The sequence below is a fragment of the Suncus etruscus genome, chromosome 2 (genome assembly GCF_024139225.1).
Source record: "Suncus etruscus isolate mSunEtr1 chromosome 2, mSunEtr1.pri.cur, whole genome shotgun sequence".
Classification (NCBI taxonomy): Eukaryota; Metazoa; Chordata; class Mammalia; order Eulipotyphla; family Soricidae; genus Suncus; species Suncus etruscus.
Window position 1 is genome coordinate 89,287,317 of NC_064849.1, and position 143,603 is coordinate 89,430,919.

Here is a 143,603-nt window from a genome sequence, read left to right on the forward strand (position 1 = left end):
TCAAAAAAGGGCATGTTCAGGGCACAATGCAAAGTCAAGAAATGCTTTCTCCAGGAGAAAGGGCTGCATTCCTGAGGAGTCGACAATGATGACAAACACTGTCCTTGTGTTCCTCTGGGAACTCTGGGCCGGTAACGTGTTGTGAAAGATGAGGAGCAGAGGCCCCTGAGTGCCACTGGGCATCTTTCAGCCCAATTAGTCAGTTCGCAGCACTCAGCCTCCCGAAAACTGGGCTCTCAGTGCTTTCTCCACTACAACTAGTTTGCAAGTACCCACAGCTCTGGGCCTCTTGCTGGAAAGAGAGTGTGCAGAGGGGTTAAGTCATGTACCTTGCATGAAGCTGAGTCCAGTTTGTTTCCTGGCACCCCATGTGACCCCCTGAGCAGCACCAGGGGGTGATTTCTGAACACAGAGCCAAGAGTAAGTCTTAAGCAACACTGAAGGTGGGGAAAATAAAGCAACAATAACAACAGCATCATAGCAGAAGTTCAGAATCAGGGGAAGAAGAGACTGGGGGGTGGCAGTGGAACGGGTGGGGGGGGGGGGATCTTGCTCACTGGGGACAGATCTTCAAAAGAGCCAGGAATGGCAAGAAAAGTTTTAGCTGAGTTAATTGTCTAGGTATATCATAGCAACAGGGCCAATAGGATAGAGAAAGAGAGAGGCAGGGAGACAGAAACACACACACAGGAGATGGGACAGGAAGGGGGAGAGACGTGATTCAAAATATTGGTTCTGGGCCCGGAGAGATAGCACAGCGGCGTTTGCCTTGCATTTGCCTTGCAAGCAGCCGATCCAGGACCAAAGGTGGTTGGTTCAAATCCCGGTGTCCCATATGGTCCCCTGTGGGGAGCCTAGCTGATGAAACCTAAAACATAGGATACCTAAGTAATTTCTAATCTGGTCACCCACGTGACCAAAGGCGCCCATGCCTTGAGAACAAAGGAAATAGACAAATACTAAAATAATTCATAGCAGCCCAATACATCCAGCCAGAAAGAAAAATATATAGAGCAACTTGCCTTTGTGTTAGCAAAAGGTTATTAAGATTACAGCTGATGTTTTATTTGTGCTTGCTGAGTGGAATTTGTGGGACTCTGTTTGGATCTTGTGTTTTCTATATAAACTCTCTTAGTATAAACATGTGCTCAGGTTTACCTCTTTGCCCCTCCCTATTACCTGCCCCAGTTTATGCTAATGAATGCTGGTAATTGTAATTGGTGGAAAAACCCGTGACACCCTCTGACGTATTTCAGCCCTTAAAAGCTGATTCCCCCCAACAATAAATCCCTTTTTGAACAGCATGTGTTGTCTTGAGGGCCCTTCTTACTAACTTCTCAAGTTCTTCTTTACAGGTCGGTTCTGCTCGGGCAAACCCACTAATAACTAGCAACCTTCATTTCCACACCCCCGCGGGTCGGGGGACCCCCACGGGAGGTTGCAGTCCCCTGTGCCTGCCAGGAGCTATTTCTGAGCAGACAGCCAGGAGTAACCCCTGAGCATCACCGGGTATGGCCCAAAAACAACAACAACAAAAAAATTGGGTTTATTTTTGAAAACTTTATTGATTGATTGGTCTTGGGGCCATACCCGGCAGTGCTCAGAGGTTACTCCTGGTTCTGCATTCAGAAATCACCCGTGACAGGCTGGGGACCATATGGAATACCAGAAATTGAACCGGATCTCTCCCAGGTCTGCTGCATGCAAGGCAAATGCCCTACTGCTGTGTTATCTCTCTGGCCCCAAAAGAACTGGTTCTTGTGCAACAGACTGGAGAGATAGCTCAGCAGGGAGGGCATTTGCCTTGCATGCTGCTGACCCAGGTTTGATCCCTGCATCCCATATGGTCCCCTGATCCTTCCAGTAGTAATTTCTGAGCACAGATCCATGAATAATTCCTTTTCATCACCTGGTGTGGACCCTCAAAAACAAAAATAAAACAAAATTTAAAAATGGGCTCTTGTAAGCATGAGAAGTGACAAATCTGTGAGTAGATCCACAGGCTGAAACCCCCTAAGGAAGAGCAGTAGGACCATGTGAAGAAGAATCCCTATTCCCCTGCCTCCCCAGGCCAGTCCAAGTCAATGAAGGCTCTTCACTGACCTTTGGCTGTGGAGGTAAACAAGCATCACTTAGAGTCCTAGATTTTAATATTGACACAACAAGATAAATGCTCATGTCACCTAAAAACAACTTTGGGGGGGTTCACAACTGGTAACACTTAGGGGTTACTCCTAGCTCTGTGTTCAGAAATTGCTCCTGGCAAGCTCGGGGGACCATATGAGATGCTAGGATTCAAACTGGGGTTTGTCCTGTGTTGGCTGTGCGCAAGGCAAATGCCTTACTGCTCCGGCCCCTAAAATCAACCTTTTGAAGGGGATTAGAATGGGGTTGAGCAGCAGACTACCTGCCTCATACAGCTCAAGGCCCAAGTGTGATTCCCCAGTACTACTACGAGTCATGTTCTTGGAGCCACGACTAATGCCAACCCCAGTACCACAACCAAACATGTGACCCCCATTAAAAATATCTTGCAAGCTCCCCCAAATAGGATGATGCTGGATGAAAAATCCGGGATATTCCATTGCCTACTACTCCTCAAACAGAATGAAGGATCTTGCAGGTGGGCAGCTAGAGAGGAATAGTCCCTGGTGTTTCCAGAACTTTCCAAACCTACTCCTTTAATCTTGTGAGTTTTCTAGTATAATTTGAATATCCAATGAACACTGAATTGGGTTCTAAGTGGGAAATAGAGAAGAGGAAAGGAAGGATGAGAGAGGAGAGAGAGACACACACACACAGAAAGACAGAGAGAGATAAAGGCAGAGAGAGAGACAAGGAGAGACAGACAGACAGAGAGACAGAGAGCACCAGGGAGGAGAGGAGTAGGGAGCAGTTACAATAGCCTTAAGTGATCAGGGGGGAGTAAACAAATCAGTTCTAACCCAACCCAGCCCAGAAAATTCCTTTTCCATGTAGGTTGAAGAATAACAGAACAAAGTTTTGCCTTTTTCATGGACCCTGCAAAAAATACAGATATTAGGAGTATCCTACTCACACACTCCCGGGCTCTTAGTTAAGGACATGAAGGGCGTGTTGTATGAGCTCCAGCAAAAGCCCAAAGCTTGGATGGTTTCTCTTATTTTTTCCTCCATGGACAAAAACAGTTTACCAATTTGTGTATTAAAAATCTCTGAATAGGGGGCGGAGTGATAGCACAGCACTAGGGCATTTGCCTTGCACACCGCTGACCCAGGACGGACCTGAGTTTGAGCCCCTGCATCCCATATGGTCCTCTGAGCCTGCCAAGAGTGATTTCTGAGTATAGAGCCAGGAGTAACCCCTGAGCTCTCTGGATGTGGCCCAAAAACAATTACAACAACAAAAATCTCTGCATAGCACCCTGAGAGTCCACCCCTCCAACCTAAAAGATGGTGTCAGCTCGGTTTTTAGCAGGATTAACCATAATTGTGTTTGCAAAGATGGGACCTTTTCTAAAAGTTGAGCAAGCACGGAAGTGGTTTTCTGCAATCGTGCCAAGTAAGAGCTAGTCTGCCCACAGACGTCTTGATTTATCATCTGCTTTCTCTGGCCCACAGAGTCAGTCCCACACAAGTACTTCATCCTTCACGGAGCAATTAATCAATTAGGTAAAAATCACTTGGCTGAGAAGAAAGATGGTTGAGTGAAGAAAACTAGGTCATTCCAGCAGGGAAAATCAACTTTAAATTAGTTAGGGAGGTTGTTTACCACGGTAAACCCTAGCATCGTGAGAACATAAAATCAAAGTGAGAGAGGAAGAAAAAGCCCAGAGGCATCTTCCAGAATCAAGGCCCGACAGTTGTCAATGTATTGGGCAACTTCAAGGTATATTGCAAAGAACTTAGCCTGTGTTCACACTGGTTCTCATCCAAGTGCTACTTTTGCCAGTAACTAAACTTGGATATTTAAGTAAGTGCATGGAAAATAGCATCATTGAGATGATTAAGATATACATCATCAATGAGAAGTCATAGTGGTCACGACATCTTTGATCCTCCTCAAAACTCAGAACCTCCATTTATTCAGGAGAGAATAAATCAGACAAATATAAACTGAAAGAAATCTACAAATTAAACTTTTGCTGTTGTTGTTGTTGGTGGTGGTGGTGTTGGTTTGGGGCACTTAGGGGTTACTCCTGGCTCTAAACTCAGAAATCACCTTTGGCAGGCTCGGGGCACCATAAGAGATGCTGGGGATCTACCCCAGGTTTGTCCCCAGATGGCCATGGGCAAGGCAAATGCCCTACCCCTCTGCTATCTTTCCGGCCCCTGAAGTCATCTTTAAAACCCTTACCTATTTCTTGAGGAATTCTAGGACACATACAAGTAACACTCTAAATGAAGCCCCCTGATGGTAGATGGGTTACTGAAACATGGTAACTTCCTGTGTGTGTTCTTTGGATATTTTAGGTTTATCAACATGCATAAATATATTACATTATACATATATTTACTTTCAGCTTTTAATGTGTTTATTCAGAGTATTTTGACTTGAAAGTGGTCAAAGACGCATAAGGTCTGAGAGAAAGCATAAAATAGACTAAAAAAATAGGGGTGACACACTTGTTTGATTTTTTATGCCATTCTTCACTTCAAACTTTATGGATTAATTTTTTCTGCTGATGTAAAAATTGCCATTAGAAATTTGACAGAGTTTGCATTGAATCTTTAGGTTGCTTTGGATTGTATAAACATTTGAATCTTGTGAATTCTTCTGATCCATGAACATGAGATATCACTCAGTTTTGTTTAGATTTTGGTTTGCAGGCTCTGTCTGCAGGGTTGACTCCTGGCTCTGTATTCAAGGCTGACTTCTGGATCTACGCTTAGAGTGATAGCTGGCTCTGTGCTGAAGAGTCATTCCTGGCTCTGTGCATAGAGATCACTCCTGGCAATGCTTGGGGGCTAGTTGCAATGCCTGGATCAGACCAGGGTCAATCATGTTCAATGCAAGCAACTTAACCCCCTAATGTTTCTCTGGCCCTCCTTCTGTTTATGTCTTCTTCCATTTCTCTCAAAAAGCCTTCCAGTTTTCATTGCACAAATTATTAGCTATCTTGGTCAAAGTTATTCCTAAGTGCTACTTTACTGGAAAATGCAATTGTGAATAGTTTTTATTTTTCAGATGTATTATAGTCAGTATCTTAAAATTTAATTAATTTCTGTGTGTTTCTATATCCTTTACTGAATTTATTGATTAATTTAAATTGTTTTTTAAATTTGTATAGGGGGCACACACATTAAAAGACACCTCCCCCCAAAGGATTGCTCAGATGCCGGTGCATGTGTGAGAAAGAGAAAATTGAGGTTCTGTCATTTTATTTGACTTTGGGACATACATATCATCTTCAAATATAGTTTGGGTATGTGAGTGTCAAACATATTGCATTTATATAACATCACTTAAAACCTCACGGCACAATATAGTAAGAAATATCCTGGATATCACAAAGTCAAGATGGACCATCCTTCCTCTCTTCCTCGCTGAGTAGTTCCCACAACTAGAAAGAAATTGTTTCACCAGGTAGAGCACTTGCCTTGATGCAGCCAACCTAGGTTCAATTTCCAGCATTACTCAGGGTTTTGTGCTCAGAGCTCACTCCTGGAGAGACTTGGGGATCAATCCTGAAATCAGCAAGAAATCCTGGAATTGAAACACACAAGATACTAAATTTTAAAATTTTAAATAAAAAATAGCTTTGAAATGACTTTGATCATTACTACACTATTCTTAGCAACAAAAAAAAATGATATAATTATATGACCTGATCAAGCCTTTGTGTGATGTATGGTGGTAAGCACACTACAATAGTCAGTGAATCCAGGGATCAACCAGTACATCAATTCACAATGGTAGTTGTCAGTGGCATCTCGATTTTATTTTTTGTCCTGTTTTGTTTGGGGGGCCACACCTAATGGTGCCCAGGGGTTACTCCTGGCTCTGAGCTCAGAAATATCTCCTGGCAGGTTCAGGGGACTATATGAAATGCTGGGGATCAAAACCCAGGTCTGTCCCAGGTTGGCCTCATGCAAGGCAAATGTCCTACCACTGTGCTATCCCTCCGGCCCGACATCTCGATTTTATAAAGCTATGAAAACAACCCTTTGGAAAAATGGTTTCACTGATACCATCAAAAGGCTCTGATATCTCAAGCTGTTATTTCAAAGCTAATAGCACAGTAGGAGGGACAAAAGGGGGTCTAGAAAGAGCTACAGGGAATAGAAAAGCACAAAGCCCTGGGGAGGGGGGCTGACACTGATATGGAGAGGACTGATCCCCCAGCTCCATCTCATCTGACCCTGTTGACTTATTGGTGCAGAGGCCATAAGTCCACTTAAAATAAAGGAGTCTTGGACCAGAGCAATAGTACAGTGGTGGGGCATTTGCCTTGCACTCAGCCAAGTGCAAGGACGAACTTGGGTTTGATTCCCGGTATTTCTATACGGTTTTTTGAGCCTGCTAAGACCAATTTCTGAGCTCAGAACCTGGAGTAACCCATGAACGCTGCTGGGTATGGCCCAACCCCCCCAAAAGGTGGGGGGAGTCTTTAGGGTCTGCTCATTTCTATTTGTACTCCAGGGGGGATTCTGCCTTCTACCTGCTCCCAAAGACTGTATGATAAGCACTTGGTGAGCCAATATCACCCCACTTCCTGCCTTCCCTCCTGAGATCTCACTTCAGTTATAATAGTCCTCACACATGCTTTGCCATTGCCATCAAGACCTTCGTGCCTGTGCCAGGAATTAGCTGCCCACACCAACAGGGCCCCAAGGGCCTCTACCAGCATTACACTAGGCATCACCCTTGGGATCAAAGGATTGAATATGGTTCTTCAGTTTCAGGTTTCAGCCTCTCTGGAGAAGATCTTATCTTGCCAATAGGCTCTTAATCCTTGATGCCATTGACATGTGAATTTTTCCAGACTTGGAGCAATTCATAGATCCTTTCTTTTTTTTTTTTTTTTTTTTTTGGGGGGGGGGTCACACCCGGCAGTGCTCAGGGGTTATTCCTGGCTCCAGGCTCAGAAATTGCTCCTGCAGGCACGGGGACTGTATGGGACACCAGTATTCAAACCAATGACCTCTTGCATGAAAGGCAAACGCCTTACCACCATGCTATCTCTGTCACACAGGTATATTGAGAGCTATTATTCAATGGGCCTAATGTTTGTTATGTTATATAAGTTTCAGGAATTTACTGCATATCCTTATGTGTAATAATATAGTTTTTGCATATCCTTATGTGTAATAATATAGTTTTTGTTAAAAGAGTATAATGTTAAGTCTTCCTACTACATACACAGGAAAATTTCAGGACAATGAATATGTCTATTCAAGTGATTATGGTGGTGGTATCACAGATATGTATATTGATCTGAACTCATAAAATTGTACATAATAAATATTTTCATGATTTAAAAAATAAAGAAATGCAAAATAAAAATTAAAAAAAATAAAGAAATGTTACACAAGGAGATGAATGCTTAGACATAGATCTCTGAAGTGTCCATCTAAGAAGGGATTTCGCCTCTTCCACTGTGGGACCATAAGCCCAACCTAAAGGTCTCTGGCTCAAGGTCCCAGAAGAGTGCGGTGAAATATTTTCCCGGTTCTCCAGGTGAGGACATTTTTCATGAGTAATTTCAAAGCATTGTCTTTCTTTCTGGAGGAAATTCATGTTCATGCTTGCCGTCTTGTTCTCTTGTTGCAATTTCTAGATTTTAACTTCCCTGTAAAGATGAGAACAACTTTGTCAGGTTTTGGCTGACTATATTTTTTTCCTGCAATATTCTCAGTGAAAGAGTAAGTTGGCATGTGACTCAAATTGATCTTCATGTCATTTGTTAACTATTGAATTTCCAAAAGAAAACTCTCTAAGTATTTCTCCATTATCCCATGATTGACTGGTCAAGAAGAATTCCAAAGGATTGCTCAAAAGTGGGTGTATGTGTGAGAAAGGGAGAGTTGAAATTCTATCATTTTCATTTGACTTTGAGACATATGTATCATCTTCAAATATAATTTGGGTAGGTGTTAGGTGTGTGTCAAACATATGGCATTTATTAATATCACTTAAAATCTCATAGCACAATATAGTAAAAAAAAAATAGATCCCAGATATCATAAAGTCAAAAAGGACCATCCTTCCACTCTTAAAAGTTTCTAACTAGGGGCCGGGAAGGTGGCGCTAGAGGTAAGGTGTCTGCCTTGCAAGTGCTACCGTAGGATCCCCCGGCGTCCCATATGGTCCTTCCCAAGCCAGGAGCGATTTCTGAGCTCATAGCCAGGAGTAACCCCTGAGCGTCAAATGGGTATGGCCCAAAAACAAAAAAACAAAACAAAAAAAAAAAGTTTCTAACTAAAAAGAAGTTATCCCATCTGAGGCCAGAGCAGTAGTACAAGGTAGAGCACTTGCCTTGCATGCAGCCAACCCAGGTTCAATTCCCTGCATCCCACATGGTCCCTTGAGCTCCAGGAGTGATTTCCTGAGTGCAGAGCCAGGAATAACCCCTAACCATTGCCGGTGTGATTGAAAAAAGAAAAAGAAATAATTGTGAAATGTGAGAGAAAGATCAGTATGGTGAGCGGAGCTGTGAACTGTGAGTGCTCCCCAGCTTTTCCACACACACAATCCAGCAGAAACCAATGTGAAGGGCTTTGGGGACCTACCCAGAGTGAAAGGGTCTGAAGCAGGGGCTCCACAAGGATTAAGAAAACAAGACAGAGGCTGGAGCAATAGCACAGTGGGTAGGACGTTTGCCTTGCATGCTGCCAACCTAGTTTGATCCCTGGCATCCTATATAGTCCCTAGAGCCTGCCAAGAGTGATTTCTGAGCACAGAACTGGATGTAATCTTTAAGCACTTCTTGGTAATGGACCAAAAATTAAATAAAAGAAAAGAATACTAGAGAGAAGAGAGAAAATCATGGGATCAGGGGGCTCAGAGTCTTATGGACTGAGAACCCTGACTTCCACCACAAATAGTATTTATAAGTTCAGAACAAATAAACACAAAATGGACAAACATTCACAGATAATTGCCTAGCTATGCTCATCAAACCTAACTAGGCTTTTATGTATCCAAGCAGCCTGGAGTAGCTAAAGTGTTCGGATTGTCTTCTCCTGGGAGAGGGGCAGCTACAAGAGTAAATACAGGAGGCCAGAGTGGTAGTACAGTGGTAGGGTGTTTGCCTTGCACACAGTTGACCCAAGATAAACTTGGGTTCGATCCCCGGCATCCCATATGGTCCCTAGAGCCAGGAGCAATTTCTGACCTCAGAGTCCAAAGTAACCCTTGAGCACTGCTGGTTGTGGCCAGAAAACAGCAAAGAAAAAAAGTGAATACAGAATCCCACCAATAGGGCATCCCCTAAGAGTGCCAGCATTCTGATAATAGTAATTAAGGGTCCCTAAATCAAGTTTTCAGCCCCTCTCCTCAGACCAGCATCTTTCAAGTTGATGTAATTTATTTCCTGAATGTCTGTATAGCCAACAAGGGATTGTATCTGTCTATATGTAGCCACCAACCACGGGAACTTAGAACCTAGATTTGTTTTCCACATGACCTGAATGTGAACTTGTTCTCAAAAGCTCATGACACCTCCAGATTCACATACCTTTTCTTTTCTGTCTGTCACCCTTCACTATTCTGCCTTTATTGCCCTTGTGGTTGCATAGGATCTGTTTCCACCCTCTGAAGTCCAGGCAAGTCCGATGGATGATGAAAGCCATCAGGAGGAAGTCAGCTCCTAGCCAAGCATTCAATCCCTGCCCCAGAAATATCCCCACCAACCTCCTTATACACCAATAGCTAGAACAGTCATTTGGCCACTACAAACTGCAGCAGAGAATGAAATAACTCTGGGTGTTTGTTTGTTTTTTAAATCAATAAGGCAGGTTCAGGGCTGGAGAGATAGCATGGAGGTAGGGCATTTGCCTTGCATTCAGAAGGATGGTGGTTCAAATCCCGGCATTCCATATGGTCCCCTGAGCCTGTCAGGAGCAATTTCTGAGCATAAAGCCTGGAGTAACCTCTCAGCACTGCTGAATGTGACCCAAAAGCCAATAAATAAATAAATAAATAAATAAATAAATAAATAAATAAATAAATAAAGGCAGGTTTGTTCCCCAACAGTCTCTATTTAGTTTTTTGTTTTGTTTTGCTTTGGTTTTTGGTTTTAGGGCCACACTTGGTGGCACTCATGGGTTACTTCTGGCTCTCCACTCAGAAATCACTCCTGGCAAGCTTGGGGGACCATGTGGGATGTCTAGGATCGAACCTAGGTCCACCCAGGTCAGCCACATGCAAGGCAAATGCACAATCACTGTGCTATTACTCCAGCCCCCATTTGTTTTGTTTTGTTTATTTGTTTGTTTGTTTCCCAGCAGCCTTGTTTCCTCTAAGGATGCTAAGATTGGGGTTGCTCTCCTTGAGTAGAGGACTTAAGCCTAGCTGGAAAAGTGTTCATGTAGGTAGCTGGACTAGCACTTCTGTTTGGATGTGACTAAGCATGAAGGTTAACACCTGTGGTCCCACTCTGTGTCCAACCAAACTGGACCCAGATCTACTCAGTATCCATTCAGTGATGGCTGGGGCCTTCAGAGCCTGTGGTGCCTTGACACCTTCCTCAGAAGGCTCTGTATCCCTTGGAGTCTGATGTTCTGGTGGTAACTGTGTCTCAGAACTAAGAGATTCCAGGGATCTCCAGGGATCATCACCAAGTATACCTTTGATTCACAATGGCATATGTCAGCAACATGTCAATGTTGTAAAGCTGTGAAAGCAACCCTTCAGAAAAAATGGTTTCATTGATACTATCAAAACAGTCAGTATTCGAGCTGCCAGGTGTCGCCAACTCTGCTGTCACTGCTTGGTTACATAATACTTGAAGGGCCATTCCTGCCACTTAAAATATCATTCTCTCTCTCTTTCTCTCCCCTTTCTCTCTCACACAGTAGGTTCTAGTGAGAATTTTAATTTTCTCCTAATTACCATTTAGACTTATGAAGATGTGAGGGCTATTTTTTTAGGGAGGGGGATTGTTTGTTTGGTTTTGGTTCTTGGGCCACACCCAGCAGTGCTCAGGCTCAGGGGACCATATGGGTTGCCAGGAATTGAACCCAGGTCCATCTCAGGTCAGCTGTGTGCAAGGCAAATGCCCTACCATTGTGCTATCTCTCTGGCCCCAGCAATGAGTTTTTAACTAAACACTCTCTACTTAAATTTGTCCAATGGACTAGTTAGATCTTCAACTGCAGGTCACACAAATTCAGTGTTTGATGGTCTCACTCTGCCCAAGCCAAGTAAATGGCAAGACGGTACCTCTAAAAAGCCTGCCCTGCTATTGTCTTCTCAGCAATTGGAACATTCAATTTTGCTGAAAATACAAGACAGAGTCAAGAAGATCATCCATCATCTCCACCCAACCAGCAGCAAGCCTGCTAGCAATGAGATTGCAATGAGGATGCAATGAGGTGGGATAGAGGGAGTCCAAGATCTAGATCCAGTTCACTTCTCCATGTGCAGGAGAAAAGGGCCAAACTCCCAGAGCAAGGTCAAGGAAGCAGAGGGACAGAGCCTGGAGCAGGTGAAGATCAGGGTAGTTTGCAGATCTGGCAGGTGTACCCTGTTTTCTGGCATATAAGATGACTTTTGAAATGAAAATAAGTCAAACGATAATCGGGGGTTGTCTTATATGCTGAGTATATTCCGAAAAACCTTTCGATTTGCTGCTAAACGAAAATAGTCTGCATATTGCCAGGAAACAAATTTTCCAACTCGATCCTGCACCAATCACTGCCAGGCTGCTCGGTCCGCCTCTCTAACTCAGCCAATCCAAGCAGGTTCTTGATGCATGCAAATTATACAATGTTCTGTACCCAAATCTACACTGTAAAACGCCTCCTGCAAAGAGTCAGAGAGGAAGTCTAAAATTAGGGGGTCATCTTATACACCCAGTCGACTTACACACCAGAAAATACAGTACCTCAAGGATCTATCTATGTAGGACCCCTAAAGTGAAATCTACTCCTATCGAAGAGGAACTTGAAATGAGCCTGAGGTTAGAAATCATGGCTATGGGGCCGGAGAGATAGCAAAGTGGCGTTTGCCTTGTAAGAAGCGACCCAGGACCTAAGGTGGTTGGTTCAAATCCTGGTGTCTCTTATGGTCCCCCGTGCCTGCCAGGAGCTATTTCTGAGCAGTTAGCCAGGAGTAACTCCTGAGCACTGCCAAGTGTGGCAAGAAAGAAAGGAAGGAAAGGAAGGAAGGAAGGAAGGAAGAAGGAAGGAAGGAGGGAGGGAGGGAGGGAGGGAGGGAGGGAGGAGGAAAGAAAGAAAGAAAGAAAGAAGAAAGAAAGAAAGAAAGAAAGAAAGAAAGAAAGAAAGAAAGAAAGAAAGAGAAAGAAAGAAAGAAAGAAAGAAAGAAAGAAAGAAAGAAAGAAAGAAAGAAAGAAAAAGAAAGAAAGAAAGAAAGAAAGAAAGAAAGAGAAAGAAAAAGAAAGAAAGAAAGAAAGAAAGAAAGAAAGAAGAAGAAGAAAGAAGAAAGAAAAAAGAAGAAAGAGAGAAAGAAAGAGAGAAAGAAAGAAAGAAGAGAAAAAAAGAACGACAGAAAGAAAGTAAGAAAGAAAGAACGAAAGAACAAAAGAAAGAAAAAGAAAGAAAGAAAGAAAAAAAGAAGGAAAGAAAAAGAAAGAAAGAAAAGAAAAAATAAATCATGGCCAAGTGCACTAGGGGGTTGAGGTGAATGGGAAAATAGAACCCCTGGCCACATTTCACTTGGAGCAGGGCTGCCAAGGGACAGTTGAAACTGAGCGACACAGCACCACCATTGTTGCATTAAGCCCTTAGGATGGACTTGGATGGTGGATGGAGGTTTTTCTCTGCCATCCCAGGCCACGTGGCTCCGCAACCCCCTTCAGCTGACAGGTAGAAATCTCAGTCAGGCTTCAGGAAGTATCAGCTTTATTCATACCCTATCCACCACATGTGTGGCCTATATCATAACCAATTAAGCATTCAGCCATTCTTAGCTAGTCCTGAGTCTTAACTCCTTTCAGCCATCTTTCCTTTGACCTCTATGCTGGCAAAAGCCCAAAAAGGCCTAACCCCCTGGGTCAAAGGCTTTATATAACCCTCTAAGACCACTCCCCGGAATGTGAGGGGTCTTGCAGGTAAGGTTACATGTAATATCCGGTTCCCAAGACCCCTCCCAGAAATGGGCAGGTCACAGGTAGATACACCTAAATCCAGGGTGGAGTTACACACCATGAAAGGCTTTTAGGAGGATGTCTCTGGGATGGTCCATCCAAGTCCAGCCTGCTCTCTAACTTGGTAACCTGGAAATGTCCTTCCAAGAAACTCCCATCCTTGAGATCCAAACCTTGCTATGCAAAATAACACGATTTGGGAATTCCTGCTTCTGTGCTCTCCTGGCAGCTGCCTGAAAATGCCCTGTAAGAATCAAAATCCCCACCCCACCCTCAAAGTCCATGATCAGGAACTCTAGACTAAGACAAGTTCAAACCCATGTGGACAACTAGAGTTTGATCCCTGGCATTCCATATGTCCCCTGAGCCCATCAGGTTTGGGGGTCACACCTGGCAGCTCAGGGATTACTCCTGGCTCTACACTCAGAAATCGCCCCCGGCAGGCTCTAGGGACCATATGAGATGCCGGGATTCGAACCACCGTCCTTCTGCATGCAAGGCAAATGCACTACCTCAATGCTATCTCTCCGGCCCCAGGAGTGATTCAGGAGTGATTCTTGAGTGCAGAGCCAGGAGTAAACCCTGAGCATAGCCGGATGTGGTGCCCTCAGGAATAGGTAACTATTCCTGAAACCCCCCCCAAAAGAAAAGTGCAGGGAAAGGGGAGCATGGGAGAGGGGACAGAGGACCCATAGGTGAGACCGTGAGAGCTGGAGCGGCTAGCTAGGGTGCCACAACCGTTGGAGAAGCAAGAGAGACTAATCTGCACCTGAGGCTCAAAAGCCATGGGTCAGCACTGTCCAGAGCCCCGACCTCTGGACAACAAAGCGGGCAGGGCAGAGCGTGTGGGCACTGTGCTAGTCGTCACATGCCAAGCCACCATCTTTTCCTGCCAGGGGCAAAGTCTCTGCACTTTGTGGGCTTCTGCTCCCAAGTCCTCTTTCCCGGGGTCCCACGCCCAAACCCACACCTGGGGTCCCTTTTTTCAAAGTGTAGGCAGAGCACAGGGGTCATGCCAACAGAAAAAAACTGGGGCTGAGAGAGCCCGCTCAGCTTCTCCAGACCAGCCTTGTGCCAGGGAAGGAGCGGCATCCGGCTTGGCACGCTTCCGCCCAAGCAAGCCTAGCTAGCTCAGCACGGCACTGGCAGCCACGTGCTGAGCCCGCGCATGCGAAGTGCGAGGGGCGCGCCCGGGGCGGGCCTCGCTTAGGGCATGGGCGAGTGGGCGTGGCCGGTGACTTCAGCACGCCGCGCTGGCCGGGGCGGGACGGGGCGGGGCTTGCCACGTCGCGCTCGGAGGCCACGCCCCTCCAGGTGATCTGCCCGCCCGCTCCGAGAGCGCCCGGAGTCCGCCGAGCCCCGCAGCCGCCGCCCCCTGGGGAGAAAGAAAGCTCAGCTCCGCGCACCATGTCGTCGCCCTCCGAGGGGAAACTCGAGACCAAAGCCGGACACCCGCCCGCCGGTACCGACTCCCTTTCCCTTCCTTCTGGGTCTCCCCGGGTGTTCTTGCTGTCCCACCCACTCTTGGGGCGCCCTGGCGGAGGGGTGGGGGCGCCCAGGAGGGACCGTTGCTGTCAAGTTTGTGGGAGATCGTAGGCGCCTAGGGCTTGGGGAGAGCAAGTCCAGTGGCACCAGTTAGCAGGCCCCCGGTGGGTGGGTTAGGGGGCCATGAGGCAAAGTTGGGGCGCCGCTTCCTCGACTCAAGAATGTCTGAGCAGCTGTTTTGGGGGGGGGGCAGGCGAGCAGCCTGAGCTCTGTATGAGCTCGGTATGGGGAGGAGCAGGGCCAGATGATGATGCCTGGGGTGTGGGGACCCTGAGGACCCCCTCCCCAGAGAGTTAGTTGAGAGAGTTCCTTTGCACCCCGGAATTGCCAGAGCCCCGACTTTGCAGCTCCGGATTCTCTCTTTTCCTCTCCTCCCCTCCTTTTTCCTTCCCTCCCTTCTTCTCCTCTCCTTCCTTGCTGTGGCCGTTGTTGAAGTTGTTTCAGTTCCTGAATTTCTGGCCTGAAGTTAAAACTCTAGGAAGGAACCCGCTTTCTTAGGAAATGGGGCACTAGGCCGGCCTCTGTGTCCATTCTCTCTTCCTGCCACACCTTGCACGCACCATGACTCCATATGGAAGAGCAGTTGGGAGAGACCCTTTATTCTGTGGGCCTCAAAAAACACCCTAAAGCAGGGCTGGGGCAGGGGACACACACACACACACACACACCACACACACACACACACACACACCACACACACACACACTACACACACACACCACACCACACACCTCCTTAGCGGTAGAAAGTCAGAAAATTGATGGCCTTGCCCAAGTCTGACTGTTTTGGTGCATCTGGTCACTGTAAAATTTCTGGTAGTTCCTGTGCCCACCTCATTCATCCCTTGGGGCACCAGGCCTACCTACCACCACAGAGGGTGGCTAGCGCAGCATGTCAGCAAGTGCATGGCAGAGGTTGGCATTCTTCACGGGCACAGGGGTTTCACGCGCTGAGTAACTCATCAGCCCAACGGAAAGAAGTCGGCTGAAGCCCTGCCCTGTTGGTGGCACTTGGTGGGCCCTGACATTTTAGTAGAGTGACACATGGGCACCTGAGAGACGTAGGGGTACAAACGAGGCCTGGTTCCTGGGCTTTGATGTCCTCCATGAAGAGGAGAGTCAACGCTGGGGGTTTCCTTGGAGAGAGCTGACCTTTCAGTCCCTGCCCCGCCGAGTCCCATGGCCAGTTGGAAGGAGAACCCTTATTCACACACAGATGCCCAACTACATACACTGGGGCATGCCAGGTTGGAAAGACTTCCCGAAGACACGTCTCCATATGGATCCACAATATACATGGGGGCCCTCGAAATCCGCAAAATTTGTTTTTGTTTGGGGGGCCATACCCAGCGATGCTTAGAGGTTACTCCTGGCTCTGCACTCAGAAATTTTTTCTTGGAAGGCTTGGGGGACCAAGCCAGGGATCGAACCAGATCCCGTCCCAATCAGGAGTATGCAAGGCAAGTGATCCTACCAGGACTTAGTCTTTTTTTTTTTTTTTTTTGGTTTTTGGGTCACACCTGCAGTGCTCAGGGGTTTACTCCTGGCTCTATGCTCAGAAATTGCCCCTGGCAGGCACAGGGGACCATATGGGATGCCAGGATTTGAACCACCGTCCTTCCTGCATAAAAGGCAAAAAGGCAAAATGCTTTACCTCCATGCTATCTCTCTGGCCCCAGGACTTAGTTCTTAAGCCATTCTGCAGCTGTGACTGGACTCAAGGCAAGGAGCCTTCTTATATCTGAGGGAAGAAAGTGAAACCAACACTGGGTGTCAGTGTTGGAGGCAGCAAATTTGGGGTCTCACACTTTGAGACTTAGTTCAGACTTCGTTTTCCTGCTCTTTGAAGGTCAGGTCTAGTCATAGGGAATCCCTTGGGAGGGTCCAGAGTGGGCAGCCTCTGCTTTTGCAAATAGGAACCCCGCTTTGGACAGTTCATCCTCTCCTAGAATTCAGGGGTGGTCTGCTAGCTGGAGGCCCCAGCTAGCTAGAGCCGTTATTGTCTTACTGACATCGTCCTCATTGTCATGGTCTGGGTTTTCCAAGGCTTGGCACACTTGGCCAGAGGTGGAGAAAGACTGGTCACAGAAGGTGCAGTTTGGAAGGGCCTTTGTGTTCAGCAAACCCAACTTCCTGCTTTATACCTCCCTCCTGCAATTCCCTGTTGCAGTGGTTCCTGGCAAAAGCCTCCTTGGGCAGAAAAGTTCTGACATTCTTGTTTAGTCTGGCATTGCCAGCCAACTAGGCCATACTGCAAAGCAGCAGCCAAAATACCCAAAACTTAAGGCACCCTTCTCTGCCCCAGCCATAAGGAAGGCTCTTTTGTTTGTTTGTTTTTGTTTTAGAGCTACACTGGTGGCACTCTGGGGTTACGCCTGGCTCTTCTCTCAGAAATCACTCCTGGCAGGCTCAGGAGACTATATGATATACCTTCATCAGACACATGCAAGGCAAACACCCTACCCACTGTGCTATCACTCTGGTAAGCAAGGTAACTTCAGCTTGTGCTAAAAACCTCGATTGGAAACAGTGAATAGCTTTCTTGCCACTCTTTAGTGTTTTCTCAGGATTGCTGTGTGAAGAGAAATATACCTCTCTCCCCCACCAGACTTCCAAACCTTTCTTACTCCTGACCTGCTTTTATCCCTACTGTGCTTCCCTCTGCCTGGTCGATATCTCCTGGGTACCTGCACGGTGGCTGATCATAAGGTCATGGGCCTAGAGGGGAAAAGAGAGTCTTCCTGTCTACCCTGTTTGCTGCTGCCTGAAGGCCTGGTGATAAAAACCAGATAAGAGGAAAAACAAACAAGTTTTACTACCTATGCTGGGGCTGCCCTGCCTCAGTGGGCCTGGCCATGTCCTCAGAAACCAGCTGCCAGGGAAGAGAGCTCAGGAGGCAGCAGTTGGGGTGGGGGCCTGGGGTACAGGGTGGCCCCCATTAGCCCCGGGAATTATGTATAAGGCTTCCAGCCTGGTTGGGGAGCTCTCCCCTCAAAAAACATATTTATATTTATATAATTACTATATTTATATAATTTATATGTCCATATGTATATATTTATATATGTTTTATTCCTATAATTATATTTGTATATATACATATACATATATATAGTCCTCCTGTCCCTGGGCCAGAGAAGAACCTTACAGGCAAAGGCTTCTTTGCCCACCCCAAGGAGCCCTAAAGTAGCCTCAGCCTTTCCACTCTGCCCACAGAATCTTTTTTTGTTGTTGTTATTGTTTGTTTTGGGGGAGGGCCACATCTGGTGGTGCTCAGCATTTACTCCTGGCTCTGCATCCAGGGATCACTCCTGGCAGTGCACAGGGGACCCTAATGGGATGCCGGGGATTGAACCTAGGTTGGCCACTTAAAGCAAGTACCCTACCTGCTGTGCTATTTATGATTCTGCCCCCAGAAGCCCCCAAAAAGCCTTTTGGTGAGACAGAAGGGAGCATCTATCCTGGGGTCCACTTCCTGCTCCTCTTCCCAATACTTGGAAGCTTTAACGAGCATTCACCTGAGTTACGTGTGCTGGGCGGCATTGATAAGGATAACAAGGGACATTTTGTTTTAAAAACTGGCAGGGAGGTCAGAGAGATGGTGCAGGGGTTAGGGCCCTCTTGCACGTGACAGACCCAGTTGATTCCTGGCACTATGGATGGTGTCCTGAGCATAACCAAGCTTTACTCATGAGCAGAGAGGCAGGAATAGCCCCTGAACACTGCTAGCTGTGCCACCCCCCCCCCCAAGCCAAAACCAACAAAAGCCAAGAATGGGAATTGGAGAGATAGTACAGTGGAGAGGGAGGGCATTTGCCCTGCACAGCTGGCCTGTGTTCAATCCCCGGCATCCCATAGGGTCCCCCAAGCACCAGTAGAAGTGATCCCTAAGTGTGGAGTGAGCCAGGAGTAACTCCAGAATATAGCCAGGTATGGATAAAAAAGGAGGGAGGGAGAGAGAGAAAAAGAGAGAGAAGAAAGAGGGGCTGGAGCGATAACACAGTAGTATAGCATTTGCTTTGCATCCAGCTGACCAGTGACCAGGTTCGCTTCCTGGCATCCCATTGGTCCCCCAAGCCTGCCAGGAGCAATTTCTGAGCACAGAGCCAAGAGTAACCCCTGAGCACTGCCAGGTGTGACCCAAAAATATGAAAATGAGAGAATGAGAGAGGGGGAAGGAGGAGAGAGAGAGAGAGAGAGAGAGAGAGAGAGAGAGAGAGAGAGAGAGAGAGGAGAGAAGAGAGAGAGGAGAGGAGAGGAGAGAGAGGAGAGAAGAGAGAGAGAGGAGAGAGAGAAATTGAAGATGCATTTGAAAGCAGGGAGATAGTACCCTGAGTCTTCCAGACACACTCACGCATTCATGGGAGCCCCTTAACCTCTGTCAGGGCGGCCTGGCTGATGTCCAGCATCTCATCATATCCAGGTCACCTGCCCTCCTGCCCTCACAGTGAACCATCCCCCCCCCCCCAAATTGGCTAAAAACCTCTGGCAGAGCCCCACTGAGGAGACCAGCAAAATCAGACACTTTTGTGACAGTATCACTGAATTACCTCCCAGTGGGGTGGGGTTATGGTTTCAGAGCATCCAGGCCCCTCTGGTTTGTCTCTTACTGCACTAACTCCCCAGGTGCTGCTTTGCCACAATTGAGGTGCTGGTGGAAATCTTGCACACATACCCCAGATTATTCTTGGGCTGCCCCACGAATCAAATCAAAACTGATGAAGGGCAGAGAGATAACGCAGACGCAGGGCACTTGGCTTGTACATGACAAACCCAAGACAGGTTAGATTCCTACCATCCCATATGGTCCCCCGAGCCTACCAGGAGCAATTTCTGAGTGCAGAGCCAGGAGGAACCCCTAAGCACTGCCGGATGTGGCCAAAAATATAAACAAAACAAATAAAAAACTTATTTCAGCCTCTGCCCTCCCCCCTTAACAACAAAAAAACAGCAAGTGCCTTAGGGGAGTATTTAAATGGCCTGAGGAGAGCAGTGCTGGATGCTGAGTGCAGGGTACTGGGCAGGACTGCACTGTCCCTAACCAGGCTCCCCATCTTGTGCCCAGTCCACCATACTCAGGCTTAGGGAATCAGGGTACAGCCAGCTCACCTGGCTCCTGTTCTCATTTCAGTGAAGGCCGGTGGGAAGCGGATCGTGCAGAAACACCCTCACTCTGGAGACGCCAAAGAGGAGAAAGACAAGGAGGACCAGGAGTGGGAGGCTGTCAGGTAGGTGTGCACGTGGGAAGCACTGGGACAAGTTGCAAAGTTGCAGTGCAAACCCTGAGCTCAGGGCACCTGCATGCGTGTGTGTGTGTGTGTGTGTGTGTGTGTGTGTGTGTGTGTGTGTGTGTGTGTGTATGTGTGTGTGTGTGTTCGTGTGTCCTTCCCCCTCTCTGTGCATCTCTTGGATGGAGCCTGGACCTGAGCTCTCTCCCTCTGGCGTTAGCCCCACACCTGAGGAATGCACCACCCTGTGGTGCAATCTCCCACAGGCCCTCGCAGAAGCCATCACCTTTGTGCAGATGTAAACAATGGGGTGTGGGCTGTGTGTCCCTCCTATTAGAGATTGAGGACTATGGGGGTCACGGGTGCAAGTGAGGATTGTGGGTATCACGGGGGTAGCTGAGGATTATGGGTATTCCTAGGGGTTCACATGGGGACTGTGGACATCACAGAAATACAAGTGAGGACTACAGAAATATGAAGATGCTCCCAGAATTTCCTTCAAACTGAGTTCTAGGGCCGGAATGATGGCACAGCGGTAGGATGTTTGTCTTGTACACATGCTAGGGTCCCTGGAAGCCCACTGCCTCAAATGAAGACTCCAAATTCAACAGGAATACAAGCAGCAAAGCAGGTTTATTTTAGTTCTAGCTAGGTAGGGCTTCTGGACAAAGATCAGAGAGTCCTGATCAAGGAAAAAGGGGAACTTTTATAGTTCAGAAAGGGGAATAGGAGAGGGTACAGCATCTGATACACAAGTTTCCCAATGCAGCATAGTGTTGGGCCACTCATCTTGCTGAAGGTCCTGTGGTGGTCGGCACCTTGTGTGTCATGGGGTTGGGTCACATATCTTGTTGAAGATCTTGTGGCTGGCATATCCTGTCCTTGAAGGCATCCTGTGTACACTCAACGAGGGTTTTGCAATCCCCAGGGTGAGAGGGGGTATGGAGAGTTAATCCTTAATATCTTTGTTTAAAACAACAAGGATAGGTTCTGCTTTTAACGTGCATAGCAAAAGCACATAATAAAAGCAGTTTGCCACACTCTGTTTTCTCAAGCTTATCTTTTCTTTGGCTTCACACACAGTGAACTAGAACAGGCCTGGGTTTGATCCCCAGCATCCCATATGGTCCCCCAAGCCTGCCAGGAGTGATTTCTGAGTGCAGAGCCAGGAGTAACCCTAAGCACCACTGGGTGTGGCCCATACACCAAAAACCAAAACCTAGGTTGGCTGAATGCAAGAGAAAGCACCCCAGTCTGGCCCCCCAGTTTTCTTTTTACCTCACTCACTCCTGGGGGTTGGTACTTGCATTAAAGCTGACCTGCTCCAGATGCTGGGCTTCTCTCCACCTTTGGGGAACCTTTAAAGATGATGTTTTGATGTAAACATGTAAGCCATGTAGACATGTAAGCATATCCATGCTTAATCCTGGTTTGAATAGGGCTGTGGGTCCATCTCATTTTCCAGCTTCCGGTAATACTTTCGTTTTTTGGTTTTGGGGCCACACCAGGTTACTCCTGTCTCTGTATTCAGAAATCACTCCTAGCAGTGCTCTGAGACAATGTGGAATGCCGGGGATCAAACCCGGGTTGGCTGTGTGCAAACCAAGTGCCCTCCCCTCTGTGCTATTGATTGCTCTGGCCCCAACGTCTTGTCCAAATCCTCCACTGGCTCCAACTGTATCCAGATACATAGAACCTGGCTGTATCAGGGTCCCCTAGACACGCAGTAGGTCCTATGCTCATTGGCTGTGCTCCTCCCTTCTTCCAGCTGGCAGGAGATGAATGAGGAGGCTGAGCCAGATCCTTGCAAGCAGGGCCATTCCTCTTGGCCCTCAATTTCCCCTGACTCTCCATTGGCTTTGTCTTTGGAGTCTCTCAGTTTCCTGGGGAGGCGCCCCATCTGTACTGGAAAATCCATGCGAGCTGGAATCCAAGGATGTCATTGTACTTGAGAAATTCAGAGAATGGCAGAGAGATAGCACAGTAGGGAGGGTACTTGCCTTGCATGCCGCTAGTCAAGGTTTTGTCCTCAGCATCCAATATGGTCCCTCATACTCCACTAAGAGTGATTCCTGATTGCAGAGCCAGGAGTGAACCAGGGTACAGAAATAAAAGTGAGCCCCAAGTTCAGAGCCAGGAATGTGCCTTGAGTACAAGGCCAGGAGTAAGTCCTGAGCACAGAGCCAGGAATGAGCCTTAAGCACAAGGCCAGGAGTGAGCCCCGAGCAGAGCTAGGAGTGATTCCTGAGCACGAGGCTTGGAGTAAGTCCTGAGCACAGAGCCAGGAGTGATCCCAGAGCACAGAACTAGAAGTAATCTGAGCACAGCCAGTCCCAACGCCAAGACACAAAAGTCAGACTGCCCCCATGAGCTATGAATTCTGGGTGATTGTTGAACGAGTATAAGTCAGCCCTGCAAGCTAGAACAAACTGGTCACGGGAAGACCTTGCCAGACTTCCGATGAGCCCTTTGTCCCTGTCCCCCTGTGACAACAGTGAGGTCAGGAGCATCTTCAGCAAGTCCCCCGAACTTGGCTGTTTACTCTTTTGGGGGGGGGGGTGTTTTTGTTTGTTTGGGGGCCACACCCGCCCATGATTAGGGCTTCCTCCTGGCTCTGCACTCAGAAATCGCTCCTGGCAGGCTCAGGGAACCATATAAGATGCTGGGAATCGAATTGGGTCTGTCCTGGTTGGCCACACACAAGGCAAACTCCCTACCCCTACCGCTTGCTGTGCTATCTCTCTGGCCCCATAGCTATTTTACTCTTTGCAGTGAGGGCCACCGCAGGAGGTGACAAGTTGAAGGACCAGGAAACCAAGGTGACAGGCAGGAGGAGTCAGTCAGGCCACCCTCCTGCCTAGAAGCCCCTACAGAGAAGGGCTGGGTTTTGGTCCCAAGGAGTCCTCACAGGCTGGTGACTAGAACATTCCTCACTGCCCAGCAGCTCGGCCTCTGTGGCTTGGCTTCTTCTCACACCCCCACATGCATTTGCCAGTGGCCAGGAGGGAAGAATCATCCCAACCGCTCTGGAAACCTGCCCTCTGGGAACAGCCGTGGGTGACTAAGTCACATCAAAGGAGTCCTGGGGGCTGGAGCAACAGACAACTCGGTTCCATTCCTGGCATCTCATAGGGTCCTTCTAGCCTGCCAGGGGAAATTACTGAGCACAGAGCCAGGAGTAACCCCTGAGTGCTGCTGGGTGTGGCCCCCCAAAAAACAAACAAAAGTAGCCTCAGCTGCAACATGTATGTTGTCAATTAACACATGAGTCAGCATCTGAAAACTGGCCTTTGCTGAGCCTGGAATGATGGACAGACCTTTAATAGCAGACATAGGCCCCCTGGTACTGGGCAGGGGATAGTGATTGAAGTGGTAGTCATTGGGAGAAGAGGCCGTAGGTGAAGTTGTTTGCACAGGAGGGAAGATGCATGTTTTCCTGGGTGCGTGTCTTCACTTTCGTCCATGGTGCTATATTTTTTGTTTTTGGGCCACACCAGCAGTACTCACAGGTTAGTCCTATGCTTGGGCATCATTCCTGACCGTGCTCCGGGACTATATAGGATGCAGAGGATTGAACCTGCTTTGACCACCTGCAAGGCAAACGCCCAATCTGCTGCCCTATTGTATTTTCCAGCCCCCGTGGTGCTATTTTTGTTTTGTTTAGTTTTGGTTTATGTGTCACTCACAGCTGTGCTCAGAGTTTATTCCTAGCTCTGTGCTAAAAAATTACTCCCAGTAGTGCAGTGGGGGGACGGAATAAGATGCCGGGGATCAAACCCTGCTCAGTTATTGGTCCTTTTTCAGATTTTTTCCCCTTCCCCCCAGTCTGCTTGGTTAAACTTATTAACCTAAGTATTTTGTAATTCTTTGTTTGTTTGGGTCATACTCACTAAAGCTGAAGGATTACTCTTGGATCTGCACTCAGGATTAGTCTTGGTAGTGCTCAGGGGACCACATAGGACACTGGGGATCGAACCCGGATCCACCTTTTTACAATGCAAATGCCCTCCTCCTCACTGTACTATACTATCATTTTAGCTCCATATTTCATCACTTTTGTTTTGGTTTGGTTTTTGGGCCACACCCGACGGCCCTCAGGGATCACTCCTGGGTCTGTGCTCAGAAATTGCTTCTGGCAGGCCGATTGAACCCATGTCAGTCCAGTGTTGGCAGCATCCAAGGCAAACACCCTACCGACGTGCTATCACTTCGGCACCCCACCATATCTTGGCTGGAAATGGGCAAGGACCTCTATGATCATAATGCCCTTCCCCCTCATCTGGGCCTGAGACTCTGCATTTCCCAGGTGTGTCCAGAGGGCAACCAACTGTGTGTGTATTCACATGTTTTCTCTCTGTTTATGTCTCTATCTGTCTGTCTCTCTGTCTCTCTCACATAACTCATCATAAAATTCAGGCCCTTCTTAGAAATGCCTTCACTCTGTATAAGAGGCAGGAAATGGCCGAAAATAATTGGCTGCTCTCTCTTCTCAGCCCATAATTACACCTCCTACGGGGCAGGCAGCACAGTGGGAGGGCACTTGGCTTGCAGGCAGACAGCCAGCAACCGGGGTTCGATCCCCAGCACCTCCTCTTGTCTCCTGAGCCCCGGCAGGAGCAATCCATGAGCACAGAGCCAAGAGTCAGCCCTGAGTCCTGCAAGGTGTGGCCCCCAAATAAACTGAAAGCAAAATTATGGCCTCTTAGTTGGGATCAATTTATCAGGACAGCCCCTCCGAAGGGAAGGGGAGCCCGTGTTTATGGGACATTCCTGGATGGGGCTTTGATTTTTTATTTTATTTTTCATTCTATAGGGCTTGGTATGTTTCTCGTGGAACTTTTTTGTTTAGTTTTGGTTTGGGTTCTTGGCCAACCCCAGCTGAGATCAGGGCTTACTGCTGGTTCCAAGCTTAGGAATCCCTCTTGGTGGGATGCTGGGGGAACCCTATGGGATGCAGGGAATCGAACCCAGGTTGATTGCAAGCAAGGCAAGTGGCCTCCCCACTGTGCCCACTGCTTTGCATTTTAAAGGTACCAGCTCAGGGACCAGAGTGGTAGCAAAGCATCAAGCATTTGCCTTGCACATGGCTGACCCAGGAAAGACGCGGGTTCAATGCCCTGCATCCCGTATGGTCCCCCAGCCTGCCAGGAGCGACTTCTGAACAAAGAGCCAGGAGTAACCTCTGAGCGCTGCCAGGTGTGGCCCCCCAAAAACAAACAAACAACAAAAGGGTATCAGGACATATTTGCAGCCTCGTTTTCCCTGGATCTGAAGCTCTGATCCCTGAAGATTCAACAAGAGTCAGTGGGAACAGAGGGGGATCTGGGATCTCTCCAGGACCACTAACATCCCCCACAATGTGTCAGCTTGGGTTTGGACTCTTCACCAAGCACACAGCAGGGGGGTTCCACTGAACTTCTGGAACGCCTGTACCCCACCACCACCCTGGCACCTGTGGGAGGAGATGTGGGGCCCGGGAGTCTCGGTCCATTTAGGCTTCTCCCCACACCATGTTGAAGCCACTCAGGGTGCAGAGATGGGCCGTTCAGGTCCAGAACCCATCACATGGGCACGTCTTAAAGGCAGAGAGGCAGTGCTGGAGCAATAGCACCGAGGTAGGGTGTTTGCTTTGCATGTGGCCTACCCGGGACAGACCCGGGTCTGATCCCCGGCATCCCATATGGTCTCTGAGTCACTGCCTGTGGCCCAAAAACAAAAACAAACAAAACAAAACAAACAAAAAAAAACCAGACAGAGAAACAGGAAAGGATGCTGGCACCCAGGCCCCCGCTGACTCATACTGGGCCCTTAGTGAAGTGGAAAACAACAGTCACACTCTTCGAGGGCCAGGGCGGTGTCCAATAGTTGCTGAACAAACCCTGAGGAAGCAGAGAGTTTGTTTTTCCACTGCCCAAGGGAGGTGCCAGCGGGCACAGCATTTGAATCTCAGACCTGCCAAGCCTCAGGGGTGTCAAGGACCTCCATGGGCCCTGGACAGGGACAGGGACGGGCCACCGGGATGCTCAGCCTCTGGGTCCAGCTCACCCACCCCTGCAGAAAAGGTTCTAACCAATGTCCCTAGGGGCGTGTGGAGCTGGGACTCTACATTCCAGATGGCTGGTGAGGCAGCTGGCACCCAAGGGTAGGGGCTAAACTCAGGGTCTCCCTGGGGCCTTGGTGTGACTTTTGGTGATGTTTTGGTTAGTTTTTGGTCCTTTTTTTCTTGTCTGTTTGTTTGGGGTTTTTTTTGTTTTGTTTTTTGTTTTGTTTTGTTTTATTTGGGTTACACTCAGCAGTGCTTAGAAATCACTCCTGTGTGGGGCCGGCGTGGTGGCACTAGAGGTAAGGTGTCTGCCTTGCCAGCGCTAGCCTAGGACAGACCGTGGTTCGATCCCCCGGTGTCCCATATCCCCCAAGCCAGGAGCGATTTCTGAGTGCATAGCCAGGAATAACCCCTGAGCGTTACCAGGTGTGGCCCAAAAACCAAAAAAGAAAGAAAGAGAGAGAGAGAGAGAGAGAGAAGGGAGGGAGGGAGGGAGGGAGGGAGGGAGGAAGGAAGGAAGGAAGGAAGGAAGGAAGGAAGGAAGGAAGGAAGGAAGGAAGGAAGGAATCACTTCTGTGGGGCCAGAACCATAGCACAGCAGGAGGGTGTTTGCCTTGCACACTGCAGACCCGGGATGGTCTCCTGAGCCTGCCAGGAACAACTTCTAAGTGCAGAGCCAGGAATAAACCTTGAGCACCATTGGGTGTGACCCAAACCCCCCCCCTCAAAAATATCCTACCAGACCTGGGGAGCCATATGGGATGCCAGGGATCAAACCCAAGTTGACCACACCTACAAAGCAATCGCCCTCCTCACTGTTTATAACTCCAGCCCCTTTTTCTTTCTTAATTTTTTTCTTTCAAGCTTTTTCCTTGATTTAACTTCCAATAAATATGGTTTCTTAGTTCAACAGAAGATAGACAGTAAAAATCAACACTCAGAATAAGTTCAGCTGATGGCCAAGTCTTTCTTTAAGTTTTCAGTTCCAAGTCACAAGCATCGCCACTTGATTTCTCTTCCCAGTGGGAACCACATTGTTTGGTTCACTTATTTTTATTTTATTTTGTTGTTTTGGGGCCACACCCAGAGATGCTCAGGGGTTACTCCTGGCTCTGTGCTTAGAAATTGCTCCTGGTAGGCCGGAGCAGTGATGTGAGCGTTGCCTTTCTCACACTAGCCTAGGACGGACCGCAATTCGACCCCTCAGCGTCCCATATGGACCCCCAAGCCAGTAACTATTTCTAAGCGTATAGCCAGGAGTAATCCCTGAGCATCACTGGGTGTGGCCCAAAAACCAAAAATAAAAAGTCTCCATGACTCCGGATCTGTCTTTCCTGGCTGCTTTGCAAATCCAACACTCCCCACCATCACAGTATGTCAGAATTGTTCAGGGGTCATCTCGGCTTCATGCTCAGGGGCCCACACACAGGTGTTGGGGCTCAAACCGATACACAAAGTCTTGCCTCCAGTCCTTCAAGCTCAGTCACCAGCCCTAAGACTGAGTCTGCCGCATACAGGCAGGCCCCTGACTCTTGCACTACTTTTCCACTCTCTGTCTCTTCGGGGTGGGTGGGAGGCTTGGGCCCACACCTGGGCAGTGCTCAGGACTGACTCCTGACTCGGTGTTCAGGGATCAATCCTGGTGGTGCTTGGGGACCTTGTTTGGTGCCAGGAATTGTTTTTTGGTTTGGGGGCCACACCCAATGGCAGGGTTCAGGGATACACCTGGCTCTGTGCTCAGAAATCACTCCTGGCAGGCTTCGGGGGACCATATGGGACTCGGGGGATTGAACCTGGGTCCCTCCCAGATCTGCCACATACAAGACAAAACTGCCTTACCACTGTGCTATCTCTCCACTCCCGCCTCACCCCCCTCCTTAGCTTTAGTGAAGCAATGTAGCAAAAGCAGGTTTCCAGATAACAATGTTGCAGGTCCTGCAGAGGGATTTGTTTCTTTTCCTTCCACTTAGGTAACCAAGTGGCTGCAATGTTACTCTCTAGAGACCGAACTTGGGCAGCCTGCCAAGCCTGGGGGGGAGGGGGGGCTTGACCTGAAGGGCCCCCACAGATGTGGACCAAGCGGCCACAACAGACACTGAATGAACCCAGAGACCCAGGAAGGGGCTGTCTGCAGGGAAGGGACTAGACGTGCGCGTCTGTATCAGGGTTCCACAGGTTCTACACCTGGGCCTGTGCTGCAGGGCCCTTGGAACATTCTGGAACAAAAGTTTGCTGGAGCATGGGGGTCTGGGCATAGGGGCTGCTCTCAGCTCTGTATTCAGGGGTTGGGCCCAGAGGTGACCCCCCACACCTCATCCCACCTTAGAGCCAGAGCAATAAAAGCCCAGAGGGTACTTGCCTTGCACACGACAAACCCCGGACTTGATCCCTGGCATCCCATAGGGGTCTCCTGAGCACAGCCAGGAGTGATGCTCAAATGCAGAGAGCCAGGAGTGACCCCTGAGCACTGCTGGGTGTGGCCCCAAAACAAATAAAAAAGAGAGAAGAAAAGTAAAAAGGAAAGAACAAAAAGAAATAGAAGGGCCAGAGTGTTAGCACAGCGGTAGATTGTTTGTCTTGAACACGGCTGATCCAGGACAGAGTTCTATCCCCCACATCCCATATGGTCCCCCGAACCAGGAGGGAGTTCAGAGCACAGAGCCAGAAGTAACCCCTGAGCGCTGCTGGGTGTCCCCCACCCGCCAAAAAAAGAAACAAAAAAAAAAAAAAAAGAGGGGCTAGAGCAGTGCTTCTCAATTATTTTCTGTCATGTCCCCCTAGGAAGAAGAAAACATTTTTGCACCCCCCATGCAACTGTAAAAGTATCTTTATTTAAAAAATAACTTTAGGGGCCGGAGAGATAGCATGGAGATAAGGCGTTTGCCTTTCATGCAGAAGGTCATCGGTTCGAATCCCGGCGTCCCATATGGTCCCCTGTGCCTGCCAGGAGCAATTTCTGAGCATGGAGCCAGGAGTGGCCCCTGAGCACTGCCGGGTGTGACCCAAAAACCACAAAAAAAAAAAAAAAATAACTTTAACCTGCAAAACAAAAATATATAAAATAATGTGAGCTGATTTTTTCATCAGAGATGATGTCTGGATTAATGGCTACAATGAGCACGTTTTGCAATGCATAGCTTTTCGAATCAGGGTCTGAAGCAGGACACAGCAACTCTCAGCTCCAGAGACATACAGAGACATAAACACGGGGCTTGGCTTGTTATGACAGTGTTTGCCGAGGTCGAACGCGCCCCCCTTTACGGAGCCTCAAGCGCCCCAGGGGGGCCGTGCCCCACTATTTGAGAAGCACTGGGCTAGAGCTATGGCACTTTTGCCTTGCATGCGACCGACCTGTGACGAACCCGAGTTCGATTTCTAGCATCTCACATGGTCCTCCGAGCCTTTCACAAGCGATTTCTGAGCACAGCCGGGTGTGGCCCCAAAACATACATACATACATGCATACATACATAAAATGCTTTAAAAAAAAAGAGAAAGAAGTAGAGAGGATGGGAGGGGAGAAAAAGAATGGAGTAGGGCCCAGAGAGATAGCACAGCGGCGTTTGCCTTGCAAGCAGCTGACCCAGGACCTAAGGTGGTTGGTTCGAATCCCGGTGTCCCATATGGTCCCCCGTGCCTGCCAGGAGTAACCCCTGAGCAATGCCAGGTGTGGCCCAAAAACCAAAAAGAAAAAGAAAAAGAGTGGAGTATAGACCAAATAAAGAAAAGAAAGGAATGAAAAAAATCAGAGGTGACACCCCCTCTGAATGGTCTGAGATGACCATTCCCTGCCCAGCAGGGAGGAGCTTAAGCGCCACCTTGTGGATAGATCCCGCAACTGCGCCCTGGCCGCCCTGCGCACCGCGGGCGACCCCAGGAGATGCTCTTGCATCCCGGTTCCCCAGCGGGTCCCCTGCTCCCCCTCCCGCCTTCTGATGACTGATGACTGATGACAACAACGCGCCGTTTTGGTGCTGAGGAAAAGGTCCCCCACGTGAGTTAACCCCTTGGCCAGATGCCTCAGGCCACCCCCTGTTTGCCAGTCTCTGTGGAGAAGTCACCGAGGGGCTTCTTTATTTCCTGCGAACTCGGGCAGCTCAGAAGTAAAGGCCACCCTGGGCCCAGGAGTCGGGTGTGTGTGTAGGGGACGGGGATGAGCACTAAACCAGGAGTCCTCCACCCCTGCCTCATATCTTGGTACTGAGCCGAGGAGTTGGTGGGGGATGTCTGTGTCTCCCACAAGCGCCCTCGCTCACCTGTGTCACCTGCTTTGTATACTCACACACCAGAGGGGGGGCTGACTCCCCCCTCAGAGTAGCGTCCAGCCCCCCTCTTTCCAGCTACATGGTATTCTGCACCTCCAGTTTCTGCACTCCTAAGACAGGTGGGGCCCACTCTCCACCTCCCCTCATGAGAATTTCAGAACACAGCCAATCCCCTGTGGCCAGTGGTAAGCAAGTGTGGTACCCAGTGGGCATGGCTGATTGGGGACTGCCCAGGTAAGGTGCCCTGAAAGTCTGGAGTGAGCCCTGAGCACAGAGCCAGGAGCCAACCCTGAGCACTGCTGGGTGTGGCTCTACTCTTCCCTCACTTAAAAACGGAAAGAAATAGAGAATGCCTGCATCCTGGAGAAAGATAACCAGGGTGGCCTGTCTGTGAGTGCTGCACCCCCTTGTGGCCCTCAGAGTGACAGAGAGGCTGGTGGGGCTCAAGGTCGAGGCCAGTCTCACCCACAAGAACCCAAGAGCCCCTACATAGGGTCTCGGAGCTTGGCCTTGGGCCTTACCCAGGGTCTGGGGTGCTGCCAGAAGCTGGGCCCTACACCCGCAGGACCAGGTGAACCTTGGGGGAACCCTGGGAGCCCAGCCCTTTCTGAGCATCTCGGGCCCACAAGCCCCAGGATCGCTACACTTCAAGGGGTGACTTCACCCCAAACAGAGACAGCCAGGTCTTTCCCACCCATCTGATGTCACCCCAGACATGAAGGCCCCTGGGGATGGGTTTCCAAGCAAAGGAGCATCAGGGCTGCCCCCTCCCTGACCTGTCTGTGTCTGGACTCTCCCAGTCCTCTTTGGGAAAGATCCCACTGACTCCCCGTTTCCCCTCTTACCTTTCAGCGTCGTCAAACCCACCGTCATGATCTCTGGCGTCGTGGCCCGGGTAAGAGCTTGTGGGGTTGGGGGAACTCAGCACAGGCTTTGTCTGTAGGGGGCTCCTGTCCACCCTCTGCCAGGACCTGCCCTCCTCCCCCACCTTCCTCCCTGTCCCAGACACACACACCCCCCCCCCACCTTGATGTAGGGACAAACCCTCTCGCAGGGTCCTGTGCCATCGATATTGAACTATGGGGCTGGGGCCAGAGTGGTAGCACAGCAGTAGTGCATTTTCCTTGCACGCAGCCAACTCGGAACAGACCAGGGTTCTATCCCCGGCCAGGAGTGATTTATGAGCATAGAGCCAGAAAATAACCCCTGAGCAATGCCAGGTGTGGCCCCAAAAGACAAGCAAAAAAGATCTATTGGGCTGAGATGATAGAAGGACCCAGTGGGGTCCTGAGACCCTGAGTCCCCATGGCCTCTCCAATCTCCAAACTTCAACTCTCAGCCCCTCGACCCAAGCATGATATGTATATGCAGACCCCACACCCACCCCATACATTTTAGAATACTGTCTTCTGCAGGTGTCCACACAACTGCCCCTCCTTGATTTGGGGTCCACAAAACCTCACTGAGAAATGCCGTGGTTTTGGGGCCAGAGTGATAGCACAGTGGAGAGGGCATCTACCTTGCTCACAGCCAACCCGTGTCCCATCCCCGGCATCCTTTATGGTTCCCCAAGCCTGCCAGGAGTGAACCCTGAGTGAAGAGCCAGGAGTAACTCCTGAGCATTGGTGGTTATGGCTCAGAAACAAACAACCAAAAAGTTCCATGGTTCCATGGTTCAGACACACTCCCACAGTGAACCATCAAGGCCCACACACACTGCCGTACCCCAAACACTGCTTGGAACTTGCCCATCCTCTACCTTAGCGAGGCCCTCTCTCCCCCTGGCACCCAGACCACTCTCAATTGTGAGTGCAAACCCCATTCAGACGTTGCTTTATGGGCCTGCCCTGCCCAGATCCAGGACCCCCACCCATATTAGCAGAGAAAACACCCAGCACCCCTGTTCCCAAGAGCCTTCCAGTGACCTGGGGAAGCAGAGAGAGCAGCGCTGAGGCCTGCTGAGTGGAACAAACACCCTGGTGGCCCCATTCAGCCACCACACTCAGGACAGGGCAGGGAGGGGCAGGTATCCTCCTCCCTCTGCACTGACCCACCCGCCCCTTCTGTGTGTCCTCACAGGGTGACAAGGACTTCCCTCCCGAGGCCGCCCAAGTCGCCCACCAGAAGCCTCATGCCTCCATGGACAAGCACCCCTGCCAGAGACCCCAGCACATCCAGCAACCCCGAAAGTGACTGGCTTTGCCCTTGCCACAGTGGCAAGGAGGAAGGTTTCCCCCCAACACCACTCCCAGGGAACACCCCTCTCCCCTTGACGTGCCTGAATCTGAGACTAGCAGCCAGCAGGCCCCTGGTCTCATTTACAGGGTCCCTGGCAGTCATTTGAGGGGCATCGTGTCCACACACACACACCCTGTAAGGGTCTGTTAAGCAGAACATACCAGAACCCAAGTCAAATCCAGTTGAACCAAAGTGTAGCTTAGTTCTATTTCATTTATCACCACCCCAAACCTTCCATGCAAGATGCAGGACCCCTGAGGAGAGCAGGGAGGGGCTTGGGCTTTTGTCTTTCCAGGGCCTCTATGACCTCCCTCGACCCTAGTCTGGTCCCTGACACCTTTTTAGTCCCCTGAGCAGTACTGGGGGTCACTTTCTGAGCACACCCCTGAGAATTGCTGGGTGTAGCCCAATCTCCTCTCCCCCCCCCAAAAAAAAAAGGAAAAAGAAAGGGGCCAGAGAAATAGCACAGCAGTAGGGTGTTCGCCTTGAATGCAGCCAACACAAGACGGACTCTGGTTCAATTCCCGGAATTCCACATGATCCCCGAGCCTGCCAGGAGTGATTCTGAGTTGCAGAGCCAGGGGTAACCCTTGAGCACCACCAGGTGTGACTCCCCACCCACAATAAAAGAAAAAAGAAACAAAGGAGCTAGAAATAATACAAATCTTAAGGCATTTGCCGTGCATCTAGCCGACCCAGGTTCAGAAGACAGACTGAACTGGATAGATTTAAAATAAGGGACCTGCTGGACCCCTCCACACACTCGCTATGCGTCTTGGGACCATAAAGCCTCATACCCAGAAGAGGAAGAAACACGGGCGAGCTCCCAAGAAGTCCTGAGCATCCCCCCGGAGACTTTCCCATCCATGGATCACTAGGAAAGCCAGTCCTTTTTCTGCTCTGTCCCAGCTGGCACTGGTACCGTAGGCAATGTGTCCAGAGAGGCATCCCAGCATGGTCCCAAAGCTAGCCTCACCCCCCAAACCCAGAGTTTCTGCCTGTGCACTTCAGTATCCAGCTGCAGAGCAGCTGTAAATTGGCTGGGCCGGGGAGAGGCATTCTACCAGTTCTAAAATGCAGGGACCATTTTCAGCCCCAGGCAAGTAGAAACAGTGGGTTCTGCAAGCAAGCACCCAGTAGTCCATGGCACTGTTATGGACCTCCTGCCCCACAAGCTATGTTCAGTGCTCCTGTCTGCCCTGCCCTAAACCGTGTGTGCCTGGAAGGAAGTCTGGTTTCCTGGTGCTCCCGTATAAGTGCTCTCAGATGAGGCAGGAGCACCCATGGGAGGAGCGCTCATGTTTTAGATCTCCGGGGTGCTGGGGTCTGTATCATGGAGTCTGGGAGGAAAATGGGGTATGACCGATAAGAAATAGATCCTGGAAATTCAGGAAAAGCATGAGTTGGGCCAGCAGAGGCTCGTCGCCGAATCTGCCCAGGATATTGGCACCCTCAGACCTGTACCCTGCCCGCAGCAGATGTGGCCCCATTCTGTGCCCTTCACCCAGCCTCTAAGCTCCTGAGTTACAGAGCACTGTGTGCAAAATCGGCGCCTGGCATACTGCCTATGGTAATGATAATAAATTAGAACCCAAATTCTTTTCCTGATTTTTTTTTTGTCTCTGATCTATTCCTTCGCCTTCTTCTGGGTAGGGGGGTGGGGATCTGAAGATGGTTCCATGGGGTTATCTGGGCAGTTTTACATAATGGATGGAATCCAGGGCCTATTCAATCTACTGGAAGGGCCCAGCTAGCACCTAGTGTTGCTTGGCCCCATGGTGGGTCCCCCCCAGAAATAGAAGGGTCACAGGAATAATTGTTAGTGGCCAGGCTGGAGGGGTAGGGCAGGAAGGAAGGCTTTCGGCCTGCAAGAGGCTACAGCAGCTGTGACTCCGGTTTAGATTTGCATCTGGAACACATCAGAGCCCTGCTGGCAGTTGCTGAGCACAGAGCTGGGAGTAGCTTGTGAGCATCACCAGAGTGTGGTCTGAACGCCCCCCCCCCCAAATTATTTTTTGTTTGTTTTTTGAGTCACACCCAGCAGCACTCGGGTTACTCCTAACTCTGCGCTCAGAAATTGCTCCTGGCCAGCTCAGGGAGATATGGATGGGATGCAGAGATTCGAACCACCGTCCATCTTGGGTCGGCTGCATGCAAGGCATGTGCTATCTCTCTGCCCACTCACCCCCAAAATTATTGATGGGCAGGAGTGATAGTATAGCAGAATGGTGTTTGCACGTGGCTGATGCACAGGCTCAATCCCTGGCATCCCATATGGTCCCCCAAGCCCACCAGGAGTAATTTCAGCACAGAACTAGGAGTAACCCTGAACACCACCAGATTTGGCTCAAACCCACCCTTTCCCTACAATTGTTAGTGGTGAGTTAGGGAACTGGAGCAGCTTATGAGGATCACGACAGTCGCTTTTATCCAGGGTGTCCAGGAATCCCAAGGAGGCTGAGGATCAGTCACTGACCTCAGGTACAGACAGACCACGGAGCTGTCTGAGAAGGTCCTCGTGGGTTTGCAGGGATGTGGCAGAACTTCTATTCTGTAGCTCCAATCCTTGCATTGTTGAATCCCCAACACTGCATAGGGCCCCTCCAGTAACACTCCCCCACTCCCCCCAGGATGATCCCTGAGCATGGAGCCAGGAGTAATGTCTGAGCACTGCTGGGTACAAAGCTTGGAAGGGGAAAACAACAAAACAAGGGGGCCGGAGTGGTGGCACAAGGGGATAAGGCATCTGCCTTGCCTGCACTAGCCTAGGATAGACTGCTGTTCCATTTCCTGGTGTCTCATATGGTCCCCCAAGCCAGGAGTGATTTCTGAGCACATAGCCAGGAGTAATCCCTGAGCATCACTGGGTGTGGCCCAACCCCCCCAATAAATAAATAAATAAATAAATAAATAAATAAATAAATACAGGACCAGAGCATAATAGTAGGGAGTTTGCCTTGCACACGGCTGACCTGGGACAGAATTAGGTTCATTCAATCCCAGGCATCCTATATGGACCCCTGAATCTGCCAGTGTTGCATCAAAGTAATTTCTGAGTACAGAATCAGGAGTAACCTTGGAGTGCTGCCGAGTATGGCCCAAAACCCTCCCCCAAAACAAAACAAGCTGTATTAACAGCTGTCACTGGGGTGATTGCAGTGTAGTATCTGGAACATTAATTCTAGGCTAAAGTCCTGCCATTCAGGGAGAGAGGATATAAAGGGGAGTGGAGAGTAGGGGAGTGGGTTGGAGGATTGGGAAGGGGATAAAGCATATGGAGAGGTTGGAGGCCAGTGAGAGGATGGGTGTGGGGGAGACAGGAGAACAAGACTTGGAGGGTGGGGAAGAGGCAGAGCATGGTGGAGAGAGGAGAGGATGGAACGTCAGAGTGGATAGAGTAGCTGGAGGGCAGTGGAGGGAATGAACACAAGCTTCATGCCTCTTGGTGCCGTCCCTCAGGTGTGGTGCAGCTTCTAATGCAGGACCAGAGGTCCAGGATGCTCAGGGGAAGGGCCAACCCAAGGGGACCAGTATGGGCACTCAGGATGAAGCACTGGATTCTAGTGGGCACATCTGTCCTGCGCCTTAGGCTTGTTCCTGCTCCTGACCAACACAGCGAGACACCACGTTGGCTCTGCAGAGCCAGGCTACCTCTGTGACAGACCCCAGGACAGCCAACTGAGGATGAGGATACCCACAGCAAAGTAGGGGTCCAACAAGGCTCAGACCCGCCCCCTCAGAAAGGCAGGACAAAGCCAGGGGAGAGCAGAGGTTACACTGCCAGACTCAGCAGCGGGTCCTGAAAGGAATTTTTCAAGCATCTGCTGCTCCTCCTCCACAGCGCAACTGGGGTGCTGTGCTGATCTGCAGAGCCGCACCACTTCCCCCGCTGTCTGCTGATTAGATGCTTCTTTCCACATTTCCACAAACCCCACATAAAGGGTTTTTCTACCCAAGACTTGGCATCCTGCTAGTCTCTGCAGTATCAAAACAAAAACAAAACAAAACAAAGCAAGGCATTGCATAACCATCCCAAGAGGCACCCACAGCCATATGCTCCCAGGACAAAGATACAGACAAAAGTGAATAGACAGATGGATGGATGGATGGATGGATGGATGGATGGGTGGGTGGGTGGGTGGGTGGGTGGAAGAATGGATGGATGGGTGGGTGGGTGGAAGGATGGATGGATGGATGGGTGGGTAGGTGGGTGGAAGGATGGATGGATGGATGGATGGATGGATGGATGGATGGATGGATGGATGGATGGATGGATGGATGGATGGGTTGGTAGGTGGGTGGAAGGATGGATGGATGGATGGATGGATGGATGGATGGATGGATGGATGGATAGATGGGTGAGTGGAAAGATGGATAAAGAATGGATAAATTATGGATGATAGAATGAATGGGTGGATAGATGAAGGATAGATGATAGAATGGATGATGGATGGGTGGATTGATGATGGAAGGATGGATGGAAGATATATGCATGAATGGATGGATGGTGGATGGATGGATAAATAATAGATGATGGATGACTGAACATATAAATGGATAGATGGATGTGTAGATGGATGGAATGATGATAGATGGAAGGATAATGGGTGGATGATGGATAGATGGATGGATAGATGAATACATAATGGTGGCATAACAGAGAGAGATGCATGATAGTTGTCTGATTGGTTTTAAGGAATTGGCTCACATTGCTATGGGTGCTGACAAATCTAAAATCTGCATGGTAGAGCTGCAGGTTGCAGACTCAGAGAAGAGACAGCATTGCAATGGCTGTCTAGAAACTTGCTGAGAGGTAGTCAGTTTTGTTGATCTAGTCCAGGGGTCCTCAAACTTTTTAAACAGGGGGCCAGTTCACTGTCCTTCAGACTGTTGGAGGGCCAGATTATAGTAAAAACAAAAATTATGAACCAATTTCTATGTACACTGCATATATCTTATTTAGAAGTGAAGAAACAAAATGGGAATAAATACAATATGTGGCCCATGGGCCGTAGTTTGAAGACCCCTGATTCTAGTCAGTTTTGCTTACCCCAAAACACCCTCCCAATATCATCCAGAATAATTAGTTGGGTGTGACCCAAAAACAAAGAAAAACAAACAATTCATCAATCGGAAAAGGTCTATTTTGATCAGATCTGATGAACCTGGAGTGTTTCAATCTTTGTTGTTGTTGTTGTTGAAGGAAAGAAGGAAGGAAAGAAGGAGGGAGGGAGGGAGGGAATAAGGGAGGGAGGGTGTGAGGGAAGGAGGAAGGAGAGAAGGAAGTCAATAAACCTCAGTGTTTCAGTCTTGGTCCTAAAGCCCAAATTAGCTTTTGGTTACATTCCTGCCTCATTCATCATTGGTGCTGCTAAGGGTCAGCCGGAAAGGTCCAGGCCAGAGAAATAGTACAGTGGGTAGGGAACTTGCATTGCACATCACATGGCATCATTCTTCTATAATCCACCCATCCATCCACCCACCACCTATCTAGCCATGCATACACCCCTCCGTCTATGATCTTCCATCATCAGTCCACTCATACATCATCCATTCTATCATCTATTCTTCATCCATCTACCCAACCATCCATCATCCATCTATGCAGGCATCCATTGGTCCTCTGACCCCACAGGAGTGATCCCTAGGCATAGAGCCAGGAGTAAGACCCGAGCACTGCTAGGTGTAGACCCCGAAAATTAAAAGAAACGAAAGCAGGCGTGCGTCATCCCTCCTCCAATGCCCTTATCTAAGGTTCCTTTTGAGAATGTTAATCCCACCTGGAGAATCAGACCTGTCCTCTCCTGGGATGGGATGAGCTATTTTGAATAAAGAATAAAAGTGCCTGGGGGAAGGCGAGAGAGGAAGCAACAAGGAAGACAGACAGAGCTCCTAAGAGAAAGACATTAGTTGATCAGACATATAGCGCAGAGTCTCCTGGTGGTGAAAAACCATGAGGAATAAAAGCAAGCTGACTCTGATGAAACTTTAACTGACTGCTTGTGAATTATTTCTCCACCATTATCCTGCCTTTTCAGATCCTACAGCCAAAGGAGCTAGAGGCATTGTGTTGAGGGAGGCCTCACCCAACACATGGACTTTATTCTTTATAATTTATATTTTAAATCAACAAGTGGGGAAGATGTGGGTAGAGGCACTACAAAAAATAGGACAGGGCTTAAGACACTGGTTGTGCATGCAGTTAATCCCAGTTTGATCCCCAGCACCTCAGGGTCCCCTAAATATCACCAGGAATGAGCCCAGAGCCACTTACATCATTTGTGGGGATCTTTATTTATAGAGGTGCCAGAGAACAGGAAATGAGCTGAGAGTTTAATCACTGACCTTCATAATATCCAAGTTAGAGCATTTCACCTGGGGTGATAATCACCCAACTCCAAGACACCCTGTAATGTTCCAGGACTGGGGTGTTCACAAAGGAAGGGGTTAGTGAGGAGCAGCCTTACTAAAGGGGGTCTTAGGGGGTCACATCCTTACCAAAGTGGGTGCTGGGTCACATCCTCATGGTGGTGCTAGGGGGCTGCAGTCTTACTAATAGGGTTTCTGGGGGTGGTGCATCTAATGAGCAGAAGTTGGAATGGCTGCTCAAAGTGCTGTAGTACACAGATCTGTCCTCCCAACAAGAATCTTCTTAACCAGCAGTGCCTCAGTTGACCCTGACATCCTCAGGGTCCCCAGGAGAGATGATGACACTGATGGCCCTGGCTGTGGGCTGTGTGAGAAGAGACTTTTGGGTTCGAGTGTCCATGACCTGAAAGTAACTCTGATCATCGTGTGCCCCTCAGTTCCCAGAGCAGAAAAGTGCAAGTTGCTAGCATGCAGATCTGCTCCTGGTTGCGATGAAAATTTTTAGTCAAGGAAGCCTTTTCCTTCAGGGCAAGGGTGCCACCATTCCACAGCCTAAGGGCTGTTTTTCAGTCACAGAGATGAGCAGAGATCCAGGGCCCCTGAGTGAGTCCCCTATGCTTTCAGCCCAGGATAGTCACTTACTAACTCTGGGATGCTTTTATGTTCTCTCAGAGGGACCTGAGGCCTCTCTTCAAAAAGACAAAAAAAAAAAAAAAACAAGCAACCCAATAGCCTGTCTCAGGCTGATCCCTCAAGATTCAGCAGCAGGAGCAGCATACCACACCTCAGGGCTCCAGGACTATTATGGACTTTATATTTTATACTAAGACAACAGTTGGAGTAGGGACAGAATAGTGTAAAATAAAAATCCAAAGGTTGTGAGATCACCCCAGGCACCGTGTTTCTAACCCCTTACGCAGAGGGTCTGATGAAGCAGGGTAGCAGTGGAGAAATAATACAACAAGCAGTCATGAAAAGATTCATTGAAGTCAGTCTGCTTTTTGCCTCATGGCCTCTCCGCCAAGTGCTGCCTCTACCCCAGCCTAAAGCCAGAGCTCCTTTCTTTATTCAAACCAATTCCCCATACCGGTAGGGAGAAGCACAAGAGAAACAAAAGTCCTCTGGTGGGCTTTTACATATCAAAGGCAGAGGTTATCGTGAAGAAGAAGTTGCGGGAACACCTTTGTTCAGGGTTTTAGGTAGGTATTATCTTCTAGATACAGATCAGCCCAGACCTTAGGTCATAAGGACTGACCATGGTGAGTCTTTGCCTGACCTGGCTGCAGCATAGATGGAAAATTCTTAACCTAACCTAGGATTTGTCAGCATATCCTTGTGCCCTTGCCCAGATGTGAGCTACAGAATCCTACTACAGGCTGCAGCTGGGCACGACTCAGGCAGCCTCTGTGACCATCAGGCCTCTATAATAAAGATGCCCCCCCTGTAAAATCACCCTACACGCCGTATCTTCAACCCCAGGTGAATGAGTGAATCAGGGTCATATACGAAACAATCCAAACCAGGCTGAGGGTGAAACATGTAGTCTAGCATCTTCTTCCTGGTATGGAGAGCCAGCTGCCTGCCAGAACTAATGTTTTTATTGAGTAGAGAGACCACCCCACGGTAGGGCAGCTATCCTGAGCCTGTCCAGGCCTGGGTTTACATATAAGACAATCTTTGTTTTGGGTGAAACCAAGTTGTAAACAAACAGATAAACAGAAACTAGGAATGGGGGCCTTTGAGGTGGCGCTAGAGATAAGGTGTCTGCCTTGCAAGTGCTAGCCAAGGAAGGACCTCGGTTCCATCCCCCCCCCCCCCCGCGTCCCATATGGTCCCCCAAGCCAGGGGTGATTTCTGAGCGCTTAGCCAGTAGTAACCCCTGAGCATCAAATGGGTGTGGACTGAAAAACCAAAAAAAAAAAAAAAGAAATACCCTCAAGGAGCTGGAACGATAGCACAGCAGCAAGGTGTTTGCCTTGCATGTGACCAACCCCGATTGGACCCCAGTTTGATTCTCAGTATCCCCTCTGGTCTCCAGAATCTGCCGGGAGCGATTTCTGAGTGCAAAGCCAGGATAACCCAAGTGCTGCCTGGTGTGACCTAAAAAAAAAAAAAGATGCCCCCTGATAAAGACTCCCAGTTGGTCATATCTGTCTGCCTCAGGCTCTTCTGTCTCTACACTTTCCAAGGACTCTCTTCTCCCCAGTTCACATAAATCATTCCCCAAAATCTCCATCAGTACCACTTGCTTCTAGTACAGATGGAGGAGGAAAGGCTGATATGAACTCCAGGGGGCACTGCCCCACAAGTCCCCCAAAACACTAAAGATTCCCTGGTTCTGCTGTTGCTTGTCCCTTAACTTAATCCCTTAGCTCCCCTCAAAGGGCATGGCCAAAGCCATTCTCAGTGTAGCAGCTGCCTGCAAAAATCACCCACTTATCACAGTCTCACCCCCTCAGAGTTCCTGACAACATATCCCATCAAAGGAGTCACTTCTGTGAAGCGCTGCTCACCCAAGGGTGATGCATCATTGCTGGACGAAGAACCATGTGACAGTCTCTGGGGACAATTGAGCGGTGCTAGGGTAGGTCAGGACTGTCCAAATTGAGCTCAACAGAGAGGAGTCTGGGCAGCATCAAAGTGGCCGCTGGACCACTGACTTCTGGGGCTTCTCAGGCCACTGGAAATGTGATGCTATGGGTTCTTCTCTCTTCCCTGAAAAGACCCCCAAGAAAACCACAGCCTGGTCAGGATACCCCCCCAACCTGGGAAGGGACTAATTGGTGCATGAAGGCAGAGGATCTCTGGACAAAATAGTAGCACATGATGGGCTGTAACAATAACACAGCAGGGAAAGTATTTGCTTTGCATGTGGCTGACCCATGTTCGATCCCCTGCATCCCATGTGGTTCCTGCCAGGAGTGATTTCCGAGCACAGAGCAAGGAGTAACTTCTGAAAGCCATGAGGGAGGGACGGAGGGAGGGAGGGAGGGAGGGAGGGAGGAAGGGAGGGAAGAAGGAAGGAAGGAAGGAAGGAAGGAAGGAAGGAAGGAAGGAAGGAAGGAAGGAAGGAAGGAAGGAAGGAAGGGAGGGAGGGAGGGAGGGAGGGAGAGAGGGAGGGAGGGAGGGAGGAAGGGAGGGGGGAGGGGAAGGAAGGAAGGAAGGAAGGGAGGAAGGAAAGAAGGGAGGGAGGGAGGGAGAGAGGGAGGGAGGGAGGAAGGGAGGAGGGAGGGGGAGGGGAAGGAAGGAAGGAAGGAAGGAAGGGAGGAGGGAGGGGAAGGGAGGAGGAAAGGGAGGGAGGAAGGATGAAAGGAAGGAAGGAAGGAAGGGAGGAGGGAGGGGAAGGGAGGAGGAAAGGGAGGGAGGAAGGAAGGAAGGAAGGAAGGAAGGAAGGAAGGAAGGAAGGAAGGAAGGAAGGAAGGAAGGAAGGAAGGGAGGGAGGGAGGGAGGGAGGGAGGAGGAAAGGGAGGAAGGAAGGAAAGAAGGAAGGAAGGAAGGAAGGAAGGAAGGAAGGAAGGGAGGGAGGAAGGAAGGAAGGAAGGAAGGGAGGGAGGAAGGAAGGGAGGGAGGGAGGAAGGAAGGGAGGGAGGGAGGGAGGGAGGGAGGGAGGGAGGGAGGAAGGAAGGAAGGAAGGAAGGAAGGAAGGAAGGAAGGAAGGAAGGAAGGAAGGAAGGAAGGAAGGAAGGAAGGAAGGAAGGAAGGAAATCTTTGTTTGGAGAATCCCTGCTGCATTGGGGTTGCCTAAAATATCAGAAAATCCCCTCAAATGACATTTTGTCACCTCAGAGCAGCTCTTAATGAAGTAACTATTGAGGTTTCTTCTATATTTATTTTGTGGGTTTCACAGCAAACACCTTTTGCCTGATTTAATGCCTTTTTGTTGTTATTGTTGCTGTTGATTTGTTTTGGGGTCCCCCTCGGCAAAACTCAAAGGTTCCTCCTGGCTCTGCCTCCAACCCTGCCTTATTATTTTCTTTTCACTCAATAGATTAAGTTCTTCAACTCTCCTATCCATGGCTTTAAGCATAATAACAGTACTTTACCCTCCAGAAAGAAAAAAAAAAAAGAAAGAAAGAAAGAAAGAAAGAAAGAAAGAAAGAAAAAAGATATGCCAGGAAACAACAAAGCCAAATGATTATTACTTTGTAGGCACAAAACCAGTTTCAAGTCTCTGAAAGAAAATTGTCATTTTGACAAAGTATTTTCTTCAAGAACAATTAGATAAACTAAATGTAAGACAGCGCTGCTCAGTGAGGAGGAAATTTAAGCAGAGTTACCACAATTGTTCATCAGTCACAAGGACATTCGAGCAGATTTGCCTCAAGAGAAGATTCCGGGCCTAAATGGCTCTCTTGTTCACCACGGTCATCATCTCTGTCATCGTCTTCGTCATCATCATGCCCTACCCAAGGATTCTCTATAAAGCCACCATCAGTTCCACACGCCTTTCATCCCATACCCTCATTCTCAGCCACCCCACACCTGATTGGCCATTTTATCCCTGGTGTCCCTCTGTCCCCCAACCCAGACAATTCATCAAATGTGACCCCATTAACCAGACTCCCTCTAGGTGGCAGTAGTGATCCGTGAGCACAGAGCCAGGAGTAATATCTGACCCAAAAACTATGCTCCACCCCAAGGGCAGGAGTGAGAGATAGTTAAGGGGGCCAGAGAGATAGTACAGTGATGGGGCATTTGCCTTGCATGTGGCCAACCCGGAAGGGATTCAGTTCAATTCCCAGCGTCCCATATGATCCCCCAAGCCTGCCAGGAGCAATCTCTGAGCACAGAGCCAGGAGTGACCCCTGAACGACACCAGGTGTGGCCCAATAACCAATCAATCAATAAATAGTTATTTTTTTATGAAAAGAGAAATAGGCTGAGTGTGTGGGTTTTTTGTGTTTGTTTGTTTGGACCACACCCGGAGATGCCCATGGACTACTCTTAGCAATGCGCTCAGAAATCACTCCTGGCTTGGGGGACCAAATGGGACGCTGGGGGACCAAACTGTGGTTCGTCCTGGATCAGCTGCATGCAAGGCAAACGCCCTACCACTGTGCCATCACTCTGGTCCTGAGTGTGTGTTCTGCATGATGGAGGCCGGGGTTCAATCCCTGGCATTATATGAGCCCCAATGATGGTCAGGGACAGTTCTGCGGGGTCACTTGTTGTGGGCCCCTGGGAATGTCATTCAGAGATATACCAGCTGAGCCCTGGGGATGTCGGGAGGCACCCACAGATCTGGGGCCAGCCACTATGTCTGGGGACTTCGGTCAGTCATCAGGGCTGTCCTAGGTGGGGCCTGGTCTGCTCCCCACTTAAGAAAGGGATACAGACCCAGACGCCCAGAGAGACAGCGCACCTAAGTGCTAGCTGGGCTGCAGGTGGCTTTCTCTCTGATTCTTCCCAGAAATCGGGCTGCTGGGGAATTTCTGCAGCAGCGACTCCCCAAAACTGTTAACAAGGAACCAACAAGGAATTCGGGGCATATTTTGCCTCTAAAGAGTGGGGGGGGCAGAGACTACAGACTAGGGGGATACTAATTCTCAACAGAGCAGGTTCCCATGCCAGCACCCATCCATCCACCCACCATGAATATGACCAGGTTCTGGAAGGCTCCATCCCCTTCCTGGCAGAGTGGAGGGGCAAAGGAGACACATGAGACTGATGGGACAGGGACGGCTGACACATAGCAGAAGGGGGACACATGGCAGCTGTGGTGACGGGGGACATCTCAGCCAGTGCAGAACTGAAACACTTCGAGGCAAACCTTATGTGTATGAGACCTGGGAAACTCCGTAGGACCCACCTCAAAGTCACAAGTTTGGGGAATTCCTGGCATGATGTCACGGCGGTCTCATCCATCTGTGTGGGCGAAGGAAGGAGACCGTGTAGGGTGGATGGGGCAGGAGTTGTGCATTCTGTGCCCTTTTGATCACCCCCTTCAGCAAGGCTGGTCCCTTGAGATGACACAGTGGTCTCAGGTTCATGGATACTTGGGTATATATATGAGGCTTTTCATCTGCTCCTAAGCTGAGGCTGGTCCTAGCCTGATTCTTCTCAATTCTGCCTCCCTCTAATAATCCATCTCTGCCTGCTGCTGCCCACTAAGGCCTGGGAGATCAGAGGGGCCCCTGTACCCACAAGTACTCACTGAAGGACAGAGCTCAGGCTCCCACCCTTCTAGGCAAAAGGAAACTAGGATCTTGGGCGCCCCAAGTGGAGAGACTAAGCTTCCAACAAACTGAAGGTCCCCATGGATTCTGGCAGGGAACCATATAGGTAGGATCCCAGGAGCAAACTCAGGTCAGCTGCAATGCAAGGCAAATGACCTCCCCTCTATGCCATCACTCTGGACCCACAAAATCCTTTTTTTTTTTTTTTTTTTTTTTGAGTTTTGGGTCACATCTGGTAGTGCTCAGGGGTTCCTCCTGACTCTTCACTTAGAAATCGCTCCTGACAGGCTCAGGGGACCATATGGGATGCCAGGATTCGAACCACCATCCTTCTGCATGTAAGGCAAATAAATGCCTTACCTCCATGCTATCTCTCCGGCCCCATTTAAATCCATTTTCTTTTTTTTTTTTTTTTTTTTTTGGTTTTTGGGCCACACCCTTCTGACGCTCAGGGGTTACTCCTGGCTATGTGCTCAGAAATAGCCCCTGGCTTGGGGGGACCATATGGGACGCCAGGGGATCGAACCGCGGTCCTTCCTTGGCTAGCGCTTGCAAGGCAGACACCTTACCTCCAGCGCCACCTACCCGGCCCCTAAATCCATTTTCTAATCCAAGGAATAGCACACTTTCAGACTAGCTCCCAGCGCTTCAAATTCAGGGCTACCCAGCAAGAAGTTATATGGGTCAAGTGCTGTGGCATTCTACACTCCAAGGGGCCAATGGGGGGGGGCACTCTGGCTCTTCTAGGCACTGAACATGAATTTCAGAGCTCTGCAGAGACCCATGAACTGATGAGACCCATAGGCCTCATCAGTCAACCTGGGGATTCTGCTCATGGGCACTTTAAAACTAAGACTGGAAAAGTCATCAAGAAGTACCTGCCGGAAATCAGCCCTAGACAAGGGGCCTCAGTTTCCACTCTAAAGCCAATGCCTCCAGAAGTGAACTGACCAATCCCTATACCACAAAAATGGCTCTGATTTCCCAGCAGGTGCAAGCGATGGAAAAACACGTGACGATTTGGTATTTCTGAGAATAATTTATTCATGCTTTCCTCATTTTTACGCAATGATTGTTTCTCTGTTCTGTTAAAGTCTCTGTTCTGGGAACCCCCCTGACTTCGAGTGAGTTTGAGTCTAGCAAGAAATGCATGCCTATTTGGCTGCTGGTTTAAGCGCTGCCGAAAGGATCCCCTTCATGGTTCTGAAGGCGTGAGGTGGAAAGGACCAGAAAAGCCTCAAGAAAGGGAGAAGGCACCGGCTCTCTCCTAGATCTCTTGGCCTAGAACCACCGGCACCCAACAGAAAAGCATCTCTGGCCTGGTCCCAAGTGACACACCCACCATGCAGGGTCCTGCAGGAGGAGGAGAGGCAGAGACAAGTAGCAGAACGGGGAGGGGGTGTTTCCACAAAATCCCTTACCTAGAGAGGAAGCACAAGTAGTGATTGCTAGAAACTTCTTTGAAACAAAGGGTCTCCCAAAAACGTATCAAACCGTCTTTAGTAAAATCCTGCAAAGATTCAACATACAAAATGGTACAGAAAATGCCCTTGGGAAAAAAAGAAATTAGTCTCCAAACTGTCTTAAGTGAAGTTTGCAAGGTGGACGGTTAGGCAAATCGTTTGTCAAAAATTTCACTGCTGAGGTGGGGTTGGGGGTGGGTGGCGTCCATTTTCCCCTTGGGTGTAACCTGAACCAGCAGGTCCCGTTTCTAGGGACGCCACCCCCCTCTGTGCATCAGGTGCTGTGCGCTTTTGAGGGGGTCGGTAGGGGGCCAGACCCGGTCACGTCCTTTTCCTCCAGCGCGGTGCCCGTTTTTCCTTCTGCGCCTCTGCCAGGCGCTGCCTCTCCGCCTCCTCCGCCTTCCGCTTCTCCTCCTTGGCCTCCTTGTAGCGCCACTTGGGCAGCTGGAGGTGGGCGCTGTCCTTGCTGGGCTGGCGCTCGGGCTGATAGGTGGGCGCGGGCGCCTTGCTCACGCGCACCCGGGGGATGACCACGCCGGGACGCACGCTCCCCTTTCGGAGGCGCTGTAGGGTCCGGAGACTGGCCTTGCGCGGGGCGCTGCTGCTACGGGGCTGCGGGGAACCCAGGCCGGCCTCGGGGGTCCCCTCTCTGGAGTCCCCCAAGGTATGCGACGCCGGCAATTGTGGCTGACCGCTGAACCCTTGGTCCTGCTCCGGGGCCCCTGCGCTCCTGCGCGCTCGGATCTCCAGGATCTCCTGCACAGCCAGGCGTCGCTTGCCCACGCAGGGCGGGCTGTCGGGGCACACAGTTTGGCAGCCGATGGCCACTGCGGGGCTGTAGTGGCTGGTGGTCATTCTGACCATGTGGTCCAGGACCCCGCCGTCCTGCAGGGCGCGCGCGCGGGGGCTGAGCGCGGCATGCAGGCAGCGACTGAGGCGCTGCAGGCAGGTTTTGGAGCTGGGGGGTTTCGCAGCTCCATGCAGGGCGAGTGGCAGCTCCGGCTTGTACTTGTCCCCAAACTGCTCCGGGCAAGGCCGCTCCAAGAGCCGCTGGATGAGTCGCACTGCCTCCAGGCGCCCCGTGTAGGCGGCCCACTCCTGGGATGACATCCCTCGGTGCGGGTCCCTCGCGTGGACATCCGCTCCTGGAAAAGACCAAGCAAAACGGGAATGGGAGAGTGGGCCCGAGCAATAGCACAGCGGGTAGGGTGTTTGCCTTGCACGTGACTGACCAGGATTCCATCCCAGGAGTGACTCCTGAGCACAGAGTGAGGAATAACCCCTGAGCGCCACCGGGTATGGCCAAAAAATAAAAATAACTCCTTAGCTTGGATAAGCCTAGTGCACTTGTCTAAAATATGACTTCTCTCCTGCGTTAAAGTCTAAGGTCATGGGCCAGAATTGTGGGAGGGCACAGTTTCCCTTGCATGCAACTGACCCTTGCAAGTCATGATCCCCAGTTTCCTGAGCCTGTCAGGAGTAATTTCTAAGGAGTAACCCCCAACAGTCACCAGATATAGCGCCCCCAAAAGTTTCAATTCATTATTTAGAGGGGGAGGGTAGTGTGGGCCACCACTGGCTGTGTTCAGAGCTTCCTCCTGGCTCTGCACTTGGGAAATCACTCAGAGTACCAGGGTACCATATGGGGTGCCAGGAATCAAAACCAGGTTCAATGCACACAAGACAAGTGTTTTAGCCTCTGCACTCCCATGTTCATTGCAGCTTAATTTATAATAGCCAGAATCTGAAAACCACCCAATTGCCCTAGAACAGCTGAGGACCGAGAACAGATGAGTGTCTAAAGACACTGTGGTACATCTACACAATGGAATACTATGCAGCTGTGAAGAAAAATGAAGACATGAAACTGGTGTATATGTAGATATATATGGAGAGTATCATGCTGCATGAAATGAGTCAGAGGGAGAGGGATGGACATAGAATGATCACACTTAGTGTTATAAGAAAAAAGATAGAAACAAAAAAATAAAACAACAAAAAAAGAAAAAAGATAGTACAGTAAAAATATCCAGAGACAATATAAATGATGGTTAGGGTTAGTTATGCAGTTAGGACTGGGAAGGGACCACTAGAAATAATCACTGAATTGAAAAGAAGTTAAGTGATAAACAGGATATCCCTTCAGTATTTAAAACCAGTGTCTAAAAGGAAAGAGGGAGAGGAGAAAGAGGAGGTGATAGTGGAGGAGGAGGTGGTGGTGGTGATGGAGTAGAATGCGGAAAGAAGGGGAAGGGGGAAAAGAGGAGGAGGAAGAGGAAGAGGAGCAGCAGCAGCAGTAGTAGCTCTCTTTTTAGCCCCATCCCTAAAATTGACTGGAACAACTGTCTAAGTGTCCCACATGGTACCTGGAAGGTGTGGTTGGCTTCAACAAAGAGCTGCCTATGGCAGATCTTGCCCAGTGCGCTGAGAACCTTAAGGGCCAAGCTGAGTGTTTTTGGAAAAAAACAGTGTCACTCCCTCTTGGGCAGCCAACCTGGCCTGCAGATCCCAGTTCTCGCCTCCCAGAGCCTCAGAGCCAGCTCCCCTAACTCATCTCTCAGTCTAACGCTCCTTCCAGACTGAGTTTCTCTAATGACCTGACTCCTCTCTCCTCAGGCTCCATGAACTCTACAGTCATTTTCCCTACAAACTACCCTGACCCCTGTTTTCTCCTCAAATAGCATTAATTTCAGCTTAATTGGAACTACCCTGACCCCTGTTTTCTCCTCAAATAGCATTAATTTCAGCTTAATTGGATGGCATGATGGTCATCTTTAGTTCCAGAGGATAAGAAATGACTCTGGGGGCCGGGTAGGTGGCGCTGGAGGTAAGGTGTCTGCCTTGCAAGTGCTAGCCAAGGAAGGACCGCGGTTCGATCCCCCAGTGTCCCATATGGTCCCCCCAAGCCAGGGGCGATTTCTGAGCACATAGCCAGGAGTAACCCCTGAGTGTCAAACGGGTGTGGCCCAAAAACCAAAAAAAAAAAAAAAAAAAAAGAAATGACTCTGGAGGAGCCGGAGAGAGAGCATGGAGCTAAGGCATTTGCCTTTCATGCAGGAGGTCATCGGTTCAAATCCCGGCGTCCCATATGGTCCCCCGTGCCTGCCAGGAGCAATTTCTGAGCATGGAGCCAGGAATAACCCCTGAGCACTGCCGGGTGTGACCCAAAAACAAAACAAAAAAAAAAAAAAGAAGAAGAAGAAGAAATGACTCTGGAGCCAGGGTGATAGCACAACATTGTCAAACCAGGTTTAGTTCTCAGCATCCCATATGGTCTTCCCCAGCACCATCAGGAATGACCCCTGAGCACAGAACCAGGAGTAACCCCTGGATGCCTCCAAGTGTGGTGAAAATAAATAAATAAATAAATAAATAAATAAATAAATAAATAAATAAATAAATAAATAAATAAAAATGACTCAGAAACTGCTTTTGAATTTGTCTTAGCCCCATTTGATACTCACAGAGTTGAAAAAATCGTCCAGGGGTTCAAGTTCTGTTTTGTCATATTTCCACTGAAAAAGCCAATTGGGAAACTGGGGCAATTATTCAGTCTGGGAGTCCCCCAGGGCCTGGTCGGCAGTGGGCCAGAACCCTAGGAAATCAACACAGGTGAATAAAAGAAGGAGATGGAGACCCCCCAGTGGCTCACCAACCTCTGGGCAATACACCCTCAGACCCAGACTCTGGGCCAAGAAGGCTCTCACTCGAGTTCACCCATTTATGCTTGGAATTGGGTGATGCCTTCAAGACTAGCCTTGTGAGAGCGGTGGTAATTATTTGGAACTGAAAATCAGGATGAAACTCATTAGCTCGGGTCCAATTTATACACTGACAAAAAAATGAAAAAGAGACAGTCAAAGTGTCGTGGCAAAAAATAGATGACACATTAAACCTTAATTAATTGCATGTCACTTAAAAAGGAACAAACTGCAAAATTAAAATCTTAATGAGCGTGGCTCGAAAGAGACATTTTTCACATGCTAATGGGAAAGGAGAGAGACGGCTGCAGGCGTGAGAACTGCTCACATCTGGGGTCTGGCGTCTCTTGGAACAAACTTTGGAAATAAAAGAGCTCTGGTGGCAGAGACACATGGCTGGTGGTGTTACTCAGAAGGTGACTATTAGCAGTTTATGTGTAAACCATAAATTGTGGAAGGCAAATCTGGATGATGAATGTTTTTCACACAAGCCTTTTAGGACACCCAGAACTTCTGGAAGACCAGTTTCTCCCCCTAGGAGCCTGTGGGCTGCCCTCTTCCTCCTCCTCTTCTTCTTTTTCCTTCTCCTCTTCTTTCCTCTTCCTCCTCCTCTTCCTCTTCCTTCTCCAGAATCCAATGCTCCCAGGCTCAGTGCTCTCCAAACAAATAAACCCCGAGCACCCAACCTTCAGTCCATAGCTACTCTTTTCACTGTTTGAGCTGCTAATACAAACACCCTCTATTTTAGGGACTCTCAAGGCCGAGATAGTCCATAATTTGTATGCAGAAACCCATTCTGTTATTGTTTTGGTTTTCGGGCCACTCCTGGAGATGCTCAGAGATTACTGGGCCTAGTTTGTTATTGTTTTGGTTTTTGGGCCACTCCTGGGGATGCTCAGGAATTACTCCTGGAAGGCTCAGGGGACCATATAGGATGCTAGGGATGAAACCTGGGTAAACTGCGTGCAAGTCAAATGCCCTTCCCATTGTGCTATTGCTCTGGCCCAAGAAACCTTAGTTTTGATCCCTGGCACCCAACAGGCCCCAAGCAGCAGTAGGGGTGACCTCTAAGCAATGAGATTAGTGAACACTAAAGCAGCTAGGTGTGACTCCAAACCTCCAAAATATTCCTCTATTTCATTCAGGGTGGTGGTGACCTAATTACTCAGCTTTCAGTTGGTCTGATAGTGGAGCAAACACCCCCTAAATATGTCACATTCAGAAGGCACTGGGCTGTCTGTGAAATTGATGTCTGTGAAGTTATTTGAGGATGGAGTAGGACACAATAAATAGAAACTGAGGCCAGAGCAATAGCTTAGCAGTAGGGTGTTTGCCTTGCAGGCAGCTAACTTGAGAGACGGACCCAGCATCCTATATGGTCCCATGAACCTCCCAGGAGCTTTTCTGAGCACAGAGCCAGGAGAAACCCTTGAGTGCTTCTAGGTGTGACTTAACCCTCACCCAAAAGGGAGAAACTGAGTCTCCTGTTGCATAGAGCTAACATTTGTAGGGAAGCCTAGTAGACTACACGAATTGATCTCTGGCATCAAATGTTTTTCCCTGAGCACAGAACCAGGAAGCACCCACCAGTGGCTACGAGGCTGCAAAGTTGGGGTGGGGTGTCACCCCCTTTAAGAAACGCTGACCTGGGGCTGGTGAGGTGGCGCTAGAGGTAAGGTGTCTGCCTTGCAAGCGCTAGTCAAGGAACGACCAAGGTTCGATCCCCCAGCGTCCCATATGGTCCCTCCAAGCCAGGGTCAATTTCTGAGTGCTTAAACCAGGAGTAATCCCTGAGCATCAAACGGGTGTGGCCCAAAAAACCAAAAAAAGAAAAAAAAGAAAGAAACTTTGACCTAAATCCAGCTGGTATCTCATGGTGAAGGGCCACGCCACCTCCAGCTCTGTGAAGGGGGCAGAGACAGGCACCTCAGGGCATCCCTCACCCTGTGCAGAGGACAGGGTGAGAGGCCAGACTGAGCACTGCTGAATGAGGGATTGGGGGGGGGGGCAGTGAGCAGGAAAGACACTTGCAGCCCAGGACTGCCAGAAATGTGTTACCCACCTGTGGATGGCAGTGATGGCTTGTGGTGTTTTTTGCTCAGGACAGACAGACTGAGAAGCAGACAGGTGAGGGGATGTACAGGAGGGTGGGATCCCACTATGTGGCTTCCTTCTGCACCCCCCCTCACCTCCCAGGATGAACACAGGCACACTCAGTGCAAGGGACCCTTACCTGCCAGCATGAGCGCCCGAACACACTCGGTACGACCCTGTAGTGCCGCCTTCATGAGTGCTGTGAAGCCCAGTGCATTCCTGCGCTCCAAATCCAGTCCAGGGAAATAGTTGAGCAGGTGATGCGTGATGGCTGAGTGGCCTGCAGAGAGGAAAAAGGAGAGGGTGTGTTCAGAGGGGAGGGAACCCCAGGTCTGGGAGAGGGGCCCCATCAGCCTATGTGAAAGGCTTCCATGGGTTCCAGTAGATCCACCTTGGTTGCCTCACTTGACAGCTGTTGGAGGGAGTATTGGAGAGTTGGGAGTGCTGGGCCTCCTGCAGGCAGGTGCAGGCAGGTGGGGTCCAGGGTGCTTTCAGGGTCATCTTCCTGCACTAAGACGAGATTTGTCCAGAGCCTGGACGGGGGAGACCCACCTATGTCTGCACTCCACTTCTACGGACAGACAGATGTTTCAGAGGCTGAGCTGTTCCCTGTCTCACACCCATGGTCACATGGTTACACTCACACTCAGTCACATGGTCACACTCAGACACACAACCACACATACATAGTCACATCCACAGTCACACATCAGCTGGTCACAACACAAACATTCAGTTGCACACTCACTCACAGTCACATTCACACAGTCACACTCACACACTCTCATCCACCCATGATGTCAACAACACGTGGAGGAAGTGTGAGTCAGTAGTGGGCATGAGGGGTGGGAGAGATAGTAGAGTGGTCAGTGCACTTGCTGATCCGGTTCAATCTTCAGCACCCCACATGGTCCCCATATGACCCTCCTGCCAGGAGTGAGCATGGCTGGGGGTAACCCCAAAACCAAACCAAAAGCCTTGAGCTTGGCCCAAGTGTGACCCTAAAACCAAGCCAACATGAAGGGCTTGGACGCTAGCTCCCAGTACCGGCACCAAAGTACAGCAACACCCATGCCTGCATGGGTCTCTCCTAAGCAGAGAGCTGCAGGGCCAAGAGTGGGGTGTTGGGATACAGGGGTGCCCCACACTCTGGGCAATCTACCCCTGGGTTTGAGCCACAATCTTTTCAGGACCAAGTACTTGTCCTTTTATTTTTTCACTTAAAAAATGTTTTTACTTAAATCATTGTGATTTTTTTGTTTTGTTTTGTTTTTTGGGCCACATCCGGCGGTGCTCAGGGGTTACTCCTGGCTGTCTGCTCAGAAATAGCTCCTGGCAGGCACGGGGGACCATATGGGACATCGGGATTCGAACCAACCACCTTTGGTTCTGGATCGGCTGCTTGCAAGGCAAACACCACTGTGCTATCTCTCTGGGCCCTAAATCATTGTGATTTACAAAGTTACTCACTCTTTCGCTTCATAGTTTTGATTTAGATATAAAATATTTCAGTAAAAATTCCATCACCAGTGTCAACCTACCTCCACCAATAGTCCCAGTCTCTATCCCAGATCTCCACTTTTGCCACAGCCTGCTAACATAAAGGACCCCTCTTTTTATTTTTTGGGCCACACCATGCAGTGCACAGGAATGATTCCTTTGAGCAATTCTTTTTTTTTTTTTTTTTTTTTTTTGGTTTTTGGGTCACACCCGGCAGTGCTCAGGGGTTACTCCTGGCTCCATGCTCAGAAATCACTCCTGGCAGGCTCTGGGGACCATGTGGGATGCCAGGATTCCAACCAATGACCTTCTGCATAAAAGGCAAATGCCTTACCTCCATGTTATCTCTCCGGCCCTAAGCAATTTATTCTTAAAACTCATTTAGTGGGCCGGAGAGATAGCATGGAGGTAAGGTGTTTGCCTTTCATGCAGAAGGACGGTGGTTCGAATCCCGGCAACCCATAAGGTACCTCGAGCCTGCCAGGAGTGATTTCTGAACATGGAGCCAGGAGTAACCCCTGAGCATTGCCAAGTGTGACCCCCCCAAAAAAAACTAATTTAGCATAGTGCAAGGACAGGGGTGAATGTGTGGGTGCTGAGGGAACCCTCTCCATGTGCTGTGAAGCCTAGAGCAGAAGGGACTCCATTTTGTCAACCCAAAGGTAAGTTTCTATTTAAGGCTAAAAACGCTAAGTTTTCATTTAAAGGCTAAGTTTTTATCCCAACAATAATGATGCAGGCCCCAAGGCCCTCTAAACTACAATATACAGCCCTAGACATAGGGCCATAAAAGGACATGATTAAACACCCTAGAAACATCATAGAAAGGGTCTGAGCAATAGCATAGCAGTCGGGTATTTGCCTTGCATATGGCCAACCCTGGACTGACCCTGGTTTGATTCCTGGCATCCCATATGATCTCCCAAGCCTGCCAGGAAAGAAGGAAAGGGAGAGAAGGAAGGAAGGAAGGAAGGAAGGAAGGAAGGAAGGAAGGAAGGAAGGAAGGAAGGAAGGAAGGAAGGAAGGAAGGAAGGAAGGAAGGAAGGAAGGAAGGAAGGAAGGAAGGAAGGAAGGAAGGAAGGAAGGAAGGAAGAAACTCCCTAGACAACAGTGAATCAACCTAAAGGAATGACTTCATGCTTCCCTGCTTCTAGTCTTATATAGCCTGCCTGTGTCCCCCTGGGGGGTCACCTGCTGGAGGTAGCCCTGATTGGTCAGTTTGTAACTTACTGGTTGATGGAATAAAGTTTTGCTTTGCTTTAATTCAATTGTGTGGCCTCCAGACCCTAACATAGGGACTCTTCCAGTAGATAGAATAAGGCAATTGATTCAAGTCCCACAGGGCCTGTTCTAGTCTTGTGAGTCTAGTCGTGCAAGTTCTAGTCTTGCAGACCCTGAGATCTGATGCTCCACTCCTCCCTCAGTGGATCTTTGTGGGTTCGAGTCCCACAGGATCCAAGATTGTTTGGTTTTGTTCTTGGACTCTGGACCCTACAGTGCTACCCAAGCCTTACTGGGTGCAGATCATTGTGTTGGGGCAATGAAGATGGTGGCAGACAGATCCCCAGGGACCAAGGAAGAGGACAAAAATCATCAACCAAAGGCCACTGCATACCAGTAGTGGGCAGGGGACTGGCTGACCCAGAGAAAAGTCAAGGGGGACCCAGGGTCTCCCTCCAGGTCCCCTACCCTGTGAATGGTCTATACTCTTTTTAAAAGAAGGATTGGGATGCAGGGTTAGGAATCCAGGGCTATGGGTGGGATTCTCAGCCAGTCCCAAGGATTTTTCCATTTGATGGGACTTTCAGGGCCCCAGTTGGGAAATTTTCTACTTTTCTGTCTTGACATCACCTACATCCTGGGTTCAAAGGGAACAGAAACCACAAGGGAAGCCCCTTGGTTTCCATACCTCACTCCCAAATATTCCCTGTGTCCATAGGCAGACTCAGAGGGGACCTCATGGAAGAAATTATTTCTCCTTCTGCTCCAGAAGCTTTTATTCTATTGCTTTTGCAGAAGATGAAAGAGTGGCACTGGAGCCATAGCACAGCGAAGAGGGCATTCACCTTGCAAACATGTGGCCAACCTGAGTTCAATTTCCAGCATCCCATAGGATCCCTGAGCCTGCCATGAGTGATCCCTAAATACAGAGCCAGGAATAACCCCTGAGCACCATCAAGTGTGGCTCCCAAACAAAAAAAAGTAGAAGATACTGGATTGGTGCTGGGAGCTAATCCAGGGCCTCAATATGTATCAATTATCTACTCTACTGCTGAGCTGCAGCCTGACACGTCCCCAGTACCCCAGCACCCTGACATCCTTCCCACACCTCAATCCACCCTGAACCCACTCCTGCGCCCTTCTCTGCCTCCTCTTCTTTGCAAATCCCTGCCCATTAGATGGCATCCATGCCCCCAAACAGCCCAGTGTCCCCTTTGCCCTGTGACTTCCCACCTGCCAGTGGGACACTTGCAGGGGCTCTGCAAGTGGAGCTCAAAGATCCTTCCAGGCCAACCTCCCTCTCACACATGGACCCTAGATATGTCTGGCCAGGCTTACTCAGAGACCCCAGGGAAGAGCCAAGAAATGCACCCAGGGTTATTCCAGCTCATAGCATCCTAGGACAAATGAGGTTTCCAGCTCCCCTTGGATACATAAGCAAGAGTGACTTTTCAATGGGCAGACCCCAGTGACCCATGCACATGTGAGCAATTAACTCAGTAGTTTAAGATTTGGGAGCCTTTGTTTTTGTTGGGTTTTTGTTTGTTGGCCAGTAGTGGCTTCCTCCCTCTTCTCGTGTTCTGTCCCGTAGACACGCAATGACCACATACAAACATGCCAGTCTATTGTACCTTCCCAAGGCCACATGGGGAGCCTGGGTTTCGAACGGGAGTTGACTACATGTAGGGCAAGTATCCCACCCTCTGCACTACCGCTCTAGCTCTGAGTACTCAGTTATGCTGATGCTCACAGTAGCAAATTTCCCCAAATCTGTTTCTGAAAACGAAAGTGGCCAGACATGCCCAGGCAGGTCAGTCACAAGAATTCACTCATCGAGATTCGCTACCGACCGACCCAACACTTTAGTGAGAGTCAGTTATTGATGGAGAGTCTCATGGCAAGGAAAGGAAATGGCTCTGCTCTTAGAATCAGACCATGAAAGATTCACTGGTCTGATGGCAGCTTCTCAGCAAGTCTCTTTCCAGATGAGGCCAGTAGAGGGAACTGTTGGCTTTGGAAAAGTGTCAACCACCAAGGCTGCAGGAAAGAACGTTCATCCAGGAGCAGGGCTCAGGAACCTGAGAAGGGGAAAGGGAGGGCATGGAAAAGGCTGGGGAGGTGTCTGATGTAGGAGACTGAGGAGGTGTCTGATGAAAGAGGCTGGGAGTGGGGGGCACGATTCTGATGGAGGAGGAGGCTAAGGGCATGTGTCTGATGAGAAGTCTGGGGGTAAGTTCCTGATGGAGGAGGCTGAGGGCACATGTCTGATGGAGGGAAGGTGTCTTGAGTTCATTTTACAACAGGTGGTGTGACAAAAGGACATAGGGGAGAGTAAATGAACATGCAAGGAGTCTGTAGTTAGTCCCATGACAGTATACTTCAAGGGTGGAGAAACCCTGTATCTCTTAGGCCAAGGGAATTCCCTCTCTAATTTCCCCAATATTTACTGTGCCTATGGGGGGGGGGGAGAAGCAGCACAAAATAATTTTTTATTTATTAATTTTTTTGGTTTTTGGTTTTGTTATTGTTGTTGTTTTTATTTTTTTGCGCTCTTTTTTGTTTTTATTTCAGGACCGTGGTTAGTGCTTATTGGATTTTTTGTTTGATTTTCTTTTTGTATTCTTGTGGTGTTTCCTCTTCCTTTTTCCCTTTCTTCCCTCAAACTTATGTTGAGAACTTTTAAGGACTCCACCCATTTTTGGCTTGTTTGAGTTCTACCCCCATTTTATTGCTTTTCTTTTTTTCAAACAGAACCACATAACTTGAACCATCTTGTTCCACCTCTCAAATTGAGGAGGAAATAATTGAGTGTACCAAGACCAAACATTTGTATGATCACTAAGTAGTAATAAAAATGATTGGACTTAAACACTAAATCCAAAGCAAACGACAAAATAATTGTTACCCAATCTACAACAAGCTAGACACAGAGGGGACCACTTATACTAGCATCCTGAGGGGTAAAGGAGAGGGATATGGGTGCAAGCTGGAAACAGGGGTGGAGGGAGGACAACTTTGGTGATGGGAATTCCCTGATTCAATGTTAATATGTACCTAAAATATAACTGTGAAAGATATGTAATCCACTTTGGTCAAAATAAAAACTATTATTATATAAAAAGTAAAAAAGAAAACAGGCGGGGTGGTGTGGACCAGGCGGCGAGGTTGTGGGAAATGAGTTTCCAACAAAAGAACATATGTCAAGGTTGGAGACTGCCCAGTCATTAGTAATGATGGAGCAGCAGAAACTGAGTCAAGGGAAACATTCAGGAAGAATCAAGACAGGAGCTTCACCAGAGCACTTTTGGGCATGGTCCCAAACCTTCATCCAGAGAGTGCCCACAAGGGATATGAGCCCAGCAGACAGCCCCTGGCAGGAGAAATCTCTGCACCCCAAACTCCCCTGACTCAGGGCTTAGCCATGCTCACAGCCTTCAGGGAGTCCTGGCACTCAGAGTGCCAGAAGGGGCTGGTCCTGGAACTTCCCTCACACCTGCCTGGCCTCATCTCTTATCCTATTGCAGCTGTTTCCCCACTCCCCACCCCTCTGTCTCAGCACATCTCCTCCCCTCTCAGCACCTCAGCACCGTGCAGAAACTTCCTTGCCTCTTCCAGGAATTCCGTGGAGCCCACCTGGATCCCTGGCAGACAAACCCAGTGTCACCTCGATGTAAACTCAATCTTGGTACTGTTACACACCAACCTGTCCCACTCTAAGACACTGTCAGATACAAGGGTTAAATCACAGATTCTTTGGTTTGGCTTGGGATTTTTTTTTTTTTTTTTGAACTACACTTGGGATTGTTCAGGGGTTACTACTGGCTCTGCACTCAGACCTCATTCCTGGATTGCTCAGGGGACCATCTAGAATGTGGGGAATCGAACCCAGGTTGGCCATGTACAAGTATGCCCTCCCCACTGTTCTATAGTTCAGCCCCTACATTGTAGCTTTGCCCCTCCTCTCTCTGTAGCTTTGGAATTAAGAAATACTTTATCGGGGGGCTGGAGAGATAGCATGGAGGTAAGGCATTTACCTTGCATGCAGAAGGTCGGTGGTTTGAATCCCAGCATTCCATATGGTCTCCTAAGCCTGCCAGGAGCGATTTCTGAGCATAGAGCCAGGAGTAACCCTTGAGCACTGCCGGGTGTGACCAAAAACCAAAACCAAAACCAAAAACAAGAAATACTTTATCAGGGCCAGAGCGGTGGTGCAAGCAGTAAGGCGTTTGCCTTGCCTATGCTAGCCTGGAACGAACCATAGTTTGATCCCCTGGTGTCCCATATGGTCTCCCAAGCCAGGAGCGATTTCTGAGTGCATAGCCAGGAGTAACTCCTGAGCGTCACCGGGTATGACCCAAAAAACAAACAAACAAACAAAAAAAACGAAATACTTTATCTTGATGGATCATTGTTACGACAGGAAAGTTAGAAACAGAAGCAGAAATCTAAGCACAGTAACCAGGAGGCAGCCGGGGAAGATGGATGTCATAAATCATCATTTATGACTCAGAACAGACAGGACCCAAGCCTACCTGTTACTTCAGCAGGAAGGCAAGTGGGGCTGCCTAAAGAATTAGCAACTTAATAAATGTCTCTATAGGGACTGGAGCGATAGCACAGCAGTAGGGCATTTGCCTTGTACATGGTCAACCTTGACAGAGCTGGGTTCAATTCCTGGCATCCCCCATGGTCCTCCAAGCATGCCAGGAAAGATTTCTGAGCACAGAGCCAGGAGTAACCCCTGAATACCATTGGGTGTGGCCCAAAAATAAATAAATGAAAATAAAATAATTGTCTCTATGAAATATAATGCAGGATGGATACATCACAGAGAGCCATCTAAGTCCCCTACAGTACTCCTCCTGTTTTCATGTATCTTAGTGTATTCTGGTAGAATAATTCATTAAAAAAGAAACTCTTATGAGGGCCAGAGCAATGGCGCAATGGTAGGGCGTTTTCCTTGCACACGGCTGACCTAGGACAGACCTCGGTTTGTTCCCCCAGCGTCCCATATGGTCTCCAAGCCCCTAAGTCAGGAGCGATTTCTGAGAGCAGAGCCAGGAGTAATGCCTGAGCATCACCGAGTGTGACCCAAACACCAAAAAAGAAAAAACCTAACAAACAAACAAAACAAAACCTCCTATGAAAATGCTCTGTGCCCCTGCTCTAGACTGCAATTTCAGGTGCTTACACAGTTGCAATCTGTCTTGACATCACATGATTTAACCTCCTTGCTTTCTCGACTAATGATGTTTTGGGGGATGACTGATTATGGGAATTAATCAGGTTACAACAGCAAAAAGCCAAGCGCAGGGGCCAGCAGCTGCATTAGCTCCTCTATTCTGCATCTGACCCCCCCCCCTTTTACCACTGGTCCTTGCCCACCAGGTAGCTGAGGTATTTTAGCCCCACCCCCCACACACCCCATGATCAGAGCCCATTGGGGGATGCTGGGCTTGGGTTTCTCTGTCTCTCCACCACTGGTTATCAGATCTGCCATGAATTCATCTCTGCATCGCTAGGCCCAGAGCTGGGGCTAAGCCAGAGCTCAGTAATAAGGATGAACCGGTGAGGGCCAAGCTCCTGGCATCATCCCTTTCAGCCTCAGATTGGGACTTTCCAAGCTTAGTATGTCGGGCTGAGGGCCAAGCATCATACCTGAAACCAGCAGGGGTGGACATGTGTGAGTGAGAGAATGAGCCCTAGGTATTTTCTGGGCTGTGTGGGGCCCCACCTTGATTGGAACGTGGCAGTGCCTGGCACAGGCTGCTTGGTCACATTCTCCAGAGACTTCTCCCCCAGGAAAAGGAGGAGACAAGATGTACTGGAGGAAAGTTGTGAAGAGGAGAAAACAATGGCTGCTCATACTTCCCAGATAGCCTGGTCTAAGCTGGTATCTCTGTGGTATCCTCAGAAAGTATGGGGGAAGACTCCCCTTTCTTTTTTATTTTAATTTATAAATAAATTATTTAATTGAATCACTGTGAGATACATAGGTAAAAAAGTTGTTGATGACTGAGTTTCAGCCACACCTTCACCAGTGCACATGCTTCTTTTGTTTCTTTCCTTCCTTCCTCTTTCTTTTTTCTTTCTCTTCTTTCTTTTCTTTCTTTCCTTCCTTCCTCTATTCTTTCTTCTTCTTCTTCTTCTTCTTCTTCTTCTTCTTCTTCTTCTTCTTCTTCTTCTTCTTCTTCTTCTTCTCCTCCTCCTCCTCCTCCTCCTCCTCTTCCTCCTCCTCCTTCTTTCCTTTTAGACACTGTGTTTGCAATATTGTTTCTGAAGGAGCACCCTGCTTCTCACTTTAGCATTTTCCCTTTCTGCATGAACTACAACAGCCCAGCGCCTCACCACCATACCCTACACCTCCGACAGAAACAGCCCAACTCTTTGACTTAACTTTATCAAATTGCCAATACACCTAATTTGTTTTAGATCTATAAATTCTGGACACCTCAATATCTTGTAGTGTCAACCTAATAGTATCCCAGGAAAGTTGATGGAGATGTTCCATAGAAATCTATCCACCTCAGTGAACCTAAACAGTAACATAAATGGGTCAACTAAAAGCAACCACAACTGGGTAAAGTCTTAGATGATGACTTTAATAACACCATGGAGAGAGCAATTATTTCTAATTGATCTTTGTTGAACTAAGATTTGATAATTTCAGGGGCCAGAGAGATAACACAGCAATAGGGAAACATTTGCCTTGCATACAGCCGACCTGGAAGTTACCTGGTTCAATTCTGGCACTCACATGGTCCCCAAGCCTGCCAGGAGTGATTTCTGAGTGCAAAGCCAGGAGTAACCCTGAGCACCGCTGGATGTGACCCAACAATCAATTAATCAATTAATCAATCAATTAATAAAGCCTGTTTGATGCTCAGGGGTTACTCCTGGCTAAGCGCTCAGAAATTGCTCCTGGCTTGGGGGGACCATATGGGATTCCGGGGAATTGAACCGTGGTTCTTCCTTGGCTAGCGCTTGCAAGGCAGACACCTTACCTCAAGCGCCACTTCGCCACCCCAATAAATAAAGTTTTAAATAAAAAGATTTGATCATTTCATTTGCCTTTGTGTTTAACAAACAATAGAAAGTAAATTTGTGGGGCTAGAGAGATACGAAGGTAGGGCATTTGCCTTGCATGCAGAAGGACGGTGGTTCAAATCCTAGCATCCCATATGGTCCCCTGAACCTGCCAGGAGTGATTTCTGAGTATAAATCCAGGAGTAACCCCTGAGCGCTGCCGGGCATGACCCCCCCCCCCAAAAAAAAAAAGAAAAAAAAGTAAATTTGCTTGTGCCTAAATGAAAACAGGCTAGGGTGGTAGGAGGGAGCCTGGGGACACTGGGGGAGGGAAGCTCACACTGGTGCTGGGATTGGGGTTAAAATATTTAATTCCTGAAATGACTACATTATAAACAACTTGATAAATCATAGTATCATAATTAGAAAGAATAAATATGCAGCAGTGGTTCCTGGTCAAGAACCAACATGCATCAGAGCTGGAGCATCCCCTCTGCCTGAGTCTATGTTTCAGCACTTCCCAAAAACAACAGATGCAACTGGGGACCTCGAAGGAACAAATATCGTCTTTGCCCAACTCAGTCTGAGCTGCTTCAAGACTCCCTGAGCAGTAGAGATGGAACCACAATGGGACTGTCCTGGAAATTCTGCAAGTGGCCAGTTCCAAGTTTAGCTTCCTCCAGACTTTTCAGGAGCAAAGTTCTGCAGAAAGAAGAGACATTTGGTAGTCTCCAAGATCTAATATTCTGAATGTGGAGGCTAAAGCCAGGCATCCAAGGAGAAGCAAAATCATGGAAGTTTTTGGAAAGTTGGCATTGGCGGGCATTAGGCCAAGCAAAGGCAGCCAGAGGGTAAAGGATAAATGGAGGATGATGGCCTTGTATGTGGTACAGGGAGAAATCAACTGATACTATGAAACCAACCAACTGATACAACTATATACACCTGAGGTTGACTAGAAGTAATACATATTTATAGGCAGAAGGTCTTAGACAAGTGGCAGTGTTAAAGGAGGTGACAAGAGGGCACCCAAGCACAAATGTCAATCAACAAAGGCTGGGTGACTGGGAGGGAGATGGGACAGAAGGTAACAGGGACAGGGAGTGTATTCTGGGGTTTGTGGGTGGTGGGGTGAGCAGTAACTATATATTAATAGAAGAATATTGAGAAGAGGGGCTTGAGTGACATTACAGAAGGAAGGTGTTTGAATTGCATGTGGCCAACCCTAATTTGATCCCCAATACCCTATACGGCCCCCCCAAGCCCATCAGGAGTGATCTCTGAGCACAGAACCCAGGTTCAATCCTTATTGCCCCCTATAGTCTCTTGAGCACTGCCAGGAGTGGTTTCTGAGTGTAAAGCCAGGAGTAGAATAAACCCTGAGCACTTGCCAAGTGTAGCCCCAAGGGAAAAAAAAATCTTGAGAACAATTGTTGCCCAAGTGCCTAAACTGTCCTAAAGTGATAGAAAGGATACACCTTTAGCAACAAGATTGCAAACCAGTGTCTAAAATGGGGTGGGGGGAATAAAAAGAAGAGAGTGAATGAGAGTGAGGAGTGAGAGAGAGAGAGAGAGAGAGAGAGAGAGAGAGAGAGAGAGAGAGAGAGAGAGAGAGAGAGAGAGAGAGAGAGAGAGAGAGAGAAATATCTGCCCCAAAGGCAGACAGAGGGGAAGGCACGAGGGAAACTGGGAACATTAGTGGCTAGAAATGTGCCCTCAATGAAGGGTGTTGGACATTGTATGACTGAAACTCAAACATTTATATCTGTGGAAAAACCCAACTGTATTATGAACACTCTTGTAACCACAATGTTTAAATAAAGTAATTAATAAAAAATAAAAACATTTTCATATTTATATATGAAATCTATATAATTCACAAATCCAACAACCCTACACTGTAGGATGCTTACTGAGACATTGTAATGTCCCTGAATCCTTTTCACCATCCTCACTCCCTAGCTGTCTTTTAACTTCTGAACTATTTCTTCCAGGTCAAATTTTGGGAACTCTATTCCCCTGCAGTGTTCAGGGGCTGATCCCATGGCCATGCTCTAGGGCTCATTCCTAGTAACACAGACAGAGCTGGCACCTCCCACAAGGTTGTGCCCTAGCTCCCTGCTGCATCCCAAAATTTCCTGACCTTGAAGGCAAAGAGCTGAGCCACCTAATCACAACCATGAACTTGCACTAACAATGGAAATGGGCACTGGTAGCTGACCAGCATCCTTCATCCCCCTGATCCACTCCAACCGTAGGTCCTGGGTGGAGGAGAAAGTCTCCCAGAGGGACCAAAAGGTCACAGCTCCATCTGCAGACTGGAGCGTTTCAGACCTCGAGGTCCTAATTTCTAGTCTGCAAGCATCAAAAACATGTCCCATGTGAGGACCTTGCCGGTCACTGCCTGTCTCCACCCACCGTCCCCGGGGCTTCGAGTCTTACCGGCCTGAGCAGCTATGATCAGCGCCGTGTTCCCCTCACTGTCCTGCCAGTTGACATCGATGTAGGGACACTCGGCCAACACCAACACCGAGTCCACAAAGCCATGGAAGCAGGCAACAATGAGGCTGGTCTGGAAAGGAAGAGGGGAGAGGGTCAGTCTCCCACGTCAGTCACCCCTGTGGGGCTCAGAGAAACTGGGGGACCAGAGGAAGAGCAGGGGGGTGAAGGACACAACAGTTCAGAAATGCTCATTTAGGGGGGATTGTGGTTTCTGTTTGGGGTTCCACATGTGGTGTCAGGTTAACGACCAAACCCAAGCATTATCTCTACACCAGACTGAGTTGGGTTTGAGTCTCCTTGTCCTGGTATCTCCTGACTTATTCCTAAGGCTTCATAAACACAGTTCACACAAGCCCTGAGAGACACTCAGGTCTATGTTGGATACCTTCGGGGGTTGTACCTGACACCAACAAGTGTGCACATTGTCCCTTTGGGAGTCTGAGCCAGCCCCAGACTGGGTCTGGGAAGAGGGAAGGGGTGTCACCCAATCTCTCATGTGTGTGAGGGGGTCATATGTACATACACTGAGTAGGCTGGAGAAATGATGCATGCTCATGAGCACTGCCAGGAGAGCCTGGAGTTAACCTTAGAGCTGTCAGATATGGCCCATTGCACAACCACACATACAAACAACTTTTTTTTTTTTGCTTTTTGGGCCACACCCAGTAACGTTCAGGGGTTACTCCTGGCTATGCACTCAGAAATCACTCCTGGCTTTGAGGTACCATATGGGACGCTGGGGGGATCCCATCACAGTCCATCCTAGGTTAGCTGCATGCAAGGCAAATGCCCTACCGATTGCACCACCACTCCGGCCCCAAACATAATTTTTTAAGATGCTTCAGTAAGGATATAAACAGAAAAATTAAAGCACTCACTGACATACACACTTTTCTCTTCACTCATACCTACACACATTCACACATACACTCATGCACACACATTTACATACATACTTGCACTCAACACACTTTTACACACACACTAAGACTCGCACATCCACACAACACTCACACATATTCAGATACTCGAGCTTTCACACATACACTCACACACACACACACACACACACACACACAAGTAGCAGAAGTGATTAAAAGGTCCAATTCACAGAGGAATAACCTTGTTCAGAAAGCTTTGACCCACCACCCCGCACCCCACAGGGTCACCTCCAGTCATGGCAGAGGCTCATGTCCTGAGTCCCGTCCCTAAACTTCCTGGCTGGAAAATCCCTCCCAACTGTGGGCCCTCAGAGATGGAGCACTTGGGAAGTGATAAGGACAAGAGTGTGGATCCCTCAGGACCAGGTCAGTGCCCCCAACTGAAAAGATACCAGGAACACAATCAGGGAGAAGGTTCTTGCCTTGTAGGCAGCTGGCCCAGTTTGATCTGCAGCAACACAAAGGGTCCCCAAATACCAGGGGGGTGTTACTCCTGTACACAGACAAACAATCCTTGGGCACCACTGGATGAGTCCCAAACACCACTCCCCAAAAGAGACTCCCCCAAAAAAACTCTCTCCTTCCAGTGAGAACACAGCAAAAGAGACATCTGTAAGCCAGGAAAGGGGGCCCTAGTACCTGACTACGCAGGACCCCCACTTCTCCAGAACAAGAACACCTCTGGGGCTGATCAAGTTCTTAGTTTTTATTTTGGGGGCACACTCAGTAGTATTTAGGGATTACTCCTGGCTTTGTGCTGAAAAATTACTTCTAGCAGGCTTGGGGGAACCATATGGGATACTGGTACTCAAACCTAGGTTGGTCACATGCAAGACAAGTGTCCTTCACATTGTGCTATTGCTCTGGTCCCCCAACTGCCTTTTCCAGCCTCAGCTGAGAAACTACAATGCACAGGAAGAAGAAAAACCAAGGCCTGATCAGGTATACCTCCTCACAAACACACATTCCACAATTTCTACCCAGAATAGGAATCCAAAATGCAGAGTAAATGACCAGTGAGACTCAGCTTGTCCAAACACAAACCAACCACTTCATGGAGGAAGTGAACCTGAAGTTTGGAAGCTTCTAGAGTGGCCCATCTCTGCCTGTGCCAGATGCTTCCTAAACAATTTTTTCTGGTACAAAGCAGGGCATGTCCATACTTGCCCTATTCAGGCAGAAAGACAGTCCAGCTCCTCAACCGAACTCCAAAAGGAAATCATGGCTGCCAGCCCCTCCCAGGGAGGCTGGTCCAGGCTGATTCCTCTGGGACCTTCTCAGATTGGGTGGGAGCAGATTCCTCCCTCACTGAAAGACTACAACAGCCCAGTGCCACCCCCTATGCCCTCCCACAGAAACGGTCCAGTTTCATGACTTAACCTGATCAAACTGCCAACCCATCAAATTTGTTTCAGATCTATAGATCCTGGACCACATGGCCACAAGTGGTCATGTGATACCTCAAAATTTGTCAGTTCAGTAGTATCATAGGAATGTGTTGGGAAAGTCCCATAGAAACCTGCCAACTCAGTGATCCTAAAAAGAAACACAGAAGGTTCAACTAACATCAACCACAGCCCAGGAAATTCTCAAACACTGACTTTAATGACACCTTGGACAGATAGAATGATTATTTCATATTGGCCCGTGTTGATCTAAGTTTTGATCCTCGCATTTGCCTTTGTGTTGTAACAAACCACATCAAGTGAATTTGTTGGTGGCTGCATGGACACAGGCTAGGGTGATGGATGGGGAACTGAAGGTACCAATGAAGGGAAGGTCATGCTGGTGGTGGGATTGGCGTTGGGATATTTAATGCCTGAAACTATTGTTTCATGAGCAACTTGGTAAATCACAGTGTATATAATAAAATTATTTAAAGGGGGTAGAGTACAGGTGGCCCCACTTCTGATGGCCAGTTGGTCTTGCAAGATATTAAGTCACAAATGCTCGAATTATTGCCAGTCAATAGAACAGCACTGATTACTTCATCTCCAACCTGCAGCAAAATAAACTGTAATTTCATACAGGAAGTCATGTATATATACTCAGGTGTGGGCCTTCTTGGAACTAGGTTGGAACTAGGTTACTATGCGTGTACTTCCTTGTCAGTAGAAAGGGCAGAAGACAAGGCCAGGGAGACTCCCTGGGCACCACTGAGGCCTTCAGCTTCCCGGCACCAAAGCCCCAGGCCACCCCCTCCATGCTTCTCACTCTCCCTTCAGCACCAACCGTCCAGAAAATGTGTAATTCCACCCGGTAAGCACCAAGATCTCCCCTGCAGCGTCTCTGTGTGTAAATATTTCTCAAGTCAGCTAGAATTTCCTGGCATGCAAGCCTGGCCAGGTAAACTCCATGGAGACACTTTGTTTCAAATGTAACTGTACAAGTTCATGTTTATTTAAAAATAAAGATTCCCTGAATAGAGAGGGGAAAATCTCAATGTAAACACTATCGCATGGTTTTAACAATGCTTTAAAATAAACAGAAACCTCATTCCCTGCAGGAATAAGAGGTAACTTCAGAATTCTAATAATATTATGGATCATATCAACCTAGTAAAGAGTTACAGGAAAGAGATACCACAGTGGCTAGGGCATTTGTCTTGTACGTGGCAGACCCTGGTTTGATCCACAATACCACATATGATCATCTAAGTGTTCTCCAGGTACTGAAGCATCCCTGGGTGTGACCCCAAATAAATTAAATAGATGGTACTGGACCTAAAACAGAAGGCCGGATAAATATCCTCAGCAGGCCACATATGGCCTGCAGGCTATATTTTGAGGACCCCTGTTCTAGATACTGAATACAGAACCAGAACTAAGTCACACAAATGAGAAAAGTTGGGGCTGTGAAGAAAACAAGTTCAGATCTATCTGCCTGAAAACTGGGAGGCTTTTAACAAGACCCTCAAAAGCAAACCAACCTTCCCCCATTCTATGCAGGTTTCTTGCAGGAGGTAAGAGGCAGCATCAGCACTTTACAATTTTTTTGTTTGTTTTGTTTTGAGGTCACACCTTGGAGTGCGCAGGATTTCCTCCTGTTTCTGTGATCAGGGATCATTCTTGGCAGGCGTGGGGCCGTGGGGCCATCTGGGGTGCTGGGGCTCAAGCCCATGTTGGTTGCAGATGAAGCAAGCAACTTATCAGCTATGCTATCTCGCTGGCCCAGCACCTGTGTAGCAACACAGGTTAAATCAACAGATCATAGTGCTGGAAACAAAACAGGGAGCTGGAGCTGATCTTCAATAAAGTGGTCTAAAAGTGCCCCACATGAGGCTGTAACCATAGTATGCAGGGAGGACACTTGTCTTACTTGCCACCATGGATTGGATCTCCAGAATCTTACACTGAGCACTACTGGATGTGACCTCCAAAGTTGAAAAAAAATGTTCCCAATGTCGAGCCAGAAAGATAGTACAGTGGGTGGGACATTTGTTCTGCACTAGGCAGACACATTCTTGGCACTAGTCAAAGTGCCCTGAGTACTGCCAGAAGCGATCCCTGAGCACAGAGCCAAGAGTAAGCCCTGAGTACAGCTGGGTGAGGCTACACACCCCCAAAATAAGCTCCCAACACACACACACACACACACACACACACACACACACACACACACACACATCTAGAAGGATTACACCAAAATAGTAAACTACATCCTTTGACTTAAGCCAATCCTGAAATTCTTGGCCTGAGACTGAAGTCAGTCAACTCCCACCTCACACTAGTGGAGAAGTTTCATTAGTCGCATGAGTGCACGTTAACACAAACCAGTCTCTGGAACGCATTTGGATAGTTCTGTGGTGGGCCCTTTGTGCACTTGCACTTCAGTTCTAGCCAAAGGGTCCACTAAGCCAGTCCTACAGATGTAAACTTGTCAGGACATATGTCTTCCCCAGAAATGAGCACCCTCCACATACCCATATGAATCCCAAGACACAGAGACACACATGAAGATGCATGGGAATACAGACATGGAATGTTACTGCACAGCCAGGCAGCCCTGGGAAGAGAGAATCAATGTTATTTCATCTTCTTTTTTTAAATAAATAAATAAATTCTGTAATTGAATCACAGGGAGATATACAATTACAAAGTTGTTCCTGATTGAATTTCAGTCATAAGGTGTGCAACACACTTCATCAGAGCACATTTCCTGCCACCAATGTCCTCAGTTTTCCTGATGCCTTTCACCCTGCCTGCCTATGGAGCAGACATTTTCCTCTCTATTTCTGTCTGTCTCTGCCTCTGTCCATCTGTCTGTCTGTCTCTCTGTCTCTTTCCAAACCCCTCATTTTTTTCCTTTTAGACACTGTGGTTTTCAATATTGTTACTGAAGGGGTAGCCTGTCTACCACTTTCCCTCCTTTCAGTACCCAGTTCTTGTCCAGTGAACACGATCACTGATCATGTTCAACTCTCATTGTCATAATATGGTTATTTTTGTTTCTCTGAGTCCCTGGTTTAGACAGGCTCAGGAGGGAGGTAAAGGTCACCACAGAAGAACCATTCTCCTTGTTCCTTGTTCCTAAGAGCCTCTACAACCACTCTCTCTCTCTCTCTCTCTCTCTCTCTCTCTCTCTCTCTCTCTCTCTAGGGCTCTGAGTCCACATGCAGTACATGCGACAAGGCTTTTCTGGGGAACAGCTTTGTCGCGATTAGTAAAAGGACCCTGAATGAGAAGTAGGGGTGTATGGGAGCAGGCAGAAGTGATGGCAGCTAACAGCCCCAGAGGAAATAGACTGGGACTCTTTGAGAAGATTGTGCCCTGAGGGACAGTAAGTTGGAATCCTGATGCCGAAAGACAGGACACTCATTTGACAGTTCTTCGGTTTGGTTGTCACCCGGGACCCTAGACCAAATGGTTCCATGTTCAAGCCCAGCATGCTGAGGGGTTAACAGGACTCCCCTGGAAGTGTTCAGGGGGTTGAACTCAGGTCCTTACACAGACTAGACACATGCCCCACCCCTTGAGCCATATATCTCCCCAGTCTGTAGGGAGTGCGATCTTTTGAAGTTTGAAGCCAAAGGAATAAAAAAGGGCTTAGCTGAAATTCCCTTTCTAGGGCCAGAGAGATTATATAGGGATGAAGACTCTTCCCTTGCACAAGTCAGCCCAATGCGACCACCAGGAATTATCATAAGCACAGAGCCAGGAGAAAGACCTGAGCACCATTGGATGTGGTCCCAAAACAAAAACAAGAAAATACATATCTTTTCCATAAAACACCTTTTTCTATCATAAAAATAACCCATAGGGGATAGAGCAGTCATGGAAGGGCAGGGCTAGGAGTAAAAGGAAAGGTGATGGAATTTGCCTTGCAGGCTGCCAACCTCGGTTCAAATCCTCACCATCTTGGGGTTAGAGTGATAGCACAGTGGGTAGAGAGTTTGTCTTGCACATTTGCTGACCTGAGTTTAAACCCCAGCATCTCACAGGGTCCCAACACCATGAGTAATTCCTGAGTACAGAACCAGGGTTAGCCACTGAGCACCATCAAGTGTGTCCCAAAAACAATTAAAAATATGCCAACAAATCCTTAGCACCACATATGGCCCCCAGAGCACTGCCAAGGGTCACTCCTGACCACAGAGCCAGGAATTGATCATAATCACCACCACTTTCAAATTAAAATCTCATTCACAGGAAGAAGGAAATATCCATGAGGCTTTATGAATAAAATTTTAAAAAAAAATGAAGAATTCTGTTCCTCTAAAGATGTACTCCAAATAGTTTTAAAATATTGAGCCATATTTTAAGGTCACTGCAAATTTATCACTGGCGGGGTAAGGGTATAATTTCCATAGCCTTGTTGCTGAAGCTGGAGAGAGAGCCCAATGGTTGGAGCACAGGCATAACACATGGGAGGCTTGGGATCAATTCCTCCTTTGAAAGGTTTCCCTGATACCATGAGGAGTGACTCCACAGCCCCTGTCCAAATACAGAAGAGGGAATAGTTTCTGATCCCTGCCAGGTCAAAGTCCAAAACTAGGAAAACTCAAGTCAGTCATTTCAATTATGATGAAGCACCAAGGATGAGGAAGTCAGGTCCAGCATGGTGGAACAGGTGCACCCAGGCCATGAAGGATGTGTGATCCAGCCAAACAAAGGAGTGTAGGAGCCAGCAAAAACATCCTTGCTAGAACAATATGGACATTCCTCAAAAAAACTGTAAATTTAGTTTCCATATGACCCAGTAACACCACTCCTAGAGATATACCCCAGGGACCCAAAATCACCATGCATAAAAGCCCTCTGTATTCCTATTTCATTGGAGCACTATTTGCAATAACCAGAATCTGGAAATAAGTGCCCAAGTGCCCAAGGACAGATGAGTGGCTAAAGAAACTGGGGTGCAACTACACAATGGAATACTACATAGCTATTAGGAAAAACAAAGTCATGAAATTTGATTATACATGAATGGACATGGAGATTATTATGCTGAGTGAAATGAAGGAGAGAGAGTTATAGAATAATCTCACTCATTTGTGGAATAGAAGAAAAATAAAAGACAGTGTACGGAGTGGTGGCCCAGTGGTAGGGTGTTTGTTGGCCTTGTGCTGACCTAGGATAGACCACGGTTCAATCCCCCGGTGCCCCATATGGTCCCCCAAGCCAGGAGCAATTTCTGAGCGCAGAGCCAGGAGTAACCCCTGAGTATCACCAAGTGTGGCCCAAAAACCAAAAAAAAAAAAAAAAAAAAAAAAGACAGTATGGTAATAATAATATACAGAGACAATAGAGCCGAGGGCCGAAGACCCTCATGGTAGGAAGTTTGACACACAAATAGTGGAGCAGTGTAGTTAGGACAGAGAAGCAACCACTATGACAATGAGAATTGGATAAGATCATTCTGGACAAGAACTGGGTGCTGAAAGAGGAAAAGTGATATGCATGGTACCTTTTCATTAACAATATTGCAAAGCAGTGTCAAAAAGGAAATGAGAGAGAGAGAGAGAGAGAGAGAGAGAGAGAGAGAGAGAGAGAAGTAAAATTTCTGTCTCAGAGGCATGTGGAAGGGAAACTGGGGCCATTGGTGGAGGGAAATGTACTGGTAAAGGTTGCTGGACACTGTATGACTGAAACTCAATCATGAACAATCTTGTAACCAGTGTGGTTCAAACCACTCTCCAAAAAAAATAAATAAATAAATAAACAAACCTAGGGGAAATATTAGGATCCCAGGCTAATTCATGACTTAATATCTTACAGAAAAATGTGGGTGGAGTGGAGGAAGGGTCTTGGAGGTCATGTGTTTGCCTTGCATGTGAATATGCCAGGGGTACTTCAACCAGAGCCATGAGTAGCCTCTGAGCAGCATGTGTGGCTGACAACCCTACAGGAAACTAAGGAAGAGCTGGGGCTCCACACCCACTTCTTCCCAGGGAGGAAAGTGTGCTCCCTGAGCACTGTTCAGGAGACATGATCCACCAGCTCATGGGCATGGATCATATTGTCAGAAGCCCCGATTCTCCTGGTCAGTGGCTCCGTTTGTTCCCATGGACCTAACACACACACCGTCCCCAAGGGCCTGGCTCATAATGAAACAATTCTAACCAGACCACAGAATTCTGCCCCACCGAGGAGGCTAAGAGAACGGGCAGTGGACAGTTCCTAAAGCACATGACCAAGTTTGACCCGAACTGGCCATGACCACTCTGGAACTGCATAGTCTCTGGAAAGAACCACAGAAGGTCTGTCAAAGGACCCACACACAGCCCTGTGACTTGAAGTTAGTCCTAAGCCAAGTTTCTCCCCATGTGAGGACTTGCTGTTCCTTCTCTTTGACTTTCCAATAAACGTGAGCATTATTAATACTCAATATTTACATTCTTAGAAATTTTTTTTCATTCTTAGAAATTTTGAAAAATCTGGAAACCATGGACGACCACAGAAACTCACTGTCACTGCTCCTGTATTCATGAAATACATTAACACACATAGCACATGGAACATGAAACACAGAGAACACAGGACACACAAAACACATGGGCCATGATGTGATTGAAACATGGAACATGAAACATAGAACACATGGAATATAAAACCTGGAACAGAGAACTACTATAATCATGTGAATGAATGAGGGAACTGGAAAGCCTCTCTGGAGTACAGGTGGGGGTAGGGTGGGATGGAGGGAGAGTTGGGACATTGGTGGTGGGAATGTTGCACTGGTGAAGGGGGTGCTCTTTACATGACTGAAACCTAATCATAATCAAATATGTAATCAAGATGTTTAAATAAAGGGAAAAAAAAGAATCTCCACACTGTTTTAATGTATAGCTAACAGCAAGAGCTTACTAAACCTCCTGCCATTGTATTAATGATTTCATTGGAGATACAATAATTTTCACAAATGTGCTTGTTACTGTATTTTTATTTTTCTTACTTTTTTATTATCTTCCATTTTACTTTTTTCTATTTTTCTCAATAACTTTGCATTCACTTATGTAAAATATATTATAATTAAAAAAACATGGAACATTAGACACAGGGAATACGGAACAAATAACACATAGCACATAGAACATAAAACACATGGAATACTGAACATAACACATGGAACATAAAACACAGAGCACATAGCACATAGAATATGAAACACATGGAATGTGAAGTGCTCAGAGCACATAACACATAGAAATGAAATGTGGAACATGGAACACAAAACACAGAACACAAATAGCACCTGGAACATGAAACATGGAACTTACATAAAACAACATGTGTGGTGCCATTGGCACATGGCACACTGAAACATGAATAACATACAGAACTCTGATGCATGGAACACACAACGCATGGAATGGCCTGAACCTAGAACACACACAGCCCAAGGACCACACAGACCCAAACACAAAATAGCACAAGAACATACAGCACACAGCTGAGCTGCCCGGGAGCTGTGTTCGGGCATTGTCTTTCTCTTCTCAGAGTGCTCAAACCCACTGTGCTCCTTTCCCCCACAAGGCTACTTCCCCGATCACTGCTGGGAGAGAACCCTGGGGAAACCCCCAGAGACTTGCAAGGAATCACTCAGGCACTGGGGAAAAGCCCCAAACAAAAACAAACACATCTGTATACTTCACTGCCTGTTCCCACACATTTTTCACTACATATTTTGCTGCACATCTTCTAGTGGTCACATTATAGGGAAAAAATGTTATTTATCTTTTTAAAGCCCAAGTATTCAAAATATTATGGTTTTAACATGTAACCAAATACAAACAAGTCTGATGATCCGGTCTGATTATTCAGGGGATCTGGACTCAGAAAACCTCTGTAGTCCAGAGTATATTTGTATTTGTAGTAAACTCCCCAGGACTCACTTTGCACGTGCTCAGGACAGCCCAAGATTTTTTTTTTCCTTTCAGTTTTTGGGTCACACCCGGCAGCGCTCAGTGGTTACTCCTGGCTGTATGCTCAGAAATCACTCCTGGCAGGCTCGGGGGACCATATGGGATGCCGGGATTCTAACCAATGACCTTCTGCATGAAAGGCAAACGCCTTACCTCCACGCTATCTTCCGGCCCCCAGCCCAAGATTTTTAACTTCCTGGGCAAGGATGTGGGTGTGGCCAGAAGTTAAGGAAGTACTTGATCAGCAGGAACCTCCTTAATTTATTGCCCACAAAGAGGCTGGTCCAAACATAGCTTTGCCACCATAAGACAGGGTTTTGCTTGTTTTATTTTGTTTTTTTTTTTGTTGTTGTTGTTGTTCTTGTTTTTGATTTTGGGCTACCCCAAGAGTGCTCAGGATCCCTCCTGGAGGTGCTTGTGATTGAGGGACCCTATGGAATACCAGGAATCTAACTGGGTTGGCAGTGTGCAAGGCTAGCACCCTCCAGACTGTGCTATCTCTCCAGCCCCAGATTTTTGCTTTTCATACAAATCATCACTCTTCCATTGTGAATCTTTCCTTGGTGTGTGTGTGTGTGTGTGTGAGGGGGGGGAGAGGGAGGAAGGGAGAGAGAGAGAGGGAAGGAGAAAGAGAGAGGGAGAGGGAGGAAGGGAGAGAGAGAGAGGGAGGAAGAGAGAGAGAGATTTAAGAAATCCTTCTTTCTGGGACAGAGGGATAGCACAGTGGGGAGGGTGTTTGCCTTGCAGTGGCTGAACCAGGTTTGATCCCTGGTTGTTGATGTATGGCAGTTAGACTTGGACATGCCCCTTGGATAACCCCACTGCAATAATAGTTGAACCTGGACACGCCCCCTTGTCATGCTGGGTATAAAAGGTAAAACTTGAACCATTGCGGGGGTAGGGGGCAAGATAGTGACCAGAGCAGTGCCTGCTGGTCCATGAGGAGGAGTGGTGGCAGAGATGAAGCATCGGAGAAATGCTGCCTGCATTGTATCTATTCTTTTCTCTTTCTCTTCTGGTCAATACATTTCCATCTATTGCTCCCTCTCTCTCAAAACCCCCCGGGGCAATGGTGGCAGGCCTCAGACTTCAGGAAGAATAAAAAACATACTTGGTTTCCCTTTCTCTCTTCTCTCTCTCAGTACTAGGCAAACAGGTGCTTTATGTTGGCATTCCTGGGTGATCACAAGGCCCCACCCCAGCAGCCAGGCCCTACAAGCCCCTACAAGCCTGAAAGCACCAAGCCTTGGCAGCCTTGGGCCTCTGCAGTCCAACAGCAGGCAGGCTTGCAGCTTACTGCAGTAACTTGCTGGATATCGAAGAATTTCTACACCTGGAATCCCATAGGGTCGCCAGAGTCTGCCTTCAAGCAGAGTTCTTCAAGCCAGGAGTAACCCCTGAGCACCTCCAGGTGTGGCCCCCAAACCCAAACCAACCAAACGAAAGAAATCCTTCCTAAACTCTTATCTTTAACTGTGTCAATGATGGGACTCAGCTTTTCCTGCATGCAAAGCAAATGCTATACCTCTGAGTCAGCACAGAAACACCCCTTAATTCTCAGAATCAGAATGCTCCTCCTTTTTCTTCTTTGTTGTGGGAGGGTCGAGGGCAGCTTTCAGTGGTTTGCTGGCTCTGGACCACATCAGTGGCAGGCGCTGGGGGCAGGGGCTTCCCCAGAAGACCATGCAGACTGTGAGTCGATCTGACTCCCCCACAGACAAAGCTTCTGTCAGCCCCTCACCCCCACCCGGGCCAATCTCCTTTCTCATCTGAAAGTTTTGAGGCTTTGTTTTTTTTTTTTACATAATTAAGTTTTATTCCACATGGTCAGGTTTCCCCACACACAACAGAACGGGTGTGTTTCATTTTCTTTCCTCCCACAGTTTCCCGACACCCTCGATCCCTCGATGCACGAATTTTACCCTTTCTGTGGATCAGGGACCAATGTCAGACTTTTCCATTTCTCATAAATGCAGAAGTGCAGAGCCAGCTGGCTATGGAGGTGAGTTCGCTCTGCCCAGGAAAGTGAGCTTTGCAATCTTGCTCTCTCTGTCTCACTGTGTCTGTCTGTCTGTCTCCCCTCCTCTCTCTCTCTCTCTCTCTCTCTCTCTCTCTCTCTCTCTCTCTCTCTCTCTCTCTCTCTCTCTCTCTCTCTCTCTCTCCTCTCTCTCTCTCTCTCTCTCCTCTCTCTCTCTTTCTCTCTCTCTCTCCTCTCTCTCTCTCTCTCTCTCTCTCTCTCCTCTCTCTCTCTCTCACACACACACACACACACACACACACACACACACACACACACACACACACACACACATGCTCCAGTTAGAAACTATCCAAGAGGGGCAGAAGATAGAGTACAGGGCCAGAAAGATAGCACAGTGGTAGGGCATTGCCTTGCATGTGGCCGACCAGGGACGATCCGGAATGGATTCATGGCATCCCATATGGTTCCCCAAGTCTGCCAGGACTGATTTCTGAGCGCATAACCAGGAATAACCCGAGTGTCACCAGGTGTGGCCCAAAATAAAAGAAATAAATAAAACAATAACTTCTGAGTCTCTTCCCCACCTCCCTGAACAGGGCTGGAAGGAAGCAATTTGTGGCCAATTTGTGTGGAAGTTGCGGAACCCTATGGGATGCCAGGGATGGAACCCGAATCAGCTGCATGCAAGGCGAATGCTGCTGTCCCCACTGCGCTATTGCTCCGGCCCCGTAAAATTGTTTTAAGAAGTGGAACCCAGGGGCTGGAGGGAAAGCATGGAGGTAGGCTTTGTCTTGCATGCTGAAGGACGATGGTTCGAACCCCAGCATTCCCTATGGTCCCCTGAGCCAGCCACTCACAATTTCTGAGTGTAGAGCCAGGAGTAACCCCTGAGCGCCGCCACCACCACCACCACTACCGGTGTGACACACACACACCCCCAAAAAAAAGAAGTGGGGAAAAAAAAGGGCTGGAAAGACAGGAGAGCAGGGTTCAACCCCCAGTAGCACATAAGGTCTCTGGAGCACTGTCAGGAGTAATCCCTTAGCACAGAGCCAGGAATAAGCTCTGAACACTGTAGGTGTGATCTGACACACCCTAGAAACAGGGGAAGTGGGTCAGGCAGTAGAATTATCCAAGGACAAGCAACAAGGTCAAAGCCTAAAGGTGACTTCATCCTAGGCTCACCCTACCCAGAACCTGACCTTTGCTCCAAATGCAGGAGCAGGTGTTTGCATGTGGTCCATCATGGTCTCCAAGCACAAAGCCAGGAGTGATCCTGAGCACCAATGGGTCCAGACTAAACCCCCTGGGTATGAGCCCTGTAGGAGTTCTGTTCTTTGCACCCTCTTGTCTGCAGCCGATCCTCCTTCTCTGCTCTCACCCATATGTTGGAATAACAGGGTTTTTTTTTCTCTATTCAGGGTCATTCTTCTTTACTGGTACTTGTCACTCCTTGGATTGGAAGCACCTTTGGATTGAAGCATCTTTTGGATTGGTCCCTTACCCTCCCTGCTCTCCCCCATAAGGGGTGATCTTTTGCTTCCCAATAAAGATCTCAGATCTCAGGGAGAAACTGTTTTTGTTTTTGTTTTTTTTTTCACAGCTGGGTTGTCTGCTGTTGGTACTTTTGCCTGATTGCAGATAGCTTGTGGTGGATGTTTCTGAACCTTTTTTTTTTTTTTAATCTCCCTAACCATGTTAGATTATTTCCTGTGTTGGTGTTGCTTCCAGACCCACATTTCCCCCATCCCTTGGGATTGGAGCATGAGGCTTCCACGTCTCCTATACAAATCCCTTCTGGTTGCCACATACACAGATGACAGTGTTGGCGACACTTGAGGGTGCTGGGGCCCCTGGAGCTACCCCTGCAATTCACGGGAGACCTCATGTAGCATAGAAACTGTTCTGGAAGCCATGGCCACACGGCATAAACCCCATTTTGAACATTTGCCCTTACAGAACATCAAAATAAATGAATGAAAATGAATGCATGACATGGCCCTGAAATGCTTCTCCTTCCTTCCTTCCTTCCTTCCTTCCTTCCTTCCTTCCTTCCTTCCTTCCTTCCTTCCTTCCTTCCTTCCTTCCTTCCTTCTTCCTATCCTTCCTTCCTTCCTTCCATCCTTCCTTCCTTCCTTCCTTCCTTCCTTCCTTCCTTCCTTCCTTCCTTCCTTCCTTCCTTCCTTCCTTCCTTCCTTCCTTCCGTCTCACACTGACTTAACTTGAAACCGAGATGCTGACAATAAGCTGAGGACATGAGCATTCACCTCTTTATCTCACACACATAGCTGGTCACCCCATGGGTTCATTGCCTGTGGCTAGACTCAGATGCAAGCCACACCCCGTGGAAGCCCAGAGTCTGTGGCCTGCAGCAGCCCTGACCTGCACTGCAGCAGGAAGCATGAAACAGTCAGAAACCTAGCTGCAGACCTCAGCCTGAAAGGGCACAGACACCAGCCTGAAGTCGTGGTCTGCCCACCAGGAAGGTTGAATGTGGAGCTGATGCTGAACTGTTTGGGGGTCACCACGGGGGTGTAAAACCATTCATCATATGTCAGAACTGGCCATTTCAAGCCTCGGCCTCCAACTTCCCTCTATATTCCATGCACTCAGAAATTATTCCAAGGCATCCTATAAGATTCCAGGGATCAAACTTGGATTGGCCATGTGCAAGGCAAACGTCCTCCTCACTGTGCTATTGTTCAGGCCCATAGAAAATTCTCAAGTAGGAGCAGGAGGGATAGCACAGTGTTAGGCCATTTGCTTTGCATGTGGCCAACTCAGGAGAGACCTGGGTTTGATTCCTGGCATCCCATATGGTCCCCCAGAGCCTGCCAAGAGCAATTTCTGAGTGAAGAACCAGAAGTAATCCCTGAGCATTGCCAGGTGTAGCTCAAAAACCAAATAATAATGATAATAATAATAATAATAAAAATATTTTTATAAAAGACCACTCTCAAGTATACCAATAGGATTCTATGGGGCAGAGAACCAGATGATCCATTTCTGTGTATTCAGGCTCTTGGGTTCTAAATAAAGGGGTGTCTTGTGTCTCGACAGTAACAGTAAACATAAACACAGATAAAGTATGTAAATTATAGAGCCAGAGATTGGATACATCATAGCTCAGCCAAGGCGAAATTCTTGCCCTCCATGCAATTCACCAGAGTTCAATCCCTGACATCACAAAGGGTTCCCAGACCTGCCTAAAGTGATTACTGAGCACAGAGCCAGGAATAAGCAGTTTTTGAGCATTGGAAGGTTGACCTCAAAATAAAAAAGTTCTCTCCTACAAGATTTGGATTAAGAGAAGATATATTGTAGGTGGTCATAACCCAAAAATAATTTCCCAGGGCTGAAGTTAGGTGAGGCTAGCACAGTGAGGGTGGGCATTTGTCTTGCATGTGGCTGACCTGAGTTCAATCCCAGGTATCTCATATGCTCCCCTGAGCCTGGCAGGAAGGATCCCCAAACTCAGAGCCAGGAGTAACCCCTGAGCGTTGCCAGGTGTGGCCCCAAAACCAACAAAATTAATTCAATTAAATAATGATTTTCCTTTATACTATACTGCCTTCAGCGTAAATGCTGTTATCTCTGTAAAACTCGAAAGTGATGGGTTTAGCCTGTTAACCATTTTAGGAAACCACTTTGGTTCAATGATAGTCTCTCTTCAAATCTCATTGTCTGAATTTACCGGTCCTTGAAAAACACAAGAGTTGGGTGCTAGCCCCTGAAGTCAAAGCTTTCCCATCAAGCCAACTTCCAAAACTGAACTAATGAACTGTCCATAAGCTGCTGATGATCAGAAGGGGCTCCCTGAGGGGAGGTGAGCAGCAACACATTCTCGGATGTTACCATGCTCTGGGAATATGCTGGGTAAGTGGGGATGGGGGCAAGTGTCTGCGCAGAAGAGTGGACTTCCCAGGAGAGCTTCATGTGGTGCTGACACACAATAATTCTCAATCACACAGATCCTTTCAATGTCCTAAAGCAGCTAACTTTCAATTAAAAAAATGAGGGGCCAGAGAGATAGCATGGAGGTAAGGCATTTGCCTTTCATGCAGAAGGTCATTGGTTCGAATCCCGGCATCCCATATGGTTCCCCCGTGCCTGCCAGAAGCAATTTCTGAGCGTGGAGCCAGGAGTAACCCTTGAGTGCTACCTGGTATGACCCAAAAAACTAAAAAAATAATGATAGATAGATAGATAGATAGATAGATAGATAGATAGATAGATAGATAAAGGAAATCCTAGGAACCAGAGTCATAGCACAGTGGGGAGGTTATCTGCTTGCATGCAGCTAACCCAGATTCGACCCCAGGCATACTATATGGTTCCCTGAGTCTTCTAAGAGTGATTCCTGAGTGCATATATATATACACCCCCAATACACCCCAACACACCCCACACATACCAACATACCAAAGTGTTGGATTACTGGTTTTTTCCTAATCAATATTCATACTCCACCCTAGGGTGTAGTCTTGTGATGGTTTGGGATCCACAAACAGATCCCTCCTTACTTGGTTGGTATTCCTTCTCTACCCTATGGTGTGGCCTGGATCTTGAAAATAAAAGCCTGGGTTTCAAAAAAGAAGTGGCTCACTCTCCAGTCTAACTACACCAAGCTTATTTCCTTTTTAGGAGCAGAAGACTTGTGTGGTGGGATGCCTGGCCTGAGTGTTATAATTTCTGAACCCATTCTTGCACCTTTTCATTATATGGATATGTCTTGTGTCGACATTAGCTTCCAGATCCATGTCTCACAAGATCCTAGTTTTGGAGCCTGAGGCTCCGATTTTACTAAAGGATCTCAGCACATCCCAACAGACCCCAAAACATGCCAAAACATTCAACACTATCCAACACACACCAACACATCAAGAGTATAGGGTGCAGGTGCTGAGCTGTGGGGAGTAGAGAGATACCAATCAAGGTCTGAAGGTACATAAAGGCAAATTTCACCAGTGAGGACTGGCTAGGCCTAGAACACCCCTGTCCTCCTCTATTTTCAAACCCTTCTTCAAATCTGTGCCCGGAACTCACACCCTCCCTGAACCAGCTTGGCAGCATCCCCAGGATGAAGATGAGGCTGGAACTGACATCTGTCCATCTGAGTCATCGCTATCAGGACAGACACTGCCAGAGAATGTTCTGGGTTCCGGAAACTGTTTTCCAGGTGTACTTTAACGTCTGCTAACTGGCTGTGGGCTATTTTTTTTATGTAAAAATTTAAATTATAACCTTTTCCAATGTGAAGGTTCTTGATATCTTGAATCACCAGGGAAATGCAAATCCAGCCTACACAAACCTGCCAGCACACACCCACTAGTGGCGCTAAAATTACAAAGACTGACAAGCCCAAATGCTGGTGCAGAAGCCTCAAGTTCCCAGCGGGTGGAAGTGAGAAGTGGCAGATAGAGCAGGGAGGTGGGGAATGGGCAGTGTTTCATCTCACACTCAACACATCTGCTGCCTTCAGACCCTGCACTTGCCCAGATGGGGGTTCGTGTGAGGCAGCAGCAACCACAGATGTTGAAAGATGCAACAGAGATGCTGTGGACAAGCCTCATCAGTGGAACCCAAACTGTAAACCAGCAAAAAAGCACAGCAAAGGACCAGGAGAAGCCATCTTGGAAGAGTTACTAGCAAGCCTAAAGCACATGGCACTGGTGACTGAGGCATTGGTAGAGTTTCCAACGTTTGGTGGCACAAAATAACTGAAATGAATGAAGCACAAGCTGTCAAAGGGCCCAGATGACAGCCTATGCCAAGCCATCTGATTCTCTAGGGACACAAACAATGAAGGACTCACTGGGAGGGGCCAGTAGGAACTTTTTAGAAAGATGTGAAGAGGCCCCATCTCTGCCTCTCAATGGACTGTAGCTGTGGGAATTTACTTGATAAAGTCACTGACCCCAGCTGCAGGGCAGCAGCAAGCTGAACAGGACTGAGCAAAGGAGAGTCCACGTGAAGGATTTCTTTGGAGAACAAATAAATATTTTTTTGTTTTGTTTTGTTTTTGTTTTTGTTTTTCGGGCCACACCCTTTTGATGCTCAGGGTTACTCCTAGCTAAGCGTTCAGAAATTGCCCCTGGCTTGGGGGGACCATATAGGACACCGGGGGATCGAACCGCGGTCGCCATCTTTTCTTGGCTAGCGCTTGCAAGGCAGACACCTTACCTCTAGCACCACCTCACCGGCCCCAGAACAAAGAAATATTTTGATTAAGATGCATGGGGAAGGGGTCAGCATGATAGCACAGCAGGGAGGGTGTTTGCCTTGCATGCAGTCAACCCAGGTCCAATCCCTGGCATCCCATATGGTTCCCTGAGCACCACCAGAAATGATCCCTGAGAGCAGAGCCAAGAATAACACTTAAGCACTCTGGAAGGAACCAGAGTGGCAGCAAAGCAAGTAGGGAGGTAGGGTATTTGCCTTGCATGCGACTGACCTGGGTTTGATTCCTCGCACCCCAATCAGTCCCCTAATCATGCCAGAAGATTTCTAAGTGTAACCCCTGTGTACAGACAGATGTGAACCAAAACCAAAATTAAAAAAGAAAAGATAGGGCTGGAGCAATAGCACAGCAGTATGGCTTTTACCTTGCACATGGCCAACCGTGGACTGACCCCAGTTTGATTCCTGGCATCTCATATGGTCCCCTGAGCCTGCCAGGGGCAATTTCTGAGTGCAGAGCCAGGAGCAACCCCTGAGCACCCCCCCCAAACAGACATAGAGACAATGACTCCCTCCAAAAGAAGCCTTTTTGCTATGCTGAAGAAATCCTTGAAGGCTGTGTGCTGACTGGTAATCCTGAATGAGATTCATCAGTCCCATTTTCCCTGGGAGGGGAGGGAGGGAGGGAGGAAGGAAGGGAGGGAGGAAGGAAGGAAGGAAGGAAGGAAGGAAGGAAGGAAGGAAGGAAGGAAGGAAGGAAGGAAGGAAGGGAGGGAGGGAGGGAGGGAGGGAGGGAGGGAGGGAGGGAGGAAGGAAGGGAGGGAGGAAGGGAGGGAGGGAGGGAAGGAGGGAGGAAGGAAGGAAGGGAGGGAGGAAGGAAGGAAGGGAGGGAGGAAGGAAGGAAAGGAGGGAGGAAGGAAGGAAGGGAGGGAGGAAGGAAGGAAAGGAGGGAGGAAGAAGGGAAGGAGGGAGGGAGGAGGAAGGAAGGAAAGGAGGGAGGAAGAAGGGAAGGAGGGAGGGAGGAAGGAAGGAAGGAAGGAAGGAAGGAAGGAAGGAAGGAAGGAAGGAGAGTATCCCCTTCCTCACCTGAATTCATCCCACCTGAATGATCAGAACTGCCCACACTTGGAATGGGCGGGGAGAGGAGTCTGCAGGGGGAGAGAGAGGGGATAAGGAGAGTTAGAGAGAGAAGTGGATAAGAGGCATCAAGAGGAGAGGCATCATCATCAGAGATTCAGCATCAGATTCAGCGTTATCACTTGAGCATCATCAAAGAAGCAGCAGCAGTAGCATCACCACAAGGAGTTAGTCAGCCTGGAAGTCAGTTAGGAAGCCTGGTGGAGGCAGCTGAAAGGGAGACAGAGGCCGAGAGAGTCAGAAGGAGTAGAGAAGTAGCTGCTAGGAAAAGGCTTAGTGTGGAGGCCATGTGTGGAGGCATGCATGGCAGAAGGGACTGTGAAATAAAGCTGGCTGACTCCTGAAACTTCATCTGACTGCTTTGTGAATCTCTTGGCCTTCACCCTGCAACCTCCAGACCTGCTAGAACATAGGGGCTGTGGGAGCCTGGCCAAGCTGAGAAAGGCTTCACCATACCAACACCAACACTAGGACTCATTATTTTATATTAAAACAACAGAAAGGGAGGGAGGGAGGGAGGGAAGGAGGGAGGGAGGGAGGGAGGGAGGGAGGAAGGAAGGAAGGAAGGAAGGAAGGAAGGAAGGAAGGAAGGAAGGAAAGAAAGAAAGAAAGAAAGAAAGAAAGAAAGAAAGAAAGAAAGAAAGAAGAAAGAAAGAAAGAAAGAAAGAAAGAAAGAAAGAAAGAAGAAGAAAGAAGAAGAAAGAAAGAAGAAAGAAAGAAAGAAAGAAAGAAAGAAAGAAAGAAAGAAAGAAAGAAAGAAAGAAAGAGAAAGAAAGAAAGAAAGAAAGAAAGAAAGAAAGAAAGAAAGAAAGAAAGAAAGAAAGAAAGAAGAAGGAAGGAAGGAAAGAAGAAAGAGGAAAGAAAGGAAGGAAGAAAGAAAGAGAAAGAAAGAAAGAAAGAAAGAAAGAAAGAAAGAAAGAAAGAAAGAAAGAAAGAAAGAAAGAAAGAAAGAAAGAAAGAAAGAAAGAAAGAAAGAAAGAAAGAAAGAAAGAAAGAGGAAGGAAGGAAGGAAAGTAAGGGAGAGAAGGGAAGGAAGGGGGAAGGGAGGGAAGGGAAGGAAGGAAGGAAGGAAGGAAGGAAGGAAGGAAGGAAGGAAGGAAGGAAGGAAGGAAGGAAGGGAGGGAGGGAGGGAGGGAGGGAGGGAGGGAGGGAGGGAAGGAGGGAGGGAAGGAGGGAGGGAGGGAAAGAGAGGAAGAGAGGGAGGGAGGGAGAGAGGGAGGAAGGAATTAGGAAGGAAAAAGGAAGGAAGGGAGGAAGGGTGGGATGGAGGGAGAAAGGAGAAGGAAGGACAGAGGAACTCTGGAAGGCCATCAATGCAGATGAACAGACTGAGGCCAGAATCTAAGCCCAGGCCCAGCTGTGGGTTTTGCGCCCCTCTGCAACAGGGGCCCCACTCACACACACTTCACAGAGGCAGGCACACACTCTGGAGTTTCTGTAGCTTTGTTTGCATTCGTGGTTTGGTTTTTTCCCTTTTCTCTCCCTCCTGGGAATAGCCTCCTTGGCTCCAGCCAAAAATAATAAATCACCGCAGCGCATGAGCCAGACCCCTGGACTGGACTTTGCCCGCGTCAGCGCAACTGCTCCTCTTTCCTGCGTGCTCTAGGCTGGGGACAGCCACCCCTGACCCTGCATGCCCAAGGCTGCACTATCCCCTGTGGTGCTGCAGGAACCCAAGGCTCGGCACGGGGGGCCAGTGGAGAGCCAGGAGGGAACGTAAAGAGGAACCAACAGAGCAGCAGTCACTCAGGATGCCCAAGAACACCCTCACCCCAGACTTATCTTCTGAAAAGGAAACTCCCTCTACTCAGGGTGTGAGCAACAGCCCCTCCATAAACCACCGGAGGATGTGTTTGGGTGCAATAAGGTACCTGTCTTGCAAATGTAAGGCCCTGGGTTCATCCCTGGCATATCACCAAAATATATAAAAGACAAGAGCAATAGGTAGGTAAGGTGCTTGCCTTGCATGTAGCTAGCTGGATTTAGTTCCGGGCAAGCCATATGGTCCCCCAGGACATCGCCAGGATTCCTGAACACAGAGCTAAGAGTAACTCCTGAGCATGAAGAAGTATGACCCCAAAACAAACGAACAAAAAAGCAATCCCGAGCCCGAGAGGTGGCGCTAGAGGTAAGGTGTCTGCCTTGCAAGAGCTAGCATAGGACAGATGGCGGTTCGATCCCTGGTGTCCCTATGGTCCTCCCAAGCCAGGATCGATTTCTGAGCGCATAGTCAGGAGTAACCCCTGAGCGTCGAACGGGTGTGGCCAAAAACACAAAACAAAACAAACAAAAAAAAAAAGCAATCCCTGGGATCAGAGATATAGCACAATGAGTAAGACATTTGCCTTGCATGCGGCTGACCTGAGTTTGATTCCTGGCATCCCATATGTTTCTCTGAGCCTGCCAGGACTGATTTCTGAGCACAGTGCCAGGTGTAACCCCCTGAGCACTGATGGATGTTGCCCCAAAGCAAGCAAATAAACAGGGGCACTGCCACTTAGCATCCTTAATGCCACAGTAAAGCATGTGACCCTCTGTTAGGGCAAGCACAAAGAAGAAGAAAAGGATACTGGCAGAAAGAAACTCTCCAGACTGTCCCTCTTGTGCTATCAGCAGGCAGGCTCTATCTTGGGCTCTCGACACTGGCCACATCCTGATATACATTATTACATCTATGTCCTTGTTCTCGAGAACATTGACTCCGCAGCTGGCCACACACAACACCCACAATCCATGCTTAAATGGCTCACGTGAAGCAACACTTCATGTGAAGCACCAGGAACCCTAAAAAAGTCTGTACAAAAGTTTCTCTGAAATTAAATAATATTAAGAACCAAAATCTTGAAGACAAAAAGTACAATAACTAAACGTTTGGGACCAGAGCAATATAGCACAGTAGGACAGGTGCTTGTTTTGCATGCAGCCAACCTGGGTTGCTATCTCCAGCATCTTATCTGGTCCCCCCAGCACTTCCAGGAGTGACCCCTGAGTACAGAGCCAGGAATCATCCCTGAGTATAAAAATAATAATAATAATATCCACGTGTTGGGTGAGGCCACCCCAGGCACCCAGGCACCATGTTTCTAATCTCTCACACCAACAGGTCTGAAGAAGCAGGGTAGAGACAGAAAAATAATAATACCAAGGCAGTCAAAAGAACAAGCAGTGCTGACGGGGATGTGGAGAGAAAGGAACTCTTACCCACTGCTGGTGGGAATGCCGACTAGTTCAACCTTTTTGGAGAGCGATATGGAGATTCCTCCAAAAACTGGAAATTGAGCTCCCATACGATCCAGCTATACCACTCTTAGGAATATACCCTAGGAACACAAAAATACAATACAAAAATCCCTTCCTTACACCTATATTTATTGCAGCACTATTCACAATAGCCAGGCTCTGGAAACAACCAAGATGCCCTTCAACAGATGAATGGCTAAAGAAACTGTGGTACATATACACAATGAAATATTATGCAGCCGTCAGGAGAGATGAAGTCATGAAATTTTCCTACACATGGATGTACATGGAATCTATTATGCTGAGTAAAATAAGTCAGAGAGAGAGAAAGACACAGAATGGTCTCACTTATCTATGGGTTTTAAGAAAAATGAAAGACATTTCTCAACAATTTTCAGAGACAAAAGAGAGGAGGGCTGGACATTACAGCCCACCTCATGAACCTCACCACAAAGAGTGATAAGTTAGTTAGAGAAATAACTACATTGCGAAATATCCTAACAATGAGAATGTATGAGGGAAACAGAAAGCCTGTCTAGAGTACGGGTGGGAGCGGGGAGGGGAGGAGGGATATTTGGGACATTGGTGGTGGGAATGTTGCGCTGGTGATGGGGGGTGTCATCTTATATGACTGAAACCCAACCACAATCATGTTTGTAACCAAGGTGTTTAAATAAAAAATATTAAAAAAAAAAAGACTAATCAAAGTTAGTCTGCTTTTTTTTCATGGCCTTTCTGCCTCCTGGCCTTTCTCTGCCATGTGCTCATTCTCTAGTCCTAAGGGCAGACTCCTTTCGTGTGTGTGTGTGTGTGTGTGTGTGTGTGTGTGTGTGTATGTGTGTTTTGGGGCCACACCTGGTGGAGCTCAGGGTTTACTCCTGGCTCTGAGCTCAGAAATCACTTTTGGAATGCTTGGGGGACCATATGGGATGTTGAGGATTGAATCTAGGTGCCTCCCAGATTGGCAAAAGCCCTACCACTACGCTATCACTCCAGTCCCAGATTCCTTTCTTTATTCAAACCAACACTCAAACACAGCAAGGGGACTGCCTTGTAATCCAGGTGGGCATTTACATCTCAAAGGAAGAGGTTAGGAAAAAAGGAAGTTGGGGGAAGGAAGAGTTATAACTGAGCACTGCTGGGTGTGGCCAACAAACAAATATGCCAACAACCAAAAAACTTATTGTCTGACCAACCTGCTTCCAAGCATGTGGTCCCTAGTCCAAACCCTCAAGTAAACCCACATGTGCAAAGCTCTTGTGCAATGCTCTTGTGCAACACTCATCTCACCAGGTCTTAGTTGGCTTCAGTTCCACAACCTACAAGTGTAGATTTACAGATGTGGCACCCAAATGTGAGCTCAGCCCTTACTGGGCACACTTAGCACTGCAGAGCTATAAGAGAGACAGACCCACAACAGGTCACCCTGATGGTGCAGGAGTGGCCACCCAACTAAAGAGCCTTGGTGAGCCAGTGGGCTCATGGGTGAGTAACACAACCTGGCATGTGGCTCACAGCCAAGTGCCACAGCTGAAAATGACAAGCACCTCAGTCAGCCATGAGTGCCCGCTCCATGTGCCACAACGTTCCCACCAGCAGCCAAGGGAAGGAGGGGATAAAAGAAATGTTTTGTTTGTTTGGTTTTGGACCACACCTGGCTCTGCTCAGGGCTTACTTCTGGCTCTGCTCAGGCATCACTCCTGGCAGACTCGGAGGACCATATGGGATACTAGGGGTCAAACCGAGGTCATCTGCTGTTGGTACTAGCTGGTTTTTCTCTCTCTGTAATAAGAGGCCTTTGGATTGGTCCTCATATTGCCTTCTAATTAGATGTCTCTCAATTGGTGCCTTTAGTTTACATGTTAAAAAGATGTTTCTCCATTGCCTCCTCATCTGGCTTTTCCCCTCTCTTGGGGGTGGGCTTTGTTTATCCCAATAAAAGCTACTCAGGAGGCCTAGAGGAGGAGCTGCCATCTTGGATCATGGTTCCACGTGGTGGAGCAACTGGCTTGTGGGTGAACAGCTTGCTGTGTGAGTTTCCAGCCTGTTATTCCTTCCCAACTGTGTGGATTATTTCCTGCAGCAGAATTGCTGCTAGACCTGCGTCTCTTATCCTATCCAGATTGGGGGTATGGGGATTCCTCTCCCTCTATGGAGATTATAGAACACACAACTAACAATTTCACAATCTGCGTGCTGGTAAATGCCCTACCTGTGGCGCTATTACTCTGGCACCAAAAGAAAATTTTGTTTGTTTGTTTTGTTTTTTGGGTCACACCTGGCAGTGCTCAGGGGTTCATCCTGGCTCTACGCTCAGAAATCGCTCCTAGCAGGCTTAGGGGACCATATGGGATGCCAGAATTTGAACCACTATCCTTCTGCATGTAAGGCAAATGCACTACCTCCATGCTATTTCTCTGGCCCCCAAAAGAGAATTTTTTTATTAGAAATAAAAGCGTGGGGCCGGGCGGTGGCACTAAAGGTAAGGTGCCTGCCTTGCCTGCACTAGCCTTGGACGGACCGCGGTTCGATCCCCCGGTGTCCCATATGGTCCCCCAAGCCAGGAGCGACTTCTGAGCGCATAGCCAGGAGTAACCCCTGAGCGTTACTGGGTGTGGCCCAAAAACCAAAAAAAAAAAAAAAAGAAATAAAAGCGTATCATTCAAGAGTCATAAATCGATTAGGGAACAAAGTGATAGTACAGTAGGTAGGGCTCTTGCCTTACAGACAACTGAACAGGATTCTACCAACAACACCTGCCATGGTAAGCTTGAGCACCACCAGGAATGATCCCTGAGTGTAGAAAGAGCCAGAAAAAGTCCCAAGCATCACTGGAGGTGGCTCCAAATAAAATAAAGTCAAACCAATTGACTTGATATATATTAAAAGGTTGCCATTATCTGCATGGAAAGTAATTCAAAAAGAAGCAAAGGCAATGGAAATCTGTGCAGTTGATAGAAAAAAATGAAGCCATGAAATTCAATTCTTCATGGATAGATCTGGAGAGGATTATGTTGAGTGAAATGAGTCAGAGGGAGAGGAATAGACATAAAAGGGTTGCATTCATTGTGGGATATTGAAAAATAAGATAGTGGGGCCAGAGAGATAGCATGGAAGCAGGGCATTTGCCTTGCATGCAGAAGGACAGTGGTTAGAATCCCAGCATCCCATATGGTCCCCTGGGCCTGCCAGGAGCAATTTCTGAGTGTAGAACCAGGAGTAACCCCTGAGCGCTGCCGGGTGTGACCCAAAAAACAAATAATAATAATAATAATAATAATAATAATAATAAAATAGTATGATAAATAATATCCAGAGACAATAGAGAGGAGGGCTAGGAGGACCATTCCCTGGGAGAAAGTTTGCCACAATTAACATGGGAGTGCAGTTAGGGTAGAAAAGGGACCATTATGACAGTGATGGTTGGAAATGATCACCTTGGACAAGAACTGGGTGCTGAAAGGAGATAATGTGATATGCATGGTACCCTTTCAGTAAAAGTATTGTAAACCACAGTGACAAGAAGGGGGAAGGAAGTGAGAGAGAGGGAGAGAGAGAAAGAGAAGAAAACTGTCTGCCTCATACTAGGGAGGGGGAAGGGTGGGAAGAAAACTGGAAACATTGGTTGCAAGAAATGTGCCCTGGTTAAAAGTGTTGGACATGGCACAACTGAAACTCAATCATAAATAACTTCATAACTGTAAAAAAAAAACTATATTATGAAGAAAAATGAAAGAAAGGTCAGGTTGGAAGGTGTAAGATAACCTGAAGTCAAGGGAAACAGAAGCCTGAGTTCCCCTTCGAGTCTGCTCTGCCTGAGTCTCATGGCATCAGCAAAGAAGCAAAAGGGCAACAATTGGGTAAGAGGAGGCACCACTCGGGCATGGGCGGGTAGAGCCACAGTCTCCTTGGCTACCCTCCATTCTTGTCAAGTCACCTCAGGTGCTGCCCCCAGAGCCCTTCCCAGGGTCACCTCTGCCCCCACCTCAGGGACATTGGCCACTGGCATCTGGTGTGGACGTGGCAGAACTGTTTTATGCATCTGCAGAAAAATACACTCCAGCTGCACCATCCGCCCAGACATGCAAAATGCCAAGTGGCTGGTTTTGTTTTCATTCCTCCAAACACTGGTAACCTCAACTTTTCATAAATGTTGAAGATTTGAGAAATGGGGGCCGAAGAAATAGCTCAGTGCCTAAATTAGGGGATGTTTGCATAGAGAAGGCCCAAAATCATCTGCAACACGTCTGTCCATGAGCACCAAATCAACTATGGCCCCTGAGCACTGCAGGCCCCCGAAATGAAATCAATTAGGACAGAACAGACACTCACAGGGGTGATGGGAAGTTGGTGTTCTTCCTGCCAAGTGGCGCAGTAGGACCAGAGAGTAGGACCAGTAGCTCACAGAGAGGTTAAGGGGCTTGCCTAGCCTGTGGCTGACCAGGTTCAAGGCTCTGAGTACCTCCAAGTGTGGTCTAAAATATCTAAACAATACAAAAATGCCTTCTGCACACTTAAATTAATTGCAGCACTATTTATAATAGCCAGAATCTGGAAACAATCCAGATGGCCACAACAGATGAGTGGCTAAAGAAACTGGTACATTTACACAATGGAATACTCTACAGCCATCAGAAAAAATGAAGTCATGAAATTTGCCTATACTTGGATGGACATGGAGACTATTTTTTTTTTTAATTTATTTAAACACCTTAATTACATACATGATTGTGTTTGAGTTTCAGTCATGTAAAGAACACCACCCATCACCAGTGCAACATTCCCATCACCAATGACCCAAGTCTCCCTTCGCCCCACCCGACCCCCGCCTGTACTCTAGACAGGCTCTCCATTTTCCTCATACATTCTCATTATTAGGACAGTTCAAAATGTAGTTATTTCCCTAAGTAAACTCATCACTCTTTGTGGTGAGCTTCCTGAGGTGAGCTGGAACTTCCAGCTCTTTTCTCTTTTGTGTCTGAAAATTATTATTACAAGGGTGTCTTTCATTTTTCTTAAAACCCATAGATGAGTGAGACCATTCTGCGTTTTTCTCTCTCTCTCTGACTTATTTCACTCAGCATAATCGATTCCGTGTACATCCGGACATGGAGACTATTATGCTGAATGAAATAAGTCAGAGGGAGAGAGATAGACACAGAATAGTCTCACTCATCTATGGGATTTAAGAAAAATAAAAGACATTATTGTAATAATGTCCAGAGATATTAGAGGTGAGGGCTAGGAGGACCGGCCCACAGAGTGGTGAGTTCAGTTAGAAAAATAACTACACTGACAACTTTCATTAAAATGGTAGTGAGTAAGAGAAATAGAATGCCTGTCTCGAATACTGGAAGGGGTAGGGGAAGAGGGAGTTGGGGGACATTGGTGGTGGGAAGATTACACTGGTTGGGGGGCATTAGTGGTGGGAAGATTACTTTGTTATAACTGAAACCCAACTACAAAAATGTTTGTAAACATGGTGCTTAAATAAAGATATTATTTTATTAATTACATTAATAAAATAAAATACCAAAACCCAACCAATAAACGTGTGTTTGGGTCAGATAGTACAGTAGGAAAGGCTCTTGCCTTGCATGCAGCCAATGCAGTGTGGATCCTTGGTGTGGCCTACCCCACAAAAAATAAAAAATACCCAATCTCAACCCAAAAAAGTGACTAAATGCAAATTCAGGAAAATAAAGCAGTTGGGAAGGAAGAGACTCAGGCACTCCCAGCTTCCTTGGAGCCTCTGAAGGAAGATCCTAGAATGCAGGGATGTAAGCATGGGGACACAGAGATCCCCCACAAGGCCCCACAGCTCATTCAGTTCTGCAGCATTCAAGGCCCCTGCAGCATTCCGTTCTGCTTTCTTGAGGATCCACAGCAGTGCACATGTGCTTAGCCTCCTATACCCTCATACTGTGGGCTCAAGGACTCACACTCAGCAGCTTCTGGTTTGCAAGATATTCAGTGGCTGGGTCATTTTTTTTTTTTTTACCTAAAATGTCCTCCAGAGCCACATCTGGACTATTTCAGGTCCAAGTGCCACCAGGGAAATCTAAGGCCAGTTTTTTTTCTCCCACCCCACCTTGTTTAGAACACCAAGGTTCAAGCATGAATACTTTGGACTAAAAGAATAAACACAGAGGAAAATGCTTATGTTGCCATCATCATTATAATGAAGTGGGGTTTTCTAGCCATAAAAAAGAAATATTGTAGGGCTGAAGCCACAACAGTAGAACATTTTGCCTTGCACGTGGCCTACCTTGGTGGACCCAGGTTCAATGCCCAGCATCCCATATGGTACTCTGAGCTTGCCAGGAGCAATTTCTGAGCACAGAGCCAGGAGTAATTCCTGAGTGCTTCCGGGTGTGGCCCAAAAATAAAAATAAAATAAAATTAAGATGTATTGGATAGGAGCAATATCATAGCAGGGAGGGTGTTTGGCCTTGCACACAGTAAACTAAGGTTTGATCCCCAGCATCCCATATGGTCCCCTAAGTACTACCAGATGTAATTTATGAGCGTAGAGCCAGGAGTAACCTCTTAGTGCTGCTGGGTATGGGTCAATAAATAAAAACAAAAACAAAACAAAACAACAAAATCAACATAATTAGCTGACTTCAACAGAGCAAGCGTTGGAGTGTGTGAACAGAATACATGTTTTCAATCCAGAGAAAAGGCAAAGATGCCGATGAGTAGAACTCCAGGGTAGAGAACATGATAGTATTCTCGTCTGCAGGGCTGGAGAGATAGCACAGTGGTAGGGCATTTGTCTTGCATGTGGCCAACCCAGCAGGGACCCAGTTCGATTTCTGTCATCCCATATGGTCCCCTGGCCTGCCAGAGGTGATTTCTGAGTGCAGAGCCAGAAGTAACCCCTGAATGCCATTGGGTGTGGACCCAAAATAAATAAATATATAAATAAATAAAGTTTAAAAAATATTAGTCTCATCTGCAGACAAAGAACCAGGGCTGGATGTGGAGTAGACACATGAGGAGAGAAAGGGGAAAAGGCTACAATATCCTTCCTCTTTTGGGGGCGGGGGCTGTATTGGAGTGTGCATGCCTAGAGGGGGTAATTTTGGTTGTACTTTGGAGACCATGACATAACAGGGGTCCAAGCTGAGTTCCACAAGCAAAGCTTGTGTCCCCAACCCTAAATGGTCCCTTTCTTAAGGCAAAGTGGAGAAATTCTGGCCAGAAACTGCAGGGCAGGAAGGCTGGCGGCATTACATAAGGAACCAGAACTGTTAACTGTGCCTGTGAAAATAGGGGTGTTTGGAGAGAGGGGAGGAGAGAGAAGGAGCAAAGACTCCACCAATGCCAGTCACAGCAGAACTCTCTGGCCTGCCCCAAGGGGGTGACTCGGGGTGGCCGTGTTTCCAATGTACCAGCAGAGGGTGACACCCAAGGGAATGAAGGTGGCACATCTAAAGAGTCACCTCTAAGAGGCAGATGGAGGGCAGGGGCGGGAAAGGCTGACTGTCCTCCCCCACAAAGCCAGCTCCATGGTTTTATTTCCAGCAATTTTGTTTACTTCTTTAACCAAGAGCTGGAGAGGGAGGAAAATAACTATGAATCTTTTATATATATATATATATATACATATATATATGTGTGTGTATACATATATATACACATATATACATATATATTAAATATATACTGAAGCAATCAAGGGTTACTCCTGGTTCTGTGCTCAGGAATCACTCTTGGCAGGCTCATGGGAATCCTATGAGATGCCGGAGATCAGATGAGTTTGGGCCAGAGAGATAGTACAGTGGTAAGGCATTTGCCTTGCACGTGCCAACCTTGGACAAAACAGGTTTGATGATGATGATGATGATGATAATAATAATAATAATAATAATAATAATAATAATAATAATAATAAAAATAGTAATAATAATAAAAATTATAGGAAGATTAATGGGGGAAACATCAAGTTCCAGAATAAGAACTTTGTAGGATCAATGCAGGGCAATCTTGAAAGGGGCTGTATTGACTAGTAAAGCAACATTGTTAGAAACTCACCACCCGCTGCCATATTTTTTAAATCTCAGTTGATTTCTTGGGGCTGGAACTTGGGAAACGCATGTTTGACAGCTGAGTATGTCTCTGGCTCATATCAGTCTCTGCCGTGACTTCAGAGTTGGCTGTTTTCTATGGCTGTTCTCTAAAATATTGAAATGCAATTTATGGGGAGTGTTGGACACACTTGGCAAGGGTCAGGGATTCCTCCTGCCTCTGTACTCAAGAATTACTTCTGGAAGTGCAGGAGAACCATCCTGCAGAGATGCTGGGGGCTGAGCTAAGGTTGGCATGTAAGGCAAATGCCCTACTTGCTGTACTACAGCTTCAGTCCCGGGAATGCAATTTAAAAGGACTAAAGCAGAACACCACCTAGGCAAAACATACCAGAATAATTATCTGCTCATCAGACAAGAAAGAGATTTAAAAGCATAAAAACAGTAAAAAATAATAATAATAATAATAATAAGGCACAAAAGTACTTGCCTACCTGAAAACATAGCATCATTTCTACCCTGAACCAACATTGGCTCAGTTACTCTGTAGGCACTTGGCCTACACATGTGTGGTCCTAGATGTAAGTTCTAGCATGATATTATCAATAGAGAAAGAGAAGGAGAAAGAGGAAGAGAGGAAGAGGCAAGAAGAAGAAGAAATGGGGGTCGGAGAGATAACATGGAGGTAAGGCATTTGCCTTTCATGCAGAAAGTCATCGGTTTGAATCTCGGTGTCTCATATGGTCCCCCCTGCCTGCCAGGAGCAATTTCTGAGCATGGAGCCAGGAGTAACCCCTGAGCACTGCCGGGTGTGACTCCCCCCAAAACAAAACAAAACAAAACAAACAAAAAAAAAACCACCAACAAAAAAGAAGAAATGAAGAAACACTGGATTATTTCAACACCAATATGAATACTACCAGCATTACAATTTTTTACTGTTTAAACAGTAAAATCAAAAAAAAAAATACTAAAATCCAGCCATGTAAAAAAAAAATATATATATATATAAACCTCACTAATATGCAAAGTCACCAAAATTAAAATAAGAATGAAACAGCATGTATATAACAAATAAAAAGGTTATATTTAAGATTATTCCTAGAGAAAAATTTACTCAATTAATGATCTTGGACAAACGCCCCACCATATGAGAAAAAATAAGATTGGATCTTCTTATTTATGTCTTGGGCCAAAAGGAATCATTAAATAAGCAATCAGGAAAACACTGGGAGCAAATTCCAATGGCAACTTCTAGAAATTTGGCTTTCGAAAGGCATTTAGAAGCATGAGGGCCAAGCCAGAACCCTACAGAAAAGCACGTGATGATCGGTTGACTGGAGACATCCAGGCCTCCTCAGCAAACCACAATCTACACCAGCAAAAAGTGACCTTTGGCCTTCAGCTTGAGCAAAGACAAGCGTCGTCAACCCACCCACACTTCCATTAAGATACACCGATACAGACTGAGTTTCTTCCTTTGGGTTTTGTTAAAGTTTGGGGGCTTCCTCCTTGCTCTGTGCCCCTGGAGGGGACTTGGGATCAAAGCCGAGACTCCTGTGTGTGAGCATAGCACCTGCTTCCCATTTCTCACCCCTCTGCAGGCATGAGACTTCCTGGTCAGAGAAACACAGGCATAACCTCCTGAATTGAAGGGGTAACGCTGAGAGCAGTTTTCCACTCTTGGGCACTTTTCCCCTCCTTGGGGTTTGTGATTCTTAAATCCCAGGGGATGAACAACCCAGTAGAGAGCAGAGTTTCAGGGAGGAAGAGAGGCTTTGAGTACTGAATCCCAGAGCCAGGGTTAAGGATACAAAAATCAATTGTATGTGTTACTAGCCCATCTCTCTCTCTCTCCTCTCTCTCTCTCTTCTCTCTCTCTCTCTCTCTCTCTCTCTCTCTCTCTCTCATCTCTCTCTCTCTCTCTCTCTCTCTCTCTCTCTCTCTCTTTCTCTCTCTCTCACTCTCTCTCACTCTCTCTCTCTCCTCCTTTCACACACACACACACACACACACACACACACACACACACACACACACACAGAGTCCCATGAAGGCCACATTCCCCGTAGAAATCATCAAGACTTACCCAGAAATGGACCCATTCACTACCTGGGTTGGCTCTGATCTACTTGAAAACAAAATTAAGGCCTCCCTCTCTCCTTGGAAGATTCTAGAAAGCCACTTCCATTTCACACAGTGTCTAACATCCAAACAGTATAAGCAGACATGGCAGGAGACAGCACCAAAGAAAAAACATGACAGAAGACCTTGACAGGAGCTCCGTACACCAATTTAGCAATCGCCGATGAGGGGTCATAGGATGTTCAGGAGGGCTGAGCACATGCGGCTGGGGGCACAAAAGGAGGCCTCGTTGTAAGATCCAGGGAACCCTGAGTACTGCCATGATGTAACTCAGGAGCCTTGAGCGTGTGTTCCCAAAGCAGCCATAAGTTGTGACCCAAATGCCAAAAAAAAAAAAAAAAAAAATTAAAATTAAAATAACACAGATGAATGTGTCATGGAGCATAATGACAAATGGAGACTCGCAGCCAGATATAAGCAAATCACTTCTTACATGGGGCTGGCCAGAGCCAGCAGCCAACTGATGTTCTGGGCCAAAGCTTGCTCCTAGGGGCTGTGGGGAGAGGCTGGAACAGAAGGAGAGTCATGAAACTACCAGAACTGACCCATGGCCAGACACAAGACCAACTTCAAATAACCGCAAGTTGCTCTAATGCTCTCCAATGACAATCCAATAACCACTTCCTGGTCCATCACACGCTCATTCCCTCATGACCTGAAAACAGGGAAAACAGCCAACTCTGAAGTCACGACAGAGACTGGCATGAGCCAAGACAGACTCAACCATCAGACATGTGTTTCCCATGTAGGAGGCCCTGGGTTCCAGTCCCAGGGCCACAGGAAAGCAATCAAATGAGATTTTAAATAGTCTGTTGGGGCCAGAGTGATAGCACAGTGGTAGGGCATTTGCCTTGCACAAGGCCAACCCAGGACGAACCCAGGTTTGATTCCTGGCATCCCATATGGATCCCTCTACCTGCCAGGAGTGATTTCTGAGCACAGAACCAAGAGTAACCCTTGAGCACTGCTGGGTGTGGCTCAAAGTCCAAAAAATAAAATAAAATAAAAATAGTCTGCATTGCTGACATGAAAAAAATACCTGCAGAAAGTTGGTAACAAAAAACATAACAGATAATGTTCATTTTATGAGACACTTTAAAAAATATACTTACATAATCTAATTAGTATAAGCAAAACTTTTTTTCAGTGTTTTGGGTCATAGCTAAGGGCTTACTTAGTTCTTAGGGCTTACTCCTGACTGCTCAGGGATCGCTCCTGTACAGGAGGTACCTTGTGTGGTATTGGGGATCAAACTCAGGTCAAATGCTTGCAAATCAAGCACCTTACCTGCTGTGCTAGTCTCTCTGACCCTATTCATTCATTCATCCATTCACTTATTGAATTGAACTCCAGTCTCAATAATGCAAGGCCTGTGCTTTACTGTGGAGCCACATCCCAGCTCATGTGATTAATTATCTCTAGACCAATCACTTTCGTTTTTGACACTTTAATTTCACATGTCATCTAAAGATTTCACAACAAACATGTCCAGCATTAAAAATGACAAAGTCAACAATGCTATTGTCATGGTTTAATAAGAACTTTTCAGAGGCACTGGAGCGACAGACGGTCCAGCAGGGAGACTGTTGCCCGGCATGTGACCACAGGCTGTCGCTCAAGCCCCAGACCCCTTATGGTGCCCTGAACCCTGCCAGGAGTGAGCCAGGATTGGACACAGAGCCTGGAGTCAGCCCTGAGCACTGCTGGGTGTGGCTCAAAGACCAAAAAAAAAAAAAGGAAAATTTTTGTTTTGTTTTGTTTTGTTTGTTTTTGAGTCACACCCGGCAGCACTCAGGGGTTACTCTTGGCTCTACGCTCAGAAATCGCTCCTGGCAGGCTCGAGGGACCATATGGGATGCTGGGTTTCGAACCACCGTCCTTCAGCATTCGAGGCAAATGCCTTACCTCCATGCTATATCTCCGCCCCGGAAACAAAAATTTATTCAGATGGGCCAGAGAGATAGCACAATGGTAGGGCATTTGCCTTGCATGCAGTCAACCAAGGATGGACCTGGTTCAATTCCTGGCATCCCATATGGCCCCCAAGCTTGCCAGGAGGGATTTCTGAGCACAGAACCAAAAGTTACCCCTGAGCATCGCTGGATGTGGCCCAAAGACTAATAAATAAATAAATAAATACACAAACAAATAAATAAACTGCTTTTAAAAAAATCATTCTGAAAAAGCTTCACGGTGAGAACCATGCCACTGGCGAAGTGTCATTGACTCCCATGGGAGACAGGAAAGGAATGGGGAGGTGCAAAGGCACTCAAAGGTCATCAGGTGTGCAAAGGGCCTCAGGGGTCAGGTTCATTCAGGTGGAGGCTTAGCCCCTGATCCTCTTCTTCCACTTCCAGGGTCCTCAGGTATGTCTTTTGCTCAGTTAACAACCCTAACCACCTTTTACAGTTTCCCCACCTTCCCATCTGGGCTTCTTCCAGGGTGCTCCATAACATTCCAAACACTCATAGCCCTGCTGTTGCTGCTGCATCGCCCTGAGCAGTGTCTTCCTCTGGGGACCAGGGAGAGACTTGCTTAGCTCAGAAACAAGCTGCGTTCTGGGTCAGTCCAGCTCTGCGCAAGCCAGGATGACTGAAGCAGCTAACCCTGCAGGGGCTCCCCAAGTGGGCTCAGTGCTACCTCCAACCCCAGCACAGGGCTGGAGCAGGGATGCAGCACAGCTGACCCACGCATGCACTAAATGGGAGCATTTCACAGAAATGGGGCCACCTCGCACAGAAGACAGAAGCACAGGGAGGGCAGATGGGTACTCTGCACTTTCCTTTGTCAAGGAAGAAGGATAAGGGAGATCAGGGGTGACCAGTTAGCCCCGTGTGCTTGGTTTCTCAAAGGACATTTCTCAGCGTGTGGCATCTTATTAAGAGCTGGCCAAGGTGAGATGCACAAGCTAAGGTGAAGGCTCCCAAGAGATCTCTCCAAGGAGAGAGACAAGGATACACAGGACAGAGAGTCTGTGGGCCAATGGACAGCATCCTCAGGAAGGGCACCCTGCACATTCCTGCAGCACGCTGGGGATCTCCTTCCAGAGCAGCCTGTCCCTGCTCTGCAGGGCTGGATGGCAAGTTGCTCCCAGTGTCGGGGTCCAGAGCAAGGCCCTTTGCACTGCCCCCAGAGTATGTCCCTCTGCACACAGCCCGGATCATGGCCCTTTTTGTGCTGCAGCAGCTATGTTTAGCTCCTAAACATTGTCCTCTGCTCCCACACAAAAGTTGGGAGGTCTAGAAGGAAGCAGGACAGACTGAGCCTGCTGGAACATCTGCTGGGTGGAGTCTCGGAGCTGCGCACAGGGGAGAAGCTTCCAGAAGCGAGGGCAGCAGCTGAGGGACTGGAGCATCCTGACAGCATTGGGCGCTGAAAGCCAGCCAGGGTCCAGGTGCCCTGCACACAGCTCTGCTCAGAAACCATGTTCCAAGGCAGCTACTGGTCACTGCAGGGACCCACAGCCAAGATGGACAACTGAGTGCTGGGGGGGGTGGTGGCTGGGGGTGGAGAAAGCCGGTGTGTCTACACAGCAGAATTCTACACAGAACTTCAGGGTCTGCAAGGGCTCTGGGCACTTGCCTTGCATATGGCTGTCGCCAATTGGTTTGGGGTTGTTTTATTGTTGTTGTTGCTGTTTTGGGAGCCGCACCTGGAGATGCTCATGGCTTACTCATGGCTCTGCACTCAGGAATCACTCCTGGCAGTGCTCAGGGACACTATGGGATGCCAGAGATCGAACCTGGATTAGCCACATGTAAGGCAAGTGCCCTCCTTCATGTGCTATGGCTCCAGCCCAGGATTAACCCCTGTTGGATCTTTGGCACCACTTGGTACTACAGGCACTGCTGGGATCAACCTCCAAAGAGAGCCAGGAGGAGCTGGTGAGCACCACAAGATGTGCCCAAAAGTCCAATGGGGGCAAAAATGGTGGGACTAGAGTGACAGGATAGCAGTAATTTGCATGTGGCTGACTTGAGCTCAATCCCTGGCACTCCCTTCATATGGTTCCCTAAGCCCCAATAAGAGTGAATCCTGAGAACAGATCCAGGAGTAAGCACGAGCACTGCCCTGAAGGGAAGAAATGAGATTGGAAAAGTAACTAACTCAGCAGTAGAGAGCATGCCTTGAATGCTCACAATAGAAAAAGGAGGAAGGAAGGAAGGAAGGAAGGAAGGAAGGAAGGGAAGGAGAGAGGGAGGGAGAGAGAAAGAAAGAAAGAAAGAAAGAAAGAAGGAAGGAAGGAAGGAAGGAAGGAAGGAAGGAAGGAAGGAAGGAAGGAAGGAAGGAAGGAGAGAGGGAGGGAGGGAAGGAAGGAAGGAGGGAGGGAAGGAAGGAGGGAGGGAAGGAAGGAATGAGTAGTGAAGGCGGAGAAAGAAAGTGGGTCACTGTACTTATGACTTAATTTGTGCATGCAACATAAAGAGAATAAACCAATGGGCAGACACTGAAATAAAAACAAACCTATGGAATTGCTAAGGTTGGAGTTAACTTGAGGGGAAAGTGGAGGAAAAGAGCTGGGGATGAAAAGGGGATGAGAATGGGGCATTGTTTGGAAAGGTGGGCTCACCCTGGAGGTGCTCAGGCAACCTAGCTAGTTGTCGAGTTGTCGCACCTGGAATCAAGCCAGGGTTTGGTGAAGTACCTGCAGACAAGGCAAGTGACTGCAGCGCTATATTAGCTCTTGGATAAAATGTTTTCAAAAGAGAAGAAAGGAGAAGGAACTAGACCGGCCTTGGGCTTGCAAATGCTCCTCTTGCTGCTCTGTGCTCAAGAGTCACCTCTGCCTATACTGAGAGACCATGCAACACTTGGGTATCGGACCATAATACGGAGGTATCAGACCTAGGCATTCTGCCTACAAAGCATCAGCTCAGCCATTGGAGCACCATCCCCGGTCCCCTCTTAGCAATTTTGAAGGAACAGGACAGTTGGGGCGCTGGGACTGAACCCAGTCCCATGCAATCAAGGCAAGTGCTTTCTCAACAACTAGGGGGACCAGCAGGGACCTATCATCCTTGCTGGAACTAAAATGGAGGGCCCAGAATTGCCCAATTTCCAGACTCCATTTACCCAGCAAGGCTGCCCTCCTCTCCCCTACTCCAAACCAGCTCCTCAAGTCTTGTAGATGGACTCAAACAAGGGAAACAGAACCCCACTGGTGAGGTCCCCAGACTGGTCTTGGAGGAAGGGAAACTCCAGGTTCCTCACACCCATCAACTATATCCCAGACTCTTCTCCAGGGGTACAGGGTCCCACATTCATAAATTCTCCAGCCACACATGCCCTGCAAGCCACGGGCCAGGCCTAGGGTTTCCCCAAGGGCCCTATTCCCTATTCTCCCTATTCCCTGCATCTGCACAGGCTCTAGACCCCAAAGCCAACACAGTCCCATGAGGAAATTTTGGAGCCAGGGTGAGGCAAAGTGCCCTCCCTGTGTTTCACTTTCTTTGGGGGGTGGGGGTAAAACTAAGCCAGACAGGGCTGCCTAGTGCTGCTTCCCTTCATGGTTTCTGGGGGATTTTGAAAGAGCTGCGGGTGACAGGAAGCTGCACCTCTGCCTATCCCTGCCCCCCATGTCAACATCTTGCATCACCACACAGACTTGGCATTGTGGCAATGCCAGGATGTGGCCGTTGCCGGATTGCGTGTGTATGTGTGTGTGACCACATGTCCCTCGAAATCAGGGGACAGGGCAGGAAGGGAAGGGTCAGCAGAGCAGCCTTCTGTTAAAGGGACACCCAGCCCATCCCCCAAGCACCCTCTAATCTCTTCACCATCAAAGCAGCACCCACAGTGCTGACTCAGGCTCTTTGGGGCAGCCCTGATCTTCTGCCTTTAGTGTGGGGAAACAGGGCAGTGTTTGGGGCCACACTAGGTGATGCTCAGGGCTACTTCTGGCCTGTGCTCCAGGATCATTCCTGGTTCTGTACTTTTGGATCACTCCTCACTCTGTGCTCCACAATCACTCCTGGCTCTGTGCTCAGGGATCACTCCTGGCTCTGTGCTCAGGACTCTTTCCTGGCTTTGTACTCAGGGCTCACTCTTGGTTCTGTGCTCAGGGATTATTCCTAGCTCTATGCTAAAGGAACACTTCTGGCCTTGTGCGTGGGGCTTATTCCTGGTTCTGTGTTCAGGGATCTCTCCATTCAAATATGATTCCTGGCCCTTTTTTTTTTTTAAGGGGAGCACACCCGGTGATGCACAGGGGCCACTTTTGGCTATGTGCTCAGAAATCGCTCCTGGCTTGGGGGAACACATGGGACACCGAGGGATAGAACCATGATTTGTCCTGGGTCAGCTGCATACAAGACAAACAACCTGCCTCTGTGTCATCATTCTGGCCCGGATTGCTGGCTCTTTATTCTACTCTATTCATTCCTCATAGTGCACAAAAAACAGAGTGAGAGAGATGAGGCTGTGTGTGGGGCGGGGCATCAGAAGGAAGAGAAGGTGGGCAGCACATCAATCCTTCTGTTCCTTAAAAATCCACTTCCAAACGGGCTGGAGTGATAGCACAGGTGCAATGTAGGTTGCATGCAGCCAACCTACGTCCAATCCCTGGCACCTCGTACAAGTGAGTGTCACCAGTGAGCACACAGCCAATAGTAATCCCTGAGTACTGCCAGATATGGCTCCAAAACTAAAAGCTACAAAATATAAAAAATAATAAGGGGCCAGAGTGATAGCACAGTGGTAAGGCATTTGCTTTGCACACGGCCAACACAGGACAGACCCTGGTTCGAATCACAGCATCCCATATGGTCCCCCGAGCCTGCCAAGAGTGACTTCTGAGTGCAGAGCCAGGAGTAACTCCTGAGCACCACTAGATATGACCCAAAAATCAAAAATCAAAGAGAGAGAGAGAGAGAGAGAGAGAGAGAGAGAGAGAGAGAGAGAGAGAGAGAGAGAGAGAGAAGAAAAGAAAAATAGGGGCCAAAGCAACAGCATATCAGGAACAACACTTGCCTAGCATGAAGCTGACCAGTTTCGATCCCTGAGTTCTCCTAGGGCCCCCAAGCACTGTCAGGAGTGATTCTTGAGTGCAGAGCTAGGAGTAAACCCTGAGCACCACTGGGTGAGGCTCCCTAAAAATAAATAAATAAACAAACAGTTTTCCACACTTTTCCATATGCACACAACCTGAATGGTATAAACTATGGGTAGCAGTCTGCCTACAGCTTCTTCAATCCTGACTTCCTATGGTTGAGGCAATAGCTAAATGACAGGGGTGCAGGCTTTGCATGCAGAAACCCAGGGTTCAGTCCCTGACACCGCATGGTTTCCTAGACACTGCTGGGAGCAACCCTAAGCACCACCATATGTGGCCCAAAAACAACAAAAGGAAAAAAACTAGCCTTCATATAAGGACAGATACACACACACACACACACACACACACACACACACACACACACACACACACACACACACATCCAATCCATCCACCAGTCTCCCCAAAAGAGTTATATCCCAACTGGCTTGAAGGAGTCCTATTTTCTCTGTTCACATTTTTATGACAATACCACATGCTTCTTATTTATTTTTAATTAAATGTATTTCTATATTATTTTACATATGGGATTGTTTTGGTTTGGCGATTTCCTTGAATGTTTATAATTGAGAATTTCTTCCCCCCCCTTCACCCCCCCCCCCGTTTTAAAGTCCTTCCCAAGAAGTGGCTGGAGAGATAGTGCAGCAGGTAGGGCCTTGGTTCGTCCCCAGCATCGCATATGGTTCCCCAGTCCTGCCAGGAGTGATTCCTGAGCACAGAGCCTGGAGTACTAATCATAAAAAAAGCACAAAAAATAAAAAGAAATTTCTAAGATATAGTATCCTATTCTCTGAATTAGTTGAACAAGTTTTTTGTTTTTGTTTTTGGGCTACACCCAGTGCTGCTCAGGTGTTATTCCTGGCTTTGCACTCAGAAATTACTCGTGGCTCAGGAGTACCACATGGGATGCTGGGAATCGAACCCGGGTCTGTCCTGAGTTGGCTGTGTGCAAGTCAAACACCCTACCACTGTTTTATCTCTCTGGTTCCTAGGTTAACACTTTATTTATTTATTTATTTATTTACTTTGGATTTTGGGCTACATCCAGTGACGCTCAGGGGTTACGCTTGGCTATGCGCTCAGAAATTGCTCCTGGCTTGGTGTACCATATGGGATGGGGGGGGGATCAAACCACGGTCCATCCTAGGTCAGACGTGTGCAAGGCAAATGCCTTACCACTGCGCCACCACTCTGGCCTCCTAGGTTAACACTTTTAATAAAATTTAATGCATATTTATAGCTAGCAAAATAATAAGGCATTTGCCTTTCACACAACCACCCTTAGTTCAATCCCCAGCACCACATATTGGTCCCTTGAGCACCTGCAAGAATGATCCTAAATTTAGAGCCAGGAATAAGCCCTGAGCACTGCTGAGTAAGACCTTCAAACCAAAATCAAAACCGAAACCATAACAAAACAGTCCATCCCTAAAGAAACAGTCTGTTGGATCAATCACTTCTCAAATCTCTTCATGCCCTAAAGTTCTGAGACCTTCTAAGTTTCTGAAACTCTGGGAGGGAAGGAAGGGGGGGAGGAAGAGGGAAAGGGAGAGTGGGAGAGAGAAAGGGAAAGGGGGGAAGGGGAAGAGAAAGTGGGGGAGAAGGACCGGAAAGATGCAAGGACAGTGGTTCGAATCCTGGCATCCCATATGGTCCCCCAAGCCTGTCTGAACGATTTCTGAGCATAGAGCCAGGAGTAACCCCTGAGTGGTGCCGGGTGTGACCCAAAAACCAAAAAGAAAAAAGAAAAGAAACAGCAAAGCTAAAACTAAGCACTAAGCCCTTTCACAGGGCTGGGGGACAGGCCTTAACCCCAGCCACAGATGGAATAAAAGGCCAAGACCTGCTCAGTACCCAAACCTCTCAAACATCTGAACCCCTGGGTGGGAGAGAGGAGCTTTAAGGAATTCTTTTTTGAATGAAATAGCTCCTGGCAGGCACGGGGTACCATATGGGACACTGGGATTCGAACCAACCACCTTTGGTCCTGGATTGGCTGCTTGCAAGGCAAACGCCGCTGTGCTATCTCTCCGGGCCTGCTTTAAGGAGTTCTAAGGAGCAGGTGGGTGCTGAAATTAGCACCCCACACCCTGGGATTGGAACACAGAGGAGGAATGCAGAGGGCAGCAGTGGCCCCTTGAACCTGGTTGGACAGTTTTTTCCAGAGATTTCTGCAGACTAGTGGCCAGCAATAAAGGCAGCACAGACATTTCCGTGGGACTTTCTTCTCTGGCTCCAGGGCCTGCTGGCCGGAAAGGTGAGCACGAGAGATAAGGAGAAACAGGGAGGAATCCGGGCTCAGAATTGTGGTGTCTTCACTTTCCCTGTCAGGAGGAAATGGAGTCATCAATCTAAGAGACAGCCAGGAGGGAGCAAGCGAGGGTGCTCAGAAAGTGCTGGAGAAGACAGACAGGATACGACAGGGGCAGGGGCATGCAAACCCAACAGGCATTCCATCAGGGCACCCAGCACTGAAAGAGAGAGAGACAGAGACACAGAGAGAGACAGAGACAGGTAGACAGAGACAGAGAGAGAAAGCAGAGAGAAAGAAAGAAAGAAAGAAAGAAAGAAAGAAAGAAAGAAAGAAAGAAAGAAAGAAAGAAAGAAAGAAAGAAAGAAAGAAAGAAAGAAAGAAAGAAAGAAAGAAGAAAGAAAGAAAGAAAGAAAGAAAGAAAGAGAAAGAGAGAGAAAGAGAGAGAAAGAAAGGAAGGAAGGAAGGAAGGAAGGAAGGAAGGAAGGAAGGAAGGAAGGAAGGAAGGAAGGAAGGAAGGAAGGAAGGAAGGAAGGAAGGAAGGAAGGAAGGAAGGAAGGAAGAAGCACCCCCCTCACACCCCCTCCTGATTCTTAAATCAGGCCACTTATTTGGTACTTAAGCTTTCCTCCCTGGTCTAAATTGGATCTGCCTGGAGTCAGGGTGCTGGACAAGGCTCTGGCCCCAGGGCCTTTGCTCAGGTAAGGGCTGCCCAAAACCTGTCCCACAGCTCTACTCCAAAGCCTCCATCCTCCGCTCCGCATACAGAAGTGAATAGTTTCACAACAGAGTCCTGCAGGCAGCGTGGCAGTCCATGAAGGTGAGGAGTGCCCAGGAGGCCCAAGTGGGCCCCGGGTGCTGTTTGTCCTACACCTAGACTGTGTCTCAGGCCAGCTCCACATTGACCTATGCACGGGGTACTGTTCTGTGGCTAAATACCAAGTACTGTTCCTCTCTGAGCACCGAGGTATCACCAAATTCCCTCCACCAAGTCTCCTTAGGGCACCATCCAGGTCTTGCACACAGTGCGTCTGCAGTGAGCTCCTCCGCAGACACTCCTGGAAGGAGCGCTGACTTCGGACCCCAGCACACCTGTTTCTTCCTCGGTTTTTCCAGGAACTGGAAGGCTTTTGGCCAGGCTACTAGAAGCCTCTGGAAGGCTGGGGAAGCAAGCAAGCTCCCTGCCTCCCTCCCAGGAGGCTCTCTCCATCCGGGCAAGAGCAAAAAATAGCAGACAGCCTGGGGGTGGAGGAGGAGTTGGGGGGCCGTCATCTCTCCATCTTGCTTTTGGGGGTGCAGAGAGGAGCCACACAGCTGAGAAACATTGGAGGTTGCATAAAACTGAGGGGGTAGAGCTTCACTGGCAGCAAATACAAGCCCACAATGGGCTTGTGCCCACCAGTAGTAGGCAGCTGAGGAACAGCATGGGACCACAAACCAGGCCCTTCCCAGCACAGCCAATGACTCTGGCATCAGTGCTCACTGCCCAGAGGGGTAAGATGCTGGGGAAACATAATGGAGGGTCTGGAGCCAGCCTCCCACTGCAGTGCCCTTCTTGTGCACGCGTGGCAGAGGTGCCTAGCAGGGGCCGGAGAGATAGTATAACGGTTAGGCTTTTGCCTTGTATGTCCTGACCCAGGACAGACCCGGGTTCGATTCCCGGCATTCCACATGGTCCCCAGTCTGCCAGGAGCAATTTCTGAGAGCAGAGTCAGGAGTAATCCCTGAGCGATGCCCAGTGTGGTAAAAGCAAAAAACAAACAAACAAACAAACAAACAAAAAAGAAGTGCCTGGCATTCAGCAGATCCCTTTCCCCAGGCACGATCTACAGCTTCACGCAGCTGGTAGAATTGCAGCTACTTTCAAACTTTGATTTCCCATCCCACACCCCCATCCTTTACCCATCCACCCTCCCCCTACCAAGGACTAGAGCAAGGACATGAGCTGAGCACAGTGGGAGGTCTTGAGCTGCCCAGGGCCTAAGGGGACTATTCCGCACCCCTGAACACACAGCCACACGCCCACACGGCCACACGGCCACACACACACACACACACTCACTCACACACACACACTCACACACACATTCACACACACACTCACTCGCACGCAGGCACACACACACACACACACACACACACACACACACACACACACACACACACACACACAAAACACAGAGCCACGGAAAGAAAGCAGGTCATTGCTGTCATAACCGCCAGACAAAAAAACCCAAGCCCAAGTTTCAGAACATGCTGGAAACCGCGCCAGCCCTATCTAGGGTTTGGACACCCCAAAGAGTCAGAGTCAGCCAGGGGTCGGGGGAGAGGATGTGACTAACTGAACCAACCAGAGATGAGGTGTGTGTGGGGGTCTCCTTCTTCTGTCCACTGGCCCCGGAGTCACCGTGTCTGCCACGGGTGACCAGAGCATCGCGCCTTTCCCCAGGTCCCAATTCGGGTCCAATTGTGCGCGCGGGGGATGAGGGGAGCAAAATCAGTGAGAAGGGGCCGCGCACAAACTCCCCGAGCCCACCCGGATCACACTACGGGGCTGACGCTGAGCCCACACGGGGCCAGGAGGGTCCCCAAGCCGGGTCCTGTGCACAGACACAGTTCGCTGCTGCGGGTCCCCGCGTCCCTCTGCGTCCTCTCCTGCCAAGTCGGTCTTGCGTGTCTCGTTCTTCGAGCCAACTTTCATTTTTCAAGTCCCCCAGCCCCTCTGCGCCAGCATAGACGGACACTCCTGGGTCGGTCCCTGCCTGCTCTTTTGGGACACCTCCCCGGGGTCACCGGGCGCGGGCGGTGTGAAAGGAGAGGGTAGAGGACGCTTATAAAAAATGAGATGAGGAGGGTCGGGGCCTCCCTGGGCAAGCGAAGTCGAGGGCAGGTGGTTTGAGGAACCCCAGAGAGTGTCCAAACCTAACCAAGGTCCTCGCGGGGTTCCCCGCGGGTGATGTCTCCGCCAAACCCCGTCCCCCAGGGAAGACGCGCGCAGCGCTCCGCGGTCCCGGGAAAGGCGCGGCCGGACCCCGGAGAGGTTGGGGAGGTCGTGATGGGGGGCGCGCGGGAGCTTACCCTGCCGTTGCGATCCGTCTCCCGCACTTCTTCCTCGCTCGGTCCCCTCCTCACCAACGCTCTCAGCAGCCCCACGTCGTTGGCGCCCGCAGCTCGCAGAAGGGACGCTGCCTCCGGGATGCCCTCTGTCGCGCTCGTGGCGCTCGGCGCGCCCAACTCCTCCTGGCCACCGGGAGGATAGAAGGAGTCGTCGGAGGCCAAACTGCGGGTGTCCGGCAGACGCGAGAAGTCCTCGTAGTCCTCCTCCTCCTCCACCTCCTCGGGGTCCTCTCGGGCCTGCGCGTCCCGGGGTGGGGACGGTGGCGGCGGGGACACGCAGCGCGCCCCGCCGCCCTCGAGTCCGGGTCCGGCCAGCAGCACCATGCGGGCGGCCGCGGCGCGGGGTCAGCAGCGGAGGGGACCCCTTGGAGAGCCGGGCCGGACGCGCTTGGAGCGCGGAATCCCAGTTGCGCTCGGAGCTGAACGCTGCGCGGCTGGAGGGAGACGAGCCCCCGGGTGGGAGGAGCGGCGGGGACTTTCCGGGCGCAGCGGGAGGAGGAGGAGGAGGCGCGGCCCAGGGTTCCCCCCCCCCCCCCCCCCCCCCCGCTCCGGAGAAGTGGAGCGTGGAGCTGGAGGTCTCCGAACTCTGCCTAGCGCGACACTTTGGCACTCACCCGCAGGGGAAGCCCGGAGCTCCAGGGAACCTGCAACTCGTGCGCCCCCGGGGAGCGCAAAAATGAGGGGTTCGCTTCCCCCGCGCCCTTGGGGCTGGAGGCGTATCTTAACCTGGGGTCTCTGAGCCCCAAGTATCAGCCACCTCCAGGAGCTATAATCAAGACTCAAACCCGGCCACCTGCCACCCCACGCACGCGCGCCTCCCCGGGTGCGTGTGGGAGGTGGAGGATGGGATGCGGGGGTACAGGGGTTCCACCCGGACAGGCCCAGATCCCGGGTCCCAGACTGGCCTGAAACTCTTTACAAAGCGGTGGGACACCCCAGGCTACCATCTGGGGGTCTCCGGGGAGACCTAGTACGCATGAAGGGGGCGGATTCCCCTCTAGGAACCTGGATCTGCGGGGTCCACGGTGACCTCGGCACGCCACGACGCGGCTTAGACCCGACCCTCTACGCTTTTAGCGCGCACTAGGGCACTCTGGTCCAGGCCTCGAGCATGGCGCCTTTAGTTAATGGGAGTTTCCAGGTGGGAGACTCAGGAATCCTCCCCTTCTGCCTGACTTGGGAAGGAAGACTGGGCTGCTCACTGGTGGTGCTGTGGCGTGGCTCCCCATGGCACCAGAGGAAAGAGGGCAGGGATCATTCGCAGGTAGGTTGCGAGTGTACAAGGAACTTCTGGTGACCCACATCGCGAGGTCTCTGCCACCCCCTGAGACCTGTCTGACCTGGGTGGGCGCTCTAGGGCTCTAGACCCTTTGATTGATTGATTGATTGATTCTTTTATTAAAATTTATTTTTATTTTCTTTTTTATTTTATTTCTTGTTTCTAGATAGCAAACCATTTTAAAAAAAGTTATTGATTGATTGTTTTGGGGTCACGCCCAGCGGTACTCAGGGGCTACTCCTGGCTCTGCACTCAGAACTCCCTGGCAGGCTGGGAGACCCTATGGGACGCCGAGAATCTAACCGGGTCCCTCCTGGGTGGCTGCATGCAAGGTAAACGGCCTACCTCTGTGCTAGCTCTCCCATCCTAGATAGCAAACCTTGATAATACCAAAACACGAGAGAAAAAAAAATCACATGATGTGATGGATTTGCAGCTTAAGTTTTCTTTCCTTTTTTAAAAATAATCAAATTAATTCTTTAACTGAATCACCGTGAAATTTGTAGGACTTTCTTCTGTAGCCAGAAATAGCCCACGCAGAGATTTGCTCTTCGCCCTCTCTGGAGTCATATGTTTGGATCAATTCCCAGGGGAATTTTCCCTCTGAGGGTAAAGGTTGCCCTCTGGGGGTTTTCTAGAGGTGACGCCCCAAACCCAGCACTCAAGCAGACTCAGACACAGACTGAGGTGTCCCTCCCAAACTGGAAGGGTCCAGAGTCCTCAGGAAGGAAGGAAGGAAGGAAGGAAGGAAGGAAGGAAGGAAGGAAGGAAGGAAGGAAGGAAGGAAGGAAGGAAGGAAGGAAGGGAGGGAGGGAGGGAGGGAGGGGGAGGGAGGGAGGGAGGGAGGGAGGGAGGGAGGGAGAGCTGGGGAGGGGAGGGGGAGAAAAGAAGGGGAGGAAGGAAAGGGAAGAAGGAATAAAGGGAAGAAAGGCAGAAAGGAGAGAGGAAGATTTTAAATCCTGGAACAATAGTACAGCAATTTGGGCACTTTCTTTGCACGCCGCTGACCCAGTTTTAATCCCCAGCACTCCATATGGTTCCTTGAGCCCCACCAGGAGTAATCCTTGAGCACAGAGACCAGAGCAAGCCCCGAGAACTGCTGAGGGTCTCCTCGCTCCCAATAGAGGAGACTTCTCTCAGCTGTGTTTCACTTTATTATCTGACTAGGCAAGCTTGGAAGCATGTTAACGTAACAATAAATCAGAGTTTTCTAGAAACATCCCATTAGAGTGCCTTATTTAAATCGGTTATGGGTTGGGGGTTGACCACACTGGTGGGGCTGGGAGCCTCTCTCAGCTCTGTGCTCAGGGGTCGCTTCGGGCAATGCTCAGGAAACCATGTGGTTGTGGGGTTAAGCTAGAGCTGGACATGCAAAGCAAGTACCTGTCCCTATGTTGTCTGATTTCAATGATGCTTAAATATTAAGATCTATCAACCATCCCATTTTTCACTTGAAATTTGCTGTTGAACCATTAAAAGAAATTTAGGGAGAGAGAGAGAGAGAGAGAGAGAGAGAGAGAGAGAGAGAGAGAGAGAGAGAGAATCAACAGACTGAACACAGAAATGGCCCCCAAAGACCACCTGGTGTGACCTAAAAATAAGAAAAGATGGGGCCAAGTGACAGAACAGATGGTCGAGTGCTTGTCTTACATACAGTAGACCCGAGTTTGATCCCCAACACCCCTTATAGGCCCTTGTGCCTCACCAGTAGTGATCCCTGAGCCCCACCAGATGTGGCTCAAAACAAAACAAAACCCAAAAAAAGGCAGAAAGAAGAGAAAAGAAAGGAAAAAGAACAAGTGCTGTTATAGTTCTGGGGCAGGCCACTCACCAAAGCAGTTCCTCAGAAAAGGACCCTTTCAACATCACAACCGTGCATTCAGAGACGGAAATGTACATTTATTTTTAAAGAACTAGAGAAAGAACTGGATACACCTGCAATGGTTCCCTTCACCCCCAAATGTCTGTGGGGTGAATCATCTCACTCTTTAGAGCAGAACCCAGCCGGGTGCTAGCCCAGGAGAAGGGACTGAGGAATTAGAATGGGATCCCCAGGATGGAATCTTAAGAAGTTCTCCATGTTCTGTGCCTGGAATTGTGGAAGCAGCCAGTGGGACCAATCACCTACCCTGATGTTTGTAGTGATGGAACATTTCTCACTGAACAGAAGTGTTATTATCTGATGTCAAAGAATTGGAACTATGGCGCTGGAGCAATAAATAGTACAGCAAGGAAGGTACTAGCCTTGCATGAGGCCAACCCAAGTTTGATTCCTGGCCCCTCCTATAGTCCTCAAAGCACCTCCAGGAGTGGTTTCTGAGTACAGAGACAGGAGTAAGCCCAGAGCATAAACAGCTCCAGATCCAAAAACATAACAAGCCAAAACATCATAACTTCAGAGGGAGGTTCAGAGTGGTGGAGTGAAGTTAGAGCAGAGAAGGGGCCACTGTGACAATAATAGTTGGAAATGATCACTGTGGACAAGGACTCAAAGGAGGGAAAGTGATGTATTTAGTGACAATATTGCAAATCAGTGTCTAAAAGGGAGGGAGGGAGGGAGAGAGAGAGAGAGAGAGAGAGAGAGAGAGAGAGAGAGAGAGACAGAGAAAGAGAGAGAGAGAGACAGAGAGAGAGAAAGAGAGAGAGATGTCTGCCATACAGCCAGGAGAGGGAAAGGACAGGAGGAAAACTGGTGACACTGATGGCAGGAAATGTGCACTCACTGGTGAAAAGGTGTTGGACATTGTATGACTGAAACTCCATTATGAACAACTTTCTGTTTATCTCATGGTGGTTCCATTAAAATTTTATTTAAAAAAACTAAAAAAAAAATTAATACCAGGTGTGGGCAATTGACTAAAAGGATTGGAAGGAAAGTTCCAGGTTTTGTCCACAGGAGATCCAAATTCAATCCTTGGCACCAGTGTTGTAGAAAAAACACAGGAACTTCTGCAACAGGATAACAACAGCCTCTACTGGAGATGGAAATGACTGACTGAAGCTGGGAAGGGTGTCCAGTCTCAGACTGGAGAAGAGCAGCAAAGACAGGAGTCAGGACTGTGCAGAGAGAAAGACAGACATTAAACAGGCTCTGGTCGCTGCACAGAGACTCACATATCTTCATGAGGCAGGCAGGCCAGCATGTGCAACGGAGAAGCATGCACAAATCATATCCATTGCTCGGAGAGAAAACAACCCAAAAATGTCAGCAGAATGTATGTGATAGTGGGGAGGAAGAATGCAGAGACCAGAGGCCCAAAAGGTGTCCCTAGCCAGAGCCATGGGGTTCTTATCAGTGCCAGCTGTCCTTGATCAGGCCGGAGTGATAGCACAGCAGGGAGGGCATTTGCCTTGCAGAGAGATCACTCAGTGAGGTGGAGTTAGGCTTTGGGCAGAAAAATCCCAGGTTCCAGATAGAAAGATGGTACAATGAGGTGTTTACCTGCCTTGTACACAGCTGACCCAGCTTTGAGCCCTGGCATCCCATAGAGTCCCCCAAGAACCACCAGGAGTGAAGTCTTAACACAATCATAACACCCTGGACACTGTCAGGTGTGGCTCAACCCCCCAAAATAAAGAACTCAGGGGTTGAATTCCTGGCTCCACATGGTCCACCCCAGTGCTGAGTCAGAAGGCACCCCCAATGTCACTATTTATGGCTTAAAAGACAGAAAAAAATGACAAATAGGTACATTGATAAATCAATAAAAGATTCATACGTTATTTCTCTAACTGCACTTATCATTCTATGTGGTGAGCTTCATGTCATTAGCTGCACCTACATGGGAGGATGGGGGGAAGTAAGGGTTGGGACTGAGGCAGTAAAATATTAGAAATGAGCTTTGTAGGGCAGTATCAAGGTCCCAATACAAGATGGATATTATGGATATATAGAATATATGCACACAATACTATCAATATGAAAACAAAGAGAAAAAATTTCCACTGACTGTCCCAATTTAAACCAGTGCTAGAACAGCCTCCTCCCAGAGCGCATTCCCATTAGTGTAAGGAGAGAGAGGGGGGAAGCCTATCATAACAATGTGAATGAATGAGGGAAAAAGAAAGCCTGTCTCGAGTACAGGTATGGGTGGGGTGGGGAGTAGGTAGATCTGGGAAATTGGTGGTGGGAATCCTGCACTGGTGAAGGGGGGTGTTCTTTACATGACTGTAATCATACAACTACAATTATATTTGTAATCATGGTGTTTAAAAAAAGATAATTAAAAAAAGGATTCATACGTCTTGAGAATTTCAAAAAGCTACTTCTTGGGGGAACCCCCAAATGTTGCATCATTTTTTCTTTTTTTTTTTTCAGTTTTTGGTTTTTGGGTCACACCCAGCAGCACTCAGGGGTTACTCCTAGTTCTGCACTCAGAAATCTCTGAGCAGGCTCAGGGGACTATATGGGATGCTGGGATTCAAACCACCATCCTTTTGCATGCAAGGCAAATGCCCTACCTCCATGCTATCTCTCCAACCCCCCAAATGTTGCATGTTAAAAGTTATTTGTTTTGTTTTGTTTTGCTTTTGCTTTTGCCACACTAAGCAGAACTCAGGACTTACTTCTTGCTCTGTGCTCAGGATACTTCTTGCTTTGTGCTCAAGATTATTACTGGCTTTGTGCTCAGGGATTACTCCTGGTTCTGTACTCAGGATTTACTTCTTGCTTTGTGCTCAGGATTTACTCCTGATTCTATATTCAGGGGTTATTCCTGGCTCTGTACTCAGGATTTACTCCTGATTCTATATTCAGGGGCTATTCCTGGCTCTGTACTCAGGACTTACTCCTGGCTCTGTGCTCAGAGATTACTCTTGGCTCTGTGCTCAGGACGTACTTCTTGCTTTGTGCTCAGGATTTACTACTGATTCTGTGCTCAGGATTTATTATTGGCTTTGTGCTCAGGGATTACTCCTTGCTGGGATCTGAGGACCAAAGCTGGTTCAGCTACATATCATGCAAGCATCGTTCCTGCTGCACTATCACTTAGCCCTTGCGTTTCAAAAGTTCCCAAGCCATGTTGCCTTCCCCCACCCCCAGCTCTCATGTTCCCTCCCACTCTCTCTCAGGACCCAGCCTTGGCCGGGGAATTTCAAGAATCACTTCCACGCCTTTCTCCTGCATCACGTGCCTAAGCGCACACTCAGGAAAAACTTCCAGTGAGTGAGGAAAGAGCCAGTTTCCAGGGCCCAGAGATGGAAACCAGCTTCCCCAACTTTTCCAGCCCAGGGATCCTGAGTGATCCCTTAACAAAAAGCCAGGAGTAACCCTGAGCACCACTAGGTGTGGCACCCTGACCCCTAGCATACACACAAAGAACAGGACCTCAATAAATTTTCTGACTCCTGTCATCTAAACTGTACCTTCATGGAGATAGCATAGCGGTAGGGCTTTTGCCTTGCATGCGACTAACCCAGGACAGATCCAGGTCCAATTTCCCAGCATCCCATTCCCAGACACAGTGCAGTTCCTGAGCCTGCCAGGAGCAATTTCTAAGTGCAGATCCAGGAGTAACCCATGAGCGCCACTGGGTGTGGCTCAAAAAACAAAGAACTGAACCTTCTTACCCTGCCAGAGACCCTGGTCCAAGGGAGAGTTTGAGCCCTGCTGTCCCATCCCACAGCCTGAGGATAAATACAGACTCACTGTCCTTCCCAAAGTGAGTCCCACTGCTTGTCAGTTTGTAGAAAAGATGGAGTGTACTTGGGACTGGGGAGATAGCCCACAAGGGGGACCATATTGTGCACTTAGGGATCCCCTTATTTCCCTATAAAACCCATTATGACATGCAACACGCTGATGCTTTGAGGCCTGTCCATTTCCCTGTCACTGTGTCCCTGTCTGATTGGCCCTTGGGCAGCTCTAGAATCAGACCCCTATGGTTCTACCCAGCGGACCAGTGTCTACGACCTCACAGAAAGCCAAGGGCATGGGCTGCTTTAGCTGAGGGATTTGAAGCAGGCAGGTAGGGAAGGGCCCCCATGGCAATGAATTCTCAAAATGTAACACAAGTTTTTGGGACCTAATCAAACCAAGAGATGTATTGGAACAAGTAACTCTTGACTTTAGCCCTGAGGCTACAAGAACCCACCATGGGGACATAGGAACTCAGGCCTCATAAGAGAAACTCTAGAGGGAGCAAAGACAGGACAGGAAGATCAAAGAAGGTCAACTGATTCCCACCTTTCCCCTGGCAACCACCCTACCAAATGACTCTTCCCTAGGTAGAGACCTACATGGGCAGGTGGATAGAAACCCTATATAAGCCAATTTGGAACAGAGGAGATATGCACATATGCTCCCAGCCCATGTGTCGGTGCTGTCCACATGGGTGTTTCTGACCAATACTCATGATGCCAACATGTGTTGCATATGTGGCCCACATCTCTCTTAGATGTGGACTTCCTACTGTCATGCTGGGTTGTGTCCTAGGAATCTCTCTGCCTTTGGAGAAACCTAAACTCTCTCTCTCTCTCTCTCTCTCTCTCTCTCTCTCTCTCTCTCTCTCTCTCTCTCTCTCTCTCTCTCTCTTTCTTCAGCCTCCCCTTCCCTCCCCCCCATCCAGACTGGCATTGCACCAAATGGTGCTCATAGAAGCATCAAGAGGGCTCTAGATATGGAGCATTTAATGACCACAAGGCTAAAATCACTGGTTGGAACCCAGGGTTGTTGAAGGACAGTGATTGGAGGTATCTGGCATCTCATGACCTGCTGGGTCCTCAGAGAACTAATCCCAAGGTGGTTCTATTGATGGAACAGACCAATCTGTCTAAGCAGGAGTATTCCAAACAGACACAGTGCTGCAACATTTTTGATTTTGTTTAATTTTTGATTTTGGGGTCATAGCTGGTGGTGTTTCCTCCTGGCTTTGTGTTCAGGGATTACACCTGGAAGTCTCAGAAGACCATGTGGGATGCCAGGGATTGAGCCCTGGTTGGCTGCATGCAAGACAATGCCCAACTTGCTGTACTATCACTCTAATGTCCAATTTTGTTTTGTATTGGGGAGGGTTATTGTTGGAGAAGCACACCAAGCATTCTTCAGGACTTACTCCTGGCTCTGCACTCAGGGAACAATAACTCCTGGAAGGGCTCCTGGGGCCATATGTGATGCCAGGTATTGGACCTGGGTGGCTGCATGCAAGGCAAGTGCCCTACCACCTGTACGATCACTCTGTTTCCACACACCCACTTTTTATAAGCTAAAATTTTTTTAACATGGGCTCACTATTTGGCTTTGATATTTAGTGCTTCCTACCCCTTCTAGACACAAGTATCTGCCTTATGGGTCACCCAAGACAGAAATATCAATGCAAAAACAGATGTGATGTGGGCTGACACTGGGTTATCTATGGTGTCAGGAATCAGTGTTTATGAGTGTTAGAAAACACCCAACTATTAACCCAAAACAAGGGTGTTCCCCCATCCTCCTCTTTTCTTTTAAACTTCTTCCTTTGATATGTAAAAGCCCACCTGGATCACTTGACCTGGTGAATTGGTATTGGTTTAATAAGCAGAAAAGAGGAGCCTGGGTTTGGTGCACAAAGACACTACGAGAGAGAAGCCATCTCCCTCCTTGACTCTCTCCTGACTGGCTTGGTTTATTAAGTCTTTACAGTTACTTACCTGCATCAGACTAGTCCACCTGGGGTTAGAAATAAGGTGTGTGGGCTGATTTCATAACAAGCGGATTTATTTTACAAATGAGCTTCCAGCAAACTCCATGGAGGGAAACCTCAGCCTAGAAATGCAGCCTCTTCCCACCCCAGGAACCCTGGTCCTGGGTCCCTGCAGAGCAGGAAGCAATGATGCCCAAGCCCCAGGTATTGGGGTTCCCCCTTTCCCTCTCCCTTCCCTAGCACTTCCCCCTCCCCTACTCAGCGGGTGGAGATCCAGCAGGTCCCGAGTTGATCAAGCAATGGCTCAGGCATTTCTACTTGGCTCAGAGTTTAACCATTACTCAGGCCATTGTTTACTCCAAAGTCCTAGGTCACATCATCAATGGAGAAATTGCAGCGCCCCACCCCATTGTGTCCTTGACCTTTTACTCCCCGTTTTTTTCCACGCAGTGGCTGATGAGGAAGGAGCTAGAGGCTGCAGGATCAGCCAAGAGGGTGTGGAGGAGGCTCAGGAGGGGTCCCTCTCTCTGCCCTCCCCATTTCTACTGCCAGGGCCTAACCATGGAGCTTCTGCCTAGTTTTGCTCAGGAAGGCCAGGAATATAGTATAGTGGGCAAAGTATAACCATGCCTGCAGCTGACCCATGTTTGATGGTGATCCATAATCCCATATGGTTCTTTGAGCCTCAACAAAAGTGGTCCTTGAGCACAGAGCCAGGAGTAAGTCTTGAAAATCTGGCTGTAGACCAATAAAAACAAGAAAACCAGGAAGAAAAGAAGAGAAGAGGAAACCAAGAGAAAAATCAAGAGCCATGTAAGGAGAGGGGAGCCTCATCTCTGCCCCTTTGCAGGCCTCCCACTGCCATCGTTATGCAAAAATAATAAGCAATTCAAGGGCAAAAATAAATATTTTATCTAAGGCTTTCTCAGTTTGGAAGAGCTGACTTTCGAATTTTTTTAGCTTACTGCATGTGGATAACTCAGAAGAAGCAATTAAGCAAAAAAAATATTTTTTTTTGTTTTTGTTTTTGTGTTGGGGCTATACCCAGCAGTGCTCAAGGCTTACTCTGGGCTCCACATTCAGGATCACTCCTGGTGGTGCTCAGGGAATCATATGGGATGCTGGGGATTTAACCCAGGTTGACCATGTGCAAGGCAGGTGCCCTACCCACTGTTCTATTGCTCCAGCACAACCAAAAAGAAAAATGTTAAGGTAGAAAATGAATTGAAGGAGCCGGAGTGATAGCACAGCAGTAGGGCTTTTGCCTTGCATGTGGCCAACCCGGGACAAACCCAAGTTCGATCCCCAGCATTCCATATGGTCCCCCAACCCTGCTAGGAGTCATTTCTGAGCACAGAGCCAGGAATAACCCCTGAGCACTGCTGGGTGTGACCTAAAAACAAACAAAAAAAAGAATTCGGGTTAGGCCAAGACAAAAAATCCTGGAAACCTATTGAATGGAACCTTTCAACGCATTAATTACAAATAAATTTACATCTTGGTTTGGGCCATACCTTGTAGTGCTCAGGGGCTATTCTCAGTCTATGTTTGGTGGGAGGGGTCTTTTCTGCAGTGCCAGAACTGTACAGAGCTGGGCATCGAACACAGAACCTAAATCCCACAAGCAAATCCTGTGCTCAGCCTGGCACACTCTCTCTAGCCCGGTATTATTATTATTATTATTATTATTATTATTATTATTATTATTATTATTATTATTTTATTATATTTTATTCATCCTTTCCTTTAGAGGTTGCCTGCTTGGTTGTGCGTTGAGCCCACTCACATAGGGTCACACTCTGCTGCCACTGGGCATCAGAATGGCAGGGCCACCAGGCCCATGTGGGTCTCAGCTTTGCAAAGCAGGGTCCTAGCTATGCCTTCTGCAGAGAGAACTGTCAAGAGCTGGGAAAGGCCAGTGTCTCCTCATGTTACTCACACCAAGAGGCTGGGCCTGAGTGTATTAGGGGGCCCAGGGCTTAGCATTTATACTAGGTCACTCAGGCTACAGCCATTAGGGTACAGATGGGGAGTGTTTGGGCATTGTACATCCACTGGGGTGCTGAGAAAAGTCACTCAAGATAGCCATGACCTAGTTCTGTGGTTTGCTGAAGGCTGGCTCAGTCGGCAGAAGAGGCAGTGAATTCCCTCAAGCCTTTTTATCTCCCTTCATGCTGTTAAAAAGCCATTTTATTCTAAGATGGGGGCTCCCACCATTTTTTATAGAACCTTAGAACTTTTTTTTTTTTTTTTTGGTTTTTAGTTTTGGGGCCACACCTGGTGATGCTCAGGAGTTACTCCTGGCAATGCACTCAGAAATCACTCCTGGCATGAGGCAGAAAGATAGCATGGAAGCAGGGCATTTGGATGATGGTTCAAATCCCCGGCATCCCATATGGTCCCCCGGGCCTGCTAGGAGCGTTTTCTGAGAGTAAAGCCTGAGCGCTGCTTGGTGTGACCCAAAAACAAAACAAAACAAAAAAAGAATAAAAGAAGAAAGAAATCCTGGCTTGAGGGACCATATGGGATGCCAGGGGATCAAACCATGGTTCATCCTAGGATAGTGCGGGCAAGGCAGATGCTTTACTGCTTGCGTCACACTCCAGCCGCATTTGAATCATCTTGTTCTGCCTCATATTTCTATGTCTTCCTATAAATTGAGAAAAGAAAAAAAAGGTGGATGGGTCCAGGGGCCAAATGGTTTCAGGAGCATTGAGTGGAAATTAAAAAAATGGTCAGATTGGGGCCAAAGATATAGCACAGCGAGAGGCATTTGCCGGAGGGACCCGGTTTGATTCCCAGTATCCCTTGTAGTCCCTCCAGCCTGCCAGTGGCGATTTCTGAGTGCTGAGCCAGGAGTAATCCCTGAGCGCCACTGGGTGTGGCCCAAAGATCAATCAATCAATCAATATAAATAAATCAAGTTTAAAAAAAAAGGTCAGATCTAATTACCCAAGTCAAAGTCAATGACAATAGAAAAGAGACCCAAACTACAACCAGCTAAACACAAAATGAACCTGTTACACTAATGGTCCAGGGGGTTAAGAGGGGAGATATAGAATGCATGCTGGGAACTCTGATGGACTGAGGTCAACACTGGTGGTGGGAATGGCTCTAATTCACTGTCACTTTGTGCCTGAAATACAACTGTGAAAGACTTGTAATGCACAATGGTCTTTTTTTTTTTTGGTTTTGGGGTCATACCCAGCATCACTCAGGGGTTACTCCTGGCTCCATGCTCAGAAATCACTTCTGGCAGGCTCGGGGGACCATATGGGACGCCGGGATTCAAACCGATGACCTTCTGCATGAAGGGCAAACGCTTTACCTCCATGCTATCTCTCCGGCCCCGCACAATGGTCTTAATATAAAAAAAAAATGTTGTTTTCTTGGGGCTGGAGCTATAGGGGAGCAATATGGAGCTATATGGAGCATGGGGAGGGTGTTTTCCTTGCACATAGCTGACCTAAATTCAATCTCTAGCCCCCATATGCTCCCTGAGCCTGCCAGGAGTGATTCCTGAGCACTGCTAAGTATGGCCCATAAACAAAACACAAACAAACAAACAAAAAGTTCCAAGTTAGAGAGAAACAGGCCCCAGCAATGTTGTGGGTCTGAAGCTTCAGCTCTGGTTTGCTTCCTTTTACATAATTCCCTCTGGATCACTGGCAGCAACTACTGAGAAGTGAGTCAGAGAGACACCACCTCAAGAACAACTGGGTGATTCCCCTTCAGAAAACGCAAGAGAGAGAAAGAAATGGAGACAGAAACATACAGAGGAGAGACACTGGGAAGTGGCACAGGCCTAATCAAAGGACACCAGGCTTCGCCACCTCTGGAGCCCACGTGTAAGGCTGCTGGTTATTATTATGTCTTGAATTTAGTTTTAAATTTTACTTTCTTTTTTAAATAACTTTATTTAAACCTCGTAATTACAAACATGATTGTAGTAGGGTTTCAGTCATAAAAAGAACACCCCTCTTCACCAATGCAACATTGTCTCCCATCTCCCTCCTCCCCCATTCCCTGCCTGTATTTGAGACAGTCATTTTACTTCTCTCATGCATTAACATTGTCAAGGTAGTTGTTTTTGTTTTTTGGTTGTTTTTTTGTTTTGTTTTGTTTTGGTAGTTGTTAGTGTACTTATTTCTCTAACTGCACTCACCACTCTGTGGTGAGCTTCATATCATGAGCCTGTCCTTCTGGCCCTCATCTCTATTGTTCCTGGGCATTATTACAATAATATCTTTAATTTTTCTTAAAACCCATAGTTACCATATTTTCCGGCGTATAAGACGGCTTTTGAAACAAAAAAAAGTCAACCAAAAATTGGGGGTCGTCTTATATGCTGAGTATATCCCGAAAAACGTTTCAATATGCCACTAAACGAAAATTATCTGAATATTGCCACAAAACGAATTTTCCAACTCGATCCTGCACCAATCATTGCCAGGCTGATCGACCGCCTCTCTAACTCAGCCAATCCAAGCAAGCTTTTTATGCATGCAAATTAGACAATGTTTTGAACCTGAATCTAAGCCTGCTCAGATTGGCCAGAGTCAGAGAGGAAGTCTATTACAGTATAACCTTTGAACCTTTGCTTATTGTGATTGGCTCACTGTGGTACATACAGTTGCAGCACAGGAACATTCTGTCTGATACAGCGAATATAGGCCTAAACCTATGTTTTAACTGCAAAATTAGGGGGTCGTCTTATACGCCAGAAAATACGGTAAATGAAACTATTCTGTCCCTCTCTCTCGCTCTGACTTATTTCATTCAGCATAATAGTTTTCTTTCTTTCCTTCTTTCCTTCTTTCCTTCTTTCCTTCTTTCCTTCTTTCCTTCCTTCTTTCTTTCTTTCTTTCTTTCTTTCTTTCTTTCTCTTTCTTTCTTTCTTTCTTTCTTTCTTTCTTTCTTTCTTTCTTTCTTTCTTTCTTTCTTTCTTTCTTTCTTTCTTTCTTTTCTTTCTTTCTTTTTGTTGGTTTTTAGGTCACACCTGGCAGTGCTCAGGGGTTCTCCTGGCTCTACGCTCAGAAATCGCTCCTGGCAGGCTTGGGGGACCATATAGAATGCCAGGATTCGAACCACCGACCTGCATGCAAAGCAAATGCTCTACCTCCATGTTATCTCTCTGGCCCCATCATAATAGTTTTCATGTCCATTCACGTATAGGAAAATTTCATGACTTCATCTCTCCTGATGGCTGTATAACATTTCATTGTGTAGATGTATCACAGTTTCTTTAGCCGTTCGTCTGTTGAAGGGCATCTTGGTTGTTTCCAGAGTCTGCCTATTGTAAATAGTGTTGCAATGAATACAGATGTGAGGAAGGAATTTTTATATTGTGTTTTGTGTTCCTAGGGTATATCCCTAGGAGTGGTATAGCTGGATCATACAGGAGTGGTTTTTGGGTCACACCCAGCAGGTACTCAGGGGTTATTCCTTGCTCTTCCCTCAGAAATTGCTCCTGGCATGCTCGGAGGATAATATGAGATGCCAGGAATCGAAGCCAGGCCTGTCCTGGATTGACAGCATGGAAGGCAAATGCCCTACTACTGTGCTATTGCTCCATCCCCCCACATTTTCATTTTTGAAGGGGCAAGTTGGGCCACAGCTGGCAGAGTTCAGAAGCTGTTCCCAGCTCTGTTCTCGGGGTGACCCATGGTAATATTCAGGCCCCGTGGGCAGTGCTGGGATTCAAACCAGGATCAGCGATATGCAAGGCAAGTGCCCTAACCACAAAATCATTGCTCCCACTTAGACCTGCTAGTTCTCCTTTTTTTTTTTTTTTTTCTTTTTTTGTTTTTGGGTCACACCCGGCAGCGCTCAGGGGTTACTCCCGGCTCTATACTCAGAAATCGCTCCTGGCAGGCTCAGGGGACCATATGGGATGCGGGGATTTGAACCACCGACCTTTTGCATGCAAAGCAAATGCCTTACCTCCATGCTATTTCTCCCCAGACCTGCTAGTTCTTATCTCCCTGCATGAGTGTATATGTCTAAGTCCCTTGATTGCTCAAGTTCCGTTTCCATCATTTATAGCATCTTGATGATAATTTCATGTTCCACATAAGTGACTAACAGCATTTATATTTATCTCTCTCTCTTTTTTCCAATCTCAGAATTAAACTCAAGGTTTCATACGTGCAAGGCAAGTGATCTATCACTGAGCCGTATCCTTGTCCCTTATGTCTTGCAGGAGGCCAACCCTGGAAAGACCCTGGTTCTATTCCCAGCAACTCATATGGTGCCCTGAGCCTGCTAGAGGCAATTTCTGTGTGCAGAGCCAGGAGTAACCCCTGAGCGCTGCCAAGTGTGACCCAAAAACTGAACAAAACAAAAATACCTGTTTTTTTTTTATCTAATGTTTTTTTCTTTTCTTTTCTTTTTTTCTTTCTTTCTTTTTTTTTCTTCCTGGTTTTTGGGCCACACCTGGCAGTGCTCAGGGATTTCTCCTGAGTCTGAGCTCAGAAATCGCTCCTCTCAGGCTCAGGTAACCATATGGGATGCCAGGAATCGGGAGTCAAACCCTGGGCCAGCTGCATGCAAGGCAAATGCTCTATTGCTGTGCTATCTCTCCAGCCCACCCAAAGAACATTTTCTCAATTATTTCAACACCATGGATACACAGTTGTTCATAATACAGTTGTTTCTTTCCCCTAAGTTACAAAATTGTTCATGATTGAGTTTCAGCCATACAATGCCCAAGACTCTTCATTAGGTCACATTTTCCACCACCTATGTCCCCAGGTTCCCTCCCACCCTCTTGCTCTGCCCTCTGCCTTGTCTGTGTCTAAGGCAGACATTTTTCTCTTCTCTGTTTCTCTATCTCTTTCTCAAGAGCATTTTAAACATTTTTTAAATGGGGGAGGCATTTGTGGGCCATAGCACTGAGGATCTATTACTAACTGCACAGAAATGAATGAATGATCCCTGGAGGTATTCAATAAGCCATATGAAATGCTGGGATGGGGCTAGATTTGGAAATAGGCCATGTAAGAACTTAACCTTTGCCCTCTTTCTCTCTTGCTCTCCAAAGCACACTTGGAGAAAGACAAGTCACTATGTTGACAGGCCTATGTTGACAGTTTGCTGCTTTTCCATTTATTTATGAAAATCCACATTCATGAAATTCACATATCAGCTCTTTCTACTCCAGGCTGATGATTAGGGAAGTAGTGGGTGAGGAAGGAAGCCAGAAGGAGGATGGCAGGAGTTAAGGTAGGAGGTACCCAAATCTCAGGTCGGGCTAAGGAAATTAAAAATACCTCTTTAGGGGTTGAAGCAATAGCACAGAGGTAGGGTTTTTGTCTTGCAGGAGGCCAACCCTGAACAGACCCTGGTTCTATACCCAGCAACTCATATGGTGCCCTGAGCCTGCCAGGGGCAATTTCTGTGTGCAAAGCCAGGAGTAACCCCTGAGCGCTGCCAGGTGTGACCCCAAAACAAAACAAAAATACCTCTTTTTTTCATCTAATGTTGAGATGAAACCAGAAGATGTTCTGCATGACCCTGACTTTGACATAGGATTTGTATCAGGATCTCTAACTATAGAAACCTGACAGCCAAACTATGATTGTGAAGAGCTTTTCCTGGGACCACAGAAAAAGGCTTTGGGGTTGGACAACTTAGCATGCTTGGAGCCTGGAGTTGGTCTTATGCCGGTTGCTTCATGGGTAAGGTCTCCCTGTTTCTAGGCCAAAGGTTTTTATAATTTTTCCCTTTTTTTTTTTTCTTGGTTTTTGGGCCACACCCGGCATTGCTCAGGGGTTACTCCTGGCTGTCTGCTCAGAAATAGCTCCTGGCAGGCACAGGGGACCATATGGGACACCGGGATTTGAACCAACCACCTTAGGTCTTGGATCGGCTGCTTGCAAGGCAAACGCCGCGCTGTGCTATCTCTCCGGGCCCAGGTTTTTATTTTCTATTTCTCCCATATTTTGCTCTGCCACACACACACTTTTTTATTGTTTCTTTTTTACCTCTTATCTTTTTTTTGGGGGGGGGGGGCCACACCATTTAATGCTCAGGAGTTACTCCTGGCTATGCGCTCAGAAATCACCCCTGGCTTGGGGGGACCATATGGGATGCCAGGGGATCAAACCGTGGTCCGTCCTACGCTAGAGCTTGCAAGGCAGACACCTTACCTCTAGAGCCACCTTCCCGGCCCCTTTACCTCTTATCTTTAAAAAAAAAAGAGAGCTTACTAAACCTTCTGCTATTGTATTAATGACTTTATTGGAGATATAATACTTTCCACAAATATACTTGCTACTGAGCTTTCTCTTCTTTTTTCTTCTCTCATTTTATTTTTTAATTTTTTCTTTCTATTTTCTTTCTATTGTTTTTTTTTTTTAATTTTAATTATGACAACAAAGATGCAAAGAAAGAGGACAGGGTAAAGTTACAGTGGAAGCCCAATCACCCATTAACAGGATTCTCGGTAGTCCTCTTTCTATTGTTTTTAATAACTTTGCTTTCCCTTATCTTGAAGCAAATGTATTACGATCAGTTATGTCAACTATGTGACGCATTTTCTTTAAATTAAAAAAAGTTTGGGGGGCCGGGTAGGTGGCGCTGGAGGTAAGGTGTCTGCCTTGCAAGCGCTAGCCAAGGAAGGACCGCGGTTCGATCCCCCGGCGTCCCATATGGTCCCCCCAAGCCAGGGGCGATTTCTGAGCGCATAGCCAGGAGTAACCCCTGAGCGTCAAATGGGTGTGGCCCAAAAACCAAAAAAAAAAAAAAAAAAAAAAAAAAAGTTTGGGCCCGGAGAGATAGCACAGCGGCGTTTGCCTTGCAAGCAGCCGATCCAGGACCAAAGGTGGTTGGTTCGAATCCCGGTGTCCCATGTGGTCCCCCGTGCCTGCCAGGAGCTATTTCTAAGCAGACAGCCAGGAGTAACCCCTGAGCACTGCTGGGTGTGATCCAAAAACAAAAACAAACAAACAAAAATTAAAAAAAAGTTTTTCAAAAAAAGTTAATTCATTGAAAAAAAAAATAAAAATGCCTCTTTTTCAGCAGAAGCCGCAAAGAATTCATCACCCATCTCGGGAGCCCACAGAATCCAAGGTTTTCTGTAGGGATTGGCAGAAAGAAAGAAAGAAAGAAAGACCCACAGAGACTACCCCTGTGTTAACAGAAAATGTCTGAGTCCAGGGAGTTATACAGTCACTTCTGTACCTTCCTGCCACAGAAGAGATAAGCTCTTTGTTTACATCCGAGTACATTTAGTCTTCAGCTGGTTCGTGTATTTTGTGAGGGCTTGAAGGCCACATTTGGCAGCACACAGGAACCACATGGAGTTTTAGGATGGGGTGTGGGGGCAGTGGGAGTGTGATTAGTGCCTGGGTTTAAACCAGTGTCTCTGGCATAGCCACAGGCCTGGCAAAGTCTTACCTGCACTGTCTCTCCAGTCCAAAACCTGAATAGTTTTTATTTTGTTGGTTTGTTGGTTTGTTTTGGGGCCATATCCAGCTGCATTCAGGGTTTACTTCTGGCTCTATACTCAGAAATCATCACTGACAGGCTGGGGGACCATATGGGATGCCAGGAATTGAACCTGGGTCCGTCCTGGGTCAGCTGCATGCAAGGCAAATACCCTACAGTTGTGCTATCTCTCAAATCCCTGAAACCTGAGTGTTTGACTTTTTGACTTTGGCTGGAGGACAGAAGAGTGTGGAAATAGGCATTGGCTGATCCTTTGTCTCTACTCATCAACTTTGTTTCGACCTTGTAAGAGTCTATACTGTTGTCAACAAAAAGCAGATAATGTGGTTACAAGCCCCTAACTGAGGTGGCAAGAGAACTCCACATTCAGTTGCAAACAGGCCTCAGTTCATAAGTATAGAAAAGAGGAGTGATGTCTAAATCTTGTTTTCATGGTTTTTCTTTTACTTTACTTTTTTTTTTTTTTTTTGGTTATTGGGTCATACCCAGCGGCCCTCTGGGGTTACTCCTGACTCTATGCTCAGAAATCACTCCTGGAGGGCTCCAGGGACCATATGGGATGCCAGGATTCAAACCACCATCCTTCTGCATGCAAGGCAAACGCACTACCTCCAGGCTATCTCTCCAGCCCCCAGATCTTGTTTTCATGGTTTTTTAATTGATTTATTTATTTTTGGGTTTTTTTGGTCACACCTGGCAGCACTCAGGGGTTACACCTGGCTCTGCTCTAAGAAACCGTTCCTGGCAGGCAAGGGGGACCACATGGGAAACCGGGAATTGAACCACCATCTGTCCTGGGTTGGCTGCATGCAAGGCAAATGCCCTACTGCTGTGCTCCTTCACTTTATTTTTTAAACTCTCTTTGTTTTGCTGCTGTTGCTGCAATTTTTTTGCCATTGGCAACCCAGGCCAGGCCTCATATACAAAAGGGCAAGAATTTTGGCATATAATTGAGTCTCAGGCCAAAGCAGGAGGGACACCCCACCCCACCCACCCCACCCACCCCACCCACCCCACCCACCCCAGCCTGCTGAAGTTTCAAAGGTTTCAGAAGAAAGGTTGGGGACCAGAGCAATAGTGCACCAGGTAGGGTACTTGCCTTGCATGCAGTTGACCTGAGTTCAATCCCCGGCATCCCATATGGTCCCCTACCAGGAGAAATTTCTGAGCACAGAGCTAGACGTGACCCCTGAACATTGCAGGGTATAGCCACACACACCCCAAAATAGTGAATGATGGGGCTAGAGTGATAGTACAGCATATAGGGTATGAGGCCTTGCATGAGGCCAATTCAGGTTCAATTCCCAGCATCCCAGCAGATAGGGTACCCTGAGCCCCATCACAAGTAACTCCTGAGCACAGAGTCAGGAATAATCCCTGAGCATCGCCAGGTATGGTCCCAAAGATAAAAATAAATAAAAACAAAAGATGTTGTGTAACTACAACAATTCTTGGCTGATGCGACATTTTAGCCAACATGCTTAAAGCCAACTTCTGGTATTGCTCAGACTTTTGATTTGCTGCAAATGAGAATTTTTGGCTGTACAGAAAACTGAGCAGAATGAGCACAGTTCAGGAATCTTGAAGGTGTTGAAGGTTTTTTATGATTCAGCTTTTTCCATCACCACAATTAACACCACTGCTGGAGCCAAGCTTTCAGTTGGAGAAACTTGTGAAAATCTGCATTCCAACCACTGCCAAAGTTTTCTTTGGAGAACAAACTAAGATTTCCCCCCCTCCCCCAAATTAATATGTGGTTTGAGCTGGTCCAATTTTTCAATCAAGTAAGGATTAACTGAATTAGCTTCGGACATCAAACTTGAGATGTTCGCCCAAGACTGATTGGATATATTTCTTCTGACTTATGCTTAATAAGCCAATAGAGGAATTTAAGCATAATAATTGGATTATGTATCAGGGTTCCAGATACTGTGGGAAAAGCCATTGAGATTTGCTCAGAGATCCTCAGGAAATGGAATAGAAAAAGGAGTGTGAAAGTTTTTCAAGTAAATTGGCCCTAGGGGTAAATTTGTTAATAAGGTACTGTGAGCATGCTGGATGTAGTAAGAATCAAAGGGAAATAGTGATTTCTTGAACCCATCATCTCAGGAGAAGTCCCTCAAAATTCAACTCAGGAACGAATAAGAACCCAGCAAGGGGGCCCGGAGAGATAGCACAGTGACGTTTGCCTTGCAAGCAGCCAATCCAGGACCAAAGGTGGTTGGTTCGAATCCTGGTGTCCCATATGGTCCCCCATGCCTGCCAGGAGCTATTTCTGAGCAGATAGCCAGGAGTAACCCCTGAGCACTGCCGGGTGTGTGTGGCCTAAAAACCAAAAACCAAAAAAAAAAAAAAAAAGAACCCAGCAAGGGAACCAGAGCATGATAACATAATGGGTAGGGTGTTTGCTTTGCAACTGGTTGACCTGGGTTCGATACCTGGCATCCCAGAACCTGCCGGGAATGATCCTTGGGCACAGAACCAGGAGTAAATACCACTGAGTATGGTCCTAAATAATTAATTAAAACCCTGACAAAGAAGAGGGATCATTTATATGAAGAACTCTGGTCAGGATCTGAAAAGCAGCCAAAATAGGTCCTTTCCGCTGAATTTTGATGATTGGCCAAGAACAACTTAAAACGCTTTTCTATCTCTGTCTCTGTGACTCTGTGTCTGTCTCTGCCTGTCTGTCTCTCTCTTGTCTCTCTGTCTCTTGTCCCTGTCTCTCTGTTTCTCTATCTCACTGTCTCTTGTCTCTGGCTCTGGCTCTCTCTGGCTCTTGTCTCTTTCTGGCTCTTGTCTCTGGCTCTCTCTTTCTCTCTCAGTTTTCTATAAAATTTGAATATTCACTTCCCCTTAGGAAAAGCCAGATCGCCCAAATGGAGCTACTGCATGGCTGCAGAGATTTGTTCCCCAGAAGGAACATCCAATAAGACTTTCCAGCGACAATTCACCAGGACGAGGTCCTTGAGAAGTGTATCGTCATGGATCTCATTCTCGCCAGCGTGTGGGCCTAAGGAGCTGATCTCGCAGACGTCACAGCTGAAACGTGGCTCTTCTGAGCTTATCAACACACTTCCTTCCCCTAATACTCCATCTGGGCCGGAAAACTTCCCTGAGAAGAAACGCAAGACTCAAGCATTTGCCAAAGATAACTTCCTGAATCTGCCATTGGGGCCAGCCCTCTCCTGAGGTTGGGGTGCACATGGCCAGCTCTGGTGGCAGCCCTGGTCTGAGGGCAGGTGATCCCAGACCCAGGCTGAGGAGCTAAAATGGCTTTAGCCCATCAGCACCGCATAAAGCCCCTGCCATCACACTGGTCCCAGAACAGTAACCCATGGGTCTCATCTACCAAGGCAGCTCCCATCTCCAAGGTTTAGAATCGGGCCCCTTCTCAGTTCCGCTCCTGGGAGTCAGGAAGGAAGGAGGCGGCTTCTGTTTGTTTTCAATGTCTGCCCTCTTGACTTATTCATTTGGCTTTGGGGGGGACACACCCAGCAGTGCTCAGGGACGATTCCCAACAGTGTTTGAGGACCAAAGTAGAATTCTGGCTGCCTGTGTACAAAGTCTTTATTCAGCAACCCCCCCCTTAGCATAGCCACACAGCTATGCTCAGGGGCTACTCCTGACAGTAATGGGGGTGGGGGAGATATGGAATGCCAAAGATCAAACCCAGGTTGGCAGCGTGCAAGGCAAATGCCCTCCCTGCTATGCTATTCCTCAGGTCCCACAGCCCCTTTTAAAGTTGTTGTTTTTGTTTTTGGACCACACACAGTGCTCAGATGTTACTTCTGCTCTTCAGAAATTACTCCCTAAACAATGAGAGTGTTTGCATCACATGCAGCCAACCTAGGACCACCCAAGTTTAATACCTGGCATCCCATATGACCCCAAGCCTGCTAGGAGAGATTTCTGAGCACAGAGCCAGGAGCAATGAATGCTGTCAGGTGTGACACTTTTTCTATGGCATTGTAAAAAAAAAATTGGTCATATTGGATCTGGCAAAAGAGGACAGTGGGCAGGACACTTGCTTTGCATGTCGCTTGATATGGGCTCAATCCCAACACTGTAGAAAGTCTCCTGAGTACTACCAGGAGTGAGCCCTGAGCACAGGACCAGGCATATGTCCTGAGCACTTGTAAGTGTAGCCCAAGTACAAATATAAAGAAGTGAAAAGTAAAAGCAATGGGCCACATTTCTTCTAAGAAAACACCAGACATTTCTGGGAGGTATTCTGGGACATGAGGGTGAATTTTTGTAGTCTTTTATGAGTTTTTAGTTTGGTTTGATTTGGGGTTATACCTGAGATACACAGAGGTTACCCCCAATGCTGGAGTTGTTCTCAGAGATGCTCGAGGGACCATGCTATTCTGGGGATTGAAGCTGGGCCTCCAGCAGGCAGAGTCTGTATTCAGTTCTTTGATATCCCCTTGCCTGGCATAAGGTTCTAAAAGAAAACTCAGATGCAAATAGTTCCCAGTATGTGTTGAGGGTCTAAGCAGAACTGGACTAATAACCCTGTAAATCCTAACAGTTGGGTTAGGGAAATGGTACAAGACTTAGTTCAGGCATTTGTCCTGCTGTGGCCAATCCTATGTTTGCTCTCTGGTACCATATGACTCCCCAGCACTTCTCAGAGCAGCCCCTGAGCTGGTGAGGCCATCTCCCCTTTCTCCACATTCCCCAAAATTCCAATACATGGTGCAGTCACTTGGAAGGGTTGCTAGCTTAAGTAAGGGTCTCTCCTGGGTCCAAAAGTATTTAGGAAATAAGGTACTTTGTAGAATAAAATATAAAGTATAAAGAGATCCACATGTTAGGTGAGGCCACCCCAGGCACAGTATTTCTAACCCCTCAGGCAATAGGTCTGAAGATGCAAGGTAGTGGTGGAGAAATAATTCACAAGCAGTCAGTTAAAATTTCATTGGAGTCAGCTTGCCTTTTATTTCATGGCTTTTCTCTGCCATGACCTTTTCCTCACATGTACTTCTCTGCTAAACTTTCTTTCTCTCTCTCTTCTCTCTCTCTCTCTCTCTCTCTTCCTCTCTCTCTCTCTCTTCTCTCTCTCCTCTCTCTCTCTCCTCTCTCCTCTCTCCTCTCTCTCTTCTCTCTCTCTCCTTCTCTCTCTCTCTCTCTCTCTCTCTCTCTCTCTCTCTCTCTCTCTCTCTCTCTCTCCTCTCTCTCTCATCTCTCTCTCTCTCTCCTCTCTCTCTCTCCTCTCTCTCTCTCTCTCTCTCTCTCTTCTCTCTCTCTCTCTCCTCTCTCTCTCATCTCTCTCTCTCTCTCTCTCTCTCTCTCTCTCTCTCTCTCTCTCTCTCTCTCTCTCTCTCTCTCTCTCTCTCTCTCTCTCTCTCTCTTCTCTCTCTCTCTCTCTCTCTCTCTCTCTCTCTCTCTCTCTCTCTCTCTCCTCTCTCTCTCTCTCTCTCTCTCTCTCTCTCTCTCTCACTCTCTCTCTCTCTCTCTCTCTCTCTCTCTCTCTCTCTCTCTCTCTCTCTCTCTCTCTCTCTCTCTCTCTCTCTCTCCTCTCTCTCTCATCTCTCTCTCTCTCTCTCTCTCTCTCCCCACCTCCCCCAGCCTGCCCCATCCCAATTGTGGGTGGATCTGATTATCCAAGTGGAGTTAACATCTCCAAAGAAACTTTAGTTAAAAAGGGCATTGGGGACAGGATTACAGTCACTTGCTTTCACTGCAAACTTATTTCCTTCTCACAGTACCACATATAGTCTCCTAAGCACTACCAGGAGTGATCCTTGAGCACAGAGCCAAAAGTAAGCCCTGGGCACTGCTGGATGTAGCTCACAAAAAAAAAAAAAAAAAAAATCCGGATCTTGGGGCCAGAGCTATTGCTATTACAGCAGGGAGCTATTTTCTTGGCATGTGGCCAATTTGGGTTCAATCTCCCTCATCCCATAGTGTCCCCCAGGCACTGGCAGGAGTGATTCCTGAGTGCAAAATCTGGAGTAATCCCTGAGCATCACCAGGTGTGGCCCCAAAACAAACAACCAAAAAAAAAAAAACTCAGGTCTTTTTTCCCTGGAAACATCTCATCTTTCTTTCTGTCCCCCCTATATTTCCCTTCTCTGTGAGCTGCAGACCCAAGATGGAGGATGAGGGTGGATGCCGGCACCCACTTTTAAGGAGGAAGATTGACTCACACTCCTTTAACATTCAGTTGTGCTGGCACCTCTGCTAACGCATCTCTAACGCTCCAACCCCAATTTTCTGCTCTTACTGTTGCGTCAGCTCACTTCTGAACTCGTTGTTCTAAAGTTTCCAAGAACATTTGAGAAAAGCAAGTGATTCTCCAAACAGGGAGGTTTCGAAATTTTGAGACTTTTCTGCTCAAGAAGCCTGAGGCAGAGCCAGCCATGATCTATTGTTCAAGACAGCCCAACCGAAAATAATTAAGAGATCAGGGAATCGAAGCGTCTGACAGGAGGAAGCGGAGAATTGTGATTTACCACCTTGATCATTTCTTTAATCTTTCACGTCTATGGAGCCTCTATTTGGAAAAGCAGCAGTAATTGAAGCGAATCCCACTCGTTTCGCTTCCCTGCCCAAGTGTTCCAAGCTCGCTTATGCTAACGATGACAATACCTGTCCCTTGCCTTTCGGGAGCTCCAGGGAACGGGGGCACTTTGCAGACATTATCTAATTAGCTCTGCTGCTCTCCCCAGGTACGGGAGGTACATGATCCGGCCGCTATTGTTACCCAGAATGGAAAATGACACCATCTCTGCCGATGCTCTGTTTCAAAATACCATGTGTGAATTTAGGAACGCATCAAAAGAGAGCCCAGCTCCTGGGCTGGCATGGTGCTTCCACTGCAGCCAGCCTCAACACCAAAGGGGCTTTATTCCTCTTGGGGCCAGAGAAACAACACAGCATCAAGGTAGTTTGCCTTGTAGGCGGATGACCCAGGTTTGATCCTCAGCATCCCAAATGGTCTCCTGAAGCTGCTGGGAGTGATTTCTGAGTGCAGAGCCAAAAGGAGTAACCCCATGAGCATCGCCAGATGTGGCCCAAAAACCCAAAAAACAAATAAACAACAACAACTAAAACAGGATATGATTCTATTCTCCAAAATATTGGTGGAGCCTGACTTTGTCTCAGGGGCAGGCAATCCCAACCTGGACCGCAGGACTGCAGGGTTTTTGCTTCTTTGCTTGCTTGTTTGTGTAATATTTCATTTTCCAGGTAATTTTAAACTTTTGCAAATATAGAGCAAGTGGAACCCATCCATGCTTTGCGTGCTAGGAGACTGAATCAGGCTCCTGTGTGGGTGCAGAGAGACCCCAGAGCGCAGAGTTGAGAGTGGCTCCTGCTCACTACCCATCTGGCCCCCAAGACAAACAAAATTTCAATTTAAAAGTAATGAGCACAGGGGACAGAGTGATAGCACAGAAGAGGGAAATTTGCCGTGCACGCAGCTGATCCCAGACAGATCCAAGCTCCATCCCCACATCTCTTATAGTCCACCAAGCCTGCCAGGAGCGATTTCTGAGCACAAAACCAGGAGTAACCCCTGAGTGCCATTGGGTGTGGCCCCAAAACAAAAAATATAATAATAATAATAATAATAAAATTAATAAGCAGAGTACAAGGTTTTTGGTTTGTGTTTAGTGTTTGGGGGAGTTCTAGAGAGGTGGCCACACCTAAAGATGTTCAGGGATTACTCCTTATTCTGTGCTCAGAAATCATTCCTTGTGGTGCTCAGGGAACCCTATGAAATGCCAGGGATAGAACCTGGGTCAGCCACCTGGAAGGCAAATGCCCTCCCTGCTATATTGAGGATTCTTTTTTTTTTTCTCCTTTCTTTTCCCATTACAACACCATGGTTTACCAAGTTGTTCATAATACAGCTGTTTCAAATATTCAAACTTTAAATATTTAAATATTCAAAATTTAAATATTCAAACACTAATTCCATCACCAGGGTCCCAAATTTCCCACCCACCACCTTTGCCTGCCTCCTTGCAGGCACAAACAAATTTACTTCCTATTGTTACAACACAAAGGCAAATGGAATGATCTAAACTTAGATCCACAAGGGTCCTTTGGAAATGATATTCTGTCTCTCCAAGGTATTACTAAATTGATGTTTGGGGATTTACTGAGCTCTGTTTGGTGCTAGTTGAGCTTTCGTGCTACTTACTGTTTAGGCTCTCTGAGATTGGACGAATACTATGGAACTTTTCCATCCGATTTCCTGAGATACCACTGAGCTGACACTATTATAAAATTTTGAGCAATCTCCCACCATCCATTTTGAGAAGACCTCAAATAATCAGCTCTAAACAGCCTACCTGAGAACTATTCGTCACCATTATTTTCTTTGGAGCTTGGTGGACGAGCTGGGCTGGTTTATTTGCCAGGAAGATGGCAGGTATGGGCAGAGGTCAGGACCAGGAGTTCTTATAACCTCTCCCTGGTCTTCCACTATAAATATTGACTATTAATTGGTGCATTTTTGTTTGTTTGTTTTCTGTTTTAACAAATAATAGACCTACTGGGTACGGGTCTGTAGACTGTCCAAATTTCTTTAGGTTTCATTGTTTTTATTTGGGCTACATCAGGCGGTGATCGGGCTACTCCTGGATCTGTGCTGGGGATTAAACTCTAGGGATTAAATATAGGAAACAATTCTATGTCAGATTTTGGAGTTTACCCTCCAGATTTCCTTTTTTTTTTTTTTTTTTTTTTTTTTGGTTTTTGGGCTACACCCAGCGATGCTCAGGGGTTACTCCTGACTGTCTGCTCAGAAATAGCTCCTGGCAGGCACGGGGGACCATATGGGACACCGGGATTCGAACCAACCACCTTTGGTCCTGGATCGGCTGCTTGCAAGGCAAATGTCGCTGTGCTATCTCTCCGGGCCCTCCAGATTTCTTTAGTCTCTTTTTATTTTTGTTTTGTTTTGGAGGTTGCACCAAGCTGGCAGTACTCTATGCTCTGTGCTCAGAGATAACTCCCAATAATGTTTTCAAAAGGACTCATAGACACTGAAGACCTGGGATTCCTCTTCAAAGACTAGGAACAAATGCAGTTCATGATGCTTCTGTGAGCAGTGGGGCAAAGTTGGGTTACAGGAGAGAAGTGTGATTGGCTGGTGGGTTACAGGAGAGAAATGTGATTGGCTGATAGGTTACAGGAGAGAAGCTTGATTGGCTGGTGAGTTACAGGAGAGAAAAGTGATTGGCTGGTGGGTTACAAGAGAGAAGCATGATTGGCTGGTGGACTATAGAAGAGAAAAGTGATTGGCTGGTGGGTTGCATGAGAGAAAGTGATTGGCTGGTGAATTATAGGAGAGAAGCATGATTGGCTGGTGAGTCACAGAAGAGAAATGTGATTGGTGGGTTAGATACAGGCTAGAAGGTTGACTGGGTGTGTGTGTGTGTGTGTGTGTGTGTGTGTGTGTATGTGTGTGTTGCTGCTGCTGCATAAGGATTGTGTGTGTGTGTTGCTGCTGCTGCATAAGGATTGTGAGTGTGTGTGTGTGTGTGTGTGTGTGTGTGTGTGTGTGTTGCTGCTGCTGCTGCATAAGGATTGTGAGTAGAGATCTTATTTTTCCAGCCAGTTTCCTCACTCTGGATTTTTGCTGCAGGAAGCTGCTCATTCCTGATTTCAGTTGCATGCAGACCAGGTAAAGCTGTGATTTGCCACAAACTTTAGCATCCTGGCAGGGGGCAATTCCCAGCAAGCCTGGCCTGAAGGGAGCACTCAGGAGTCTCATCTGAGGAGTCTCAGACCACATATTTTCCTCCCAGATACACAGGATAGTGGGGGCAGCCCCCAGCAATGCAGAGTGTCCTGGCAGCTCCTGTGAGTCACACAGATCCTGTCACCATTGAGCCCTCGTACCAGGAGCCCTGGCCACCCACCCAACCATGCCAGGCTTGTCCCTTCTGTGCCAGAACTGGGGGTCAAGGGGCAGCGCCAAAAGGCAAGGAGTCTGCAGAGATATGGGTGCAGCTGCACCTCAAAGCCAACGGCCCTGGGCCAGCTCCTGCTTGCAGAGTTCTGTGTGGGTCGAGCTTCTAAAACGACTTCCTAAAAAAGAATGCCAGCAGATCCCCAGCCTCTGCCTTTTATAGCGCAGCAGCCCTGGGTTTTAAAGTAGCAGCCCTTAATCTGCCCCCGGTCGAGTTGGGAAGCGAATAACTGTTCAGCTGCTGAGTTGGAGCTCTTGTCTTCACTCAGATCTGGGGATGCATGTCGCACACACCTCTGAGTCCCAGAACAAGAGGGGAAAGCTGAGAGCTCAGACTGCAGCCAGAAGGAGGCCAAAGTATTACCCTGCCTGACCCTGGGATCACTCACTGCGGAAGCTCCCGGAAGTCTGGCAGGCAGGAGGAGAAGGAAGAAGGAGAAATTTGCGAGCAAAGCCCAAAGCTTGCACAAGTTCAATGACTGACCCTCCTGGGGGGGCAGAGGACCTGCTGCCTTTTCAGGGCATTCTAGAGCTCTCTAGCGCCGCCCTGCTGGCTGAGCAAGCATAACCCCCTGGGAGGAACCTTTCAGTCCTCATAATCTTCCAAGTCCACTCTGCCTCCATGACCCAGTGCCCCAAACAAAAACAATGCCATATATACATAAATAAATATATAGTTTTGTCATATATATGTGTAGTTTTTGATTTGGGGCCACACTCAGTAGTGCTCAGGGATTACTCCTGCCTCTGCACTCAGGAATTAGTCCTGGTGGTGCTCAGGGGACACTATGAGATGGATGCCAGGGATTGAGCTCGCATCAGCTGCATGTAAGGCAAATGCTGTCCTCACTGTACTATCACTCCGGCCCTCAGTGTCTTTTTTTTTTCTTTTTTCTTTTTGGGTCACATCTGGTGATACTCAAGGGTTACTCCTCAGAAATTGCTCCTGGAAGGCACGGGGAACCATATGAGATGCCAAGATTCGAACCACCACCCCTCCTGGATCAACTGCTTGAAAGGCAAATGCCCTACCGCTGTGCTATCTCTCAGGCACCCTATTTTTATGTTGGGGGGCTCTTGGGGGGTTGTTTGTTGTTGGATCACACCCAGTGGCACTCAGGGGTTACTCCTGGCTCTGCACTCAGAAGTCGCTCCTGGCAGGCAAGGGGGACCATATGGGATGCCAAGAATCGAACGGGAGTCTTCATGCAAGGCGTGCAAAAGCAAGCATCCTACTGTTCTGCTATCACTCTGGTGCCTATTTTATTTTTTAATTTTATTGACTTGGGGACCACACACACACACACACACACACACACACACACACACACACACACAAAACAGGATGTGGCTCAGAAGTAAACTATCTGCCTCCCAGATGGGTGGTCCAAGTTCGATCCCTGGCATCAACACCTACCTCACCTGCTCAAAGCAATCATAATAAAAACAACAATTTGCACTCATTCAGCTCTTAGTTGGCTGAAGGTTGTTCCCAACTTTCCTGTCCAGATACAAATCTATTATTCATCAGTCACAGCCCAACAGCAGGCAGAAGCCCTGAACAGGAGTTTGACCAGCAGGGGACTGGTTAGATGCAGTGTCTGATTCTGTCCTCCACTAGCTGACATGAGACTGAGCCTCAGGTTCTGGGGTTGCATAATTAGGATTATGCGGCTGCTCTATGTGGGGAGAGAGTCAGACAGATGGGCCCTGTCTGCTGGGAAGAAGGCGGCCACGCTCCATCAGGATAAAAATGCCACGTCTATTAATGTCATTCCCAGCAGCTCCTGATTCACATCCGCACGAAACAGAACACATCGCCACACTTTCCTCCAGTTCAAAAACAGCCTCCGAGAAGTTGAGGTGCCTCCAGAGTTATGACTTTGCCCCACCCCCTAAAAAAAGGAACCCTCAACTCCTAAGGTGAGAACTGAGCTCTTCTGGGATCAGTCCAGAAATAGTGACTCAGGGCCGGAGTGATAGCGCAGAGGTTAAAGTGTTTGCCTTGCACGCGGCCAAGCCGGGTTTGGTCCCCGGCATCCCATATGGTCCCTCGAGCCTGCCAGGATTAATTTCTAAGTGTTGCTGAATGTGGCCCAAAAACCAAAGAGAAAAAAAAGACAGAAGCAGTGACTCGTGTAGAGATTCACAGGTCTGGGGGAAACATCAGTACCAACAGGAAAGGAATTTCAGCCAAGAACTGTTTGGTTTTTGTTTGCTTGTTTGTTTTGGGGGTAGGGTCCACACCAGCGATGCTCAGGGCTTACTCCTGGCTCTGTTTTACCCCCCTGGCAATGTTCTGGAGGATGCTGTGGGATGCCGAGGGTTGTGTCCCAGTTGGCCACATGCAAAGCAAGCACCCTCCCTGCAGGACCATAGCTCCAGCCCCAAAGAATTCCTCTTCTGAGATGTGTGTTCATGGAGGAGAGAGGACAGGAAGGAGGAGCTATGTGCTGTGTACCAGATCAGTCTTCCATCCCCTGAGCAGGAGTCTCAGGCAGCACCCAGCCCTCCTTCTTGCACCCAGCAAGGATTCATGCACATTTTGAATATTTATGTATGACTGCCTGCCTGGGTGTATGCTAAGTAAAAAAGTGAGTTATGTTCAGACTCTTGATTCCAGAAACCCATCAGGGAGGCTGGAGTGATAGCACACTGCCCACCCGGGACAGACCAGAGTTCAATCCCCAGCATCTGGTCCCCAATCCTGCCAGGAGTGATTTCTGAGCACAGAGCCAGGAACAACCTCTGAGTGCCACCAAGTGTGGCCCAAAAACAAAACAAACAAAATAAAAAACAGAAACCCATCTGGACACACACATCCCCAAGCCGGACAGGTTCAGCTGAGCTTTTGGAAATGCATTTGCTGACCCACACTGGGCCTGCAGGTCACACAGCTGCCCAGACCATGTGTCTGTTGAATAAATGTCTGAATGTGTCAAGAAGGTGTCTGTAGCTAGCAGTAGAGTCCCTGACTGCCTGAGCAGATGGTTTCATGGTTCCTGGACACTAAGAAGCTTAGAAGTCGGAGGCATCTGGCCTTGATTCTACTCTTGAAGGCTGCCCTGAGGAAATTCAGGCTCAGCCTCATCTTTGTCAAGTAAGCACTTCCCCCCTCTGTCTCATTTCCTTTGGGGATCAAAAGGGCTGCTGCAGCTTTGGACATTGGGGTCAGCCTTCAAGACAACAAACAAGAAGAGGGAGAAAGTCATGGCCATGTCTACATCTTTGGATCAGGAAAGGCAAAGAGCTTGCAGGAGCTTGCAGGTTTCTGTTGTTATGCAGTAGAGCAGATACTGCCCTGGGTTGAATAAGGTTTCTCTGTTAACAAGATCATGAAGTAAGAGTTGCGGACTTTTTATTCCTGGTCTGCCAGCAAAGCTCCAGAGGACTTGAGTGTGACCATATCACAGAGAAAGACAGGAAATGAGTCGCTTTGGGCGCCTCTGTAATGGGACAGCAGTTAGGGATGACTTTGTAGCAAAAGTGCTATCACTCAGGGACCTTTGTGAAGACACAAAGAAAACAAAGCAAGGGCCAGAGTGATAGCACAGAGGTAGGGTGTTTGCCTTGCACGTGGCTGACCTGGGACGAACCCGGGTTCGATCCCCGGCTTTCCATATGGTCCCCTGAGCCTGCCAGGAGCAATTTTTGAGTATAGAGCCAGAATAACCCCTGAGTGTGGCCCAAATAACAATAAATAAATAAATAAATAAATAAATAAATAAATAAATAAATAAATAAATATAAACAAATGGCTGAAAATGGGTGGTAGGCACATTCTCAATCTCTCTTTTTGGTTTTGTTTTGTTTTTGTTTTCTTACTCAGAGGTGCTCAGGATAAAGTGCTCAGGCAGTGCTCCTGGCTCTTAAGTTCAGAAATCACTACTGGCAGGTTTAGGAGACCATATGGGATGCTGGGGATCAAACCCGGGTCAACTGCACGCAAAGCAAATGCCCTCTCAGCTGTGGTATCATTCCAGCCCCATCCTGAGTGTCTTAAAGCAAGGAAAAAGCTAAGATGTGTCTCAGAGTTAGTGTCTCAGAGTTAGTTACTAAGGTAGAATATAGCCAGGACTAACGCTGGAGCTACAGCACAGCAGGGAGGGCATTTGCTTTGCACACGGCAGACCCAGGTTTGATCCTCAGCATCCCATAGGGTCCCTCAAACACCACCAGGAGTAATTCCTGAGAGCACAGCCAGGTGTGGCACATTCTCCCCCCACACCCCAAAAAAAAAAAAAAAAGAATTAAACAAAGACATCTTTATAGTGTGCTCTGTAGTCTTAGGGGCCTTGCTCTAATCTTTCTGATAAATTTCCTCTTTTTATTTTTAAACAGCGGTTGTTGTGACAATTAAGAGAATAGATCTTGCTAAAAATACCCAACCTGGTTGCGTTTTCCCATTTAAATATAAGTCATCGTGGGTTATTTTGGGGGAGAGCACTTTGAAATCACATGCCTGCCTGTGCCCAGAACGTTGATATGATGCTTCAGCAGTGCTGGTGAGTCACATATGGAAACGTCTGATTGCTTCAAATGCTCTCGTCATCCGGCCACTTTCGTAGCTCAGAGACTCCAGATTGGATTTGACTCTGAGTCCCAGCTTGAGATGCCTCAACTTTCTCTAGAATTCCAGTAAACCCTTAAAATCAGAATTTTTTTAAATATATATATATATATATATATATATATATTTGTTTTAAGAACCAAATTAGGGGACGGCGAGGTGGCGCTAGAGGTAAGGTGTCTGCCTTGCAAGCACTAGCCAAGGAAGGACCTCGATTTGATCCCCTGGCGTCCCATATGGTCCCCCCAAGCCAGGGGCAATTTCTGAGTGCTTAGCCAGGAGTGACCCCTGAGCATCAAACGGGTGTGGCCCAAAAAATCAAAAAGAAAAAGGAAAAAAGAAATAGGGAAACCCATTTTCGAGTCGGAGAGATAGCATGGAAATAAGGCGTTTGCCTTTCATGCAGAAGAACAGTGGTTCGAATCCCGGCATCCCATATGATCCCCTGTGCCTGCTGGGGTGATTTCTGAGCATAGAGCCAGGAGTAACCCCGAGCGCTGCCCGGGTGTGACCCCCCCCCAAAAAAAAAGAACCAAATTAGTCTCTAGCTTTATTCTTTTTTTAAAATAATATCTTTATTTAAGCACCATGATTACAAACCTCAGATACATACCCTCACCTCAGATACTTTCATAGGCTCGCACGCTCACACATACCCACTTCTATCCTCACCTCAGACCTGCTCCCTGATG

At 48.0% G+C, this 143,603-nt stretch overlaps 2 protein-coding genes across 2 annotated transcripts; one reads left to right on the top strand and one right to left on the bottom strand.

The window, feature by feature from the left end:
- Positions 1–14,572: 14,572 nt before the first annotated feature.
- On the top strand, positions 14,573–33,009 carry DAP (death associated protein). The gene is made up of 4 exons (XM_049767957.1): positions 14,573–14,711; positions 19,925–20,021; positions 31,182–31,224; positions 32,409–33,009. Exons 1-4 carry the CDS (start codon positions 14,657–14,659, stop codon positions 32,520–32,522), a joined length of 309 nt encoding a protein of 102 aa, XP_049623914.1. The 5' UTR covers positions 14,573–14,656; the 3' UTR covers positions 32,523–33,009.
- Positions 33,010–46,844: 13,835 nt separating this feature from the next.
- On the bottom strand, positions 46,845–110,386 carry ANKRD33B (ankyrin repeat domain 33B). Its single transcript, XM_049767934.1, has 4 exons — positions 110,024–110,386; positions 64,560–64,689; positions 52,510–52,650; positions 46,845–47,720 (listed from the first exon to the last, which is right to left on the bottom strand). The coding sequence occupies exons 1-4, from the start codon at positions 110,384–110,386 to the stop codon at positions 46,897–46,899; spliced, it is 1,458 nt and encodes a 485-aa protein (XP_049623891.1). The 3' UTR covers positions 46,845–46,896.
- Between the last annotated feature and the right edge of the window lie 33,217 nt (positions 110,387–143,603).

What these genes read in the sequence shown, in the direction of transcription:
- DAP (XM_049767957.1), top strand. Translation starts at nt 14,657, where the DNA reads ATGTCGTCGCCCTCCGAGGGGAAACTCGAGACCAAAGCCGGACACCCG. An exon ending in AGCCGGACACCCGCCCGCCG is followed by an intron (nt 14,712 to 19,924) that starts GTACCGACTCCC and finishes TTCTCATTTCAG; the next exon opens with TGAAGGCCGGTGGGAAGCGG. An exon ending in TCTCTGGCGTCGTGGCCCGG is followed by an intron (nt 31,225 to 32,408) that starts GTAAGAGCTTGT and finishes GTGTCCTCACAG; the next exon opens with GGTGACAAGGACTTCCCTCC.
- ANKRD33B (XM_049767934.1), bottom strand. Translation starts at nt 110,386, where the DNA reads ATGGTGCTGCTGGCCGGACCCGGACTCGAGGGCGGCGGGGCGCGCTGC. An exon ending in AGACGGATCGCAACGGCAGG is followed by an intron (nt 64,690 to 110,023) that starts GTAAGCTCCCGC and finishes CTTCCTTTCCAG; the next exon opens with ACCAGCCTCATTGTTGCCTG. An exon ending in TCGGGCGCTCATGCTGGCAG is followed by an intron (nt 47,721 to 52,509) that starts GTAAGGGTCCCT and finishes GGTCTTTTCCAG; the next exon opens with GAGCGGATGTCCACGCGAGG.